General features: G+C 40.3%; 4 protein-coding genes across 4 annotated transcripts; 3 read left to right on the forward strand and 1 right to left on the reverse strand.

The window, feature by feature from the left end:
• Positions 1-16,117: 16,117 nt before the first annotated feature.
• FAM89A (family with sequence similarity 89 member A) lies at positions 16,118-20,550 on the forward strand (the record flags this gene model as incomplete). Its single annotated transcript, XM_081997893.1, has 2 exons — positions 16,118-16,369; positions 20,392-20,550. 2 exons carry the CDS (start codon positions 16,118-16,120, stop codon positions 20,548-20,550), a joined length of 411 nt encoding a protein of 136 aa, XP_081854019.1.
• A 15,425-nt stretch (positions 20,551-35,975) lies between these two features.
• Positions 35,976-50,157, reverse strand: ARV1 (ARV1 homolog, fatty acid homeostasis modulator; the record flags this gene model as incomplete). The annotated part of the gene is made up of 5 exons (XM_081997359.1): positions 35,976-36,082; positions 36,534-36,758; positions 37,988-38,141; positions 39,786-39,905; positions 50,059-50,157. 5 exons carry the CDS (start codon positions 50,155-50,157, stop codon positions 35,976-35,978), a joined length of 705 nt encoding a protein of 234 aa, XP_081853485.1.
• A 237-nt stretch (positions 50,158-50,394) lies between these two features.
• On the forward strand, positions 50,395-94,352 carry TTC13 (tetratricopeptide repeat domain 13). The gene is made up of 23 exons (XM_081997648.1): positions 50,395-50,638; positions 54,130-54,224; positions 57,176-57,251; positions 60,073-60,143; positions 62,404-62,469; positions 65,054-65,146; positions 66,265-66,381; positions 67,204-67,314; positions 69,727-69,809; positions 72,213-72,354; positions 73,625-73,799; positions 74,234-74,390; positions 75,373-75,503; positions 75,832-75,964; positions 76,471-76,563; positions 80,802-80,885; positions 82,332-82,416; positions 84,754-84,863; positions 86,238-86,373; positions 87,070-87,149; positions 88,311-88,389; positions 90,376-90,455; positions 93,358-94,352. The coding sequence occupies exons 1-23, from the start codon at positions 50,419-50,421 to the stop codon at positions 93,479-93,481; spliced, it is 2,541 nt and encodes an 846-aa protein (XP_081853774.1). The 5' UTR covers positions 50,395-50,418; the 3' UTR covers positions 93,482-94,352.
• A 4,970-nt stretch (positions 94,353-99,322) lies between these two features.
• LOC309403693 (uncharacterized protein C1orf198 homolog) lies at positions 99,323-120,186 on the forward strand. The gene is made up of 4 exons (XM_081997931.1): positions 99,323-99,862; positions 107,921-107,971; positions 117,424-117,975; positions 119,876-120,186. Exons 1-4 carry the CDS (start codon positions 99,515-99,517, stop codon positions 119,930-119,932), a joined length of 1,008 nt encoding a protein of 335 aa, XP_081854057.1. The 5' UTR covers positions 99,323-99,514; the 3' UTR covers positions 119,933-120,186.
• The last annotated feature ends 10,534 nt before the right edge of the window (positions 120,187-130,720 follow it).

Here is a 130,720-nt window from a genome sequence, read left to right on the forward strand (position 1 = left end):
GTACATAAGACATACCTGTTGATCAGCTCTGAGTCATAGAATCATAGAATCATAGAATCATGGAATCATAGAATCATAAAATCATAGAATAGTTTGGGTTGGAAGGGACCTTTAAAGGTCATCTAGTCCAACCCCCCTGCAGTGAGCTGGGAGAACTTCAACTAGACCAGGTTGCTCAGAGCCCCGTCCAACCTGACCTGGAATGTTTCCAGGGATGGGACATCTACCACCTCTCTGGGCAACCTGTGCCAGGGTTTCACCACCCGCATTGTGAAACATTTCTTCCTTCTATCTACTCTAAATCTGCCCTCTTTTAGTTTAAAACTGTTACCCCTTGTCCAATCACAACAGGCCCTACTAAAAAGTTTGTCCCCAGTTTCAGCCTCCCTTTCTGTAGCTCCACAACAACCCAGAGAAGGTGGATGGGAATCAGGGGTGAATGAGATCTGCAGGAATTCTGGAAGAGGCTGCTGAGATGACCCCAGTGAGACCAGAAGAGCATTTGCCTTCCACTTGCTTCTTCCTCTTTAATATTTAAAATTTCAAATATTTTTACTGAGCCATTTGTCAGTCCACTACTAATAATTACAATGATAACCACAAAATCACTGTAAGTATTAGAGTGTGTTTTTGTGATGTTATAAGACACTCAGTTGAACAGTATTATATAATAAGAAATTCAAACTATTTTTCCTGTGCATTTTTAAATTGTATTTTACATCTCTATTTAAAAAGTAAAGATAGTATGCTTTGAATCTGGAATATAAAAAAGCAGCTGCCTTCACATTCTAGCAATACAAATACAGCATGACCAACTATATACATGTACCTGTACATATACATGCGCACATATATGTATATGTACATATACATATACACACACCCCCTTGCTTAGCCTGCACAGCTGTTAATAAATATGTATTTTACATTTAGCCAGTAACTGCTGTTTGTGGTTTCTTTCCAGATGCTCTGGGACGAGTTAAACATCACTTTGATTACAGGGTGATGCATTGCCCACAGCAAAAGCTAGCAAAAGGAGCTCCTTTGATAGCAAAAGAGACAGCCAGTGGTGACTGAAACAAGCAAATGTCCCGGGGAAGTGTTTGAAGCGGACTCAGACCCTGATCAAAGCACAGGTAACGTAAGCAACACAAGGCTAGTAGGAAGAAAACCTGTCTTTCATTAGACCAGCACACGCTATTGGAGAAAGCGGGCAACTTTTGATACAAAGGCCTTTCTTCAGGTCTATCATTTGGTCTCATAAAAAGGGTTGTGTCTCCCTACCTATGTTGCTTCTCTTGTGTTCGTAGACCACTGCTGAGCCAATACTCCTGCTGCTACAGCAGAGGTAAGTCTTGCTGACAGGCATGATTGATGCCACACTAACAGTTTAGGGGAATAATCTCAGATCTTAATTATTCCAGTACAGAAATGCAGGTCCCAAGGAGAATTTACACAAATTATTGAAAGAGAGCTCTGTCAGAGGAAGAAGAAACAAGCAGTTGAAAGACGTGTTTGTCAAAGCCCAACACTTCTATTACAACAATGGCAAAAACCTATTTTCCAGCATGGCGAAGGTTACGGTGGAGTCAAGTGTCTGAAGTCTCTGTCTCCCACAACCACTCTCTGGCTTTGTGCAACTTTATTCCAGTGACTTCAGATATTTACTTGTTTCTTAATCGGTAGCTACACACCCCTCTGCCCTACCTGACTGTCTGGTTGCCTGCCAAATTGAGATAAAAAAGCCCTTCTGCCACTTTCTCTCACAATCTGCACGACTGACAAGAAGCACATCTGAGAAGAAGCGAGAGCCGAGAAGAGCCCTCTCCAGCTCACATGTGCAAGGGGTTCACTGCTTCTTGGCTCTTCCTCATCTCTCAGCAGCAGCTTCCTCCACCCTGAGCACGTGTGACCTCCGCGGGGAAGGAGGCTGAGCTGACGGTAAGAGCCTTGAGCCACATGTGGCACTGCAGAGAGAAAACTGGAACGGGGAGGGAGAAGTGAAAGGTGATTAACTGGGATGAGAATTTCTGCAAAGGCAGCATTTGGCACAGAGATGGGCAACAACTTGGAGAAGAGTGAGCCTCGAGTTTGTCTTTGGGCTACGTAAGGACATAAAACACTTCGGGATTGCAACTGATTTATCCTGAACATCAGTTGGGTGCCTTGGAGAACTGTGGGATGGGGCTGAACTAGCGGGAGGCAAGTACAGGGGAGTGGAGTGCGGCTCTTTTGTGAAAAGCTTGTTTGAAACTGCCTCCCCCTCACTGGCATGTGCGCAAGGTTCCCCCAGGGGACGGAGCAAGACAAGGACAAGAGGGACAAAACATTAAGCTGAACTTTTATTTTTTTGTGACACTAAAGCAAATCCTGTAGTGAAGCATTTTGATTGAAGGTAATACTGACGCATTCTCCAGCTGTAGATCTGCCCGTTTGCTTCCAAACCGTCTGTGATCAGGGGAACATTTTCACCAGCCTGCTCCGCTTGCCAAACAGGCAGGCAAGCAGGAGTGGGACGAAGGGGCTGACTAATTTCCAAATGTCAAAGTTTGCCTTTAATTCTCTCTCCCCACCCAGTTTTATAGAGGCAGGCTGCTCATGTCTGATGGCAGTGCCTTGGGCAAGAGGACTGTTACCGCTCTGAGGATGCTGGCGACTGATGCTGCACACTGCTCCCGAAGTCTCGTCACACAGTAATCCCTGAGGAACGCACCTTCATCTCTTTCTTCAGGGACTGTTTTTTCACAACCTGTGTAATGTTGTGTGAGAAGCTGCTGCAAAGTCCTGCGCAACTGTCACTTGCACTTTCCTTGCCAATGAACAGCTGAGCTATTGTTACAGATCCCGGCTTTGTATCGGTACGTACGTGTTTATTCCTCTTCAAGACAGATACGGTACATCGTGTACAAGACTCTCCAGAGAGCACATAATGTAGTTTAACAATAACACATTGCCAGGTGTACTCCCTCGCAGAGACAGAAGACGACACAGTATTTCCCAAAATAAACACATCCCCAATCTATCCAGTCCTTCCATACTCCTTCAGACAATGACCTGGGGAAAGAGATGAAAGTGGCTTTCCCTCAAAGTCACTCCACTGTCCTTGCCTGACTAGGACATGGCACAGAGGAGGTCTTTGCTGGGAGTGTTGCATAGCTGTGGCAAATTAGACGTAGGCACATGGCTTGTAAACCCCCAAGAGCTCTTAATGAAAGAATTGACTCTTTAACAGTCCAAAATCAAATCTTGAGATATAGTCAGAAGTAAACAAGAAACTCTTGCAGTTCTTGAGAAATGGGGTGTCTTAATTCATAGAATCATAGACTCAGAATAGTTTGGGTTGGAAGGGACCTTTAAAAGTTATCTAGCCCAACCTTCCCACAGTGAGCAGGGACATCTTCAACTAGATGAGGTTGCTCAGAGCCCCATCCAACCTGACCTGGAATGTTCCCAGGGATGGGGCATCTACCACCTCTCTGGGCAACCTGGGCCAGGGTTTCACCACCCGCATTGTGAAAAATTTCTTCCTTCCATCTACTCTAAATCTGCCCTCTTTTAGTTTATAACCGTAAATGGGAAAACATAGAAAAGCTATGTGCAAAGGTGCAGAGAGATGTGAATGGAAAAATAAGAGCTCTTCACCAGTACATTAACAGAAATTTGAGAAGAAATGAGGGAATTAGAGTCCCCTCTCCCTACAGGCATTTCAGCATAGCTGGTCTTGGTTTTCTCCTTTTTCCCCTTCTCCTTTCTATCTTGCTGACCATTTTAACAACTGTTTTAAGGGTCCTATTTTTCTCAGCGCTGTTTCCAGAAAACTTTTCTTTCCCTTTGCCACATGCTTCTTCTTTCTTTCTTTCTTGTCTCGCTGGTTACACACCTCACCTTACAGCTGCGGTGATATCCCCCAAACGTGCACTTCAAATTTGCTTATTCCTCCCCATTATCTTTGCTTCAGCCAAAGCCCCAATGATCTTTGAACTCAGGTCCTTATTCCCTGCAGAGGTCCTAACCTCACAAGAGGCTCTTCTTCTCTCTTTGCCTTTTTCTTATTTCACTGCTTCTTTTTCAGTGTCATTATCTCTTTTTCCACCACCAATACAACCACATCAAAGCTGCCCCTATGTTTCTTGTCTTCCAACCTCTCCTGGGACTCTCCTCAATTGAATTTTCCAAAAGGATCCCTGCAAAGATCACAAGACCCACAGAAACCCCTGCCAAAGTGATGAAATATGCATCGGCTCTACCTGCGCTGATAGTGATAGCCCTTTCAAGCCTCCCGTGTCAATCATGAACTCTGCTGTTCACATGGTATCCTGCAAAGATGATAAACTAAGCATGGACTCCTGCAGAGAAAATAAAAGCCGGAAGGGCTCCCCTGGTGCTTGACATTACACTGAAGCTTCAAAAAGGTAGGGATAAACATATTCAACCTTTGCAAGACAAGAAAGCACAGCAAAACGTTGCAGAATGACTCATTTAAAGGAGTTTCAGAAATGTGAAGGAAATACACAGCGCTGGGATAAGATGCAAGGGTGATACAGAACAGACTGGTATAAAACTTAGGAAACTTCATAGGAAAAAAAGATGGAGAGGAATTAGAGCCTGGAAATTCAAAGTTAAATTAACCCAACTGTTGCATATATGGGCAATCGAGACCAAGTTGGCTTAGAAAGGCTTAAATCTGTCTCGGCAGCTTGCTGCACCAGGCTCCCTAATAGTCAGTGTTTGTCCCTAGACCGTAAAGTATTTGACACCCTAAACCCTCTGTAGCTTCATCAGTTCTTTGGCCCATATTGCTGTCATCCTAAACTAGGTCTAGCACAATTTAAGTTGCAGAGGACACACATAAGGGAATAATATCCTTGCACAGAGGGCTGTAGTCTTTTTGAGAATCATAAAAGCTTAAAGTAGTTAGCAATTTCTCAGCCACTGACATCAATAAATTATATGAGGAAAGCAGGTTGGAAGTGAACTTAATCTTTGGATGAAGTATGAGTAAAAAAAAGAGGGCAGGCACCACTGCTGCTTTATCAGAGCAAGGACGGGAGAAAAATCTGTGATCTTGTCATAGCCCTTCGGGCAGGTTCTTAGGTACAGCCATGGTTCGGTGGGGGCAAGGGTGTTAAACAGACTTGATCTCTTCCTCCTTTTAGCAAAAGGCAGCCCGAACAAGCAGCATCTGCAGCCAGATCGTGGATGTGTCCCTCATTCACTGACTAGCTGACCTGGGACTTTAAAACCCATGACACCACCACTGACATTCATGTATGCAATTCATTTTGCATTAACAAATTCTGCAGGTGAAGCTTTTGCTCAAAACCAATGGAGTCTGTTTCAACTGTCTTAAAATGTAGCTTGTTTTCTCTAAAGGTCCATTGCAACAGTCAGCTTTAACTTGATTTTTCCACTGTTTTTTATATAACCATTTGCTTCTACACCAGAGAGCAGATTATGTCAGCTAAACACAATTTTATGCCAGTATGACTTTAATGACTTCAGCGGAGTTGAATTAAGTGATGTGTTTAGCCTCACTTGGTAGTGTTCCCTTTCTTCTGTTTTTGATAAATTAACCAGTTGTGATCAAGTTTTTTAATAAACTAACAAGGTCTAATTTCTTCTTGCAGCTTTAGGCTCCCTACCTGATGAGCATAAAACCAGACTTACTAATACCACTATTTTTAGTAATCTCTTAACCTACGTCGTTCTTGTTTATATTTCACTGTAGTGTTTAATTTTTTATTTATGCATTATTTCCTTTTTTGCCTAAATACCGGTAGAAATGAAGCAATGCACGATGACTAAGGAAAAATTACCATAGAAGCAATGTTTAAAAGTATGTATCTGAACAGTTCTGTAAACCGGGAGGAGAAGAAGAGCCCGAGGGGAATAATCCTTTATTCAGGCTAGGCTGCTTCTGTCATCTGGGAGGACAAAATTAAGACAGTAGGGCATTGCCAGGCTGCACTTCCACTGCCATCTGAGAAGTGCCCAAGGGGAGTTGCGCTTTGCTAGCTGAAGCTATTTTCCTTCCCATCTGCTCAAGTTGATTTAGAGAAGTGCATTATGCAACCTAACTGCTCTGCTGTAGTCCTGCTATGTAGAAGTTCAACTGGACGTGGCAGCACACTTAGCACTTCTAGGAGAGGTTTTGAGGAAAAAAAGTGATTGTATCAAACCAGGTTGTTCAGTCTGCAATGGTAAAGGCATTGCTATATGGCTATTAAAAAAAAAAAATACCTGAGGAAAGCTGAAGATTAAAACTGAGAAAAGCTGAAGTACACGCAATTGTATCAGCAAGAAGGAGCAATAGCATGAAAACCAATCAGGACAAGCCCGAGGACACATTACCTGCACAGCCTGGGCATTTGGCAGCGAAACGGTGGTGTTATCGTACACCAACGATCCAGGGCACGGTCACCTGCAGTCTGTCAGATCGTCTCGTATCACTGCCAGTATGGGAAGTAGCATTTGTAAATCACACATGTTAAGAGCTTGCCCTCAGCTAAAATCCCCCCACATTTCAGTGGCTATTTGTGAAATGTGATAAAACATTCCTATCAATACTTAATTTAATGAAATCCTTTTTCAAATTCCCTGCATTTTCTGTTGTAAAACTACCTGATGGTGTCCTTTACACAGGCTAGTATTACACATGACACCGTCTGTCTTGATCCTTGTTTACGTGACTATTACGGACCTCCCAGCTCTATTTGGTAAATCAGTGTTGCTCTAAGGACCTAGCTCCTCTGGCTAAAAGGGTGACAGCGAGTTTGTTAGTCAGCTCTTCTCTGAAACATTCAACGTTCATACACCACAGACATCCAGTCACTTTTTAAGAGCAGGGGGAAGTGGTTGGTCACAAAGATCTGTGTGACCAAGCGTTTCCAGTTCAATCTACCCTTGTTTCTTCCAGAGGTGAACAAGAAACCCCAAACACCCTTGCTGCATTGATTCAGCACAGCTACATGAATCTATCTCAGGCTGTTATGTCACAAGTTTGCACTAGTCCCCACAAGCCCATTTTCCCTAAGAACAGTCTGAGTCATAGGTGTGGACTAGCAGGATGAAATGCTGAAGAGGCCAACTGGACAATACAGTTGCATCTGCTGCTGGCTTCAGAATTCCCCCCAAGCCCTGATCTGGCTCCACGCTGCGCTGCGTTTCTGCATTACCAACAGCTGTAAGAGCCGTCGCTGCTGCTGGGATGCATTTGACAACCAGGCTGCCACCTCCACTCAAAACTGACATAAGCTCGTCTCTGAGGTCGAGCGTCGCTTGCTCAATGAGCAGGACATGCCCAGGCCTTGGATACGGAGCTTATTTCAGTCCTAGGACCTAACCCAATTGAAGTCAGTCAAACCCTAACCCCATTCTACAGCTGAAGTCAGCGGACAGACTGTCACTGACTTCCATGAAATTTGGATCACGCTTTGTGGGACTTGTCTTAGGAATGCCAGAGGTCTCCAGAACATATTGGGAAGCATCTTCCTACGAAAATCCTGGAAACTACGTTAAATTGCCTGCTTCTTGCACTTTTAACTAGCCAGGGCTTTCCTGATACTTCATTAAATGAATGAGAATGAAAAGGAATTAATTTTCAGAATCAAGTCTAGAGCAGAGTCGGCAAAGTATTTAAGTTCTGAAATGATTAAAAAATCACTGTATTTATAAGTTATTACTTGTTTATCTTCTGATCTGTGACAGTTCACCAAAGTGGTATAAAACTATCATCTTCTCTCTCTTTGCCTCAAAGCAGTATCAGAGCAAAGAATGACTCGGCAAGAATAAAGCTGGTAAATATAAATGGCTTCATCAAAAAAATGACTGCCACAGGATGCAAGTAACCCGCTTTCAGAGCACTGACAGAATTACATCAATTCTATTCTAAAAACTTGCATAATCTTTGAAACATGAAAGAGCTGGTGCTTGTTATTTTTTGCTTCCAGTAGAAAATTGACAAGAATTGTGAGATACCTTAAAGTTATTTCAGGTCACTGATATTCCAAAAGTTCTGAAAACTCATAATTATTTAAAAAGCAATTCTACTGCAAAAACTGACCGTGTAAAAATGCTAAGCTGAACTCAAAGCATGTATACCTTGCACCCCAAATCTTGTTTCTCACACTGTAGAGTGTGTAGGGGCTTTGTGGCCTTGTATATTTATACATTATGAAACAATGAACTTGTACAATGTCACTTACCAAAAATCCATTTTCATGGTAAGTGTTGGACTTGTTAGTAATCGTATTTTTGACGGTTCTGGTTCAGGCAGTCTCTGTAGGCTTCCACCTTCCTTGGCCAATTTAGCAAAGAAAGATGAAAAATCCTTTTGCACTTGCCCAGGCAGAATGCTTCTTATTTTTCCTGACTTGCCAAAAATACTTCAGAAATCCCTGTTCTTTCCTTCTAACTCATTTGTATACCTGTTTATTCCTGTGAGCAACTGATTACAGCTGCAGTGATCGGCTTGATCTGATCTTCTCTTCAGCACAGATGTTTGCTTTTTGCAGGTTCCCCTCTTTGCGGATATTTGTTATCGCATTTCCCCCTGGAGGAGCTTTATTCTTTTGTTTGGTTTTGCTTTAGTTTTTTGTTTCCCTTTGCAACCTTAACAGATACTGCAGACTGCTTTTTGGTTTAGGCTTTGTCTGTGCGATGCTCCAGATGGCCCCAGGTTGCAAAATGGCAAAGAAACGACTGGATGATCGTATGGTTTGATCCTGCCACATCTGTGCGTGTCTCCAACAATACAGCAGGTGCATAAGGTGTGCACGGGAATCGTTGCACTCCAGCACAATTCCCACCCGGCAGCAACGGCTGTTGGCATTACAGCTCTTCCCCAACGGCACCGCCAAGGAAGAATGACTCTGAAAAGCTGGAGGGACTTCAGGGAGGAAGGATGAACGGAGCCTTTGGATCCCCCAAGTGCTCCAGATGCGTCTGTCTGTCTGTCTGCAATAAACTGAGAAGGGTGATTCTGCTGCGAATCTCTTGGCAGGAACAGCTACAGTTCTTGGGTGGGAGTCAGAGAAACAACCGCTCACTTTGCAGAACCCAAGAGGGGCATTTCTAATAGAAAAGGAAGGAAGGATGGGTAAATTGTTTTTGTGCTATTTGAACTGCTTTGATAGTATTTCTTTGACAGGTTCATGTCAGGTAATAATCTGATGTCGTAAGTACTTACGCCAAGAAGTTATCTTCAAGCATTACGTCTACTGCATGGAATATATGATATTTTTAAATCCTTACAGTATTTTAAAGTTATTCCTTTGCCTGTACCATTATAAAAGTTGATTGCCCATAAGGCTCAGTCTTGTTGCTGTTTGGGTGCCACATACTAAAATGCTGCAAGAAACAATGATCACAGTTCAGCTAGCAGAACAGCTGCCTCTGAGTCAGTGATTACCGAGTGTCCCTGCACTGAATTAAGGGGTCACTGGGCTGCTGAATATGCTGTTCTTGTATGAAATATGAAACAAAAATTCTAATCACTTGTTGGCCATTAAATAACTGATGACAGCTTTCATCAGAGACTCACAATAGCTTTGCTCCTCTAACTGTGCCAGGTAATTACATTCTCTTTACCGAAATGAACTTTCAATTACAGAGAGTACTTTTCTCCTCTAAACTGTTTAGAAAGAATGCTGTGCACTGTTAAATTATTGCCCTTGTCCCACCTCAAAGGCAGCTCAATTTCAGCACAAGACAAAGAGATGCAGGTCCATACAAGGATGCTCCACACAAGCTTTGGCCCAGCCTCAATTGGGCTTCCGGATGCTGTGCTCTCAGGCATCCTGGTAGCCTCATCCGTCCTGTGCGACCCCAGCTGCTGGAAGGAAGAAGCCCTACGGAAATCTGCTCATCCCTCTCCCCTTCTGAGAGCTCACCTTGGAGCACAGGCTGTTGGCACCACCAGGTAGTACGCCAGCGCGGGCGGAGGGCAGTAAGGGGTAAGGGCATTTGGCCCCGCTGAACTGAAGGGCATGAATTGTTGTTTTTTTGCGGCCTCAGTTTTGCATTTGATTATTCGGCAATTCAGTTCAGGCACAAATCTGTCTACTTGCATTGTGGGAGAGGAAGGTAATTTTTCAAAAACACAGGTACATCTGAATATAAAATTATGCCCCCCTCCCCAGCAAACATTATAGCCGTTCACAGCTGAAGAGGAGTGTTTATCTCCTGAGCAGTGTAATCTCCATCTATCTTACAGAGATACATTATCTAACAGATTTTCATATTCGGCCTGGAAAAAAATCTCAAATATATACATTTACTAGGGGAGAACACAGAAGAAAGGAGCAAGAAATATGATCTCTTTGTTAACATTAGTTGAACATAATAGTATATAGATCTTCCATGTTTGCTTACAACTGACCATTCTGCAGAGAAATAAATAAATGCTTGAAGGCAGATATCAAACTGCTGGAGAATCTGCGATATTCTGCACTCTGCAAGCACAAATCCTTCTTACTTCTTCTGCACACCAGCAGCCATCCCTGTTCAGTGGCGCTTGTTTTCTGCTGTGCAGTTTTCCCTGCAGATTTAGAACTCCCGTCATTTTTACCTCAAACGACCTCAGCCCAGCTGCGACGGCATCCTCCAGATTTGACCCCGACGCAGATCTCGCTAAAGGAAAGGGTCTGCTCAGTGTCACTAGGATAATAAGACAAATACCCTTAAAGCCTGTAGCTCTGATCCCTTGGCTATCTGCTTTCAGTAATCAGATTCTGGAAAGCTGTTACTGTGAGTCAAGTCGGTACTGTTGCGGGCAAGCAGCACGGTGTTGTGAGGCTACACACTGAACTGGTGGCAAAGCAGCAGTAATAAATGCCCCCTCAAGCCATCTTTTTGAAGAGGCAAATGCTTATCAGAACTACACGGAACTTGTAGGAAAAGGGGGGGAAAAGATTATCAAAAGGCGCTTTGAAGTCCTTCTTTCTTTTGTATTTTTGACACAGTAAAAGAAGACAAAGGGAAGATGTTCAGAGCCATTAAGAGCTGTGGGCCTGAGGCTAGTTTATTACGTAATTATCTCACAAAACTCTGCTGGGAATTTTCACATAATACTGAAATTATTAATTCCTACAGCTTGCCATTGTTTCTCATTTCATTTGGGGGGATTTGCTTTTACCAGCTGATATGAAATACTAAAATGGCTTGCTTTCTTAATTACAACAGAAATCCTGAAGACAAGGACACATTGCAGGAGTGTGAATTTGGTGTGGTCTAAACAACAACTCTCCTTTTCTGGGGAAGAATCTATGAGACTGGAAGGGTAGGAAAAAAAGACCGATACCACTACATCTAATTTAATAAAGTGAGAGGACAGAGTGAGGAGATTTTAAAACCAATGTTGCAGAGCACTGAGTGATGTACTGTGGAGGAGATTTATAGTTTGATCTAAGGTTAAACAGAGATGTGAACAGCCAGATTTTGGCATCATCAGGAAAATAAATGGTTGGTTACCTTCACTGTAAGTCCCATCAACTTTATACTATCAAATCAACTCCTTATTTCTCCTGAGCATGATCCTTCCTATAATCCTGAACCAGAATTTCTGATATGAAAGTACAGACTTTGATTCTTTTTTCCCCTTCCACAACACAAATGAGCAGCACTTGGTAACTGATTGCAATGTAAAAAAAACAGTGAGAGAGAGAATTAGACCCCTTGTCAAGTGCAGAAATGTAACTGCCTATTTGCCACATGCGCATGCTCTTCAGATTTCCATACCATTTCTCACTGCTTTACACTGGGCATAAATTAGATCCAAAATCCATACCATCCTCATTGTGAAAAAGAGAGAGGAAACAGAGCTCTGCTTTGAGTAGCTGTCACTTGCAAACAAAACGAGGTAAAAAATAAGCCTACATGCACATTAGTGCTGGCTGGAAGATGCCTTCAGTGGTTAAAACTGTTACTCACACACTCTTACAGACCTCTACAGACCAGTCCCTCCCAGTAATCTCTTCTTAAATTCTTCCTTATGAATCTATTGCCCTTGTTCTGCCCAGTCCTAATCACCTTTCTGTCATACCTAGCCCCCATGCACTGGACATATTCTTTCTCCCCTGTTGTCAACATTTTGCTTTTTTTGGTTCTCCATGAAAAAGGAAGAATTGGCAGTCCGACTTCACTGCAGACGGATAAAGGGCAGCATTAGATATCGAAGAGAAGCTGAGGAAGGCAGCAGAGAGAGTGCACGTGGGGCAGCTGAAGCAAGAGGGACAAGAGCAAAAGGCAGGGATAGGAACAAAGGCATCAGAGACCTTAGCTAACAGATATTGCTCTGGAACAGGGTCCATACAAGGACAAGGACAGGAACTGGGGAAAAACCAGCAACAAGAGTAAGAGGAACAGGCTGGGAGAACAAGTGGCACGCACAAAGGTTTATGTCCACAAGAATACATTTCATCAAGAACTTTAAACTGAAGCCTGTATCCCCAAATCTCCACATTTCTGTGTTTCTAACAGCCAGTTCTGAACCCCGCAGACAAAGGCTGAGGTGTCCTTCTTGGGTATCTCTGTGGTAGCAGACCTATCAAAAAAAAAGGTAACAGCCCACTATTGCTTCTGTTTACTCAGGTAGCTTAAAATAGGACGATCTCTGCTCTAGATCTAAGGATACCACTTTGCTAGGGACCTAGCTGGAAGCCACTGTGATATTCTGTGTATTAGAATATACTTGGGTTTTCACGTTTTAGGCATAGATATGGAAATATACCTGGGGAAAAAAAGTGTCAAAATTAGGACTCGACCACTTTTATTTAAAACCACTTCTCTGTCAAAAAATGATGCCTAAGAATTGAATGATCTTCAGCTGAAAATCTAATTTCTGTTTGGCTCTGCCACTACGTGGCATCATGTACCAGGTGCCAATTACACCCAGCATCTTCTAAATTCTCCTTAGCTGAAGGACCGAATTTCACGTCATTCCCAGAGCACCACAGAACAGTGTGATCTCTGTTCTTCCACATCAGTGATGAAAACCATAGGCCTCATGAGAAACAGAGTACGTTCAGGCACTCTGACTATAGGAGCAAATGGAAGAGTAAAACGTGTCCCTAATTATTAATTTGTCTTGCATACGCCCAGTTTGTGGTATCTGGATCCTGACCTGTCCTTGACAATCAATCCTGACTCTAAGTTAACCCAACAAGACATCTTTCAAACACAAAAAGGACTTAAAAAGGCCAATGGCAATGACAGATGAGCTCTGGTGCATCTTGTTGGGCAAGTTTTAAGATATCCCTGCTGCACAGCAGACAAAATGTGACATTAGCCACATCCCTGCAAAATCTGGAGTCTTACTTTAAATCTCTAATGAAGGTGGCTTTAAGCAAAGGTGCTGCTCTGTGCAGGGTAGACTGAAGCAGGCACACGTCCTTCTGTGAGCTCTGTCGGGCAGAAAATCATCCCTTGGAATCACAAACCAGGCACTTAAAATTAATAGACGTTTTTTACCATGACCTACCTTTAGCTCCCCGTGTCCTGGTTCCAGTGTGGATAACAATACCACCTTCTATCACAGGATTGTCATAAAGAAGAATTCATTAACATATTTAGTTAAGTCAGTTATTGAGGGGAAAGCAGCATAGAAAAGGCTGTAGGAAACAGTCTTAATGTATCAATTCAAGATACACTATAATGCATATAGACCTCAAAATTTGGAAAGAGGAATGTTACTAAATAATGTACAAATGGTAGACAGGCATTGTGTATCCTCCTAATGAAAAAGAAGGAAAGGAAAAAACATCACATATGAATACATAAATTAAAAATATACTATAATGGATTTGCATAAGGAAATGGTGTGGGACATCTCTCTTCTGGCACTTTGTAATTCTTTATGACATAAACCGTATCCATTTTTCTTGTGTGTTTTTTTTTAGGTAATGTCATTAGCAAAGGGCAGTTTAGACGAGTAACACATTTCTGTAGTTCAATTCTAGGAACCAACAAAGACTGAGAGGTTTATATGGCTAACGAAAGATTACTCTGTAACCAAAAGACATTACTGCAAAAGACTCCAGCTTCCATTCTCACCATGTTATAACTAGGTCAGACTAAATAAAGCAGTACATTTAGTTTTTAAAGGATAGTTATGAATTTAATATGAATGAAGGCTAGATAAGGTTGCTGACTGAGAGAAGAGTAACTGAGAACTCAAAAAGTAAATTTTTTAATTTTTCAGCTGACAAAGTCAAGCAGTAAGCCAGCATAAAGATTTTTGCAATAGAAACAATATGGCGACAAGGTGCCTAAAGGACCTGAGTGTGAAGAAAATGCACTTACAATCTAATGAGATTGGGCAAGCTGAAAAAAGTAATTAAGATAAGCTGGTCTAGATAAAATAAGAATATTTACAAGCTTTTCCAAAGAGCCGTCATCTGAAAAAAAAGGGAGGAGGGACTGGAAGGAGAACAAATAAATGTATTTGCTAATAAGCAGGAAGATAACACAGTGCCTACATCCTTAGCAAACCAAATCAATATTTTTGCTGTCAGGCAGCCTTGGCCTGGAAGAAGAGGAGTTTGCTGATGCTTTTAATCTACAATAGAGATGGTTTTAAATGCCTTGAGTTTCATAAAAGCTATTGGCACTATTTTATTTTTCATAATCAATCTGGGCAGAAGTGTCATCATGACAAACAGGGGAAAAAGCAATTCTTCTTCCCTCTTAAGTATAAAGCATTAAAAAGCAGATCAGGTCATCTGAAAAATCAATCCCTAAAGCAGCGTGTAAACATGAACGAAGATTGGCAAAAGCCTCCTCCACTGTAAGCAGTTTTAAAACAATTGTCACAGTTTGATGACATTTAAACCATGAAAAAGCCATGTGAGTCTGGAAACAAAACTGAAAATAAGCTAGAGACTTAACTCAAAATCGCCATACCTAGTTATTTCTTGAACAGAAAAACCCACAAACAAAGCAGGGTTGTGCCAACAGGACTGCACCTTTAAACACCCTGGCATTGCAATGGCAGCGCATTCCCAGAACTCCAAGTTTATATGTTGCTTCAGTTTAGATTTTGAATGATCCAAAATTGCTATAATTTACTCAAGAGACTCCTGAGATACAAATGTGTCAAGGAAAATGGGCTGAAAAATAAAACGTGCAGGAACAGCACTGACATTTGGCACACCGAGGTTGCATTTCTATTAAGCCAGAACTGTGGCCCCACTGGCAATTTTGGGGATTCCCGTGCCACATGTCCCCTGCCCAAAGCCACCCCGTCCCGCAGCGTCGCACCCTTCCCACCACCCTCTCACAAAAGTGCGTGGGTGTTTCTGTAAACCAGAACAATAAACCCCTCCGTGAACAAACGTGGAATAAAAACAGAGAGCTATTTCTCTTTCAGATTGAGAGATTTGATTCACAGAGCAGATAACAACAAAGTTGGTTTTGTTGCAATGCCTGGAAACAAAGATTTTTGCTAAAAAGCTTGATTGCAAGGATGTGAAGGGAAACACCTTGATGGGAAGAGGAGAGCACCTTCACGTATCAGGTGACTGAAATAACACCGCCGCCACACAAGGACCGGCTACCCTCCGCTCGCAGCATTTCATCCGCTTTCATGCTTGCTTTCACCGCATTTCATCCCCCCAACCTCACCCCGGCACGCCCGCACCGAGCCCGGCGACTCAGCCCCGTCTCCGCAGCGGCCTCCCGCCTCTCCCAGCCCCGGGGCAAGTGGCAGCCGCGAGGGTGTTTCTGCGGGGCGCAGGCCCGCCAGCCCCGGCCGGAGCCCCGCGGCTGAGGCGGGAGGCAGGCCGTCAGACAGCCGGGCCTTGCCCACGGGTACGCGGGCCGCCACGCCACGCCACGCCACGCCACGCCACGCCTCGGCCAAAGCCGCCGTGGTATGGCGTGGCGGCCCGGCCCGCGCCCGGCACGTCCCGCACCCCCCGGGCACCTGCGGTCCCGCCTCCTCGCCGCCTAGGGCCCCCTCCCTCCGCCCCCGCCCCGCCCGCCGGGCCTCTCCCCCCGCCCCGGCCCGTAGGCGGGGCGGGCGCCGGGCGGTGCCTCCCGCAGCGGGGTCGAGGCGGTTCTTTCCGTCGGTCGTCGCTGCTGCTGCTGCTGCTGCTGCTGCTGCTGCCGCCGCCGCAGCAGCATGAGCGGGCCGGGGCTGCTGGGGCCTGGTGGCGGCGCGGGGCTGCCGCCGCTGCCCAAGAGCCTGAGCGGGCTGCTGAACTCCTCCTCCTCCGGCGGCGGCGGCCAGGGCGGGCGTTGGCGGGACCTGGAGCGGCTGTACGCGCAGAAGTCCCGCATCCAGGACGAGCTGAGTGGCGGCGGCCGGGGCTCGCCGCGGCCGCCCAAGCCTCCCAACCTGGACGCGGCGCTGGCGTTGCTGCGGAAGGAGATGGTGAGTGGGGCGAGCAGGGCCTCAGCGGGGGCGGCGGACGTGGCGAGCGGCGGCGGGGGGCGCTGCCGCCGCCCAACGGCCTCCGCGGGTCCGGAAGGGCGCCCCGGTCCCACCGGCGGCGGAGCTGGCGGACCGAGTGGGTGCGGGCCCGGGCCCGGGCCCGGGCTGTTGTAGCCCCAAGTAACCTTGCCGGGCTGCTGGCGAGCACAGGTACCCTGAAACGCACCGGTAACGGCACTGGGGGGACAGTGACATTACAGACAGCCCGCGTCTGTAATGGTGGGGCTCCTCCGTCTGCGGATTGAGAGCCGTTTAACGAGCGCCTCGTGCAGTGGCATCCATTTGAACCTGCCACCCATTTTAAAAGGCTGTCGTTAAGAAAGACAAAACAAGTATCAGCACTGATTCATTCAGTTCAAATGAAGTGCGATTAAACATAGTTTTCTTCAGGACTTTGTTTTGATTTTGTAGCGCGGCGTTATTAATGAAATCCCTCCGGGCGACCTGGCGCACCTTTTGATTAAACGCTAATTTGGGTGTTGGTGCTTTGCTGGTGCCAGCTGCAGTTGTAATGGCTAATAATAACCTCACCATTGTACACTTCGTATTCTGAAGCTTATAAAATAGGATATTGCTGAAGATCTGCCTGTTTTTCTCATGGTAAAAAGGCGTTTGAGCACAAGAAACTCTGTTGAAAGACCTGTCTGTGGATTTAGAAGGAAAATGTAGCGTGCTGAAATCTTAGTCTGCCGCCAGTGTTTCAACAAGTAGCTCAGAGACAGAGTTTTATGAGTATCTCAAACTGTATTAGAGTTGCCAGTTTGCACTGAAGCACTGGAAGCGCAAATGGCTATCGACCGCTGGGGCTTTTTCTCTAGTGCTCTGAGGGGAAACAAGGATATGATCCTGGTCATCTTAATCCTTCCCAAAAAAGCAAAGATAACTCGTTATAAAAGTCTAATCTATTTTTCCTAATGGAAGGTGAAATGAGATGCTCGTTAAAGTCATTTGACAACTAGAGTTCCCCTTTGATACTGTTATCCTTGATGATAATTTGATAAAACACTTCTGAAGGAAAAAAAATACCTTACCTCTGAACACATCAAAGACGTTCAAGCAACACTCTCCTTGGTTCCAGGTGTACTTTTTTGTGGCCTGTACAAATTAGAGAGACTCTTGCGTACAAATAGCCTGCCTTTCATCAAGTAGGTAATAGCACTTTAATTTATATTGAACACACTTTCTTCCACCAAAGATAGAATTTCTATTGAGTAACAAGCTTCCTTTAAATTTTCAATAGTGAATGGGGAAGAAATGCATAGCAGCAAGTCTCCCTGCATGATCAAGCAAGGTACTATGTGTATATAAGTTTTTAAAGATGAGAAAGTTTTGGATTTAGATGCTTCAGAGTGGGGAGGGATGAAAGGAGAGGTGACTTCAGAACTGTGATCTCTTGAGGAAAAGAGTTGATTGCATAGATTATGGGTTGATTGTACATTATGGGTTGTTTTGTAGGTGCTATGGTAAAACTCTAGAGTCAAATGCAGATTGGCTGGGATTAAAAAGTTTATGCTTGTGCTAGCGGACTCGGACATTTCTTCAGGCTTTTGCTACCTCAGGGATCATAGTTGGAAGTTGCGAAGGGCTAGAGGCTGCATTTTTCCCAACAGACTTATTGTTCTTGTTTGATTGTTTGACACTAGTGGCAGTTACAGAAAAATAAGATACTGAGTGTTACTATTTGGTGTTAAGACCTGCTAAGTTAATTCTGCTGAGTGATTTCTATTTTGGGAGATTGCACTTGGCTTAGAACTGATCTTCACAAAAAGCGCTGAAGTCCTTTACAGAGCTGAAAGAGGAGAGCTGCTGGTGAAAATGCTCCCACTTTCCTCAGCAGACGAAGAACTGGTCATCTGTCTCCAGTTTGAGTTTTCTGGCTCAACTCACTCCTAACTGCAATTTGAAGGGTTCTTCACTGCAGCCTTGTCCTTCAAATACTTAGCTCTTAGGCAAGTCTGCCTGGTGGGTCTCATGTTTGCATGTCATAGTGTTAAGTCCAGCTTCACAGCGTCCTTTCGTACCTGAGGCGAGCAGCTCGTTTAGGTGGGGCAAGCCAAAATTCATCAACTGCCATCTCCACAGGTTGATGTTCAGACATTATTCTTGGGCAGGTCTATTCTTGGGCTAAGTCATTAGCTTAAGAAGTCTGAAGAAGTTACTTTAGCAGGGCTAGGTGGAGAGGGGCCTGGATATGGTACAAATACCTCCCTTTTATTTTCCTTCCTGCAGTCTTGTTTTGTTTGGTTGGTTTTTGTTATACAAATTTTTGCAGAAGGAAATTTGCACAAGTGCTGGTTTCCTCTTGCAGAGTAGAGAGCAAGGAAGAGTAGCATATGCTTCCCGCAGAGTGTATGCTTAAACAACAAGGGCGAGAAAGTTGTCGTGTTTGTTACGGAGGAAAAAGGAGATGTGTAAGAAAAGCATCATAGATCTTAGGTGGTGGAAAGGCTTGTCTGTAACCTCCTGGCAGCTAGCGCAGCATCCCACGTCTTGTTCCATGTCTTTCCTAAAGTCCTCATGTTCAGTCTGTACGGGACATCATGTCTTGGCTTTGTGACCTCACCAAGTAACTTGTATTGCTCCTGAAAGATGCCCTATCCTGTTTTCCTAAGCTGGAATGGCATTGTGGTGTGTGATACTTTTTTTTTCCTCCTCCTTCTACCTTTAGATAAAGGATCTGGTAGGATAGTTCAGCCATGCCAACAGAAGATCTTCATGCTAGCCTTTTGCGGTTTTCTCATGCTAAGTGTATCTGTCCCTAGAATTTTAGACATGTAAGGAGATATTTTTGAGGTAAGAGTTCTCATTCTGAGTAAAATGTAGCCTGGTGTTCAGGCTGCAGTAAAGGCTACCAATGTGTTTTTTTTTTTTTTCCTCTGAACATGAGTTGTAGCAAAAACTTCTATTTGATGAAACTGAGGGTCACTATGGACAGCCTGTCAGCTTAAAACTTACTTGAAAATTTAGGCAGAAATTGCTGCTTCTTGAAAATGGTGAATTGGGTGGTGGTTTTAATTTACTGCGAAACAAAAGCTAGATTTAATTTGATCTGACTTGGATAGGTGACAATATGAAATGAATTCTCCATTTTGTTGCCAGAGAGGGAAACTGCTTTGAGGTAAATGACTAGCTTTATTTTCCTTTGTGATGCCATGTACTGGTTTTGTACCTGACATAAAGATGCAGGTTACAAGATAACCTTTTCTTTTAATGTTGCTCCAAATCTTTAATTAGCTCTGGAACTAATATTTTAGAAGTTTGGGGACCAAAATATTAGATGCTTTATTGTAAATCAAGCCTATACTTGAGTAGCACATGAAAATATTCTGAAGATTTGTAGGCTACAGTGTAATTCCTTATCTCACTTTGGCTTTACTTTTGCTGCCTTCAACTAGCATGCTGTATTGTGCTAGACATAGCTAGCCTTGTCAGATGCCTATGTATGACGATACAGAAAAGAAAACGATAGTAGAAGATACTTAGCCATGAAGTGGAAAAGCAGCCAGAGCTCTGTTTTCAACTTTTAATCCAGGCTGTTTTAAACAAAAACTGAGAACCTATGATAACTATGTCAGAAAGATGTGTGTAAGACATACGGTGTTACTGGAAAAGTATGTCTCTTGCATAATGAGGAATATAGTTTATGAATTTATCTGTAATGCTTCAGGCAGGAGTGAACTGCTTACTGGAAGTGAAGCAGGGCATTGTAACACGACAAAATCTTGAAGAACACTGTGCTGCTGTATTGCATCACGTTGTTCCTTGTTCTTTTTTTCCAGTTTATCTTGTGGGGAGTCTGTCACCTTAGAAAGTGAACTATACTTCCATATTTCATAACTGTTGAAGGTAGAAAGAAGCTTGATCCTCTTGTTTAGTGATGAAATATATATATAGCATTGTGCTGCCAGTAAAATCACAATTGTAATACTGTTTGTTTGTTTGTTTGAATTCTTCCCCCTCAGGTTGGCCTTCGGCAGCTGGATATGTCATTACTGTGTCAGCTGTACTCCCTGTATGAATCGATTCAAGAATACAAAGGTGCCTGCCAAGCTGACTCTAACGCAGACTGCACGTACGCTCTGGAAAATGGTTTTTTTGATGAAGAGGAGGAATACTTCTAGAAGCAGGAAGATTCACCTCCAGGCTGACCGAGGTTCTTTTGTCCTTCTCTCTCTGTAACACACCTCAGCAAGAACGACTGGAATCTGTATGGATCTCCCTTCCTGAGGAGGAACACCCAGCTACCCCGAGTTGTGTTAAATTCACTTATTTTAACAGGCTGTCAGTACAAGTTACTCATGCAAATACCACTTGAGGAGAGTGCTGTACTCTAACTTTGAAGAGTCCTCAAACATGCTTGACAAGAGTTTTCAATTTAATTTGCAAGGTGGGTGTTTTCAACTTGTGAACGTTGGTAGCTTATAACTGGAATTTTAATTGTAGAAGAAAGCAGTGACTTCCTGAGTTATAACTTTGTAAGGGGGGAGGGAAGCCTCCGCTGTGGTGTAAATAGCTATAGGTGATTTTTTTTTTTCAACGGTATTGATAAACGGATTTTGAACAGGCATCTGGATGCACGCACATTCTGAGCTCTACTGAGCTAGTTCTGCTTCTATCACCTGCATCCAGTTTTGTACTGGGTGGATTGTTTACACAGTTACAATTTTTTTTTTTTCCTTAAGCTAATTTTGACTTTTCCTTATTCCTAGCTTACAAGCTGTACATGTGATAGTGAATGTTATCAGCAGGTTTTTTTCTGTTGATCTAATACGTTTTCTTGGTACTGCCACTTGGCATTAACTTTTATACTATGGTCTGGATTTCTTGCATCAACACAGCTCTTTGACCCGCTAAACTCTGTTCTGAAATGGTTTGCTAGCTTTTACTGCACTGCATAGTAAAAGCACAGATTCAAACATAGTCTGTCTGCCACTATGTGGCTTGGTATACCATGAACTCTTGTGCAAGTGTTCTCAATCATATGAAGAATAAGGAAACCTCTCATATGACAAAATGGGACAAATTGCAATATTTTATACTGGGTGAACTTTGTTTCTGTAAGGTAGACTACAGCTCTTTTTAAAAATGCAAAATAAGTATTTTGAGCACATACTTTGCATATGTTAAAACTTTTTATACTAACTTGTTCTTTGAAATGTAACTTATTTTTGTTTTCAGAACTTACTAAAGCACTTGGTTAAGTTTTTATTATTTCATAGTGTGTACACGCAATGCTTAATCAGCTTGGAAAATGAGAGTTGCCAACTATCTGAGTCTTCACCCTTCTCTATTTTAAGTAAAATCAGCTCCCAACACGATTTTAATTTCTTAACTTTCAAGATTGCTGCAAAGCACAGTGCCTGAATCTTGACACAAGCTAATAATTAAGGGCTTAAATCTCAAAGGGTTTCTGCATGGTTCATGTCTGGCATGCATACAGTTTACAGAAAGAATTGGAGATCACATTCTGGGGTAGCTCCTCGCTTAGTTTTTAGCAAAGGCTAGGATGTTGCAGTGATAAAAGCCAAGAGACTACCAGGGTGGAGTTTTTGTGTATTCCCTGTAAAACCGGCTTATTTTAGCGGAATTTAAAGGCCACAGGAGTAAAGACTGTGCTGTAATTGTGTATGTGTGTAAATTCTCTATCTAGTCTGTGGCAATGGTTGGATTTTTTTTAATGTTAATTCTGGTCTGATTACTTCACTCAAGGTAATGAACTAAAACTAAAATGAATGATAGGCAAACACTGATAATCCAAATGGCTACATCTATACTTAAAAAGTATGTATGTGTATATATATGTATGAGTATATATACATACATATGTACATACAACTTTATGCTTTGACTTCAAGAATGTATCAGCTTTGAATATAATTTGCTGTGCTTTTGATACTTAGATGAGGCTTTTTCTAGTCTGCTGAAGTACTGCTATTTTCTTGCTCTTCCCCCAAAAATAAAAAGCATGATGTTTAGCATAACATTTTAATGTTGTGTGTATTTTAATTTACCATTTCAGTGAATCCAAACCCTCTTCCCTTCCCAACCTTCCCCTAAAAAACCTAGGACTAGTCATCACCCCTGGACTGAAGCAAGCAATTTTTAAATTATAGTGGAAAAGTTTCTACCTGCCTATATTTGGAATGGAAATTTCCTACTTCTCTGTCTTAATTGAATTTTACTTATTTTTGGTTTCAACAGAGAAAATCCTGTCTTTACTAGAATTAAAGATTCTGTTTTACAAATCCTTACACGGTGACATTCATTAATAGTCCCATTGGTGAAAATGGACTTGAGCAAAATTCACAGTACTTTCTCTTATATATTATGTTTCTAATTTGAATGCAGTATGCTTGTGAGTTGGGGAATGTGAAAAGTTTGGCTGGTATTTGCTATACCAAGAGAAGCATAAACGTCTCAAGGCATCAGTCCACATCATCTGCACTGGAAAAAGGCTGGATTATTAGGACTTGCTAAGTTGTCAGCACCTTGTCCATTTTCATAACACCTTCTTCCATGGGAGAGAAGTTATAGCCTGTATTCTCATGGCAAATTCAAACGCTGTGAAGGCTGGCAGACTAGCTAGACAAAGGTCTTAAAAACAGTAAATTTGTTATTAAGTCAATAAGTACTGCTCCAGAGGCAGATTTCTGTGCCTGGCGTTTCAGTTGTGAGCTGTATCTCTTCACCACATTATAACAGCGTGAAGCAGGGAAATTGCTTTGAAAGAAAAGTGCTTGGTAGGAAAGTGTAGCTTAAATACTGAGTAATTGTTATGTGCAACTTTAAGTCAGAGTCTGGTTGTGTGCATGACGGAACAAGCTGTGTTACTACAGAAGTTTGCTACCCTTGGTCCAAACAACATACCAGCAACACTTCCTCTCCCATTTTTGTTCCGTAACCCCAATTTGAATTACACACAACCTTTTAAGGATACCTTTTAAGAGTATAAGGAAACAAACTCTTGAAAACTTCCCTACCCAGTGAATACCACATAACTCTCTGTCCCATACGGCACAGCCAGCTGAGCCAGTACTGAGCAGGCACAGGAAAAGAGGTTTTCAAGGAAAGAAGGACAGTCAGGCTCCTACTGCTCAGAGATGAAGACAACTGTAAGTACAGCAGTTCAGAAGGCAATCTAATCTACCATGGGTAACTCTTCACTGGCCTTTCTCCAAAGGGCCTACAAATGTGGTAACTCAGTATTTCTAACTGCTTTATTATGTGCTAGCTGTAGTTGAAGATATTTTTTTTTTAACATACCACTCTCATTTTACTGCGATGACAACTGCAGAGTCATAACTACATTACAGTCTAGTCCCTTGGAAATGTTCTCAGTCTACAGAAAGAAGAATCTGAGTAAGTGTTCCACTCTGGACAAAACAGGTGTCATAAAAAAATGGGTGGCTGATGCCTTGGCAGCTGTAACAGATGAGCAGTTAGGTTCAGCTTCGGATCCTGGTGAATTTACTGTTAGCCCTATTGATTTCAGTGGGGATGGACTTTGAAGTAGGGCTTGTTTCTGAAATCAGCTGTTGCTTGGTCTTCTCTATTTCTAAGACAATGGAAGAGCTGCATGGTACCTATACTAAGATACAAGAAGTATTCAAGTACACACTACAAATGTTTTCAAAGGTACTACTTTGTAATGCAGTGAAATGCAGTAGATGATTGTTTGACTTGTCAAAAATATGCTTCAAAGAGAGTTTTCCAATAAACATGGGGCAAAACTGCACTCTGTTCATGGGTAGCTTGGACTCGGATGCTTGCCAAAGTTGAGTTTTTAATACAAAATTTAGTGTAGTCACATGACATTGGAGGACTAGGAGAAGGATTATGCAAAAATTATAATATTTGTAATTAATTTAGTTCCTAATTACAGGTAACCAAATAATTTTGTGTGACCTTCTAAAATAAGATTTTTAAAAAAATGTTTACTTTTTTCATAAATAATAGTTTGCAACATTTTAAATGCAACTAGGAGAGTAGCAAAGCCCCAGAGTTGATCCACTTAGTACCTATTTACAAACCTAAAGTTTTGCCTCATATTTAGTCTAATTCCTAAGGAAACAAACCTTATGCAATAACTCTGCCCATGCATTTTCTGTCAGTTTGTTTGCTATAAACCGCATCTGATAGGGTTGAAGTTGGAAAGTTGCTCTGTTTTTACAAACCTTGTAAAAATTAGGAGGAGGAGAGAGACTTTACTGCCGCTTCCACAGACAGAATCACAGGTAAAACTCACCATTTCTGTTTGGCCACCCAGCAGGCAGAGAGCAAAAGCGGGGTGGTCACCCGGCCGCCAGCAGCTCTGCAGCAGCCAGGGCACGTGCCGTATCGCCCATGGTGCTGGGTGCCAGTGGGTGGTGTATAGGAAGGAGTTGAGAGTGTTCAGCACGTCTTTTAGCGAGTGAGGATGAAAACTGGGGATAGAGCAAGGGGTGGAGGGAAGACCCCAGGTATTGCCTTCGGGACTAAATGGGATGTTGGAAGGGGTGAGGGATGTTGTGGCGAGGGATGTCACCAAGTTTTTGGAGGGTGGAGCTTCATGCAGTTTGGAAGGAGATGCTGAGGTCCTGAGACACAAGTTGTTTATGATCCTGTGTTTCGTTAGTTCTGCTGTTCACAGCTTGGGGGATTTTTCATGTCCTTTTTCAACCTGTTTTAGAGTCTGGATATATGCTACTTGTCATGTGTTTTTAATGTTACAGTCATTGTTGCAGGTACACAGTTTTGCTTAACTGGAAAGAATGTGTTTTATTTGCCTTGCTGCCTAGCTAAAGCCATTCATTTTCCTTGAGGAATTAGGTTGCTTTGAGAGCAAGGGGAACTAATTCCCCCACTCTGTCGTTCAGCTGACCGCTGGGGAGGAATGTGAAACGAGAGGATTAATCAGGTACATGCCAAAGGATCCCTATCAACACGTCTTTTCTTTTCCACCATGCAGCTTTGTGTCCTTCAGCCACTTCGAAAGAATTTAGTCCTATTGTCGTAATGCCTGCCTGTAGAGGTTGTATTACCACAGGAGTTTGAGGCTCATATTACTTTTCATATACCATGTGCATTTTCTCAGAAAACAATGCCTCAGATGTACATTTTTCCATCCATTGTTCTCTTTGGTTTATCTGAAGCTACTGAATTTAACTCTAGACAACACTGTATGACCTAAGGAAATAACTAACTTGTTTTCTTAGCAAAGTAGTTAAAAGCTCTGCCTTATTTGCAAAGTCATCTTATATTACTTTTAACATTTTCTGGGAATTTCAAAGCTCCCTAACTTAAGTGCTACAGCTTCCCAACTGGCTGTTCTATGATCTTGGCGACCCTAATGATGCAATCAGATCGGCAAACATGCAAGATCTGCTGCAAGGACTAGTTTCTGCCACGGCTTAAAGAACCTGGGGGATCTGTGCAGAGCTGTCTGCACATGGTGACAAAGTATCCCCAGCTGAGGTTGTCTGAAAGAGCGGAGGTGGCCCCACAGAACCTAGATGTGCTCCAGGGCAGATGTGATGGATTAACCCATAGGTGAGGCTCGATGGGTGCTGGACTGTCGCCTGCAGCTTGCGGGGCTATTACGCCTTGTAAGGAAGCAGTAGGATTAGCAAGGAGTTCTCCCTTCAGATGACCAGCAGTAAGTTTGGCCATTTGTTTTTAAATGCCAGAGGAACTTTGGAGGGCGGGCATGAATATTCACTGCAGAAGTCTGTTTCCCTTACTTTTTTGGCGCTCTCTCATCCTTTCTATTCAGGAAAATTCATTAGATGAATGTGGAAACAACCAGCCCTGAGTAATGAAGCCTACATCTGATTTCAGAGGAATGTGCTTTTAGCAGTAGAATTTACATTTTTCAGATAAGGTTGGTATGCAATTTAAAGAGACAAACCCATTTGCTATTGAAATAACACAGCCTTGTGACTATTTCAACTCTTCCTTAAACTTTTGCCATGGTTTTAAATGCATTCATGCTAAGACGTTGTTAAGATAACGTCTTTAAGAGAATGTAATCTTTGAGAATTCCTCAATTTAAAATGACAAGAAATCCCATGCAAATCGTGGATTATTAGAATTTTAAAAAATGTGACCGAAGCAGACCGTTTAGAATTGTTAGTGCATAGAGAGTTCAATCCTGCGTCAAACACTGCTTTAAATTCATGTTAGCAGAAGCAGTTCAATCCTCCTCGCAGCGCTAATTACTCTCTCTCAGAAGTCACAACCATTTCTTCCATGTGTCAGAAATGTCCCTGTGATTATCTGGCTAGACATATGAGTAAGAGTTTTAAAGCTCGTTTTGGCTCAGGATACCAGGCACTGTCCACAAACAATAAAGTTGCCTGAGCCCTCCCAGCTCTTGCTTAAACTCTTCTGACTTGTCAAACAGCAGAACCTTTTAAGTCATTTACAAAAAGGCAACATAATAAGGTCATTACTTCAGTTATAAAAGCACCTGGATGATATGGACAGTACATTTCATTATTTTTCCTCTCAACTCAACCCTTTACAGCATCTGAATCTGGAATGTAACAAAAACCTGTGGCACTAATTTTTTGTATGGAAAGCCCTCACAGCCTACAATTTCATTAGGGTTGTTTAAGATGCTGGCAAGTCCAAGCAGGGCATGCAGAGGTGAATTAACAAGGAGTGATGCAAAGTTTTGAACAGGTAAAGTACAGGCTTACACAGAACTACATTTCTAACTTGTTCCATTACTATTAAATGACATCATAGTTCAGATCATGGAATAAAATTCTTTTTTATATGCTACATAACACAAAAGGTAAACTACTGAAATACTAAAATAGTTGTTTGGTATAGGGGAAGGCCATTTTATCAGAATCAGCTGAAAGAAAAATAAGACATCAGATCAGGGTGAAAATTCATTTCTCGTAGCAGTAGAATATCAAAGGCCTGTTACCATTTGGTTTTCATCCTGTCTGAACATGGCATGTCTATATTCTCTCTAAGAGTCTCTCTCTCTCTACTCCTTTTTTCTTCTGTTTAATATTGTACAAATCATACAGAATCTTGGCTTGTATCTTTGAATTACCCTTGCTCTTTCTGACTGATACTTAGTCATGTTGCTCAAACTGGAGAAGCAGTTCCTTAAATACATTGCATCATACAATATAAGCTGTAGAGAGAAATTGAATATATAGCACCTATTCACTATGTAATTTATACTTTTCTTTGTGTGCATTTTTAGAAGAGGAAAGACATTTATGAACAAAGCTCTAGTGCATTTTGGGGACCGTCATTGCGCTTGCATAAAGGATTAAAATTTAATAAATGAGAGGGGTAGAAATTTGCACTAATCCCTGTGGAGAAAAAGGAATTCAGTTTTATGCATGTCTTTTAATCCGTCTCATGCCCTTTTCAGTAAGATTTGCTTGGGGTCTGAGTTTTCATATGTAAATGGTTTGTCTTGTCTCCAGTGCTTTACATGGTTACACAACAGGGCGTTTTTTCCCTGCACCACTTACCACTAGCCAGTCATTCAAAAAGTCCTTTCTATTTGTGTTGCAAATATAGGACTGTTCTAGGCTTTCAATGTCACTTCTCATAGAGAATAAAACTCTTCTCTATGCCTTCAAATGCAGGTGTGTATGGATAGAATACACCAATCCTTATTAGAGAAGCCAAGCATATCTCACTATTATTGCAGACGTTAATTTGTAAGAGCGTCTGCTTGAAAGTGTGCCGACTATGGGAATTTGCACTACAATTCCTCCTGCAAATTAGAAGGGAGTTGTACAGATGCGCTTATTTTCCAGGAACAGAGAACTCAACTCGCTATGCCTGTTCTCTCATTCCACGATGAACTCAACACTGTAGTTTGTAGGTAGTGGTCATATTTTTGTTTCAGCTTAACTGCGTGTATCCCGTGTAAGTCCTTACAAGAAGCCTGCAGTAAATTTGAAGAAGTACAGGCTGCCTTATTTATTTAAAAGTCCTAAATGCTTTGTAGTCCTACAGGCAAGGAATCCGACTGATGTATTTTCATGTTGCTGTCTTAGTAAGGCTGTTGCAGGGGGTAGCAGAGAATTTGAAGTGTGCAACCTGGAGAACAAAAATAGAGGACACAAACTTACTAAAAGATCAAGCCACAATCTTAACAATGGATTCCTCAAGTAAAATCTAATATTTTCACATTATCACACATTTTCACAGTTTATTCACTGCTTGAATAAACAGTCATAGTTGAAAAGCTGAAAAACAACAGGGCATCAAACTGCCACTGCCTGCAGTAAAAGCTGACAGGCCCCCATAATTTAGGAAAGGCAGCTTAGCTTTGGTCTTTTGGAGCCAGGATCTCCAGCTGCCAGTGAGAACATCTGCCAAGGGCGTCCGTCCGGCTTCACAGCTGGAGGAAGGACCAGATGACCTCTGAGTTCACTTCTAGCCCCATCCCATTCTGTGAAAACAAAACTCTTCCCATCGCTGGTGGCGGAGGCAGCTGCCAGCTCAGGACAAAGAGCTGAGCCTGCAGGAGCAGCTGCTGCAGCGAGGAGTTTAGAGGAGCCAGCTTTTTTTGGTATAATGGCATGAAATTACAGCCAGCATCTTCCACCCTGCCATTACAGCGAGGAAGGATCTGCACGCGAGGGCTTCTCATTTCACTGTCCTCTATCGGGACGTGTTGCAGAGGATTAAAAACACCTCTCTCAACTTTCCATCAAAGCGCTTCTGCAGCTGAATTAGATTAGCATCACTGTGCTGGCATTTTTTAAAATGAAAGCAGATGAGTAATGACGAGGGAAGCGAGACATGATCTGTACGTGTTTCTGATGCTGTTTTATCAAAGACGTGACTTTTTTTTTTTTAAATTGATACAATCTGTCCTGTGGCACAATAGTCAAACTGTTGTGAGGGTAAGGTGCCTTTCTCCCAGGTGGCCTTTTCTTTCAGTGTAGGACCTTTATATGGTCAGAAGCTGCACAATTTCATACATAGATAAGGCAGAAAACACGCAAGCTTTAAGAATAGGATTGACTTTCCTTCTCTCTCCATTTACAGAGACATACATCACTTAGATAAATTGCACAATTCAATTGAGCAAGTAAGTTTCTGGGGAAAAATCCACTTAAAATGAAAGAAGTGTAAAAGTTTGAAAAGATGCAAGTTTTAATATAAACTAAGTCTTGTCATGTGGTTATGTAAAGAAAAGAAATACATACCTAGCATTGTGTTCATCCACAGCAAGGTTAATTTGCTTTTCCAAAGTATAGGTTTTGAGTAATCTATCCAACCTTGCTGAAAAAATTGTTCAATAGTCAGCACTGTCGTCTTTTCATTTTGTTCTCTCCCAGGACTAGAATAAGAGCTAGATTGTGTTTTCCTTGCTGTGCAACCCACCTCCTATTTCCACACTATTAAGTAGGAAAAATGTCCTCACAGGGAGAGATAAATTCCTGTTGTTGAAAAAATTGATAAGGACTATGCTCAAAGTGATACATTCACTTTTGCTCCCTATCCTGCAAAGTCCAAGCCGTACTTCCCAGTGCTGGTATGTGGCACTTTATTATACAGTGGATGTTCTCGATGGAGAATGTTTTCTTCCTGGTTATTATTACACTTTTGTTGGCTTTTGATTTCTCATGATCAAAAGAACACTGTAGTCCTACTGAGAGAAAGAGATGCTATCTATCTCTGCTGTACCCAAGACATGATGCATCAGTGCCTTTGAAGGTCAGAACCAAAGCTTTATACTGGAAGTGATGTGAGAGACTGAAGAAGGGATCAAAGTTTAGGAGTGATGCATGTATGACAGCATCGGATGGGCTACAGCATGTGTGGCAGGGAATCACTATAAAGACAACACCCACCAATGCTTACAGAGTGAATTAGCAGTTCTGAGAAGAGAATGTGAGGTGAGTGGAAGCGCTCCTGTGTTGTTGAGATTTTGCTTTCTTGTTTAACGGAATTCATTTACTGAAAAGATACCAATGGTTTGTAATATTTAAAAAAAAAATTCTTTATGCAAGACCTGCCTGTGCTTTTGACCTCAAAGCCTCCAACTGTCAAGTAAGATACCTTAATTTTCCTTTCAGACAGCCAAAAAGTAAGATCAGTTAATGTGCCAGCTCCCTCCTCTCCAGGATTTTTAACTAATTTCCGATTTACTTTGGCACACAGCAGCTGCAGTAACTTAAACTTCACAGTAAGGGATTCATGATTTGCTGTATATACACCCCTAAAAGTCTTCAGATTTTCAGATGTTATAGAACTGTATGCCAGCCAGGGTCAGAATCAAAGCTTCCTTTAACATTACAAAGATGACTTCTTTAAACACGTCACCTGTAATATTCACATTCTCTGGTCTCTGGCATGTCTGTTTCAGTATCTGACATTCATGGTGCTGACTGACTCCCAACAACCTGCAGCTGAGAGGACTTAATGCTTCTCATTTTTTTAAGCAGACATGAACAAATTAATCCTCCCCCAAATCCTGGTGGAGGTACAATCATTTTATGGAGCCACATGTACGACTTGCTCAAGGTCACAGCAGTAGTCAGTCTTATAGCCAGGATTAGGATTCAGGTCCCCACTCCTCTGCTCAGATAGCTAAAGCATGCACTTCTGTGCAGGTTACGGACAACAGTTCTTTTGCCTAAAAATGTACTCAGAATTACAGTTAGAGATTATAAGAAATTACGGGGGTCATCTGGATTTATTTCTGCAGCACCCAGCACACGTACAAACTGTGTGAGTTTACACCGTTATGCTACTATGTAAAGGAATTTAAACCACATTTTTACCCAGGGAAAAAAAAAAAACAAACCAAATTATAACTATTATCCTAATGAATAGCAATTAAAACATCACTGGCAGTATTTGCTAGACACTTTGGAGACCTCCCATTTATTTATACAGGGATCAAAGGAGCTTTACAAATTTAGGACAGCAGAAAAAGATTTTGCAAAGCTCCTCATGTTCAGATCTTCTTTCTAGCCACCTCAGTAATATAGTAAGCATTATTGGAAAGACTAAAAAGGTCAGAACAGCATTGTAAAAGGCAGGAGAGAAAAATGGGAATCTTGTTTATACATCTTCCTGCAAATTCTAACTGCAGCAATCTGGGTTTCAAATTAATTCAGCAACAAAATTCCTATTGATTTTTAGCAGTGGAAGAATGCATTCACTACGTCTTTTGCCACATGGATTTTTTTCTAAGCTCAGTAGGGCTGCTCAGAATAATGCCAGCTTGCAGGACTGCTTATGTCTTAAACAAAGACATACCGTGCTGCAATAATTTGCATTTTATAGCTTTCATGGTGCATATATTGAATTGACCTTGATACCAAGTCACCAAAACAAGTATTTTGTGACCTGTTTTTCATCACTAAATTCACTCTAACATTTCTCTTTGGAAAGGAATGTTAATTTTAAAAGCTTGAATTTGTGATTTTACAAAACAAAAATTAATCAAAGAATATGTACTTATAGTGCTTTTATGTTCCTTCCAGTTTTGGAAACAACAATGCTTTACTTTTCAACTCCAGATGGCACTGTGGTACTTAACACTCCCAGTCAGGGGACAGTAGATGGATTGCAAAAGCATGCAAGCTCCTGAAAAACAATGGCTTTCTTGTTATAATTGTGAGAAATCAGCCAGTAATAGTTTTCCAGTGCAGATGCCCTTTTTTACTTTCAGTTCGGTGAAGACTGGGCAAACAAATGGCAGTTCAGATGCCCGAGATACAACTTGTTGTGGAAGAAAGGACTCGCTTGTCTGTACTTGCATGAGGTCACATGGGTAGTAGCCCTTGCCTCCACCAGCAAAACCTAATGCAACACACACTATTGCAGAATGAAGGGAGGTCTGCTGTTGCACAGCTCTTTATATTCACAGTGACTAATTCTTTCTCTGTACAATTGGTAATTCTGCTCATGAAAGTGTATTTTCAAGGACGGCATGCAAACCACTGAAGTAATGAGGTTATCGGTAACTTTTCTAGGGAAACCCATAGACTTTACTGTTTGGAAGACATCCTTTGCCATTTCATGATATTACTTAGACTATTACAAAAATGTCTACTGTAAATAATATTCTTCCTTCATGTTCATCCTTTGAAAACTTAGGAGTAGGACATTCATATATTTGCTTAATTATATACTCATCTACACTGCACCTTTTCTTACATATTAATTCTTCTTGAGGATTCAATCCCCTTAGTTTTAATAGTCTTCTCAACTCTTAATTTTGTAGAAGTCTGGCTGACACCTACATTCTTTTAACCATTCCTAGCTTATACTCTAATTCTCCAATTTTGTGTAGAGTAGTTGCTAAATACTTGTTAACTGACCTATGGACCCAGTTAAAGTTCCCAGCTCCCACTGTGCAATCACTAGACTGTTGCTCAACCAAGTCCGAACAACATCATTGATTCTGTGCATTTCACCTGACAGAATTCTGCAGTTTGCTCCATAGGCCCATGAATTTACCATAGGCCACAATAAGCCTTTTGATTCCAAACAAAACTCAGGGTTTACATGGGTTCATTTGTAGGCTGTTATATTTTTAACCCAAGTAAATCCTTCACCAAAAGCTAAGGAAGCAACTGAAGATACATAGGAAGGGCAGGCTATCTGTCATTCATTTTCCAGCACAGATGACTATTTTATTGCACAGAGTTTATGAAGGAAGAGGAGCTCAAAAGACAAAAAAGGAATAAAAGCCAGAGAGAGATGGCTGTTTTAAACAGGCAGGACCTCAAAATAGGCTAGGTTCTCTCAAGCTCCATACAGAATCCTTTTCCAAAGGCATCAAAAATGCACACACACCTGTCCACACACACAGGGAGCATTCTCAGGTTCCCCCTAGATTTATGAAATATTTGCCATGTAGGTTCTGCTAAATGACTAGTCATAAAACCACACAAAGCAGAATGTCCTACATTACTAGACAATAACGATGCCTCTGAGGACTGAAAACCTATGTAACACCTGCTTTCGTTCCACAGCCCTTAATTTTCTTCTCCATCCTCAAAGCTGCGTAAGGACAGTGGTGGCCTCTGATGGCATTACAGAGTACATAACTGATATGTTATTGGCAAATGTGACACAATAGATAAGCATTTCTTCTTCTGGAATGTGTTCATGTCCATTCTGAATAAGACTCAGAAAATGTCTTGAAGTCAATTTTTTTTTTTAATTCAAAATAAATTTTAATTTAAGAAAGCTGTTCCCAAACAAAAATTTATGTACATTATATGTACAATTTTGCTGCTGACTAGGTAATATTTACAATACATGTGATGCAAAATCTTCCCCTTGCATTAGTCACACTTAAATGTGCTCCACTCAGCCTTTAGACTGAAACCAGCGCCAGAGCAGACAAGGGAGAAATTTCAGGGGGGGAATCTTTTCTGTATAACCATGATATATAAGATTAATTAAAAAAAAAAACAAAACCCAAAACAATCTAACCTAAGGAACAAACCAAAGCACTGTTGTTACATCATTAGAAAAACAAAATTGGCCGTACAAAGAATGTACATATCCTGAAGAGGAAAATTCTCACCACATTCAGAGTGGTGAGAAACTTTATCAACTGCAATGCTAAGGTTGTACTAAGATGAACAGAGCGCTGGGTAAAAGCCAGATGACACCTACAATAACAAACAGGGTTTGGCTCAGCAGGCACCAGCATTTTCCTAGTACATATTCTTCTGTCATCCTCTCTGCTGCAGCACTTCATTCCCTCTTAAACTGAGGCAGAAGGTGAAGGAGCACACCAATGAAAATGAAAGCATGCCAGACCAGCATCCCCAAAGCTTTTCTAAAAGATCTACTGCTTCCTTTGCACCCTCTCAACCTGCAGCTTCTGTTGCAACACCGTGTGCTGGTATTGTGGGAGGAAGATGAGCACTACTCAAAGCACCTTTGGCAACATACTGTTTTTAAAAAAGCTTTTGGGGGTGCAGTATCTCCCCATATCTAATTATGTCAAGCAAAGTATGTTCTAGACACCGTGTTACCAAAGCTGCTGCTCAGCCAGTGAGCAACTGCACACCTACACTCAATTGTCTGGCTGCTGATTCACACTAGTAGCAAGGTGGATCCCTCATATACCTTCACAACTATGTGCTTGCTGGGACAGTTGCAGTGTTAAACTGTCTTATGCACTTAAAGATTGCAATTTGTGGGGTTTTTTTGCCTTCACTAGCCATACCATCACATGCTCAGAAAGACGTCAAATGTTAACACAAACGGCACATGAGTGGTATCAGCCTCTGATCTATTAAAACAGAATCGGCAACCTTTTGCTTTTCTGACTGAAAAACTTATGGTGGCAGAGGCAGTTGCACCAAGTATGTCTGATGTTTTCTGTGGACATTAATTAGACTTACTCTAAACCTGCTGGGAATTAACTTGAAGATGTTACAAAACATTATTTGATGTATTTTGCAAAACACAGACAGGAGCCTGCACCTGAGGAAGACTGGAAGTAGTACCTGTAGATAGTACAGCCTTCCAGAACTGAAGCAAGAGAGTTAAACATTTGATGGAATGTCACGGAAACTGGTCTGCACAAAAGAAGTAGCTTCGTGTCCTAATTATTGTCTTGTGGAAACCGATTCTGCCAGTTCCTTTGTGGGCTGACTAGCCCTCTCTTTGCCTGCTGGGGAAAAAGGTGCAGAACTTTCTTCACTAATTTAGGCCTAAACATATCTTTTGATTTTTTTTTTTTTTTTTAAAAACAAGTACTACTCTATTGCTGAGCAGCCTCATACTTCACTTTTTGCTTCCACTAAACCTGCTGCCAGATGAGAGCTGGGTACACAGGATGTGGCTTAATATTAAAATGCAGAAGCAGCAGGATCCCAAACAACCACATATGCTGGGGAATCAGAGTCCTTTCACTCTCTTACAGCTTTCAGAACAAAGCAGCAGTGTTCGAGATCACATAAAATTTCAAGTCAGTTAAAACTGGTTAAAAATAGTTCCTAGAGATTACTCTAGAACTAGATATTTTATTATTTTAGATTGTTCCGTAAACATTCCAGAGAACACAACTTAGTTTTCCCACTGTAGTTTTACTCTGCAATAATTGCCTTTTCTCTAATAATCTGTTTGCAAATGTTCACTCCTCTCTCTGAAAATCTGTTTTTTGTGGAAATATCAATTTTGGCTTTTACATTTTTCCACTGACTCTCTTCTTTCCCCTTAAGGGAACAATTCATCCTCCTCTTTCTGCCAAAATGCAGTGCTGAAATTTTTTTAGTGTACCTTTTTTGTTACAGCCATAGCTATGCAGCCAGATTTATAAAGCTATTTAGGATAGTGACACAATTGTATTTTTAATGGGAAAATAAACAAGCTAAGGCAGAGGTTTTATGGCCCACCACATTAAATAGCCAAACTTCTGAAGTTTCTCATTTTAACTCATCCTAAAACTGTCTCCACTCACCACTAATGCAAGTGTTTGTTATCTATCACCTTCTTTATCAACATGAAAATAGTGTCTTTGGAGCTTGCTAGCAGATATCTTTATTAGAAAATGGTCATCATGTTGTTGGTATTTCTTCAGACCTGGGCTGACATTTCAAATATCCCACCCCATTTTCTGGAACAAGCAGACCACACCATTTTCCAAAATTAATCCAAAGACAATAGCCAACCAAGGGAGCATTCGGTTCAAGTTCAATGTAACTGCAAAAGAAAACAAAACAAATTTATCACCATTTAAGAAGATTAGAGAAACCATATGAGAATTCAAGTTAATTTGCATGTGTAAGAAATCACAGAAATCTGTTAAAAGTCTGCATTCTAAAGCCATGCAAAAATTAACATAAAATTTTCATCTTCCGGACACACAGAATTCTACTTTATGTTTCAATGATTCACAAGGAGTTGCCTCAAATTCTAACTGATGGATCTGATAGATGTAATACAGTATATACAAAGAGATGATGGTGAGATAAGAGGTGCTTTTTCTTTTTTTAATAAAGTATTTGGTTTCATTTGCTTTCTATTAAAGTGTAAATAACACATATCTGATACCGATTAACAAAACCAGCAATAGTAATGACTTCTAGAACATCTGCATTTTCTCACATACATTCTATACAAATAACATAGTAAGAAAAAAGCAAAAACATACCTCTAATTGCCTGAGAGTTTGATATCAAGACAAACACTTTTATAAACGCAAGGCACAAAGGCGTATAGTCATGTTCCCAAATAACAGCTGGAATTAGCAAAAGCTTTCCATAGCTGGACAACAGCAGTGCTTTGAGAAGTAAAATGAAGTCAGATTTTGTTTTCAACATCTCGGGTCTCATCCACCATAAGGTAATAAAAATGCCAAGCAAAAACGAAGTTAGTTCTAAGAGGAAATAAGAGTTGGAAAGAAAGAATGAAGTCCCAAGATCAAGTCCTTTTTTCAGTGAATTTCAGTGAAATTATGTGTCCCAAATGCAACTAAGCCACTGCTGTTTAAAAGACATATGCAAACATAAACATGTCCTCCATCGCTTGTGTTAATTCATGATACTCAAAATAATTCTATCACAGAATTCTGTGTGTAGGATTGTCATACTTGTAATTTCTAACATTGTACAGCCCAGAAAGCTTAGCATACGAACTTCCTTTAATTTTCCTTTGTAACAAAGAGTGAGGTTTTGTTTTTTTTTTTTTTATTGTCTGTTGGCCTGTAAGACAAAATTAATACTTTTCCTTTTTGAAAAGGTCACCAGCAACGAACCTTTTCCATCCAGCAAGAGAAAGAACACTATAGCGAAAATCTCATTGAGCTATTACTTTTTTTGACACTGCGTCCCTGCATAACACTGGTATTAATGCAGATGTCAAAGTAACTCTCACAACAACTGTAATAGACTAATTACTCCACCATGTTTACTGACCTGTTATGAAAGACTACTCAGAGCAACACTAGACAATAAATGACTGAAGTTAAACTCTGAACGTCTAAGGAAAATACTGGTTTTAGTCTGCAAGCTTGTTTTAAACTCCAGCACCAGAAAAAAAAAACCCGAGAAGTATTAACTGAGATAAAACAATAACCCTCTCCTACCTTCAAATCTAGTCTTGCAACACAGAAGTATTTACTCTCTACCAGTGATGACACTGCTCTGTATCTTTGTGTATTCATGTTAAAAAAAAAACAAAACAAAAACCAAACCCCAAAAAACCTTTTCCTGTTTACTGTTTACTTTTGTAAGCATCATCCCTAATGTTGCATCACCTTAATGAATAATAAACCTTGGAGTCACCATGAAATATGGAATAAGGCTGAGCTCTACACTGGCCTTCAAAAATATGTAAACGGATTCAGATGAAGATTTCTGAACATTGCCACTTTTCCGTGTTTTGGTATGTAATGCTTATCATATCAGTCTGAACTGTAATCAGGGTTGAAATATGCATTTGCATTAAATGAAGGCAAATGAGAGAGTATGTGTATAATCGTTTAACCATACTGGGTGGGACACGATATCCATTCTGTATTAATTTTTGCAATACAGGCTTAATGAAAGACTCATGAAGTTATTCAATGCTTAAAGAGCAGTTGCATGAACTCATCATCAATCTTACCTAAAGAAGCTATACCAAACATTCTATAAAAATCCCATTCCTTGGCATATCTGATTAAGTCATCAGGATCTATATTTTGGCTTGAATCCTGTAGTTGCAACCACCTGAGATAAGCCTCACAGAGCAAACAAAATATGCAGAGCTTCCCATGAATCTGGTAAATGAAAGAATAATAAAAGCATATGTATTAAATCAGCATAAATTAAAGTATTAGTATTAAAATGGTATTTAAAATACATTTCTACATCTCCACACAAACAAGCTCTGTAGGTTTATTATTTTTGTTCAAACATATAAGCAAATTTCTTCTGTTGAGCTACTAGTTTAGCACAACATCCTTTTAGCATAAATTAACATGATAAAGTCAGTTAGAGAAGGCAGGAAATTGCATGAACACTTCCATACAGAAGAAACCATATAACTGTAGTTTGCAAAGATTGCTCTATACTTTTTTTTTAAATTGGGAAGGGTGTTTCAGGTCGGAGTATAAAAACAAAATTGTGGCATAGCTAGCAGAACGATACTATAGTATGGAAACTTCTAGAACTATAGAAAATTTTAGTCTCAGGGCAACTACTCCCTTCAGTGAACTGGTTTAAATAGCCTCGTTTCTGTGTTCCCTGGGACAGTCTCCATCAGAAGAAACTGGTAGTGCCAAAAACATTTCTTATTTCAGAAAAGGGTGAAGAACCAAAAATAAATGGAGCAATACAACTAAATAAAACTCGTAAGTATCCTCTAAAGTGACTGCAAAAATGGTGTTGTGAGGGTCCACAGTTACCATGTTTCCACATTCCATGTTTCTCACAGAGTGTGAGCCAGTGTGTATGGGGGTGAATTCTGATTTTATAGAGATTTAAATAAACCAATGCAATTTCTGTGCGTGGATTCTACTGTTTCCATTAGAGACTAGTTATGCCAATTGCACACGCATGCATAGGCTAAGCCAGTTTAAAATTCAACTCAATTTATTTCAATAGACAAAATTTCCACAGATGGGATAGTCCTTCCAGAAGCCTCATGGAAAACATCATTACCAGTTTCTGGAAGCACTGAATTCATAAAAACTTTTAGTCAGATTTATGCTTGAAATACGAGGTGAGTATCTATCTACATTGCTTTACACTGGACTGGCCAAGAAGTATCAACGTGAACACCGCATACGCTTATGCTTGGATAATTTGCTCTAGATTAGCTTCCCTCTCCTGGGAAATCAATCCTTAAAGTAAAAATATGCAATTCTGCAAGAAAAGCTACACCTCTATACTCCAGACAGGCCAGCACAACTAAGTTGACTACGTAACACTGCATCAACAACACTTCATGGGAAAGCCACTATCTTTTGCTATAGTTTTGAAGACATAGTCAGGAGAAAACTTGTGAGAAATTAGTACAGTAGGTTTAATTGGCATACTATTGTTAATATGGTATGTTATGCTACTATAGCTCATTTCAAAAAGAACTGTTTCCAACAGAAATTTACGTTGCAAATAAACTTAAAATTAGACCCTTCTCGTCCAATTAGGACTCCCTCTAACATGCAGGATGGTATTGTGGTATCGCTACTGAGGAGACACTAACTTTCTTAGTAATACGTGGAGTTTGAGACTTCATGTGTTCTATTCACAATATTAGACCCTTAACCTGTTTGAGAACAAAACTGATTCAGCTTGATGGAACCTGTGGAAGAGCAGAAGAACAGTTCCTAAAATTTTACAGCTATTACAATCAACTTACCAAACCTAAACATATCTTTAAACAAAAAAAAAGGTCACAGGGTAGGGAAGTAGCAACTTACATTTATCTTTGTATTGAAAAGAATGTGCCTATATGCTTGTGCTTTACATAAAACAGCATTGATCAAGATGATAACAGGATCATACTCTATGTATTTGTCCACAGGTTTCTGGCAGGATTTCTGAAAGTCACAAAATGATAAGAATTAGAAAAAAAAAAAAAAGAAAGAGAAAGCAAGCGTTCATTAAATGTTCCTCTACGCTTAGTATAATTGTATAAATCCAAAGTACCTATTCAATGCTTATTAGTCTTTCCTTAATGTAATCTTTATTTTCAATACATTTTTAGTTTATCCAGAAAAATTGCTTCCCTCCTTTGACACTACAGTTGACACAAGGATTTCCCTTACAAAACATAAAGATATGTTATTGATTTTTATAGGCTTCAGATTAACAGAGATAATAAACTATGCAAGGATGTACTTGGTTATCATTCTGTGTCCTACAGATGCAAAAAATGCAAACTGCCTTCCCAACACTGAAGAAATGCACCAGTATCTTGTTAAAGGTTATCTGATCATGGCCTAACTGGGTATTTTGGTATTTTTTTGGAAAGAGAATTAATTTATTTTATCAATCCTTCTTTTAAAAGAGATACTTTATCCTCCTAGCCTACCTTTCTCCCCCTTTCAAGAAAAAAGTAAATGTCTTTTTTTTCCTGTTTCTTGGTCTTGCATACTGGTAAGCAGTTCAGATGTTTCAATTCATTTTCCATTATTGAACAGACACCAATATATTTAGAATACTGAGAATGTAGTTTTCACACACAGATACAGCAGCCCAAGAGTCAGAAGTTGCTACTGAACGGTGGCAAGACACTAGACCTCTACTTCTCCAATACATCTGCTGGTTCCTGCTGTGCCTGTCATCAACCCCCTTCAGATTTATTGACTTACCTGCATGGGTGGTCACTCCTTGACTTAAATGAGGGAGGCTAACAAAAGGCTACTATACTAGCTGTGAACAGGACAGTTAACCAAGTCTTACAGAAGGCTCATCGAGCAGACCTGAGGGGGAAGTAACTCCTAGCAGAGAGCTGAGGAGCAGCAGCAGCTGATCACAGCAACCCCTTTGCCTCAAACAAGTGCACTTGCAGAAGGGCGCTCACCCGCAGGTCACCTTTCTCCTGCTGATGATCCTCCAGCTCAGCTACTTGTTTCCTCCAGCGACAGCTGTCCTCGGCTAATCCCACTCCCTGGGGCTTTCACGTTAGCTGCCGTGCTGAGAGTACAACAGTCACAGAAACTATCTCTATTTCCATTTTAATGAGTGCACGGCTATGCATTGCCAGAAGAGAAGTCTAGGCACACAGCTTTCTGAAATGCTCTAACAGTCAAAAATGCAGCATTAGACAGGCACATCCCTACAGACAAACTCCTAGGAAAGAACAAAAAGTTTTTTTCAGTTTTATAGGGATTCCTTGTGTCCAAAGTTTACTTTGCCTTGCTATTTACCAGATTTATTATTGGAGAATTTCAGAAGCAAAACTTCACTCTCAAACTGACTCAAAAATCCAATATCCATATCAAGAAAAACATCCAAACAAACGCATAAGTTGAATAGAGTGTCTAAGGAATGTTCCTACCACTAATGAGTGCCTTTTGGTCCAGCTCAAGAGAAAAACCTAGCAAACTCATTTGGATCAGAAAAGAAAATACTGTGTATGACAGTACACAGGTCAGAAATAATGAATTCAAAAATTGACTCAATTAACCAACAGTTTGATGGGTCTAAAGTTAAAGTGAAAGAGATGGAAGAAAGGACATAATTAACAGAAGACCACAGCTACAGCATTTAATAAGAGTGAAAGAAATTGCAACTATAATTAAAGGCAGTGTCTTGCTTCATTTCTTTCTACAGGGAAATAATGAACAGATATTCTTATAGGTAGTAATTTACATATATCAAATCTCTGGGTTGATGTAGCACAGGGAAAGTCCAGTTTTTTTTTTTTTTTATAGGCTTATTCACACAAGCACTGGACAAGCACAAACAAAAGATTATTCTTGAACACAGTGGATGTCATAAAGGTTAGCTGAAGGATATCCTACATAACCCGGGATTTATGCTTTCAAATTTTCGTACAACAGAGTATTTTTTGACCAGGGTCAAAAATCCAAGATGACTAAACAATGATCTTTTCAAGTGAATGGTCTCCACCAAACACCAATCAAAAAACCTGCAGTTAAGAGGTACTGAAAAATTTTCACTGATAGCTGACATGAATTTTAGACAACTAAAATGTATCAGACCAACCCTCAGGCAAAACCAATGATACAGAAATTCTACTGCAGATATCTAAGGAGACTGCTAGAAATACATTACACAAATAATGGTGTTACCCTTCTGCCCCACATCTTCTCTCAGCCACAACCAGATCTTCAGCAGCTGTGAGAATTATGTTTAATTCAGTATTTCAGCATACCACCATCAAACATTTAAGAATCCCATTTCTCTTGTGTTACTTCAACAGGAAAAGAAAGTCTGACATATCACAAAAACACATCCATCTTCAAGGACTTTTCACACACACACATTCATGTCTGCCTGTCTTTAGAGCTAGATGAGAGCCCTATTCTTAATATACTTTATTTCTATTTGAGTCTCAACTGGATGAGTGGAAAGCCCTTTGTGCTTATTCAGCCAGTGACCTAACCAGCACAAGTTCATTCAGGGACTGTGGGACCCACAAACCACCTTACTGCAAAAGACTTGCGTGTGCAATGACATAGACTAATTGGGCAAAATGAAGATGACATTTGTTGTACCATGAGAACATCACAGAATTAATAGACCCTCTAGGATGAAATTTTCTCCATACCTAGCTTTTGTTACTTTTTCCAGCTGTACAGCTAAAACATCTGCCACTAATCTCAAACACTTATGAAGGAAACTTGTGACTAGAGCCCTGACTTCAGCAAAATCAATGCATGCAAGGGTTAGTGCAGTTTAAGTACACATAGGTTTAACTAGATAGCTTTAGTGATTAGTGATGGCCTGTATCAGAAATGGTGTGGCCAGCAGGAGCAGGGCAGTGATTGTGCCCCTGAACTCGGCACTGGTGAGGTCACACCTCAAATCCTCTGTTCAGTTTTGGGCCCCTCACTACAAGAAGGATGTTGAGGTGCTGGAGCGTGTCCAGAGAAGGGCAACAAAGCTGGTGAGGGGTCTGGAGCACAAGTCTTATGAGGAGCGACTGAGGGAACTGGGGTTGTTTAGTCTGGAGAAGAGGAGGCTGAGGGGAGACCTTATCACTCTCTACAACTGCCTGAAAGGGGGTTGTGGTGAGGCAGGTGATGGTCTCTTCTCCCAAGTAACTAGCAATAGAATGACAGGAAATGGCCTCAAGTTGCACCAGGGGAGGTTTAGGTTAGATATTAGAAAAAATTTCTTTACTGAATGAGTGGTCAAGCATTGGAACAGGCTGCCCAGGGATGTGGTAGAGTCACCATCTCTGGAGGTATTCAAAAAACGTGTGGACATGGCACTTCAGGACATGGTTTAGGGGGCATGGTGGTGTTGGGTTGATGGTTCGACTTGATGCTTAAAGGTCTTTTCCAACCTTAATGATTCTGTGACCTTTACAGACATCAAGAATCACTAACACTTTCAGAGAAGATCAGTATGAGTGGCTCAGGTGTGCAGAACTGCTCGCATGCTTACTTGTAAGATTTTAGTCAGGCAGTTGAGAGTGAACTAAGAGACTGCTGCTCACGTCTCACTCCCAATTGCTGTTCTGCACAGCTGTAGTCAATACCCTGTTCAGCATGACTGAAGGTGGCACATCTTTAACAAAACCAAGCTTTGTCAATCTTCTTTGGGCTTTCTCAAAGAAATGCCTCAGTTATCATCACCACTTCTAAAATGCTAGGAAGAAGTAAATGGATTTCTCTATGTTTTTAACCAGCTTTTAATTTCTTCCTTAAATATGTAACTGACATCAGAAACAGGAAATAACTAGTATCTTACTTTGAAAAAATAAACATTACCTTGATTAAAAGGCAATTTCAGATTATGCTGCAGAAGAGAAAGGTCAAGCTTGTCACCATAAATTGTATTTACACATCTTCTTCTAAAACGGCAAATTTAAGGAAAATTATGAATGTTTGATACTAACATACAGAAGTCCCATAGATTCTATGCTCCCATAAAAAGGTGTTGAATGTATTTCAATATTCTAATGAATTTAAATTAATATTAATTTATGAATTGTTTGACTAGTTTAATATTTAGGAATATTTGACTATGCTTGTCTGTTGCTTCAAAAAAAAAAAAAGCAGCTTCAATTTCCATAACATAGAAATTTGCTGTTATCTAAAAAAAAATTTAAAAAGGCGCAAAAGCAGCTTTAAGAAAAAAAAGAAATTACAACCATGTTCTTCACAGTGTAGCATATCAGATTCTGATTAAAGAAATCCAAAGCAATTAAGGAAAGTAACATATATTTTAACATCTCAGTTGTATTAAATAAGACAAAAGAAGTAATGAAATGTCAACTCTAATTGCATGTTTATCAGCCTTTTATAAAACACTAATCAAAAGACATACCTCTTCTTTGTTCATCAGATACTCAACTGCCAACACAGTTCAGAAACATATGCCAAATACAATACAGTGTACAAATATTTGAGGAAATACCTACTGTCACTGAAGGGCAAAGTTCCTAAAGTATATGAACATGACTTCTTTAAACTGCTCTCTCCAACATTAAAACATAACTGAATTTTTAAGTAAAAGTATTTTGGGATGGGGGTGGTGGAAGGGAAAAATGTTCTTGAAGAGGAAGCCACAGGACACTGGAGAAAATAAAAATATACATTGAATAACCAGGCTTCATCCTGAATTAAACCAACATGAAAACACCAGGAAAATGTTCATAAATCTCTGGATATTAGGAAAAAAAACAGTGAAACAGTCTCATTTTAGTGTTTCTTTCTCCAAGGTTTGGAGTTTGGCAAAACTAAGCCACAGTTTTTTGCTGGACAAATTTTAACATTTACATAGATTCAACATGAGCATAGGTCCATTTACGGGTTCATAGGGCAAACTAACACAGACCCATCATCTCACCAGCCTGCCCTTAATCCCAGTTGACCCTTAAACAATAAAATGTAATTAGCTGTGCTGCTTTCAGGAATGGGTTCTTTATTAGGGATGCGGCTAAGTGTCATAGCAAGCTGAAAAACAAAACAGCCCAGCACTCCATTTCAGAAACCTGAAATTAAAAAAATTGTATTATAATTTTTTCCCTATACGATACATCTTCCAGTTGTGAGTTGGTCTGTAGATTGAGTTATGCAAATAAGAACAATAACATATATATTCCAGGATGATCTTTGTACTCTTGATAGATTCTTTACCTTACCATACAAATGCTTTGCATTCAAAGCATTTACAGTGTCTCTGCCTTGCTGCAATAAAAGAGCTTTTCAATTATTTTTTAATTGCAGAAAAGCTAAATGAAGTGTGCACTGCTCAGGCAATTTGGTTTTCTTATTACAAGACGCAAGGGGGATCCTGATCAAGCTCTACATATTGCAATGAATAATTTCTTTCCCTTTGTTCGGGTCTTGAACAATTAACATTTTTTGAAACCTAAATTTTAAACACAACACCATTACGTAATTTAAAACCAAATTAATAAACAAATTCAAAAATAGAAGGAAAAACATGCATAAGTCAAGTTTGCTAATTTCCTTTTATATTCATTGCACTTTGACTGGAGAATTTATTCCAAGTTAGCCAAATGTGTTTGCCGTTCCCCAGCAATAATACTGCAGTGGTAATGTTAGCTGCACAGTACTTTTTGTTACTGTTGTTAATGGTTGGTTCGTAATATATTCAGTGAAGATTCGCTGTATTACTTACAGATCATTTAAGTTTTAAGGATCTCAAAATAATTAACAAAAATCTCCTCTATAAAGAACCACCTAGGCTTACTTTCACCATTGCTTCTGGTTTGGAATAGGGAAAACGTCAGCACATTCACAGCACAGGATTAGAACCAGACACAAAAGCTGCAAAGCGACCACCAGAAGTCACCTTCATCGGAGGCAATTCTACCTGCACACGCCACACCCTCTCCCCAGCTCCCAGTTATCACAGTGAAGAAAAAGCATATTGAACAGGTCTCCCTCAGGACGTGAATTTTCTCAGAATTTTATTGTGTGTTTTTAAGTATCTTTAAGTTCTTTTAAGGAGCACTAGTCCACCTGTCTTTTGTAATGGCATTTCCACAGCAAACATGTATGCAAGATGAAAAAAAGGTTCATTCACTAAACGAGAATCTCCAGCAACATGGAATGCACAATAACAGAGGTCAGGGCTAGGCTTCTGCTAACATGGGCCTTGATTAAACAAAACAGAATAAAAGAAGTTACAGAACTTGAAGAACTTGTGGCAGTTAGCCACATTGCAGTGCTCTTAACAAAAGACATGACCTTTCCATCCCGAGTTTCATGGTACTGGTGGACTTCTATGCTTGACAGAAGGTTTCTTTAGGTTCTTCAGTATCTGTTGCAAATTTATTTTCAGAGTGGGTATTAATTAATACTTGTGAGGTCCTTAATGCTTGCCTGCATTAAAATTACAACATGGAGCTCAAAGAAACTTTTAATTTTCTTAAGCAATTAACAAATGCTGCAGGAACTAAACTGAACCAGCACCAGGAATATTAGGCTGACTTTCCAAAATTATGCTCTAAAATTGTGGGCTGGAAAGAGATGGACCCTAATGGAAGCTTTTAGTATTTGCCTCTGGAAAAAAATCCATTCTTTTCTTCAATAGATTAGTAACAGAAGACAAAATCATGGTATTTTACTTAGGCGTTCAAATTTAAATCTTCCAGATTTAAATCTGGACGAACTTCCAGGCCCAGATCAGGTGAAACAAATCCTAAAAATAAATGTAGGACTAAACAGAAGATGCTGTTGAGAGAACTTAGCTGCTTCAACCTCACAATGATGTTCTGAAAGGTGTTAAATGAAAGTAACACCCTGAAAATGGCAAAGACTTTTTAGATGCAGATTTATTAATTTATCAAGGATAACCTTAAACTAGGACTGGGGCAAGTCTATGGGTTAGTATAAAACAGTGTTCTGCTTGTTCCCAATTTTCTGGTGCCAAAATAAGGAAAGGAGCCCTTCATGTTACATATCATACAGAACAAATGTTGATGCCTGGAAGGCCAACCGTGTCCTGGGCTGCATCAAACAAAATGTGGCCAGCAGGTCAAGGGAGGTGATTCTGCCCCTCTACTCCGCTCTGGTGAGGCCCCACCTGGAGTCCTGCGTCCAGCTCTGGAGTCCTGCGTCCAGCTCTGGAGTCCTGCGTCCAGCTCTGGAGTCCTGCGTCCAGCTCTGGAGTCCTCAGCACAGAAAAGACATGGACCTGTTGGAGTGGGTCCAGAGGAGGCCACAAAAATGATCAGAGGGATGGAAGACCTCTCCTCTGAGATCAGGCTGAGAGAGTTGAGGTTGTTCAGCCCAGAGAAGGCTCCAGGGAGACCTTATTGCAGCTTTCCTTTTACTTAAAAGGGGCTTATAAGAAAAATGGGGACAGAATTTTTAGCAGGGCCTGTAGCGATAGGACAAGGGGTAAAGGTTTTAAACTAAAAGAGGATAGGTTTAGACTAGATAGAAGAAATTTCTCACAATGAGGGTGGTGAAACCCTGGCACAGGTTGCCCAGAGAGGTGGTAGATGCCCCATCCCCGGAAACATTCCGGGTCAGGTTGGATGGGGCTCTGAGCAACCTGATCTAGTTGAAGCTGTCACTGCTTATTGCAGGGGGTTGGGCTAGATGACCTTAAGATGTCCCTTCCAACCCAAAGATTCTATGATTTGTTTTTGGCAGTCTTCTAAAATTCTCATTTCCACTTCATAAACTATGAGCTAACATGTTTCTTACTAACATGTTTTGTAATGCCCATTCCTCATAGGACTGCTCCTACTCTCAGCACTTCCTGGGTGGACAGAAATGGAAAGAAAGGGTTAGAGATGATATGACATGGCACCATGTAAGAGCAACTAAGACTAAGACTGAAACCGAACCGTGATAACCCACAACACAGAGGAAACAGGCTGACAGGAGTTAAGTGTAAAATGGTACCGATCTGGACCTGCATGAAGAAAGGCAGACATAATTCCAAGTTGCTAGGAAAATGCGATTCTTTACTCTTTCTTTTACTCTGCTCTTTACTCTTCTTGGCATTTGTGATGAACACAGCAACTGAGACTTAAGTCTTTGATTCTATGCGAGATGCTACAGCTCTGGAAGACCAGGATCTTCAGTCCTCAAATGGTTAAATGCTAAGAGGAACGGGTGCCATCTACTGGCTCACAGTTTCCCTTAGGGATTATCACAGCCAAATTAATAACCATCATTGATGACCTGGGTTTACAAGATGTACTAAATCTATGTGATATGGCTGCAGGCATAAGCTTTATACTTGTCCTTTTGTATCCAACTTGTCCTTGATTTTAAAGATGAGTTTGAAGCTTCACAAGCAAGAGCTCCAAAGAAAACCTTTTACATTTTTATCACGTACCAATGATGAATTTTGACTACATGATTTGACTAACAATGATTTGATATATGTACTACTAAGCATGATACATTATACTAACACAAGAAAGCAACTAAAAATCAATTTTTCCTTGCAGCGTGCATGTCTAAAGCCAGCAGAAATCAATCTTTGTACTTTGTCTTTTACTTAAGAACACTGCTGATCTCTCCAGTTTTGTAAATGACTGCTGAGATTTTTGTATACATTTTCAGCTGGTTTATGCTCTACAGCTACAAGCCATTTTAACTGACTGCTGGGCTGGGAAGAGAGAAGGATGCAAGTCAGCTTTTTCTACCGTCATCAATCATTTGTTCATATCTTGTTTTCACAGCCTCTTCTTGTTAACAGAAGCTGAGATCCAACATGTACATCTTTCAGCTTGAGGTAACCCCTATTTCCCCAAACATAAACTGGCTACAGACTTCTATGATCTGGTTGCCCACAATCTCTATTTTTTATCTAAGAGATGCTTGAATGACTCAGTTATACAGCTGCAAAGGAATTAATCACAGGTTTTATACAAAGCTTTCTAGTAATCTGTTATTTTATAGCTTCACAGTTAGTAACTTAACCCATCTTCTATGAGCATTCTCAAAATGCCAAGAGCTACAAAACTGGGGGAAACAACCACAAATGAAGCTTGAATGATACACAACTAATTTCTTACAAAATATTCAACAATCAGTTCAAGCACAAGGTTTCCCAATTTTATAAGGAGCAGACAGGATGTTGTGAAACACAATCACAGATAAAATCAAAGGCTTAGTCAAGATGCATTTGCAGATCTCTCCATTCCAGAATTCCTATTTTTTTCCCCACACTAAAATATAGGGTGCTAAGTGATCCAACTTTTTACACACTACAGTAAGTAAAAACTAACCACTGTAGACAAATCTATATAAACCCTATCAACATTTGAAAACAGTAATTGAGAAATAGTTGAAAACACTGCTTAAAAAGGTAAATGCTTTTCTTGCTACAGCTGCAAAATCTCCAAGAAAATGCGAGAGAAGAAAATTACTGTAACATTATGAAAATACTATGGAAAAAAAGTGAACTTTGTGAAAGGCAGAGTGGGAAGGGGGAGCACTGAGGAGCCAAGAAAATGCCAGTACCGTTTTGGAAGTACCACTGTAGATGGGTAAGTAATGCAGACATCCTCGCACGTACGTTGCACAATCACCAGTCAAACCCTGACATTTAGGTCCGTCTGTTACCCAACTGGGCTGAAGGCGTCGAACCACGCAGCCACGCACAGGTCTGCCTTTGGGGAGCGCGGCGACAGGCCCACCGCAGGGCCCGGCACAGCTGGGGCAGCTTTCCAGTACTTATAAGAAAAAATGGGGACAGAATTTTTAGCAGGGCAGGTGCCCTCGAGGAACAGGAGGAAATGGCGGAGGGAAGCACGGCAAACGGAAAAGCCACACCCGAATCCAGGGAAAACGGCCAACCCGCGCGTGTCAGAGGCGCGAAGAAACACGCCGCGTGGGCCCGGGCCCAGCAGCAGGGGGAGCTGCCGCCACGCGGAGCGCGCCAAGGTGCGCGGCCAGGTGGGCACGCCAGCACGTGCCCCGCGCACCGCCACTTGCTGACGTCGAAGCCTCCCGCTTGCGCCCCTCTCCCCGCTGCCACTGCTCTCCGGCCTCCCTCGACCGCTGCCCTGTCGTCCCGCCCCCGCCGCGCTCGCAGGGCGCCGCCTCTCCGACTCACGCAGATGGAGATACGGAGCACGCCACGCTGGTAGTCCCTGTACAGCTCCGCCGCCTCCCTGTTGCACTCGATACAGCGGTAGGCGCCAAGCGCCGCCATGGCACGCGAGAGCACGCCCCAGCCTGTCAGCTCTTTTCACCGCCTCACTTCCCTGTTCGGGGGCGGAACCTGACCCGTCCCACGCCGCGGTGCACTCGGGGAGTTGTGGTTTTCTGCTGCCGCCGTCTACCAGGCTGCGCCCGTGAGGAACTCCATGTCCCAGGGGGCAGCGCGGCGGTGCCCTCCTCTCTGCCCTGCCCTTCCCGTGGGAGAGGCGGTGGGGGGGCCCGCCTCTCCCTAGCCAAGGGGGAAGGGGTACGCATGCGCCCTGAGAAGATGGCACCTGCCGGCGATTCCGGGGCTGTGAGGGGGTTGTGGGTGCCGCTGGCCGTACTGGCCCTGGTCCGGGTCGCGCTGGCCTTGACCGAGCAGTACCCGGCCTTGTCACTACTAAAGCAGGAGCTGCACCGGCAGCACCAGGGCCCGGTGGGGGGCTGCGCCTCGGCGGGGGAGTGGGCAGAGCAGTACTCGACGGAGTGTGGTGAGTCGGGGGGCGTTGCCATGGTGGACAGCCCCGGGGCGGGGGTGAGGAGGCCGTTAGCCCAGCGGCAGCGCCGAGCCCGGAGGTGGAGGGGGGCGTCCCCTCCTTTCTCTTCCCCTCCCCTCGCTCCTGCGGAACCGGCGGGAGCAGCAGAGGAAAGCGCGGCCGGGCCTCGCCTCAGGCTGAGGCGCTGCAGGTGGCCGGAGGGACGCTGGCCCGGGGCGGTGCTGGGTGCCGACGGCGGGTGGCTCGGCTGTACGCGTTGCTGCTGTTCAGCTGACTCATACCGAGGCATCTCTGTGTAAGCGGCACCCCCGAGTAGCACTGTGCCGTTGTGCTACTCACTGTTCCCGCTGTGGAACCGTGCGGGGGAAAAGCTCTCACCCCTGAAAAGGGTAAATCGTAGGGCCTGTGGTACCACCCGGGAGGATTCCTGTTGTCCCCCTCACCAACCTGCCAAGTCTAGCCGCTAGACTCTGCGTGCTTTTTAATCCCTGCACTCAGTAGTACGCAAACATGCCAACTCCTTGTGCTCATATAATTGCGTTGAATATGGCTTGATTAATTTTCATCTACCGTTACATATATTTTGTTGGTGAACTGGATGCTTTTCTTTAGGAGTGTCAAGTTCAGGTAGCAGATCTTTCAACTTAATTGACTTGTAATGCAGGCACAGTTATAGCTATTTGTACGTGCTGTGTATCCGTTGCATCAGGATCATGTGATTGAAGTAATCAGTTATGATCTTTGATCATGAGCATAGTGTGAATGTGCTATACAAAACTGCCAGTCTGAATCACAATGTACATGTAATGCAGATGAAGAAAAAGATTTTATCAATTCAATGCAATATAGACACTCAGCTATTTACATGATATAAAGCGATGCGTAATGACTGCTTAGCTGTCTGTAGGGTAGTTGTGTGTTCCCCGCCCCCCCCCCCGCCCTCTTATTTCATAAAGCCCGTGCTCATATCAACAATTGCTGCAGTTTCTAAGAACAATATGCAGCTAGCATAATCCACTCAAAATAACAAACTCCCTAGAAATACCTTGTTATGGGTTTCCTACATCTGCTTTTTTATTCCCCTCTGTATGGATGCCTTTGTCATCACAGCTTAAACTTCTTCGGTTAGTTTTAATCTGTATCATCTGATGTTAGGTTTACATCAGCTGGGATTTTTTGGGGCTGGTGGGAGTGGGGAGGGTGGCTACAGGGGCTGAAAGCCATGGTACGTACACTGTAAATCAGATTGTGAAAGTTGTCTCGGGTGACCATTGCTTCAAATCATTCAAGCTTAAGGATAAAACCAAAAAGACTTTCACCCAGTGTTGGGATACAATCTGTATACCGTACAAGTTAATAAATGGCAAAGCATTTGATTACATCTCTTCTGTTACTAAGATGTGAATGATTGACTCAGGATATTCCTCCAGAGATGTGTTTGGAATATGAGATTTTGTTTTAATGGTGGAAGTTGTTTTAAAGAGGCCAGTGTAATTGGGATTGATATAAGGAATTCTGCTTAAATCATCAGGTACCTCGGGTACTTTGCATACACTGGTAAGATAGCCCTTATTTACAGAACAGCATATTTACCCTGAAATAGCTGTATACCAGTTCATTCCTTGCTACTTAAATCCTCTGGCTAAATAAATTGTTACTTGCAAAAATCCCTTAAGCTCTCAGTCTTTGTTTTAGTACAGCTTCCTCAGAAGAGGATAATCTTTTTATCTCAAATAATTTCTCTTATAGCCTCCTACAAGGTCCAGGGTAATTTCTGTGGTTGGTGTTTCTACTTTTTCATAAAGTTGTTAATGAGGCAGTGTGGTACAGGTTTAACTGTAATTAACTTGCACGCAAAGGCAGATCTGTTCTTCCCTATGAGTAAAACAGTTTGTTGCCCAAGAATTGCAAGATTTGACAGGTCCTTTTCCCCCTATAGCTGGTAACAGATAGGCCAATCTTATTTTCTGCCACCTTCTTAAAAAAATTCCTTTGCTAAATTCTTTCTGCTATGCAGAAAATTATCCTGGAGGTAGGCTGTGCCTGCACCTCTTTGTTTTGGTTTGTGAAGCAAAAATTGCTCAATAAGTCCACAGCGATGGCTCTTAACTGTCACTGACTTCCAAGGACCAACACAGAACAAGTAATGTGTTAATAATGCTGCCATGTTACAGGAGCGTTTGGACAATGTGAAGACCAAAGGGCAGTGTTGAAACCTCTTACTGGCAATGCTTTTTCTGGAAATTATGGGTGGTGAGCCACTGTTCTTACAGGACTTTCTGACTTTAAACTTTGACCTTCTGCTTTTCACCATGCTTGCTTCTGTTGTAAAACTTCTCCCACCAGTTATTGTTTATGGCTCAACTTAGTTTCAAGTTTCTATTTACAGGGAGTGATTTGAGATGCTATTTTGACTTCTCTTTATAAGATGACTGTTTCTTTTTCTCTTTTAGGAGTGTGCTTGTGAGAAATGGGGAGTTAACTAACTGCAACCCTTATGTAATCAAAATATAAGAATAGCACTGCCTGTGAAAGTGAATGAGAAACACCTACTGCCCCCCAGTCTTTCAAGCTTAGCATCAAGCTTATATTTACAAACATTAGGGAAGATGATAAAATTTGGTATTTGTGACATGGAATCAAGGAGATAATACCGTTTATTTGCTTTTTCTTGTTTACTCTTGAAATATTTCAAGTTAATAGAAGCTTTAAGATCTGAAGATTTAAAAGCTAACAATTCTGTTGGGATAGCAGTTAAAGCGCCTTGTAAGTGAAGTAGTGACTTCTATAGTCTAACAATCTGGGGCGGTTTGTTGATTATTGTTGTTAGTTGTTTGTTGCCTTTGTTAAACTTTTTCTCTGCTATGCAAACAAGCTGTGTTTGACTTTTCATAGATTTGAATTAATCGTACACTTTTTGTAATGGCCGCCTTTGTAATATACCTGTGAGGACCTTTGTATACGTTTAGTCAATTACTGTCTGCTTTTTACAGTCTTTGTACCTCTGTTGCTTGGACTTCCAGCAGCAGCTCTGTATGATCCATTCCATTTACTTTCCTCTCTGGGACTAGAATGATAATTTTGTCTTTAATTTCTTGGGCCAGAGAACAGAATCATAATGCCAAATGGGGACATGTCAACCCCAAACTTTTCTTATTTGCTTTCAGCTGCCTCCCTTTTTACTCCTCCCTGCCTTTTTTTTCTTTTACCACCTTCATTTGTATTTTTTTGGTCATATATTTTTAGCCAAAAGCATAAGCAGAATAGTGATCAAACTAATTATATAAAAGCAATCACGTCAACTATTGCTTCACGGGCTGTGTGGATGCAATGCTTTGTGTGGAAAGCACTTCATGAAAGTTCTACCCTGTGGAGTGCCCAATGCAGAAGCGGCTCGGGTGAACATGAGGAAATGTGAGATATGATAGTAGAACATACATCTAACTCTTTGAGCTCCTAAAGGTATTTTCTCTCTCTTTTCACAGATTCATCATTTTTGCACTTCCATGAATCGGATTGTGACATAGGAGGGTCTTCATCTTGTGAATCTGTGCTTTCTCTCAACACAGAAAAAATTCTGGTATGCTATCAAGAATGTAATGTACAAAACAATTTTTAATAGGCTGTTGAAGTCACAGATCACTTTAACTACATAACCAGTTAGAATGAAGTTCAGGCAAATAACTACAAATAGAATCTATTAATTAGTAGTCATAGGTCCCCAAAAGGCTTAAGTATGAGTGAACTCAAGTTGCTCATGAAAGTATGGTTTCATAGTACTCCAGCATGAGTCTCTAGGGCTGTCAGCAGTTTCAGCTAATTGAAGCTTGGTGTTTCCACTGAAGGCTAACCTCACCTGGATTAGTCTGCCAATTTTTTTTTTTTTTTTTTTTATTTTTAGGGCTTAGAGGCTATGTCTGAAAAAGGCAAAGGTGCAATAGTTTTTATCTAGCTTGGCTACCTGAGGAGATTTACCACAAAATATGTGTAAGATTAGTAGTGATAGCTTGCAATTGCTACAGAAATACATTGTGCACAGGTGATAGAGTTAGAGGCTTCAGACCATATTTCACCAAATATAGAACAGACATGGTATGAGGAGAATATTCTATTGAAAGAAGAGTGTCTCTTGGTAGAGGGTTATTCTTCAAGAGGGTTATTTTGGAATTTGGAATTTCTTGCAACACTATTGTTAATCTACTGATCTTGATCAAATATAATCTTCAGTCTACATCACAACACAGGTTTGATGTTACTTCTTCAGTCCAGTAGTCACAGATATTTAAAATCTTCAAATATTTCCCATGTGAATATACAAAGAAGCCTTGGACCTTTCTAGAAATTATTGGCTATGGGGGAGTGTGGAAACAATATTTTAATTTGAAGCAACTTCTCCAAAGGTGGCATTTGGAAATAAAACTACTCTACTGCAAATCCACCAAGCCAATTAGTTAACTTGAACATTCTCCTTAGACATTACTTCATCAGATATTGGTCAGATCTTCTGTCTAGTCTAGCAGTACCAGCAATTCTTTCTAAGGCGGTGAAATGTATGTTAGCTTACTAGAGATTTCCCTGTTTCAAAAAAAATTGTTTTGAAGACGGCAACAGTTCAGCATACTGGGAGCTGGTGCTGTGACAAAAATTCTCTCATTTCTTGAAGGCAGAATGACTCACAGTTTTTGCATATTGAGTTGCAGGGTGTCTAACCTATAAGTGGATTCAGAATTTGTTGAAGTATAAATCCCTTTCCTATCCCACTCCAACAATCAAACACTATTCTGCTATTCTTTGATAATAAAACAGAGGATGTAGATGAGAGCAGGAGAAGCTGTGTGGTAATTCTTTTACTGAGTGTCACTTGCAATTCTGTAAGTCATGGGATATTAATGTAATGCCACATTCTTTTGTTTGTAGCTTATTTTCCAATAGCCTGCTTGGAATCTTGCTATATCTTATCTTTTGTCTGCAGACAGAGAAGTGTAGGCCTTTTTTGTAAGTCCACCAAGGAAGAGGTTGTGCTTTAGTAAAAGTGATTTCCCCCCCACCAAGGTTAGCTGTAAGACAATTATAGAAAATTAACATCTTGCAGAGTTAAATATTGAAGGTTGTTTTTTGAAGTAGTTTTCTGGAAATTACCTGAAGGCCATGGATGATACAAAAAGGTTGTTTTTGGAGGTGTGTTATTTGTAAATATGTATGGTCTGCAATGTAGATTTAGTTTTCTAATTGGTATACCTGTTGAACCCTGCTCATTCTTGTGCTGTTTTTTAATGGCTTTTTTCTATGAGAAAAGAACTTTTCCATTCTGTTACTGTAGGTGCAGCAGTAGGTGGAGTAATAATTCTCAGAACATTATAGTATAATGCGGAGCTCATACATGATCTCTAATTTAGTTGAAAACAAGGTTTGTAAAATCTGATTTGCTAATCATTCATACACTCCAAAATACTCAAGTTTTTAGAGAACACCAAACTTTCTTCTCATTCCTAATATTATTAGATGAACTGGGCAGAAACTGTACAAAGGGATTTGGTTGGTTACTTTTGCACTTTGTAGGTCATTGGAATGTCTGTCATGGACACAAGTTATGAGGTAACTTTTGATTGAGCAAGCCAAAAAAAGTGCAAGGGAGGAGGACAAAGAGCAGTCTCTCAGTAGAGGCAATGATGAGTTAAATATGTTCTCTGAAGTTTAACTGTCTTCTCTGAAGTTAAAAATGTATACATGTGCTGTTTAGCTGAAGCAAAAGAAGAGAACTGAGCAGTGAGAGAAGTCTGTGGTTTTTTTCCCTTCTTGCTTCCTAAAATGCTTTGGAAGACCTATTAATTAAATGAGCATTTTGTATTTTTCTAACATCAACTGCTCTGGTAGGTTTACAGTTGTCTATGGAAAATACTTGTGAAAATGAACAGAGCAGAGTTTTTCTATATTTCTGAGGGGCTGTCTGGCAGTATTGGATTCTGTAGGTGCATTATTTGGGGAACAGAAATCTTAGATGAGGCTACAGTTGGATGAACCAAGTCTGTAACTGGTGGAAAGTCATTGTTAGAAGTACAGCCTTTTTTCTTTAGTATGGCACTGTTAAGTTAAACTTGTCTTTATTGCTGGAGTGACATTCTTTTCAGTGTTTTCTGCAGTACCCTTCCCTTTGTAGGAGACAAAAGAATAATTAATGGGGTATAGAGTATAGATGTTTCTATGAAGTAGCATGTGTCTAAGACTTCCCAAACTTCATGTTAAGTAGATGTAATGTAGAAACATCAGCCACTCATAAAATGCTGATGATGTCCTTTCATCTGAAAGGCTTGGTTAGTGTTACGTTAGAGAGGATAACAGCAGCACGTGATTGAAGAGCGATTTTTCTCCCTGTGGAAGACTAAGAATGAATTTGTTTTCAGTTACTTTGAAGCAATTACATTAATCTTCACTCTTTGATCTACGGCATTCTCTTAAGCTTTTAAGACATGGGTTTTCTGTTAAATTCTTTACTGTTGTTTGCTGAACACTTAAAAACATGATGTTTTACAGAGTCAAGCGAAGTTGCTTGCAGAGCAAAAACGATTTCCATTTGCTACTGATAATGACAACACAAATGAAGAATTGGGTAAGATGCCTTATATAAGGTTTGTGCAGGTGAATTATGTGCTAATTATTAGCACTGAATGTTTTGAAACTGAAGTCATGATTCCTTAGTGATACATTAATTTTAAAGTGATCCTAATAAGCCTGAAAATACAGTGAGTTTTCTCTGGTCACACAAAGAAAGTACGTATCTCTCTTCCTAAAAATCCTTTCTGCTTTGCTCACTAGAATTCTTCACCATGTTTGCTTAAGCAGGTGTTCAGAAAGCATTTTGATTAAATCCTCTTAAACAGTCTCAACTCCTTTCTGCTTCCCTTTTTCTGTCATTATTGAGGAGTAAAACTATTCAAACATCCAGAAAATTGTACCAGTGGAATATGCTTTCTATCAAGCATAGATTTTGGATCTGTCTTCCCCTCCCCACACATTCTTCCCATCAATGCTTCTAGGTGGCAGGAAAGCTTTCTGAATTATGTCCTTATACAGACTGCTACTTGATATTTTTTCAAAGCACACTCAGCACAGAAAACGCAGGCATTTCAAATAAAGCAACAGGAAATACTTTTCTCAAAAACACCTGAGGAAGGAGCTACTTGCACTGCTTCTCCAAGCTGGTATACTCTATAGGAAGCAGAAGTATTATGAGACAGCAAAGAGATTGTTGAGGATGTATGTCAAGGAAGGCAGCAGACTGTCTTTTGTATAAGAGCAAAGGGAGGCTTTACTCATAAGTTGTCTAATGAAATTGAGTACAATTTGAGTAGGTTTTTTTCTGACATAATTAAAAACCTTCACAGGTTTATCCAGGAAAATTTAGAGGCTTAATCTTTTTTCATATTCCTAGCATACTTAATTATGTTCATACAATCCTGCAGGGAATACTGAACGTCCATCCAGGAGAAAATATTTGATGCTTTTAGTATCTGCTCTGTAGACTCAGAAGACTATGCCAGAAGGTCCCTGTCCTCATGTTTGGCCTGTAGGCTGGCACCTACCTACCCACTTTATTTCAAGTATGTCATGGTGTGAGCCTGGGTCCTTCTTGTTTGTGCATTTTACTTTTAACTGTTTTGAGGAAAAGCAGTGTCAAATGTATGGAGCTTTCTGAAGCAATGTTGGTACCCAAATACTATTGTTAACCCCTAGATTTTTCATAATAAAGTATGTACTTGTATTTTTGTAGTATTTAATTAAAGATAAAAAGATTAATCAAAGAGATAAAAAGAAGCTGATGCTGTATCAGTTGCCAATCACTTGCCATAGTTTTCAGACATAGTCTACAATGTCCTGCACTTTGCCAAGAGTCTTGGATAAACAAAATAAACTCATCAGCAAGACAATGAGTCGTCTTTGTCTTGCTTCCTCTGCTTTTTTCCTTAATACTGGCATGGTTGAGTTGACTTTGTGCCAACTGCTTTCTGTTCTGGGACTGGAACCGTAAAGATAATACTAAGAACTGTGTAGTCTTGGAGGAGAAAGAAAGGAGGAAAATTCAAGGGCTCTTGAACCTGTCTTTCATTCTGCCAATTTTCGTTCCATTTTTGGCAATGCTATGTATCTGTACCAAGTGAAGCTTTTTATGTATTTAGAAAAAAGCTCATATTGCACACAAATGCTTCCTTTTGCATAATAGAAGTGCTCCAAGAATGAGGCAAGCTCTGGGCTAAATACATTTCCTATTTCTCTGTCATTTAACTTTTTTCCTCCTTTAATGGACAGTGCTTAGTGACACTGCCAAAACAATGTGTCTCTGCCTGTATGAAAGATTAAGTGTCTGCGTCCTATTAAAAATACCTTTGTTCTAACTGGCTTATTTGTATCTTCTCATGCTTAAGTAAATAATTAAGCCAATAGGTGCCTCTTCCATTCTGTTTGGATGGCTGCTAAAACTCATTACAAGTGTGGGGAAAGGTAGATCCCCGCTCTTAGTTCCGCTGTCAGCAGTTCATGCAAACTGCATGGGGAAAAGTTGTACTTTACCTTTCGTTGCTCTAGTCTGCAAGGTACTTATTTTTTGTGGCCAGGGTAGACAGACCTGAGTCCAGAGTTAAGAACTGTGAGAGATTAAAACATGCAAAATGAAACAACCGTGACATATTTAGCTGGCAGAACTGAACTTCAGTCATGCAAGCACAACCACAGCTTTCCAGTCTTGTGACTTGACTGTATTTTTATATCTTGTGGAGGTTACAGGAAGATGTTTCTAAAACAGTGGTCTGTTTCTTCTTCAAATGCTTGGCTTCTACTCCAAAGCGGGGAGGATATCCAAGAACTTTAAAGCTTTTCATAATTTTAACATGAGTAAAGTTTCTGTAGTTTTTCAGTTTCATTTTTATAAACAATGGAATGACTTTAGTTGTAGTTTTTCTAGATAATTCAGATGAAGGAAAAACTAATTATGAGCTAGTGAAGTTTTAGCAAAATGTGTACAAACAAGTACAATCAGATGTTCTGTAATGGAATTATCAAAAGAAGTTAGCCAGGCTCACTTATAATTGAGAAAGCATCTAGAGCTACTAAATGGGATCATGGTACCTTTCCTGGTCTTAAGTACTTTAGAAGCAAACATGGACCCTTTCCTTAACAACTTGCAAAAAGGAGAATAAAAAAACGCAAACAAAATCCAAAACCAATTTTGATGAGCACAGTATGAACTGAATAATTAATGAATGCTAGGTAATGATTGAGGGAAGTAATGTAAGTGGCAGTTCAGAAATCATTTGACTTACTTAAATCTTCAGTGCAATATAGGAACTTACATTTTACAATTTGGTTGTATTTAATATATTTTAAAAACCCCAACTTTTTTTTCTGTTTTATTTACATTTGTAATTTTTTGTTAGCAATTGCTTACGTGTTGATTGGCAACGGCTTGTATGATGAAGCCATACGACATTTTTCAACAATGCTGCAGGTAAGTTTTCTGTTTAGACCCCTAAAAAATCACTTTATGAAATTATCCATTACAACATATGACTTTTACTAAAACAAGGATTCAGTTAAGGATTTTAAAATAAGTGTAATTATTGTATGAAAGTAATTATTCTATTATTTGTTCATTTTTTTCCATCCAAACATAAGCATACTCTTAAAATCAGGTGATTCAGTATCTTGGTTATGTGGTGAGTATTTTCGTCATCTATAGGAATGAACTTTTTGTGGCACTTTGATGAAAAAGAAAAGCATCTTCATAAACCTGACCTGTGAAAAATTGAAGTTCCTTTAATTGGCCTCTTCATGTGTAGGCTTAGATATTTTAATGTGGATTTTTTTGGGGCAGCAGTTAGCATGTTGCCACTAACATCAGAAAAAAACCTGACAGCGATCAGCTATTGCTAGTGGCAAGTACCACATTGCTTTCACAATGTTAAATGATTTTGTATGCTAAGTTTATCCTTCTTCAGTGGTAAGTATTTGAGTTTAGTAAGTAACTAAAATGTAACTAATGCTTCAAGATATTTTTTTTTTTTTCTGACCAAGGTAAAGCATTCAGAATCTTCTATGAAGTAGAAGGTAGCCAGCCACTTTTAAAACAAAACCAACCTCAACAGTTTCAAAGCTTCAACTAAAGCTAGAAGTCTGTATTCTTATGGCTAGGAACCTGCAACTACCAGAAGCATGGACCTGCTTTTTGGTCTAAACTGGTTGCAGTGCACAAATGCAACCTGAAAATTATACTGCAAGTACTATAATGTATTTTTTTTTAAACTCAGACGTCCTATGGCTCATACTTAATTTGGGAGACAGTGTGGCAATTCAATGGAATTATTCCAGGGAATTTACCAGGAGACCTTGGGTTTTTGCTGGGTTTTTTTTTGTTTGTTTGTATGCATTTTTTAGATGTTTGGAGATCTCTGTCTTTGATTTGTATTTAACATGAGGAATGATTTTTTTTTTTTTTTTTTTACCCTGATGAAAAATCCTGTTTCAGAAACCACTGGACTTGCATAATGTTTCCTGACTTCTCTTTATTAAGAAGGAAACTTAATGTAAGTGAAAATAAGCAAGATACAGTGACTGTAGAAAGAGATTGAGAAGTGTGTATATAATAGAGTTACTTTGCAATGCACACATCTCGGTTGAAATTAATATCATGCTTATTGTATGCCTGAAAGGCTGTAAAGTGGTTATGATTGTTCACACTGTTTTCCATAAGGCAATTTTGAATACATATAAAGTGAGTATTAAAACATGTAACAGAACAAAGCAGCCTTGCTTAGCCACTGTATTAAAAGTAGGGAAGTTACCTGAAGTTGATGTTGCCAAATGTACACTTGGAATCAGCTCAATGCAAGCTGCCAGCATTTGTATGCCACATATCTGTTGTTTTTTCAATGACAGAATTTGGCAGTTGTCCCAGTTAAATGAGACCAGGTCTGTGCTACAAACTTTTGTAGCACAGCTGTGTTGGTTACAGGTGTGAAGATGGTGTGATTCCCGGCTGTTTTTCAGGGAAACTGACTGCATAGGCATTGTTGCACCAAGAAAACCAGTTTTGCTGTTTTAGTTCTTCAAATTTTGATGGTAAACCGTGGCTGGAGTAAATAACATTGAAGAAGAAGTCGATTCACTATGTAAGATGCATACCCTTAAGTGCCTGAGTTGGGAAGCCAGGGACTTAAATTTAATCCCAGGAAGGTTTGTTTGAATGTTGCAGAACTGTTTTGGGAGAATACCTCTAGTTTTAGTTGCTGCCTGGATATAAATTTCATCAGGATGTCATAATATTCTGCTTTCTCATTTTAAATCTTAAGTTTAAATTATGAACAAAACTAGCTTTGAATGGCTGAATTGTATTTATTATCACTTCAGTGACATTAGACAAAAGAAGTCATATAATTACCAATAAGGTTACAAGTAATGAAGTGTGGACAACAGACTATACTAATGTATACATAGCTTCTGATAGGTGGTCACCGATGCTATAACTGCACTCTGTTTAGCTCACTTTCCAGACAAATACTCCAGAACAATTCCTGTGAATTGAATTGGAAGTTGTGAGCATATGAAAGTATTGATTGTAATACAATCAATTTCTTTGCCTGACAGCTGTGGTTGTTCATTGCTTACTGCTTAAGAACAGCAAGAATTAAATACATATTGAAGAAAGATACCTTTTTTGAAAGAAACACAAAACCACAACTGATTATTGTATTCATTTTTAATCTTAACAGGAAGAACCAGAGTTGGTTAGTGCAATTTATGGACGAGGGATAGCATATGGAAAAAAAGGACTACATGTGAGTAGATAATTATTTAAATTAATAGCTGACTGAATTATTTGAATCCAAACTATAAGAAGGCCTATAACAGGAAGGAGCTAGACTGACTAGAACTTGATAGGTACATTGCAAAGTCTTTGTGCTGTCCTACTTTAATGATGTGTCCATCCCTTGGTAGGTGCTCCATAACATAGAGGGATCTAGTGGATCATACTGCTCAAGCCATGGGCACATTTGCTTTGTGGGACTGTGGAAATAAAGCAGCATGAAGCAAGGGTGCCAAAGGAGAACATAGGCACAGTTGAGAGTGTTGGATAGTATGGCTGGCAGCTACAGCCACTTGAAAGAGTTATCTAAAAAGATAACAGGCAGTATCTTGCCTCTGAGAGGCAGGTTTATGAAGTCCCACTGAATTTGTCTCCACATCTAGTTTGTATTTGGAAACAAAAAAGTCTTTTTTTGCAACTTCGAAACATCATCAACTCTTGCAATCCAGTAGGCTTTGTGTTGCTTCTTGATTGCCTATGCCTCTTGATACATATACTGCCTTGAATTTGTTAAAAAAAATTCAAAGTTAAATTACTTAGTTACAGCTGACTGCTCAATTTTGTGAGCAAAAATAAGTTTAAAAGTAGACTATAGTCCTTGTAGTTTGAGTTTTTGGCCTATTGAATCGTGAATGAAAGGTTGCTGGAATTCTAGAAGAAATAGTAGTTGAATAATTCCTTGAAAATTTCCCTTTTGCAGAATATTTAATTCTTTAGTGGTGCTGATGAGTGCTTGAGGTCTGTATTGGGTTTGCATATTTTGGTAGCGGTGGAGGTTGCAGGAATGGCTTCTGTGAGAAGTTGCTAGAAGCTGCCTCTGTGTCCAATAGAGCCAGTGCTAGCTGCAAGATGGACCTGCCGCTGGCCAAGGCTGAGCACATCAGTGATGGTGGCAACACCTCTGGGATAATATATTTAAGAAGGGTGAGGGGGGAAACAGCAGGCAGCATTTGCAGCCAGAGAGTGGAGTGAGAATATCTGAAAACAGCTCTGCAGACACCAAGGTCGGTGAAGAAGGAGGGGGAGGAGGTGCTCCAGGTACCAGAGCAGAGCAGGTCATGGTGAGGCAGGCTGTCCCCCTGCAGCCCATGGAGTTCCATGCTGGAGCAGGTATCCACCTGCAGCCCGTCGAGGATGCCATGCCAGAGCAAGTGGATGCCCGAAGGAGGCTGTGACCCCATGGGAAGCCTGTGCTGGAGCAGACTCCTGGCAGAACCTGTGGCCCCATGGAGACAGGAGCCCAGGCTGGAGCAGGTTGGCTGGGAGGACTTGTGACCCCGTGGAGGACCCACGCTGGAGCAGTCTGTTCCTGAAGGACGGCACCACATGGATGGGACCCAGGCTGGAGCAGTTTGTGAAGAACTGCAGCCTGTGGGAAGGACTCAGGTTGGAGAAGTTGATGGAGGACTGTCTCCTGTGGGAGGGACCCCACGCTGGAGCAGGGGAAGAGTGTGAGGAGTCCTCCCCCTGAGGAGGAAAGAATGGCAGAGACAGTGTGTGATGAACTGATCGCACCCTCCATTCCCCATCCCCCTCCGCTGCTTGGTGGAGAGGTGGTAGAGAAATCAGGGGCAAAGTTGAGCCTGGGAAGAAGGGAGGGGTGTGGGGAAGGTGTGTTAAGATTTGGTTTTAGTTCTCATTATCCTGCTCTGATTTTGATTGACAGTAAATTGAACTAATTTCCCCAAGTTGAGTCTGTTTTGCCCATGATGGCAATTGCTGACTGATCTCTCCCTGTCCTTATCTCGATCCACAAGCTTCTCATTTTATTTTCTCTCCCCTGTCCAGCTGAGGAGGGGGAGTGATAGAGCAGCGTTGGTGGGCACCTGACATCTAGCCAAGGTCAACCCACCACAAGGTCCCTTATATTTGCATGTTTTTAACACCAGCATGAGTTTGTTTTCTCAGTTCAGCTAGATGTTGAGACAGCTCCACTTTCAAGACACAAAGATGATGTTAAGCACATGCAAAATTTCTTTGCTTTGAAAAAGAAGAAAAAGATCAGTGAAATCTAATACAGAACTTGCTATCTAACCAGTTTGGATTTTTTTTTTTTCTATTAAGTAAGTGCTTCCATCCTACAGTTTGAGGACAATATAAAAATTTAGATAGGCAAGATGCTGATGTTATCAACCCATTCACCAGTACTGCTTGGATTAAGTTACAGGCAGTACTGATGAAAATACTCGTGGGTGAGAGTATGCGTATGTGTTGGAGTTCATATAAGAGCTTGAGCTAGCTTTGCTGCCAAGAAAGGTATCTATGGAGCTGTAAACCTAATGTTTCTTCACAGTTATGTTAATAAATTATTAGAGGTACAGCACAAAGATGATGTGTACAAGCAAAGTTTTTCTTGTTTATAGCAGATAGGTGGACTTTTTTTCAGCTCTTTGTACAATACTGCATCTTAATGTTACTAGCAAAAGTGTGAAGGGCTTTTAATGTAAACTGATGCACTTTCAGAAATTTGAGCAGTGTAGTTGTCCTTCAGTCTTCAGAGTATATTACTTTAAGTATGCACAGTTGTTTACCTTGTTTATTTTTCTCCTTTTCAGGATATGAAAAATGCTGAACTTGCTCTGTTTGAGCTCAGTAGGGTGATTAGTCTAGAACCAGATCATCCTGAAGTTTTTGAACAGCGAGCAGAAGTAAGCATTTTTTCCTCTTCAGATTGTTGTAGAAGTTGCAATTATACAGTGTTTTCAAGTATTTCTTCACCGATTTAATGACTAAAGCTCTTATCTGTGTTTTTCTGTGAATGTTCCTCCTTTCTTTTAAAATATACATATTTGCTCTCAAACTGTAATTTGTGGAATGTTTATTTTGAAAATGAAACATACACCATATGGAGTTACTATAGCGAATAGAACAGTATATATTATGTCTAAGTGTTTAGTTTTTGATGTACTGTATAGCAAGATCATGTGTGTGGGGGGGTTTAATATAATGCATCAAAATATCACTTGAACCTTACTGTTTGCACTTAGTGTCACCTTAGTAAATTTGTTAGGACTAGTTGGTAAAATGCCAAACTTTTAAAGGATTAGATTTTAATCAAAAGTTTTGGTTTTATATTCATGCGTATAAGTTAAATATCATTCAGATACACAGATATTTTTAATTTTGAAAATCATGTTTTGTTTTGCCAATTAAATTACAGAAAATGGATTTCAAGAAGCAGCTTTGTAGACAAATCAAAAGGATAAATATTTATTAAAGTCAGTATACTGTATAACAACTGCCATAATATGAAATTGTAATTCACAATTTTCATTTTTTTTAATGATTTGTTAATACATTTGTTAATAACCTTGATCAAAAAAATGTGAAAGGCATTCAAATAACTGGAAAATAGGTTTTCCATTGGGGGAATTATTTTGTCAAAATAAAGCTGTTTATGAGACTACTTTAATTACATTTTCAGTTGAATGTGATGAAATAACTTGAAATAGAGTATTTTGCTTTGACTGACTTGTTTTTATTTGGAATACTAGGTTTCTGCAAGTGTTTTTGGTGAAGTTCATGTACACTGATGTTTTTTGTTTTGGTTTGTTTTTTTTTTTTGAGAAAGATGCTTTCAGATTTTCCCTTTGATAGGGGTTTAAAAGCAATAAATATTGAAACTTATAGTAGAACTTTCCAACCTGTTCTAGCAAATACAGTTACTCTGTTACAGCTAAAACTGAAAAAGAATAATCATCATATTTCCAAAACAAATCTATTCAGCCTGTTTGCTCTAAACTATGTTTTTGTTTTATACTCTTAGATATTGTCCCCACTAGGACGAATCAGCGAAGCATTATCTGATCTCACCAAAGCTATTCAGCTACAACCATCAGCACGGCTCTTTAGGCACAGAGGTACCCTGTACTTCATATCTGAGGTTAGTGGATTTTGGGGATTCTGTTTGGTTTTGATTATGTGGATGCTGTTGATTTTATTTTGTTGTTTGTGTCAGTTGTTGCTTTAGTTCAAGAGCTTCTTTCCTATTTAAATTAAAAAACAAAATAACAACAAAAGCCCTGATTTTCCTGTAGTTGACTTTCTGATAGTTCAGAGATGTTCAAGTATTTAATCTGCATATGTATTGAATGCAGAGAACCAGAGGGCACGTACCTTACATGCACATCTCAGATTGTTCTGTGTGTTTGAGGAGTAGGACATGGATACAAGAATTTGACTTGATTTATAAACTGCAGCTGCATTTAAGGAGTATTGTTAAATGCCAGTCTAAGAAGAAAAAGTTAAGTATGCCAAGGCATACTTAACCCCTCCCCTTGCCCCTGCACAAAAGCCAAATCAACCAATGCTACAAAAATTTTAACATCCTATTTTGCTATGTAACCTGTGTGTGTTCTTCTTATGCTTTAATGTAAAACAAGTAACTTTATCTTCAAAGATTGTGTGAATACTAAACAGCTGATTTTGCACTTATTCTTCTGATCTCACTCTGTTGGTTTCCAGCTACTTTTCCTCTTACTTTGCTATGTTTTATATAGCACTTGCTGTAAAAGTTGGAAGTGTATTGTGAACTCCTTATTCTTTGATATTCTGACTGGCAGTTGACAATCATTGCTGCTTAGCCCTGAGACTGACTTCGTATATTAAACAAAATTCTGTAGTTTACTTTTATGAAAATAAAAGTATGTATTCCTATTTTTTTGTATAGTGTTTCCTCTGTCATCTAAACTCTACTTTATCACAGGATTATGCAACAGCCCACGAAGATTTTCAGCATTCACTGGAACTGAACAAAAATCAGCCTATAGCTATGCTTTATAAAGGCTTAACCTTTTTTCACAGAGGACTTTTGAAGGTAAAGTTATATTAAATAATAGTTCATGTAGAATGATACCCTTTATTTGAAGCTACTTCTGTAAAATTGTAGAAATATCCTAAGTGTTGATACATATTTTCTCTCACATAAGGAAGACTTCTTAAAGCAAAAGAGTGCAAGAAAAATGAAAAAGTGCCATTGCTGACTGTAGTACTTCATGGTATGACATGTAAATACTGCTGGTCTTGCTGGATCTTGGTAAATCAGTGATAACTGACATGTTTATGCAGTACGTCGAAAGACGTTTGTATTTGACACCTCTGCTAATATCTGTATGGTTTTATTCAAAATTTGTTTCCATGAAATGGGGACTTCCTAGGTATTGTGAAGGGGAAAGGTATGAAGAGGAATATAGTTTTAAAATCTTCCTCCAATGAGCTAGAAGGTAATCAAGGAAACTGCCGATAGAGCCCTGTGTCTGTGCATGTGTATTTCAGTTATATGTTGATTCTGAAATGCTTGTATCTAAATTGAAGGAACATAGTTGCTCTCTCAGATTCTAAAAGCAGCAGGGAAGTAAGTTCTTCCTGTGCTTTTTTAAATGTTTCACCATTTTCTGACTCAAAACTTCTCAGTTTTAGGTGTAGTAATATTGCACCTGTTTTTTGCTTGAAAAGTATTTGGAGAAACTCTCCCCTCAGAAAAACTACACTAGTAATTGGGCACGTTGTCTGAAATCCTCAGTTTGAAAAGTGAGGATGCAACTATGTGATCCCGAAATTCCAACAGAGTGGAAGCTTTTTTTTTTTTTTACCCTTTAGTAACAGCTTGGGATTCATTAGGGGTTGTATGCAAAAAACCTGACAGAACCTGGGGACAACCCAGGACTCCTGAAGTTCAGCCCAGTATCTTTCATGGGTCACTGCATGTTTTGGTTTTTTTCTTTTTTTTTTTAGCAAACAGGCGACTTCTCCATTTTCCTGGTACCCAAGCTGGTATTTTTTTTCCACACTCTCAGTGTATGTTGTGAGAACTTCAGGCTGTCATTGAACTTATTGTCTGTATCTTATTGTAGACAAATGAGTTACTGCAAATAATAGTCTGATTGAATTTCTGATTTTTGGTGTAGGCGGCAGAGAGCCCAGAAAGTGATGGTGTAAATATAACTGACAAGGATAAACAATGTCTCAGTTTGCAAAATAGAAGCAATGTTTTCTTCTTTCTGATATGCAGATCAACACATTTCTGCAGTACCACCTCCTTCCCCCCAATTTCTTTTCTCAAAGGAAGTGCCTTCCCTCTCTAATATTCAAGTTCTGAGAGACTGTGACTGAGTGGCTTTTCATCCCCAGATATATCTTAGCTTCTAGTCAGGTTCAGACTGCCTCTTAAAAGGAAGGCTATACAAGTCACCTTTAGGTTTTACTAGGCTTGCTGAAAACTGAGATTTGGGGTGAGGGTGGGAGAGTGTTCATCTTTGAGTGAAAGGAAATTGTTGCTTTTGGGAATAATCTTCTCAGATGTAAAACTTATCTAAAGGACATGAGCCTATCAGTAATGGTAGATGATTATCTTCTATTTTTGTTCAATAGATATTTTTGTGCATGTTGTAATGCTCAGAATAGATTTGACAGTTTTTCTGAATAAGAATCTCTAAATTGACTGAAGATAGTAATGATTCTTTCCTTACAGCATTTAATTTCTTGCACTACAGACTTAAAGATACTCTTCAGGCATTCCTTCATAATATAAAATAGTTGATTATCCCATCCTTAATTCAAAGTCTCAGTACTGCATTTGCCAATTTATATAGCCAGTCCAGTTTAAAAGTCTGAGTTCTTAATCAAATCCTTTGAAGTAGATTGGTTTGAATGTATGTGTATAATTATTTTTAGCTGTTTTATTTTTATTATGTTTTCCTCATAGCAACAGTACACGCTGTTGTGTGAAGATGTTCACTTATTCTGTAATTCCTCAATAGAGTGTTTGCTAACTGTGCAACTAACACAGAATACAATAAACCAATGAAAAGAAGAGTATAGATTTGAAGGAGTCTTTTTGGACTGCAAAAATTAGGAGGGGTATTATGAATGAAGGAAGACTCTAAGGAGAGACTGCTTTGCCTTAGGGACCAGACTGAGCTTTGAAAGCAAGCTCTGAAGGGATTTAATCTCTGAATTCTATTAAAATGCTAAAAGAATTGCTCATTCCCATAGCGTATTAGACAAAGGAATTACAGCTAAATCTGTCATTACCATAAAAAATGCTGCAATATTTCATTTGTTCTATGATGATTATTACGCTATAGGTTTTGTAATAAATTCATGCTTTGTTTGTTCCTTCCAAAGGTTTTGACAAATGATTGTAAATCCATGGCTAGTAACTACTGAGGATGCTAAAATTAAAACGAATCCAGTAAGTGACATATTTTTCTGTTGGTGTCTTTTGTAGGAAGCCATTGAATCGTTCAAAGAAGCTCTGAAACAGAAAGCAGACTTCATAGATGCATATAAAAGTCTGGGGCAAGCCTACAGGTAATTGCATTAGAAATAGTTTTAAATTTTGTTTTCTGAGTGTGTTCTTTAAAACATATCCTTTAAGTTTTACACATTTGTTACAAAACTGTGCAGAATCGTATGTGTATTTGGTAGCTCCTACAACCAGTATGGCTATGTCAGGATATGTTCAATATAAATAATTTCTAGGTTTGCTTTGTATTTTTAATTCATTCTCCAGTAGCTCTTTGTGTCCTCAACACTCAAAGGTTAGGTAGATGGCAGTTTTCAGTAAGATGTGTTTTAGGTATGCTAAATGATTTTTAAATGATGGAAATGTTTAATATGAACTGTTGATTAATATGCTCATTAATTGTCATCTGAGATTACTGTGCTACTTAAATTTATGAAAAAACTCATTGCATAGTGCGTATCATTTTATAGAACTGCTAGATCCTCTATCAATTAATCTCTCGCCAAAAAGATTTCCAGTTCTGAGAATTTAGCTAATTTCCTGTTAAGGGTATTTTTTAATATAGACATGTAGGTTCTTACCCATTAATCAAATAATTTTAAAAATAGCAATCTCTATTTAGTAATGTAACTGGTCACTCTTTTCTTTTTTTAATTTGCATTAAAGATAAAATAATTATAGTTGGATAAAATGTATTACTTTCAAGGTGGTCTGCAGATAATTACTGAGGAAAAAAGTACATGCAGCTCGCATATAACAAGACAAGAACATAACAGTCGGCAACTGAATATCTCTGCCCATTGTAGTTCTTTTCCCAACCAGCTGTGTCTTGTCAGCTGTTTATTTCTGTTTTACATTTTTATTTTTTGGAAAGGACTGATCTACAGCATAAATCCTGCTGCAACACAAATGGCTTTTGTGTAGCAAGGGTTAAGTTGGGTAAGGTTGGTGTGCAAGCATTACATGATCATGTCCTCTTTTTCTTCAGGCTTTATGCTTCCTTCAGCATACAGAACATGCAATATTCACTGAAGGCAATGTCAATTAAATTTGTTGTTGTTGTTATTCTTTGCTTTGTGGACTTGTACCTTATTTACCATAGTATCTAAATTCTGAACTCAGTGTAGACTCACTGATTTCGTCATGAGTTTGTCTGTGGTTCTTGTGTGCTTCCCTCTCTCTGTCCCCTGCCTCCAAAAGCTCTCTGATCCTCAGGAAATAATAGAAGGAGGAATGTAAAGAAATCTACCTCTTCCTTTTTTAAATTTTTTTTTTAAACTTAAGGTACAAAGCACAACTATTGTTGACTCTTCTAACTGCTCAACGGTTAGAGAAGGCCAGAAGCTGAATAGAGCATGTTTAACAACTGTGGACACTGTAACTAGTGACCAACTATGAAAAGTCTGAATTACTTTCCCATGAACACTCAGACCTTAAAACAGGCAGAAATAATAACTTCATTTCTCCAGGGCACTGTTAACTTCAGCTGTCAAATTTTTCTTTCTTTCTAAAATCTTGTATTTTAAGTTCACGTTTGCTTTCTTCTGCATTAAATAAGTTTCACATACAAAGCTAAAAAATACCTTTTAAAGAATTCTTTTTATTGTGCAATTAGACAATTCTGAGTCTGACTTGTACAACATGAGTTACAGTATTTTACCTGTTAATTCTTGCATTGAATCTAGTGATCTCGGTGTTTGTGCATTTATCTGAAATTAAAGAGCTGTGATTAATCACTGTTCTGTCTAAAAATTCTTTTTGGCAAAGGTATTTAAAACTAGTAAATCTTGTTTCTTTTTTCTAGTGTTACTCTTGTTTAGATTAATTTAATCTAATGTAATTTGATGTGGAAAGAATTTCATTATCTTAAACTTAAAATGTCAGTGTACTGGATAAAAAAATTGAAGAAAAATAAAGTTGTGTAATATTTCTGTTTTATTTTTTTCATGGTAGTTTCTCTGTGGCTATTTTTACTAAAAGCTGTCCTGCACGTGGAGTAATTCCAGTCAATACGTTTTTAGTTAGGTTCAACTTTCAAACACCATATGCTTTGTTCTTACTCAGTACTTAGTGTGTTTTTAAAAACATATTTATATTTAGAAGTTAAAAAGACTTGTCATAGATAGTGTTTTCCAAGAATGCTTTCTGTGGAAGTTTTGTTTCTTTTTGTTTCTGAAGAAATACCATAGGTATGTGTTTTTATGGTTTATGTCCACTGAAGATTGTGAAGATTTGTGGTCTTGTGGGGTTGTATGTCACAGTATGCATTTCTGGGAGTAAAAAACTCCGTGTGGCTGTTTTGTTATTACCACTGAAGAACAGTTGCAGAATTACTGCTTTTTCCATTAGTACTGGGTTCCTTTTTAATGATATGCCCTTTGGATGCATTAAAACAACTTTTAGCAAGTAATTTCATTGTCACTGTTGCCTTCTATATTCTTCACTTTCCGCTTTATGGAATCGCCTAGAGAACTTGGCAACTTCGATGCTGCTACAGAGAGCTTCCAGAAGGCTTTGCTCCTAAATCAAAATCATGTTCAGACGTTACAGCTCAAAGGAATGATGCTTTATCATCATGGTAGCTTAGATGAAGCATTAAAAAATTTTAAGGTAAGCAGGCCCTAAGTAAATAGAAAATTAAAATGTTTTAACAAGGACTAGTATTCAACAAGTGCAGTAACATGGAGAAATGTCAAATTTTTTAATTCTGAATGTGTGTGTGCATTTAAACTAGAAATTTTTTTTGTGAAGTCTGTCTTAAAAAAGATGTATAAAACCTTGCAGTTTTTAATTAAAAATGGAATTTTGCTAAAACTAAGATGCTTCCTCTAACTGTTTTGTGAATTTCTAAAACAAAGCTCTGGTTGAAAAGTTTTATCTGTTTTTTTTAAACTGGTAATTTTGTTCTTGCTAATATTTTGGTTCTTTTCTTTTTTATATCTGATGGAAGAAAGAATGTAGTTGTCGTCGTAATTTTAAGCTTAAAATAAGCATACAAACTTACAATATTTATCTAATTTTTCTGAAGTACTTTCTTTGTTTTGAAAAACCCAGAATATGTTGCAATTTATTAAGGTTGAAAAAATGTGTGTGTTTCCATAGGTAAACAAAATCTTGCCTCTCTCCATTGGCATTAAATAACGGCCTCATTTTGTAGACAGAACAATAATAGCATATGTTAATCATGTGCCGTATCCTTAAAACAAGGAATGAAATAAGATGTGGAAACAATTGCATCCCTTTCTGAATGAGTGTGTCCTTATCCCAAGGAGAACACTTCATGTGCATTATTACGTATTCACCTTCTATAACACAATTTTCAATTACACCAGTATCTACAAAGATATTTCAAATTTTAAGATGGAGATGCTCTTCTGAAGACATGTAATTGCTTGAAGAATCAGTACATCAATTTTGAATGATAAATATGAATTTGCTATATATTTAACATAGAGTAAATAGTTGACTAACATAATGAAGTGTACTAATGCATGAACTTGCAAGATGTGGATGGAAGAAATGGCACGATATGTATGTTGAACTAGCCCAAAATGACTTGTTACTAATATTGTCAGGAGTATGTTTTTTTCTAGTTTCAGTCAACTAACGTTGAAACTTCTGTAGTGCTAATGTCATTAGAGCAAACATGATCTATTTTCATAACAATTAAAGTGTCATCAGAGGCATATTTGCATATTTTTTCTTAGATTTGCTAGCAGTTTAAGTGCTCGGCATCATTTGAAAGAAAATTGTGATGGAAATGGATCTTAATAAACAGTAAATCTTTTCATGCAGGTCTTCTGACCAAACAGGTTAGTTTATCTGAAGATACTCATTCTCCCTCTTGGTTTATGGGTGCTTTGTTCCTTTAATCTCCTAGAGGTGTCTACAGCTAGAACCATACAATGAAGTGTGCCAGTACATGAAAGGTCTCAGCCATGTTGCAATGGGACAGTTTTACGAAGGCATAAAAGCTCAGACTAAAGTTATGTTAAATGATCCTCTACCGGGTCAGAAGGCCAGCCCAGAATATCTGAAAGTGAAATACCTCCGAGGTAAGATGGAATTGTGGTGTGTTTGGGGTTTTTTTTAATTTTCTTAAATCCTTTGAGAACCCTAAAAGTGCAAGCACACTTGTAGCTATGGGCATTTTAAAGAACCATTGTACATTCTCATGGACACTGGTGAGTATGTCTGTTTTTAAAAAAAGTACACTGATTCTTATTTGTTCATACAGTTAAAAACTAGGACCATAAGTGAAATATACTTTCTGTACAATGGTAGCGTGTTGTGATAGTTAGTTGAAATAGACTTATTTCTGTCTTGGAAATTAGCTAATAGAAAAATTAAATTATCTAAGAGTAATAACTTATTAAAGTCATGTTGGATAACTGACAAACATATAATCTGGTTTTTGTTTTTATATAATTAATGTAATTTATGTAGGCTATTTATGCAAACAGTATTTAATTTTATTTCTTTCCTCCAGAGTATTCTAGATACTTGCATGCGCATTTGGATATCCCTCTTACAGAGTATAATATTGATCTAGATCTTCCTGGAAATTTCAAGGACCACTGGGCCAAAAATCTTCCTTTTCTTATAGAAAATTATGAAGAACAGCCAGGGTTACAGCCACATATAAAGTGAGTGATTTTTTTCAAAGCCTACGCCAAATGTTTTTTTCAGTTTGACTTTTTAAAATGCTATTCTGAGGCATTATAACAGTGTAACACTTTAATACTGTGTGAAAGTGGAATTCCACTGAGTGTGTAAATGTCAAAATCATAGGGGTTGCAGTTGGTTTAGCTCAAAAGAGGGAGAATGAAACTTAGAGTGATTTTTCTTCACTTCTGACTTCACAAAATCAATAATGTTCACATAATACTGTTTCATATCCTATGGTCTTACTAATTAACTATTCTATTTCTTTTTTCTTGCAATTAGAATTAAGGAGTTGATAAGTTTGGGATGCTCAATGTAGTGTTATGTAGCACCCTTATTAAAGTTTCTTGTTGCGTGTTAAGTTTTTCTTTTGTTATAGGTGTAATTTCCTAGATACTTAATAGATTTTTAATGGCAGCTGGGTTTCAATGGGAAAAAATATTCTCCAGAGTAATTTAGATAACCAGTGTTTCAAGAGGAGGATGATTTCAGTCAACAAAGCAGGGGATTTATTAGAGTAGGCTTCAAAAATACATAGTGAAGGGAAAGATAGCAATTTCTCCTGCTGTAAACTAGTTTCTAGATATATTTTCATGTATTTACTTTATCAGTGTAAAAAAATGCTGAATTAAAAATTTATGGCTTTTGTGTATATGAAATGAAGAATCCACCTTTTTAGCACAAGAAGTTCTTACAGAATTTAAGGGAGAAGTTACGGAATAAGGCTTCTGGTTTTTATACATATTTTCAGTAAAACTAGGATTTCATTTGAGATATTGAGTGTAACTGCCATGCACTGTGTATGTTCAGTGAGGTGGGAGGAGGAATGAGTGTTCTTTATGCTGCTTTTATGTATTTCTCACACAAATGGTATTGATTATCAGACAAACAAATCTGTGTTTTAAAACTTCCAGGGCTTTTGTTGCCAAGTTGTACCTGATGCATGTTTTTCTCTTCTGTAAGGGATGTGTTATTTCAAAACTTTGAAAGCTATAAGCCTGGTGTGCAAGAACTTGTATGTGTAGCTGATCATCTGGGTTCCATGATGCAGTATGAGACACCAGGATTTCTTCCAAATAAAAGAATACACAGAGGTATATTGAAAATGCTCTGTAAATTTAAGTGTGGGGAAAAAAAAATCAATGTGACAATAATTTAATGCTATACCTTTGCTATCTGCAATTTAGTTTTATGCTCTCTTTCTTTCAAATCAGATAAAAAGTTTAAAGTTAAAATAATCATTATGTCAGCAATTTCTTGACCTAATTGGGGACTGGAAGTTATGATCTCCCAGATGTTATTGATGTTGGCAATTCATTTCCTGCTTAAGTTTTCCTATCTGTACAAAAACAAGTGTTTGTCTCTAATTGGTTTTCTGTTTCTGTTGTTTTTTGTCCCCCTCTCCGCCTCCCACACTCCCAGCAATGGGACTGGCCACTCTAGAAGTAATGCAAGCAGTGCAGCGGACTTGGGCAAACTCAAAAGTTCGGATGAATGGGAAAACCAGACTGATGCAGTGGAGAGATATGTTTGATATTGCTGTGAAGTGGCGAAGGTAATGGTAAAACAAGAGAGAGAACAAGCCTTATGTTGGTTGTAATAACGATGCATGCTTCAGTTAACCAGAGGGCTGAAGTCACAGAGGAGAAAATGAACACTTGCTCCCATTCTGTAACTAGAAAGCATTCTGACAAAAGAGAAGGATGGTTTAAATATGAGGAGTGCACTTCTAAAAATACTCCATTTTTTTTCTGTTTTAGAAGAGGGAGAGAGTGGGGAATAGCACTTTCTGGTTGAGGCAAAGCTGTGAAAGACCATAAGGATACGTTGCAGCATAGGCTAACAGAAAAAGAACGGTTTCAAACTCCAGCAACAATAAAATGCTTATGATTTGGGTTTTTTTCTTATGAAAATTGTACATGTGCTCCAATAAAAATGTTCTTTTTTGTGATCTCTGAATTCTGGCTTTTGCCTGAAATTATTCTGTGTGTGAGCAAAGCTCAATTAAAATATTACATGACATGAAATGTGTGCCAATATTAATGTCCTTTGTCTTTGTAGGATAGCTGACCCTGACCAGCCTGTGCTTTGGTTGGACCAAATGCCTGCCCGAAGCCTTAGCAGAGGTTTCAATAATCACATTAACTTAATCAGGTATGAGAGTTTTACCAAACAGCCTTCTCCCCCACACTAAGGAATTGTACCAAAACTTACCGGCTGTTCATGAAACAGCATATTACAGTTTTGAATGTATATGTGCTTATTGTTTTGCTTTAATATTTACTTTATATTTTCAAATGGAACATTTGGGTTTTGTACACCTCAAATTTTTCCCTCATGACATTTCCTCTTTGTACAACTGAGTTATAGTAAGATCTAATTAGGATCCAGAAGATGCATATTTTTTACATGCTGTTTTAAATTCCCAAATTACCTTAAATGTAAAAATTAGATTAAGTTCATCACAGCTGTAATTTTTGCAAATGCTGCTTCTCAAAGATAGTGGCAGCAGTAATGAAGCAATGCTGTTCTATTTGCTTTAATACCAATTTGCAATAAAGAGGAAAAACAGTTCTCTTCTGTTTTCAAAGCAGGCCAAAGTAAAGCAAAAATGAGAAAATAAGTAACCTGTGAAAGGTAACAGTTGCATTTTCAAATAAAGGTAAAGTTTAAAAGACTCAACCACTGTTGTACGTTCCATCTTCTCCCATGCTGCAAGACTCAGTGTTGTAGTTATGACAGTGCTACCTCCCATGAAGTGGTAGAAGTGTGAGAGACTCAATGTGGCAACATCACTGTCAATCACAGGAGCAGAGTGGTTTTGTGTAAGTAAATATGTAGCCAGGTTTCACCTTATTCCCCCCCCCCGTCTCCAGGAAGAATTGAATCTTTGATCTGTCATTCTGCTTTTATATCTATTTCTTTCTTCTTTGAAAAGCTGTGTGGAAAAATGAGGGTAAGCGAAGCAAAGCCCTCTCAAGAATTATTTCAGGCAGAGAAAAACAGTGATATTCTAATGTTCACATACAGACCCTAATGAGAATTTGTCCATGCTCTTCCTTCCACTCTAGGGAATGGACCCTAAGCAGCCTCTGCTTTACTTTAGTGAGTGGTTACACTGTAGCGTTAAGCTGCAGTGCAGATCACTAGTTGCCTTTCAGGATGTGCTGCTTCGTGAACAAACTTAGGTGCAAGCTTCTGTCTTCCCACAAGCCAAGTGTTACGTTTGGGCTCCAAGCTCTGACAGTCTTTGCTGTTGCTGCATTTCTCTCTTCTCACATGTATGATGCAGTGGAAACCACAACCATCTGTACTTTGAGACAAAGATGCATTCCATACTTCATCTGTTTCTTCCTGTTTTTTTTTTTTTTAAGTGGGAGAGTAAAAGCTTGATTTCTAGGTGATTTGTGTTGGTAGAAGGGCATTCATGTAACAACACTTGATTACCATGCTGAAAATAGTATTGAACAATTTATCAGGGGAAATGGGTCCCTGTACAGGATCTCTGTCAGCAGCTCTGTTTTTCACTGGCCAAAGTACCGTACTTGTTTTCCTCTCATCAGAGAATGCTAGCAAAACACATGATTTACTGTTCCAGGTGTTTGGGTGATTTCATAGAAATCTGAAATAAGCTTCATGAACATTCAGAATGGTAGGCCCACAGTGAATCTAATTCTAACCTTTTGGTTTTGGCTCAGCCTTGACTTTTGGGGATCTCATCAGCATTTTGGTCATGCTTTTTTTAATAGCTAGGTAGTGGTTCTCTGAAAATTATTGATTTGACACTTTTTTGGAAGGAGCAATAGAATTGAAGCAGCGTAAATACCGCTGCCTTAGGAGTTTATCAGACTTTAGTACTGGATGGTGATTGCATCCTTTTTGATTCTGCAAACCTGTACTTGTTTGATCACTCTGCATCCGAAGTAATAACTGATTTCATTGGTCAGCTTTCCATAGTGATTTGCTTCTGCTTCTGGTTTCTCTCCCAGTGATTTCACATGAGATGAGGGAGAAAAAAATTAATCTATTAAGTGGTAATAGGGTTTAAAAAATGTATTTTATTTTACTTTTGAAGCATGTTCTAGTCCGTTATGATTTCTAAATGGAAGTTTACTCTTAATGGATTATACAGATCTGTATAATTTCCTTCTTGCATTAGTCAACTGTAAAATGGCTACTGATTGAAGATAGCAATAGGCTACAGAGCTAACACTTTTTTGTTGATAACTGAGATCACTTTATGGTCTTTTGACTGTTTTTCAGAGACATACGTTGCTTTATATTTGGCTTATGACTTGAAAGTTATTCTCTTAACTGTATGACTAAGGCTGAATTCTTTCTATAGCATGGGTACCTGAAAACCAGGTATAACAGTAAATTATTTAGGCTGACAAATGGCAGCCTTTCATGGTTATTAAATATACAAAGATATAAGCTGTTCAGTCAAATATGAAGTGTAACAGTAGCAGTTGGGTGTTCTTAGACCCACATTTATCTTTGTAACAGATCTAGTCATGCTGAGTTCAAGCTGTGTCTAGGTTTTGTTTGGTCTAAAATGTCCACCAGTAATTTCTGTGTGCAAAAATATTTGGTTTAGATATCTATTAACATAACCTTCTTCTTTACTCAGAATTCTTTGCATTTAAAGGCCATTATTGTTCAGTGATTCCTATCAAATGGGTCTTGGCATGGAGACACTAGCATTCAGTGACTGCTGAATTAAAGATTCTTTTCCAGAGGTGCAAAATATTTGGAGACTGTCAGAAAACAAAACCTTTTTTTGTTTGTTTTTGAGACAATTTGGGAACTTTCTGTTAAAGGTGTATAAGAAACTTCTTGCACTTCACAGTGTTTGATAGGCTTCCAGATCTTAACATTCTCAAGATACAAGTATATTGGCTGTCACTACTTCTTCATGGGTCTATAGGCAAGTGCAACTTTGGCTTATCTCCTTTCTGGCTTAAAAGATCAAAGCTACCAAGTTTCATTTGAGGTAGAGGAAATGTTTTTGAAAGCTTAAGCTATTTTCATAGGCAAAACAAGTATTTGGGATCAGCTAAACGTTAATGATATACCCAATATTCTTACAAAAAAAAAAAGAAGATGCTCTCTGGAATGCTGCTACTTTTGAATTCTTGGTGGTAGTGTTTATCAAACAAGGAGAAGGAGTGGGAATAAACACAAATCATTTCTGACCACCCACCAAAAGTCTTTTCTTGATACTACTGCTTCTAGATGGCCTTACAGGTTGATAGGTCTGATTTGGATGTATTTTCCAAGATGCCACTCAAGGAAAATCCAGTTCCTTATACTGACACGCTTCTGCCTGTTGTACAGATATTTTTTTAATACAGATGGAAAATGATGGGACATACAACAAGGGCAAATTATGTATACAGATTTGTCTTCATCCTTCTGCTTTCCCTACCTCCCTTTCCTATGTGCAGATATGTATATGTGTTCTAATTCTGTTCAGTTTTTAAAGACTGATTCTGCCATTATTCTCAGACTAGGCCTACTAAAGCATGAGACTGTAGAGTGAGAGATTAGACAGGGACTTAAGCTGCCAGAAATCACTTAGAGTGGGGGAAAAAAGATAGGTGTACACACCTTCCTGTGATTGACAGTGGTTTTGCTTCCTCGGAGAGCAATAACATTTGCTTTATAAAATCTTGTTTTGTAGACTGGGAGAAGAGGAAGGACTCCTACAAATGCAATAATGGTATGTAATTTTTCCTCAGAGTGGTTACAATCCTAGCAGGTTTCTACCACGTTTTTAATGTGTATTTTTTCCTTAATATCCAAGGGAAAAAACAACACCTTTTTGATTTTTTGTTTAACAGTTACTACTTGTAACTGTTAGGAGTTGAAGAAAAATTGCTTCAATAGAGAGAGACGTAGATGAATAAGGGGAAATATATGTGGACTGTCAGAGCAGATCAGCACATATATTGTCAACTATGCAAACTGGGGGGTGTTGGTTCTCAAAGTAAGTGAATGTGCAGATTGAGAATTCTCTCCTAGTTCTGCAATATCTACAAGTGTAAATAACTGTCTAAGAAAGATTTTATCTGTGTACAAATTGATAATTACCATATAAATAAGATTTACTGGACATGGGCACACTGAAAATGGGGAAGTATGCCTGAAATGTAGTTTATCAGAGAACAGCACTAATGATACATGAGCTTTTGCAAGTTCAATATGGAATCTATATTCAAACGGCGGATGGCAATTCACCACTTCAGACAAACCTCTAGTTCTTTCCTTCAATTTACAAAGCATCTGTGGATAAAAACCTGTCAAATGTTAATGAGTAATATTTGTGTCTTAGCCCAGGAATGTTGGGTTGAAAAACCAAAACTTTGAAAAAACTTTTATTTTCTTTGTAGGGGACAGGTCATTAATATGCGGTACCTGGAATATTTTGAGAAAATTCTTCATTTTATCAAAGACAGGATCCTTGTTTATCATGGGTAAATTAGTGATTTTTTTTTTTTTCTCTGCTTCACTCTCCTGGTAATACTGATTTGAAATTTACATAATATTTCAGAAAGTCTAAGGGATATTTTCTTAATTGTAGTAACTTCTAGTTTTATTAGTATCTGTAACTGTGTCCTATTTATCCTATTCATTGCCATGTAAAGAAACTTAAACTAATAGGAAAAAACATTGTGAATTACGGTATACCTAGAAACTAATAACGGTGTTGAATTTATACCCAAGTTTTGGCATGAGTGAGTATCAATTCTTCCTAAAAATATGATTTATTAAAGATATTTGGTTTCCTCCTGGTAGAATAGAGTACAGTTTCTCTGAATATTGGTAGAAGTGAGGAAAAAAAAAAGAAAAGATGTGGAAGGTAATTTTAATTGAAACTGGTGTTTGACAAGTATTTTTAAAGGAGCAGAGAATCTTTACTACCTGTTATGTAGATGGGTTGGTAGACTTTGTCCTGGAACAGAAGACAGTTGTAGAATCTTGAATGAAAGAATGTGACTAAAGGTAATCTGAAAATTGATGTTGGCATCCATTTCAAACTTTGATCAGTTTTTTGAGTAAAATGTCTTCCCCACCTGTGGCTCATTTGTGGCAGTAGTGTTCTGATAATGTCAGAAATTAAGAAACTCTTCTAGCTTTAAACCCTCTAATTTTTCTTTGGCCTGGTAACTTCTATTAAATATTTGAGTTCTCTTTTTCAATCTTATTATGCTACTTAAATATAAAAAAATTAAAGTGCAGAAAATGCTTATAACAGTTGAAAAAAAATTTTAAGTTTTAGAAAATTTGTGGTAGTTGATGAAGATACATAAACTCTGTAGTAACTGGGAAGTCTATCCTTGGGAGAAAGTTCATTCAGAGTGAGCCAACAGCATGTGACCTTAAACAAGAGCAATTTGTGATGTGATTTTAAATATAATTCTGTTCTTAAAATCTTGGGTGTACAGTAATTTGTAAATATTAGAGCACTAGTTCAATAGGTTTCTTCACAGTCCATCTGTGTCTGCATTTGAAGTATTTACATACCTTTGAGGCTACACAGATACATATATTCTGAGAATACTTCTAACATTAACACTGTTATTCTTCCATCTTTCCTCATGAACAACCCCCTGCCCACACACACTCATGCAAACACTGTTTAATGCTTTAGAGTGGCCAACAACAAATGAATAACATAAACCTGAAGTTTGAAATTTGAAGCTGAAAAAGATAAGCTGAGCTGATATAGGAGGAAATTATTTTTTGAAGAATAGGAGAGCATGTGGCCAAGTATGAAGGAACTAATTTTCAGAAAAGAAATAATTAAATAACTTTCAATAACTTATTCCACTATGGCTAAATAGGTTAAAGCTAGGTGGATTACCAGAAATGCTACATGTGTTCAAGCATTGTGATTCCATATTTAATTTTTTTTCCAGTGCTAATAATCCAAAAGGACTACTAGAGGTTCGAGAAGCTTTGGAAAAGGTACATAAAGTAGAAGATCTTCTTCCCATAATGAAGGTAAATTAAAGAAAAACTTGAAAATATGATAAAAATAATAAAATATATTCTGAGGAACTGGATAACTCCCAGAATATAACCATTGTGTGTAAGCTTAAAATTAATAACTGGAAACACTAACTCAGGTTATTTCAAATCTGCATACGTGGAGTATCACCTTCCCTTTCATATATGCAGACATGTGATGTGTATTTGAAAGGCTTGGCCTACCTGAATTGGTGAAGAAATGATGGGAAAACAAAATTCTTTGAAGCCAGCCTTATCAAGCTGGAGGGTTTATGGGTCAGATCTGCCATAATGGGCTCATGGTATGCCTGTATAGTATGAAGGAAAAAATTTAAGATGTGCGTCTGAAAGATTAGCAATATGGAAGCTCTTTTTACCTTAGGTTCATTGGTACAGGTCAGTATGTGGTGGGGCTGGCTGGGGGAAATGGGGGAATGGTTGCCAATAGTGACTGATAGCTAATCTGAAATGAAATTTTGATTTATGTTCTTGTGCTTTGGAAGACTGTCAGAAAAGGAGTGGGGAAACCTGCAGGTTTTCTTCTTGCTGGTAGTAGTCTTCATAGAAAGGTACTGGATGTATGGCATGCAAAATGATTTATACTCTTACCTCAGCTCAAATAATAAGGCTTGAGCTGTGTTTAAGTAAAAGGTCTTCCCCCTCTCCCCTTACTCCCCCAAATTAATCTAGGATGAGCAGTGTGTAAGTATTTGGGTTTGGGGAAACACTGTTACAAAGTATTTATTTTTAAATGATTGGACAGGATTTTATTTAAAATAGAATAAAATTTGGGAAAAAACACTCATTCTAAATAGAGACAAACTCGCTGCTTCCTAGTCGGGTGTGTCCACATTACAATTTCATATCTAAGCAAAGCTGACATTGCCATAGAACAGAGCGCTCTGAAGACTTACTGCTGCTACTACTGATAGACTGTCCGGGTTTGGATTTGTTCACGGTAGTATTGCTCACTCCCTTGTGCACTGCAGATATCTTTACAGAAGCTACATGACTCTAGCACTAAATTTTTCTATGGGTTTTTTTTAATATGTATTACTAATATAAGTGTCTTCAAAGAACATACCATGATTTTGGAGGTCCTTTTTATATTACTGTCTTGTTCTTGGCCTTGAAAGATGAAGCCAAGTAGAAGCCAGACAAAAACTTGTGATGAAGAGATAGTAGATGCTGGGGTGGACAGACAATTAAGTGTTCCCTAGTGACACACAAATGTAAAAATAGGGCTCTGCAGAGCACATAATATGGCTACTGTTGAATTGTAGGCCAGAAAAAATGCTATTAGTGGAGTTAAAAATACAGGTTACTCCAAGATGATGAAAATATATAAATGTAGTGGACCATACATGACTTATCTCAAAATAAATGTCTCAACTGGCAGCAAATACGCTTCCTGGTTTGCATAACCTGTACATTTTGCTCTGGTTTGAATCTGCTGTATCCCATTCCCAATTGTATCTAAGTGGAATGCTGTTTCTCATGAGAGGCTTTTAGATTTGTTTCTTTAAAATAAGTGCAGATTATCTTTAAACGAAACATGCTGGATCACAAGTTCTATCTTAAAATAAATAATTGCCCGAGTAATTAATTCAACACTATTGCATAATAGTCATTAATAGTGCCTGTATAAAATGAATGTCTGCTAATATCGATGTAGTTTGGTTATTTGGGTAGCTGAGGAATGTTGTATGTCAAAAGCTGGGCTGTTGGCTTTACTTAAATACAGTTTTGCGTGCTTTATATAACTCTTTAGCTACAGTATTACATTTACTTTAACGTAGCTTTGTAAAATTCTTAAACTTTGTGGTATTTTTCCTTCTAATGAGGGTAAATATTAATTGAAAATGGATCACAGTTAAGAAATTGTTGCTGTGAGCTGTATTCTGGAATCCACACTCAGATTAATACAGCTACTTCGTAGGGTAAACATAAAACAGGCTTTCAAATTCCTGCATATGTAGGAATACATATTTGCATTTACCTTGTTACACCAAAAAGGTTACTGTCAACATGCAACTTGGGGAGAAAACTGTACAACCCAAACTGCTTTGTACAGTTGCTTTTCATAAACAGTGACACTTTATATTCACTATATAGTTATAAAGTTGAATGTCAATATGCCTCATTCAATATTTATGATTTCCATTCAGTGGGAAATAAAGGATAAATGAAATGTAGTTGACAGGAATTCTTTGTCCTGTTCCCTCACTTTGTCCATTTTCACTTCTGCGCCATGTATTTTGAGTGTTTCAAAATGACAACTAGGCAGTTTGTCTCTGTTCAATCTAATATTACATTTTTTTCTTTTGAAAGCAGTTTAACAGTAAAACAAGAGATGGGTTTACTGTGAACACAAAAGTCCCCAGCCTCAAGGATCAAGGGAAAGAATATGATGGATTCACAATTACAATAACAGGAGATAAGTATGTTTGCTATTTTCAGGGTTTCTGGTACATTAAGTAATGATGAAGTGTTAGCAATTAATCTTCTCAAATGCCATTTCTACTTGCGTAAAGTGAGGTTTGTTTTTCACTAGCGGCATTTTTGTAAATAGCTAAAAAATTTGTTCATTTGAGGACTTCTGATTCTTGTTGTGTTCCCTAACAAAGAGGGAATATGGATAACATTGATGGAATAGGCCCAGTTGAGATGATTCTCTAAAATATAGCACAAAAGTGAAGAGAGACCTTGTTATTCATCTGAGGCTTTAAAATGCCTAAAGGGGAAAAAAATCTCAAAAATCTCAGTCTTTATCCATACCAAAATACATTTCTTGTTGTGGGACCTTGTCTGTTATGGTGACTGAAAAGTCCTGAATGGAAGGGAGATTTCTATGATCTAGGAATGGAAGAGGTTCTATTCTATTTGAATTTTTGGCATTTTTTTAATGTTTATTTTTGAGATGTTTGCAGACCACCTATCTGCAAATGCCAATTTAGATAGCACCTGAATGTGTGAGGATACAATCAGGAAGCTTTGGGTCACTCTTTGGGTGAGATGGTAAATTTCTTACTTTATGGATACTGGCTCCTTGTCTCTCTGAAGAACGATCATTAATCGGAAGCTTTGTCCTACTACTAACCAAAAAGTTTGCCTTATGGGATTTAAAATTCTATGCATTGGAAATTTTCCCAAAACTTGTTTGCTTCCAATGAGTGGCATGGAAACCAAACTTCTTTTCTAAAATGTTAACATATGTCTTGGTTTTTAATTTCACAATCTAAATCATATGCCTATGTACAGTGACAGAGCATTAAATATATGGCCTCACTGTTTTGGGGAAAATATTTTGGTGTCAGTAAAGCGGTCTAACTTTTGTTCTGTACCAATCAGTCTATTTTGATCCATAGTTTGTAACTATGCTTTCACACCAAACCAATTCCATTTCGGTAGTTTAAAAGTTAACAAAACTACACTTTACATTCTATACAAAAATCTCAAGCCCATGACAATATATTAAAATTTCTTCTTATTTTTTTACCTATACTTTAAGTGAAACACTAATGCTTGTCAGGTATTCTTCAATGGAAATACTTCATCTGTGATTAGACAGCAATCTTTATGCATTCTTTCAAACTTAGAATGTGACAAAACATTTTTAATTCAGTGATGTATTTTTTTTTTAACTGAAAAGGGGGCAATGCACATAATCTCCTGATTGAGGAAAAATGATAGAAAAAAAGTTGTGATGTGGTATTTAACTGTAATACATTTGTAACTTATCTTGGATATTAGATTATGCATCAAGTTCTATTAAAAAATTTCTTACCTCCTTTTCTGTTTGATCCACTTGATAGAGTGGGGAATATATTATTTTCAGTAGAAACTCAGACAACAGAAGAGAGAACACAGCTGTATCATGCAGAAATAGATGCGCTATATAAGGATCTAACAGCTAAAGGAAAAATTCTAATTCTGTCTGCAGAGCTAGGGGTAAGGCTGTTTTAATGGAAATGATGAATTCCTTGATAAAATTCTACTATGTTTTTATACCTTCTGTTTAACAGTTACTCTTCTAATAATTTTTGACAGAGATTTTAAGCAAGCAGTCAATTGTATTACTTAAGCTCAGTTATGAGTAATACCACAAGAAGTTGCCATAATTCTATTTGTTACTTTAAAGCTTGCTATGTTTTGCTGCAGTAATAGAGTCCAGACAAGGCCTCAATATCACAGTGTGTTCCTTTTTTGTTTATTTGTTTTCCGCATGGGTCTGCATTCACTATTTCATCATCTTTATAAGCATTGCTTAAGATTTGGCTCATGGTGGCTACCTATAAGATGACAAGTAACATGAATTCATGAGAAGCACTAGAATTGTGTTTGTGTTGATTTCTATTGCAATGAGAATCTGACTACATTTGAGCTTCTGCTTTCCATTTTTCATCCTTTAACACAGTGATGAACTGTCTCACCCGAAGTTTAAAGATATAACAAGATAATTTGCTTAAACATCTGTTAATCAGACTTCAACTTCTCAGCTTGACATTTTTCACATTTGAAATGGTTCTTTAAAAAAAAAAAAAAAAATCACAGTACTGTAAGACTTTCCAATATGTGTTCCTTTATAATGGTATTACCTGGCTATTAAATTATCTTTAATTCACTTTTTATTTTCCTCTTGCTTAGGAAGTAGATGCTGTTTGCAACTTGATCCTGTCATTAGTTTATTACTTCTATAATTTAATGCCACTTTCAAGAGGATCTAGGTTAGTGATTGTGTTTACTGTGTCTGTTATCTTGGTTACACACTGTAAAGTGTCCATGTGTTGCTGTATCTTAATATATTCTTTTAACATAAAAAAAAGCTAAAAAAGCTCTGGGTTGAGCTGTGTGTCCTGCAGTGTCTCATTTTGTGCTGCCATGACGATGGGTACCAACTTAGTACTGTTTTAAAACCTAGTTTGTAATTGTTGATGGTAACTATTCATAGCTGCTTGTATATTTAAAATGATGAGTGATCTGTATTTATACACTTCAGCTCACAGACTGAAAAGTGTCATTTTTAAATTGTAATCTTTGGGTTCCTAATTCATATTAAATTACACCACTGTAATTTCACTCAAGAAACTTTACCAAAACATGTATTTAAGATGAAATATACTTTGAGATAAATTACTAAAATAATATCTTAGTGTATTTTATTAAAATAAGTTATTGCAACTGTTAGGGCCACCAAATGAAACCCTAGAATAAAGTCCCAGGTCTCTTCAGCCGAAACTCTAGTAAACCTGGCTATATCTAAGACTTATTATGAATCTTGGTTCCACAAAGCACTTAAGATCTTTAAGCTTATTATTAAACACAGTTCAGTAGAAAATTTAAAAATATCCCGAGAATTTCGTTTTATAATCAGACATTACCTTTATTTTACCAAATGTAAAAATTAACAGAAACTCTGAGTTTCACAATTAAAAAAAACATACGATTAAATTAAAAAAAAAAAAGTTAAGTAGCTGAACAGCATTACAGTGCCTCTAGCTCTGTTGCAGTAGAGTTCATAAACTCTTCTGGGCTACAGCTAAGCTTCTTGGGGACAGTAGTTTGCTTTGTCTTCAGCTCTGTGGAGTCTTAAGAACTGAGTCTGAAATGATGATTCTGACTACTGTAGAAACAGTGCTATTCAGTAGTTAAATTCCATAGGATCATAACTTCATTCCAGTGGTGTTGGAAAGTAGCAGTGATTTCACTTTTTAAGTGTTTCATGCTTGGTTTTGCTTCTAAAATAAAGTAACTAGCACAGTAATTTTTACTAGCCTTCTGTGAAACAGTACTATATTCTATTTGTTTTGTAGTCTAAAATAGCATTATGGAAAGAATTTTACTGTATTTTGTTTGTTGGTTTTGATTTTTTTTTTTTTTTCTTTCAGTGTGATAGCTTATTCCGTGATCATGGGAGCACTAATGGCAAGTGGAAAAGAAGTATCAGGAAAAATCCCTAAAGGAAAGGCAAGTATCAAAATACACTGACTCATCCTTGATGGAGTAAGTAATACTTGTACTTGTACATGTGAGGGTGCAGCTCGAAGAATGAACAGAAGTTGCACGCTTGTTTACTGGAGATGGGTTAGCTGCATATTATGGTGTCTTGCAGCCTGAGAGGGTTTTGAAAAGTTCATTGCTGTTCTGACAGCAGGAGAGATTTAGAGATAGAATGTGCAATAATTCTGGTTAGTCAAATGTAGCAGTTTGTGTCCCACAGTAATTACATATTTGTAGCTGAAGCATTTCTAGTGTGCTGAGCTGCTCTTCACAGCTTTCTTTGAGAAGGGTTCTGAGCAAACTTGGGCAGATTTAGTGATTCTTCTAACACACAGCAGAAACCTTCTCTTTGCTCTCAATGTATTCCAGAGCATTTAGAGCTTGGTAAGTAGAAACGTATTTGCAACTTCTCTTGCCTTCCCCTCTGTATTCTGCTTAATTTAAAATAAGTCCTAGTTTTAAGTGACTACATTTGAATATTATACCACCTTGCTCAATAAAGGGTTTCCCTTTCTTTATTCAACTATCGGTCTGTTAGCTGTGTTACCTTTTCAGCATGAAAGGAGTGAGAGCTCCTCTGTCTCTTTGGTGTATTGTCAAAAGAATCAGTGAAATTCCAGTGAGAATCAAAGTTGCTGAAGAAAATATCCTGCATGGGTAACTGAAGAAAGAGCAACTTTCCCTGTTGTTCTAGAAAGCCCTGAAAACAATTAAGTTTGTCCTTTCAGTACAATGAACTCCTAATAGCTTTTAAGAGCAAACTGCACTTGCTTAATAGCAAGAAAGCTTCCTTTTTGGTACACCATTAAGCTGATATCTTCATGGTTCTGTGGGATTTCAAGCTAAGGTAAAAGACTTATGTGGGTTTTCTTATGCATCTTCTTGGGACTTAATAGGGTAGTTCATTTTGCTGACTGATTTGTATGCAGACAAGCAGAGTTTCAGGATTTCTAAAAAGCAGGATTTCTGACTTACGGGAAGCTTTCGGGACATTTTTATATTTGAGGGCTCTTCCTGAAACAGAGGGCCTGAACTGGAACAAACCCATTTTTTAGAAAAGTTTCACCAGCTGGAAGAAATTGTTTTTCCCAGTTGAATGAAACAGGGATTTTTATAACTTTTTTTTTTTCCCCTCCAGATTCCTTAAAAGGATATTTCTGGTCCCAAGTTTATGACAGCATGCATTATCAGACTGCTGGGAAGACAAAGATGCCCAGTAGTCAAAAGTCCTGTTATTGCCTGGTAGGTCAGTCAGTAGCCACAAGAAGTGTAGCTTCTAGTATTGGTTGTGGTGGGGTGTGTAAACCCACTGAGAGCTTCACTGCCTGGCATGCATTCCAAAGAAGTGATGAGGGACAAAGTAGTCTGGGGACAGACTAGTTAGTAAGTTTACTCTTGTCTTACAGGAATGTAGTAGCATGCTTTCAGAACCTTTCCTTGAATTCAGCCAAAGTTCACTGAACCACAAACGTGGCAGCTTAAATGTTTCAGTACTAGTGAACCAATGTTTTTGACTGAACATTGTTTTGCTGAAAACTTGCTTTCAGCTGTGGGTATGAAGTTGCACAGAGTTCTTTGCTATGTGTAGTCAAACTTGTCTGAACACCCACTGTGGAAAGAAATAATACAGAATGCCTGGGAAGTCCAATATAAATCTACCAATCATGTGATACAATATTTTGCAGAATGTGGTATGTTGAAATGAGAAATATCCGCATTTTATTTGGACATTGTAATAAAGGGCTGAAGACAATCAGTATTTTCTGGCACTGACTCATTAGTATAAACATCTTAAGAGACAAAAAAACAAAATAACTGGATTTTGTCACAAAAGGAAGGGTATTTTTTTGAAGTTGAATTTATATGTTAAGAATATTTGTGAATTAACTTCTTGAAATTAGAGAACATAAAACTTCTCTAATTTCTTAAGATCTTATCTTGTTGCATTTTCAGCTTGTTGATTTTGAAGCAATGACAGCACCAGGGTCTGAAGCTTTTAGCAAAATAGCAAGAAGTTGGATGAATCTAAAAAGGTAAATCTTTTTGTTTAGGTGGGGGATGGGGAAATAAAATATGGAAAACTTTGCATGTAAAATTTAAACCTATACTAAAAACATGTTACTTAGAAATTATGAGTTTAGTAAATGATTCAGTGTATTTTTTAACACTATTTAGGAATTGATAAGACAAGATTTGCATTTACAAACACAGTAGTTTATTTCTAGTCTAAAAGAGTAGTTAGTCTAGACATTCAGTTATGTGAGTGTTATTCTCTGAGAAAATTATTTGGGTTAATATTTTCTTCATTTTGTCCAGTGGTCAAATTTGCCTTTTTATTATTAATTTTTTATCATTAGTAAATCTGGTGATTGAATGAACAAAGCAGGGGAAAATTTTAACTTTTTTCATTTTTAAGGATGTCTTTAAACTATATATCAAAAGTAAGTTCCTTATCCATTAGTGCTATTTTAATTTGGAGAATTAAGTATTTTCAAAGTACATAGAAGTTTTCAATACACAGAATTATGTTACTTAGTATAACTGCATGACTTTTGTATAGTGCTTTAAAATTTTGATTTTTCACATGAATTGATTTTTTTGAATACTGAACACAATAATTCCTTGTCAATATTATGAATCTGGTTCATTTTATTTGTCCCCTAGTGGTTATTCCCCATACAAAATCTAAAAATTGGGCCAGAGACAAAACCAGTTTTAGGATCCTTCAAGTCAGGGTCAAGACACTTAAAGGGTGCTGAGAGAACTGGTAGATGTCCTTACAAGGCCATCTATAATCTCTGAAAAGTTGTGCACATCAGAGGACATTCTTGGTGACTGCAGGAAAGGAAATCTTGCATCCATCTTCAAGAAGGCCAGAAGGACGACCCAGGGAAACTATAGGCTGGTCAGCCTCACTTTGGTCTCTGGGAAAGTCATGAAGTGGGTTGTCTAGGAAAGCATTTCAGAGTATATGAAGGAGAAGGTGACTGGGGACAGTCAACATGGGTTTCCCAAACGTTGTGTGACCCTATGTGATCGCTTTCTGTGATAAAAGTGACTAGATTTGGGGATCAGAAGAGAGCAACTGATGTTTATTTTTACTTCAGCAAGGACTCCCACAATACTCTCATACCATGATAGCACATTCTTGTCTGGACGAATGGACAGCTAGATGGTTAAAAAACTGTTTTGATAATTGGTTTAGGGGGTACTCGGCACTTTAGATCACACGTAGAATACTGCATCCAGTTTGGGGGCAGCTGCAGTAAAGACTATGATAAACTGGAGCAAATTTAGTAGAGAGCCACCAAGATGGTCAGGGGGCTGGAGCATATACCTTAACAGGAGTGAACTCGGCTTGTTCAGCCTGGAAAGGAGGGTCGTATACCTTTTTTTCTGTATTGAGCATACCTGTATTGAGAAAATGGAGCTAGGCAGTGCTTGGTGGGAGGACAAAAGGCAACGTGCATGAGTTGAAGTGAGGTTCAGACTGAGCACAGTCGTCTTCAGGGTAGTCAAGCAGCAGACCAGGCTGCCCAGAGAGGCTGTGCAGTCTTTGTCCCTGGAGATTTTCAAGACCTGACAGGATAAAGCCCTGACACCTGGGTCTGACTTTACAGTTCACCTTGCTTTAAGCAGGATGTTAGATCACAGACCTGTCCTGGTTTTGGCTGGGATAGAGTTAATTTTCTTTAGCTGGTGTAGTGCTGTGTTTCAGGTTTAGGATGAGAATAATGTTGATAACACACTGATGTTTTAGTTGTTGCTAAGCGGTGTTTATGCTAAGTCAAGGACTTTTCAGCTTCTCATACTGCCCTGCCAGTGAGGAGGCTGAGGTCTGGTCCAACCTGAGTTATTCAGGGTGCCTGAGGAACTCTGCAGCTGCTTGCTGTTAGTGCCAAAGATCTCATACTGATTAGTGTTGTTTAACTTCATTTTTGGTGGTTCTAAGCCTGGTGAATTTCACTAGACTAGAAAATCTATTAAGATGACTCAAGGGCATCTTTGTAAGACTCAGGCTAAAAATCTTTATGTAAATGCAGTCAAATTCAGCATTTGTGAGTGACATTTTTAAACTACAGTGTAGCAAGCTGCAGTTTTTATTAAAAGTCATCTGCACAAATATTGTGACTTGGTTGTCTTGTAAAATATTTATGGTTCCCACATTTTTTTACTGTAAATCTCACTATTTATATACTCAACTTCCTTCTTAATAATCTGTTCATTTTTTTTTCTTTTTTTTTTTTTTTAAGACATATCTTTACCAACGGGAAACTTCTTTCTTGGGAGCGAAGTCAGCTTAAGCTACTTCAACCCCACCTCTGTGTTTCTGACTCTCTCAGTTGTACTGTTGAAATTTGGGGGAATCCATAGCAAACCAGATCCGGGAAGTGATTTGTGTTAAAAATAACCTTGTCAAAACCAATATTTTTTTTTTAACTGAGATCATTTTATAGCATAGTCCCACCAATAGTATTGCTGGCTCAAATGAGAGATGTATAATGGGTGAGAAGTGAGCCAGAATCAAGAAAATTATAAAGTTGGCCTTGATGCTGAGAAAAATATCTGTATAACCACAGCCCAAAGGGCTTGAAGTAGTAATATGAAGGCAATTGCCCTGAGTGGCTAATTTGTCTGTAGTAGAAGAATAATAGGAGGTAAGGTAAGTAAGGATTGAAGACTAAAAGCAATAAAATTTTGCTTTAACTCCTGCCACTTGGGAAGGCTCTTTTATGTAGTCATTATTTTCATTCTGTAGAGTGAGTAAGGAGTCGTGAGAAGCAAGAGCTGGTTGTGGGCAACAGATTCTTGACTTCAAGTCCTAAATTTGTTGGAGAAGAGGATGAAGAGAAGTATAAGCTAATGTGTTAACTTCCAGGTAAATTGTAAAACTCAGCAAAAGAGAAATAATTTTCTTTTTTTCTCCTTTTTCAGTATTTCACCTTCTTACAAGAGCCTACCATCAGTATCAGAGACTTTTCCAACCCTGAGAACGATGATTGAAGTACTAAATACAGATTCATCTCATTGTCTAAAAAAAACTATAGTTGTTGTATAATTTATACAAATAAAAGGCCAAGAGGTACTGCTTCATAAATTATTTTGAAGGGGAAATTATGGCCAAAATGGTTTGGTTTGGTTTTTGTTTTTAATAGAGTAAACTTACTTGACTAGTTATCACTGGAATAAAAGGAATCTTTTCGTGACCAATAATATTAAAAAGGAAAAAAAGTAGAACAGCTGATTTCTTGTATTGAGACATACTCTAACAGGAAATACAGTTGTTCAGAGGCCAAACCAAAGAGCAATAAGAAACTTCCATCACAATTATGATCTGAACATATTGCAGGTAAAATTTTATTTAAAAAAACTAAACAAACAAAAAAATACCCCAACCAAACAAAGAGAGAGAGAAAAGTAATCTGTGTTGGAAATATCGCTATACTACCTCCCATTTGTTTTTTTGGGTTGGTTTTTTTTTTTTTTTCCCCAAAGTCTCTGTCTTCTGTGTGGAAAACTTCATGAGCTGTACATTGTGTGGGTAATTGGTAAATACACAGGCATTTCATGCAGTGCAATCCAGTGAAGGAACAGATGTCAGCTTAAAAGAATGGGTTTCAGGAAAACATTTAGAAACAAAAACAAACAAATGGCATATTTGGAGTTAGGCTCTTGGTAAGCAAGGTCAGAAACACAGCAACTGTACATCAGTCTCGCTTTCCACCTACCCCTTGGTGGTGGTGGCTGGTAAAAGGTATCAGCGGATTGACACTATATTGGGAGAGCTAGCTAGGACTCATTGAGTTATTTTTGTTGGAAGGGCCTGGCAGCATTCTGGAAAGGCGGGATTCTTGCCAGGCAGGGCTAATTCAGTTCAAACAACATGGACAGTACCATGAACCAACTTCTGATTGTAATAGTGATGATATTATTTCTGGTGAGTCCCAACTGAATTATATTCATTTTAGCTTGAGCTGTGTCTTTAGAGCTCTTTATCAGTGATAAAGAGCTCTAAGGTGATTTCAGAAACAGCAAGCAATGGTGAGGAAAATGTCCGGTTTCTTCAGTGGCTTTGATCAACTTTTTTTTCCTACCTGAATATTCAGCATTTCAGAAAGTGTACAAAACTGCTCTGTTTTAGATACAGCTTTCAACTTAATACTGACGGTCTAAACTGTGATTCTATTGTTGTCATCTTTTACACAAATACTGTATTCTGTGCTTTGCTTCCAATTTTCCAGAGGTTAGGGCTTTGTTAGGCAACAGCAAATATCCATCCTAACCATGTAATATGAGATATGCTAAAGAATAAGTTATTTACCAAGGTAGCAGGGAGAGCATCCTGCATACCCCAAGCATACCAGTAGCGGTGATGTGGCTGTTTTTCTCTGGCTACAGCACAGGACCATCTCAATCCCCTCTTAATGAAGAAATGCAGCAAAGCATCAAGAATGTTGATATAGGTGATCTGCTTTAACAGTGGGACTGGAAGCAGAGTGGACTTAATGAATGGAGGGTCTTTTCTTGCTTATTCCACAGAAGTATTTATCAGATTCAAAATGGACTCTTAATGTTTGTGTATTTAAGTTTGGGGGGGTGGGGGGTGGGGAATGCCACAAGGCAAGTTAGAAGCTGCTGTGAACACTAACATCCATTAGAAGAAACGTCCTGTTGATTTAAAGTTAGATTTCTCTATTTGTTGATCACTGGCAGAATAGGACAGCTATGGGTAGCTAGAGACCTGAGTGTTGACATATATGGAGGATATACATAGAGATAGAAAATGAATCCCGGAAAGTGGATGCACACTTTCTCTACATTACCAAGCAGTGCATCCCACCCAGTAGGAGTAGCTCACTTCCCACACTACATGTATTTCAGAGGTTTTACTTTTGTCTGCTTGACTAGCTTATGAACTGGCTGCTCGTTGCATTTGGAGTGCATCTTAGCAACACATCTTCAACAATGCATCCATTTGGACATCTTTTGGATGAAACAGCATATATTCTGAAACCTCTCTGCACTGTGAACCAAAATGTGGTAAGTAGAGAAGATGAGGAGACTTGCTTCAAAAGTGTGCTCCCAATTCAGATGAAACCAGTGGTACATATATACGCGTGGGAACTTCTTTTCATGAACCCTTATATTCTGAGGTTGTATGTTGAAAGTACAAAGATACGGAAAGAATGTGCTTTCCTTCCATGTAATGCCTTTTACCATCTATTGCTTGAAACAAATGTTGCTGTCTGTGTAGCAACTCTTCCTCTCAAAGAACAAATGCTGTTACAGTATTAACTTCTTGCCGTGATAACTTCTGATGCTGTAACCAGACTTTTAAGCACAGCAGAAGTCATGTTGTATGAAGGCAGGGGAAGGAATAGGGAGCAGATTTTTTTGTTAGATATTTTTAATCCTGATTCTGGTATGTCTGAAAGTGGGTCTAGAATCTGTTTCAAAATGTGCATGGACTGTACTGGAGCTACAGTGGTAACATGGTTAGATTTGATCAAAAAATAGCGACCCAACTCCCAGACGAGGGAAGAATGATCTAATGTGCAGTATCTTGAACTGTAGAAATCAACATTTGTTTGGCAAATATCAGAAAGCAAATGGTGTGCTTATGTCTGAACCCATTTTTCCTAAAGCCTATTTTTTCTCGTGCTTGTTTGCAGGGGAAATTATTAAGCAAGTTCAGGTACATATGTCTGATCAGGGAATGCATAACAGATGAGTGCCCAAAATGCAAGGAAATCTGGAAAACTGGGGAAACATCTGTTTGGAATCCAAGTTAGTAGCCAGTAGTGAACACTAATGTACTTTGTAATGTTGCTAAGCGTTTGGAAGGGTAGATAAAATTTTGAGCAAGTATTTAAAACTCCTCAGAAAAAAATAGAAGCAGAATTTCTTACTCAGACCTAAGTTCATTAACCAAACCATAATAAGTGAACTCTGACCACCTGGCTGGCTGGTAATAATAAATATGCATTTTAAACTTTCTTGATCAGAATTTATGTAAAGGATGAAAGTAGGTATTTCTTTCCATGTAAGGATATAGGAGGCTTGTGAGTTTTCATTGAAAGAAGTGGGTTGCCATCCAGTTGTGACGAAGGTGTGTTCCAACCATTCTTTTGCTTGAGTACCTTCCCCTACCCTGCTAGAAATAAGCACTATTTGCTTCTGTGGTGTCTTCTATTTAAAGGTCTAGCAGTTTCAGAAACTTCTATAAGATTTCATTACGGAGGAAAGGAATTGGTATTTTCTGCCTGTATAGTGGAGAAACAGGTACAGTAGCCAGGAAGAATCACAGAATCATTAAGGTTGGAAAAGACCTTTAAGATCATCAAGTCCAACCATCAGCCCAGCACCACCGTGCCCACTAAACCATGTCCTGAAGCGCCACATCCACACGTTTTTTGAACACTTCCAGTGATGGTGACTCTACCACCTCCCTGGGCAGCCTGTTTCAATGTTTGACCACTAGATGAGATGCCTAACTTCAGGCCTTGGTTGTATTCTACTAGGATGATATTTCCTTTAAGCCTGTTAAGTTTTCTTATGCTGTGTATTATTCATTGAGAAAGGGGAAATCTATGTTGGCATTGACCAGACAGTTCTGGAAACTATAAAATAAGAGGTTTTTTGCTTTAGGGATTAGACCAGAGGGAGTGAAGAAGGGGTGGTGGGGAAGAAGGCAATTCCTTGGACAAACAAACCTGTCCGGGTTTCTACTCCTCATTTCTCTTATTCCAGTGACTGACTTCATACCCATCCCCCTGCTGCCAGACAAAAAGATGATGTTAATGGGAGATCAAGGGAGGGTAGGTGTAATCTGTACTACACCTCTCTGAGTGTCTGTGTGTGTGTACGTGTTTCAAAGGCTTGTTTCTCTGGGCGTGATACAGATGACTAAGAAAGAAAGCGAGCTCAAGTCAAATGCTCTCAAACAAGTTCAACAAACAAAACAGGATTATATAACTGGGCTGGTATGTGATGACTTGGAGAACTGTAATTACCTCCTAAGAACCAGATATGTGGAGAAATCTAATTATCATTTTTCTGTCCTCTTTCTGTATCATCTTAGACAGCTGATCTAGCGACATCATTTGAACTCTTAAATGGGAACATTAATGAGTTGGGCTGCAGCCCAACCATTTATCTATTAAGAATAATATTAAAGAAAGCAGAGTGAGGGAAGAAAAATAGGCTAAGCAATGAAAACCCATTAATCTGAACCCCAATATTTGTGCAACATTGTAATATATTTTGAAGATAATAAAAATTCCCATGCAACTACCTAGGACAAAAGGCAAATTAGATTTAGCCTCAGATAAATCTTCTGACATATTTACTTGTCTTTGGTAAGCTTGCTTTGTTTTTGTGGAAAGGAACTATGCTTCCCTCCTAGGGGTCTTTGGGGGTCTTTTGGGAGTTTGGCAAAGCATTTGCTGAGGTACCACACACAAAGTTAGGACTTGATACAGGAAGAGAGAGCACTTGTACAGTGAAAAGGGAGAAACGAGGTGGTGGGCTGCCAGGCAAGCTAATGTTAGTGGTGTAGTTTGCCAGTGAAATTTGCAGGTTATAGAAGGTTTGGGTGTGTTAATAAAATGAGGGACAGAATAGCCAGTATGGAGAACTCAGCATTTGAAAGTACCTGAAATTATTTTATTGAATACAACTTCATCCCAAGTATTTTGTAATTGCCAAATACTGAGTTCCATGTTTGGGTAATACAAGTTGCAACTAACAAAATTTGCTACGATCAGGTGGCTGCGTAAAAGGCATATAGAAACCCTTGTGTATGCCAGGAAAGATATTCTTAGTCAAGACTTTTTTTAAAGATGTTACACAGCACTGATGGGCTATCCTCTGGTGTACTGGGGAGTTCTTACAGACAACTCCAGCCACCTGTGGTCAATAAAGATAACTTCAGCCAGCACCAAGCATGGAGAAGGCACAATAGAATGAGCAGGGTGCTGGAGCACAGGTTGATTTAACACAGGCTCTCCCTGTAAGTACGTTAGTCAGAAAAATGGACTTGGAGAAAGGAGTTAAGGCTAAACAGAACCTTACGCTTGACACAAACTGGTCATAATGCTGGCAACTTGATTTCAGAAAGCTGGAACAGTTTTGGCAATGTAACATTCTTTTAAGATGTTGGTGGTGTGTTGCAGTTACTCTTTACAGCCTACTTTCTATCCCCCATTCTCCTAATTCATTGAACCTTTGGAAGAAGGCATTCTTCCTCTTGCAAGGAAGGTGTTGCAAAAAGACTAGTTATTTCAGCCTATAGGAAGTCTGTTTTACCGATATAACTAATGCCTACTGCAGGGAGTTGTTACACTTGGGGTGCAATTTTCCTGTTTTACCAAAATAATACAGAGGCTTTGGACTAACTTCCTGCTGAACCTGTTGAGTTGGATGAATAGCCCACCCCAGGCACGATGGCTCTTCTGACCAGAGCTGCTGGACCTTCTATGGCATCAATAAACAAGTAAGACTTCTTGAGGAGTTGGGAAAGGCAGGTTCTTGGCTCCAGCCCTGCTCTGCTACCTGAGGCAGGTCCTTTCCTGGTGCTCCCGGCCCCGGCAGCGTGGGAATCCTACCGCTGGGCCCCTCTGCAAAGGCGGCGAAGAGCTTTGGGCGAGGAGCGCTGCGGGCAGGGGCACCGAGGGCGGCGGGGCCCGGGCGGGCATGGCCACGGCCGCAGCCTGGGACTCGGCTCCAGCTTGGCGCGTCTGCGGCTGGCTCCGACCCGCTCAGCCCCACGCTGTCGACAGTAACGACACCGGAGCAAGCTCGGGAGGCGGCCTCCCTCCCCCGCCGGCTGCGGGGCAGAGGGAGAAAGGCCACCTCCCCCCGCCCGGGAGCGGCCGGCGCCGCGGGGAAGGCTGGCCGAGGCTCGTGCGGGAGGCGGGGTGTGCGGGGCGGCGGCCGGCCTTTATAGGGAGCGAGGGGAGGCGGTGTTTGCCGGAGGGGAGCGGAGTAGGGAAGGGAGGAGGAGGGGAGAGGAGGCGGTTCCCGTTCCCATTCCCGCCGTGCGAGTTGCGCCCGGCTCGGTGTGTGCGGGGCTGGCGGCGGCGGGGTGGCCATGGCCTCCATGGCGGCGGCGATCGCCGCCTCCCGCACGGCAGTGATGAACGGCAACCGGCCACTGGACGAGCGGGAGCGCAAGCGGTTCAGCTACTTCTCCTCGCTGAGCCCCATGGCGCGCAAGATCATGGCGGAGAAGGAGCGGATCCGCGAGCGCTACGGGCCCGAGTGGGAGCGGCTGCCGCCCCGCCAGCAGGACGAGATCATCGACAAGTGCCTGGTGGAGCCGCACGTCCAGGCCCGCTACGCCGCGCACCGCGGCGCCGCCCGGCCCGCCGCGCCGCCCGCCTCCTACCCCAGCCTCCGCCTCAACACGGGCCAGAAGGTGGTGCGCTTCGGCGAGGAGGTACCGATGGGGGCAGCGATGGGGCCCGCCCCTCCCGCCTCAGCGCTCGGGCGGGCGCCGCTGGCGCCGCATGAGGCGCGGCGGCTCGGCCGCCTGAGGGGGCTCCGCCATGGCGGGGCCTGGGGACCAGGGGCGCGCCCCGGCGCCGCCGCACGGGCCGGGTGGCCGTAGCCGTGCCCCGGCTTCACGGCTGCCTGTGCCGCCGCCGAGCCGGCGATGGGGTGTGGATGGGAGCGGGCGTTTCTAGCCGTTGGCAGCGAGGGCAGTTGGCGATAAACGGGAGAGAGGTTTCTTCTCCTCTCCCCCCACCCCCCCCCCCGCCCATGTCTGTGCAGGAGGGCGGGATGTTACACTGTAAGCGAGGGGAGGACTCGGTCAGACCCTCAAAGTAGGTAAAGGCACCGAATCGGAGTTTGTCTGCGATAAGCAGAAATAACTGAAGTGGATTTTGCAAAACGGAGACTTGCAGAAGAGGCTGGTACCAGCCCCCCGACCCCCGAAAGCGGGGCATGGCCATGGCTAACTCTGGAAATAGCCCCTTGCTGAAAATGGGCTGCAGGGAATGTTTATACTGAATTAAATCTCTTCCTTTTTGTTTCTAATTTTAGCCAGTTAAAAATACAACACTGAAAACATTCCAGCTCTTGGTATTTTTGACACCTTAAAAAAAAAAAAAAGCAAGCAGCCTGTTCCATGTCACATGCCAGGAAAAACAAGGGTGTGGAAAGATAGATGGCAAAAAGTATGGATTTTAAGCATCTGAGAGCCATCTGTCTAATGGCAAAGTATGACAGCCCTTCTAGAAGTCCATAGGTATGAGGGTACCTGGTCTGGAGCAGTGGGTCATGTTACTGAGTGTGATCCTTTGAGGAGGAAGGTCTAACAATGCTTCCGAAGACCTGATGGTCCTCCTCAGACGCTGTATCTTGCTTAGTCTGTGTATGAGATTTCCTTTGTTTTGTTTTCTTATACATCTTGGTATGGTTACAGAGCCTATATCTTTCACTATGTTTACATAATATCTCAGCCACCTATTGTTAATTAACTTATGTGACTTCTACCGGAAAAAAAACAATCTGCTTCTGCACTTGTCATCATCAATCCAATTTAAAGAAAACCGTATTGCTTTTAGCCTCCTCACCAGTATCGCTTGCAATGGGATTTGTAAGAAGCGTTTGAAGCACTCAGATACTCGGCATTGTGGTTCCCAACCGGCTTTGTGCTACAAGACTGCTGCCTGTGTGTCAGGAAGGTGTGACTGTGCTGCACACACATCGTACCTAGAGTTAGAGAATGTACGGTCAAGATCAGTTTTGTTTTGTTCATGATACCAGAAATTCTGCGTAAATATTTGCTAGTAATAGGCCATATTTCCTGGTGAAGGAGAGGTGTAGAAGGACACAAGACAGCCAGTTTGTCTGTGCAAGCAGTCTTTGAAAGGAAACCTAACCCTGAAGTTAGTTGTGAAAGGATTTTGGTTAATGACAGTGGAAAGTGAGTATGTTTGGCTTTCCCAGTCTGACAGCTCTGCTGTGCTTTCTGCTTTGAATTATGTGGATCTGGAAGGAAGGCAAGCATGTTGTAGGTTGTTGTGCTGCACTGTATGGAAATAATAATTTCCTGCTTGACAAAACTACAGCTAGAGAGTCCATCTGAAATTCGGCAAGTTGTTTTCTTTCCCCTCTTCCCCTGAAATACAGCTATGATACAAATAATGTTGTTAGTGTCTGTGTAGCCATTAACCAAAGAAAGCTTGGTTCATCAAAACACTTGATGCATAGTGTGTAATTTTGGAAGCATCTGTCTCAACTGACTTCCTCCTTGACTTTCAAGCTGAAGTTAATATAAATCGTATTTCTGGAGAAAAGAGATCCCACTCATTTTGGCATCTCCCATTTCCATTTTAGGTCTTCCAAGTGCATTATTGAGCCTTGGAGCTTTTCCTGGCTCCTCATCTGATAGCTTCCTCTCCCTCTGCTCCCTTGCTGGCATTCGACCTGATTCTTGGACATTTGCCCTGGCTCAGTAATTGTTCCTCCTCATCCTACTGCTACAGAGCCACTGTGGCCAGTCTCTTGCCATTTCAGTTCAACTTTCCAGGCTTGCAAATGCTTTGCCTACAGAGCTTTATTATCTTGCTGCCTCTGGTCTGACAGCTTACTGAGCTGTACTGCTGCCATCTTTGTAAGATGTAACTGCTGCACATACTGTGGTCACCCAGCACTCGCTCAGGGGGACAATTAGATTGGTCCTGGCTGCTGTCCCTGTCTCTTGGTGTACAGTATCCTGAAGCAAGGAAATGGAGAGTAGTCTGCATACTTCGAAATCACTTGTTGGTGTTGCAGCCCTTTCAGTGTGAGTGCTTTGGTCTGACGATGTTCTTGCTGACGTCTACTCCAAAAGCTTCCTGTTTCCAGACACAGCTCATCTTCCCTGTTAACTGATGTTGAAATCTGTAGTGATCTACCTGTGCTTGTTTAAGCATGGAAAGTTGATCTCTCTCACCTCTTGTTCTTTGGAGGACTTGGGAGAAAGCAAAACAAGGGTGAACGCTGAAGATACTGATTTACCCATCCAGGACTCTCACCGTTTCAGTCTCACTTTCATGCATGTGACTGCTTTGGTAGGGTGGTCCAGAGGATATATGTAGTGGTCTTGTATCCTGGACAATTGGTTCCCTCTTTCTTGCCCCCACCATTTCCCATATATCTTTTCTAACACCAAACTCATCTCCTGAACTTGTAGCCCAGGACTGTTAAGTTCACAAAATAAAAGCATCTCTTAAATTTTCAAAACACCTTTCAGTATGTTGTCTGTGTGGGAAGACTGTGACAGAAGGTAGATGTGCAGCAACAGGACTGTGGCATCCTGTAGCCGTGATCCAGTCATTCTGTGGTGCTGTAGCACTGCACCACCATATGTGACTCTTAGCAAACACCTAGAGTCAGCTGAGTGCCACTGCTCCTTCTCTTTCATTATCTCATCCTCGTTGTGGCATTGCCAGTCACAGAGTTAATAACTGAAGCTGTACATGCACTGTGAATGCAGTTCCTAAAGAGGATCTGTGCCAGGACACCAGAGGTGCTTTTTTAATCTGCCATCTTGCTGTGAAAGAACTGAAGGTATTTTAAAACCTATTAAAAAGTTTGATGAAAGAAGTGGAAATACAGGAATTGGGTTCCCTGTTTCCTCAAACAGCGTTTGTCTCCCACAAACCAGAGTTGGGTTGGGTGGCACGCAGTTCACTTGGCATCTACCTGTGTGCACCACGCTGTCACGGTGAGGACGTGCATAACTGCTAACACCAACCATTATGTGTCCACTGTCAGCCCCAGGGTGTGAAGTTAAGACTTCCTAGTTGAAACAGACCCCAGAATATACCAGCTCAACAACTTTGATGGTGTTGCAGGCCTTGGTATTTCCCAAAACCTCCTCCTAACAAAACCCAATGTCTCTTGCTTCTCTATCTTGTTCTGTTTTCTAAAGTCAAGGTCTAGGTCATGCATATATTTTCATCTCTTCCAGGCTAACAGGGTCATTTAACACCCACATGAAAGAAGTTTTGTCCTGTTTGCTGAAGACTGACTTGGTATCGCACATGGGCCCAGCACCAGGAGACTATTTGTTGCTTCACCATCATTGCCTGTGTCTAGACAGCCTAGGCCTTCTGGCTGAGGGTTTTTGGAGGCTGCAACCTTCAAGCACAGCTTCCTCTTTTCCGACAAGCCTCCAGTTGGTGGCATTTCTCCATTTATGTCTAATGCTCGTAGTGGTAGAAAATAAGAGGAGAGGAAAATCAGGAAATAGAATCCAGGATTGAATATAAATGTAATATAAATGGGCTATTTCTGAAATACGCCATGAATTATGAACCATCATGAGGGGAATAGGTGCAAAAACAGCAGTGTGTGAGAGGCTGACACCCTGTGACTGCTGTAGTCATCAGCTTGTGTTAAGCATCTGATTTGATGTTAATTTATGCTACTGGATCCTCCCTGTTTAGTTCAGTGAAAGATAGTTTAGCTATCCAGTTTACAACAAGTTCTCTCTCTTCTCTTAATACTGTCCCTCTATCCACAAGTGTGTGATACACACATGGATTTAAGGTCTAATTTTTCTTTGTTCTTTTTTTCAAAGGGCTATTGAGTATTTAAGTGGTAACGAGCAGCTCAGAGAACTGGACTTGAAATAACTAAGCTTTTCATTGAAAAAAAAATCCATGTGCTTTAGGAAGTGGTAAACATTTTATGTGGAGGAAAGACAGGTAAGAGAGCTTGGTTAGCTTCATTCATCATCTTTTATTACGGAAACTTGACTTATCCGCCTTCAGGTAGATACGGTATTTGTTTTGCTTAGCCTTAAGAACTTTGGCAGCACGCCAAAGGATCAACCCTTTCATCTCCTACTTAAAAGTGCTTTAAAACAACAAATATTCAATACAGCAATAACTCCTATGTTGGGCCTGCTATAGATTTGTGCTTTTTAAAAAACAAAAAAATGCAGGGCAGCTCTTGAGTGCAGTTAAACCCCAATAACCAGCAAGTCCTGTTCTGATAACACTTTTAAGATGCATTTGTTGGTGGGTTTGTGACTGCCTGGTTACTGTCAGCTGCTCTGAGCAATGCTCATGTCAGATAGGCTGGTGTGTTTCTACTACTGTCTTCCATTTTGAGATTCAGATGCTGTTTTGCAACAAGCTGCCTACATATAGCAAACGTAATTTGTGGTTCTTTTTTGTATATTGTGCAAACCACAATGGTGGTTGAAGTCAAGTGCGTGACCAGATTTTTGCCCCTCTATCTCTTTCTTCTTTTTTCTTTTTTTAGCTATGAAATATGGTGTATGAGGCCCTGTTTCTTACAAAGAGGTTCTTTAATGCTCGTGAACAAAAGTTTATTTATTTGCCTGCTTTCTGGGAGGAGGCTTTGTTGTGTGCTGAAAACAAAAGCTGATCAGATATGGATCTTTTCTAATCTGTGTTGATGACAAATAGCCTGGAAGACTTTTTCTCTAAAATTTCCACTCATAATTTACTTTTGTGAATATTAAAATAGTTGATGCTTTTGCTCCCATTTTCTTCAAGCATGTGAGAACTTTTTTAATCTACAGAAAGCAAAGTTATTTCTTAGGTTTTGTTGGTGACAAACATGAATCAGGCACATCAGACAGGAAACTGTTGAACTGTGTTATTCTCCTGCTTCTGACTTGGTCCTCTGCATGTCCTCTATGTGAGGGCACAAGAGGTGGAGACCACAAACTTCCTTCCCTTCCCTGACAACAGACAGAACCTGACGACTGTCTCTTTTCATCCTAGCTTCAAGTACACTTCACATAATCACAGACATCAGCTCCTTGCAGCTTTGTATCCTCAAACCATGTTTTATGCTATTTTATCCTTTCCTATACCCCATGGAAGATCTCTTGAATGTGGGCAAAGCTCCTCAGACGTACTGGCTCTGAGGTGTGCTGAGCTTTGCAGCCTGAGGTACAATGAGCCATCCTTTTAAGAAGAAAAATCTATTGTCCTTTTTTTTCAGGGAATTGCACCTCCCTAGCAAGCATCTACTACTTCCATCTTTTGAAATTATCTATGAAAGTCTTAGATCTTTGTCTCTGATGAGAACTTTCTAACAATTGGTACCAAAATACCATTAATTAATTTCAGGAGCTTTTTGTCTACCTAACCTGAAGGTTGAGGTTACAAGTTGAGGTGCCAACAAGTGCAGTGGCAGTTGAGAAGACATCACATTCTATGAAGTGGGAATCTGACTTGCTCCATCCTGTCGGGAATGACGTATCCTCGTGCACAACCACCTCATACCTTCTCTCCTCTCTTCTCCATGCTGCTTTCCTGTCCCTCTGTAGGCAGCCTTTTGTCAGCAGGGCTCGCTTGCAGCAGCTATGTTGGTGAGTTGGGGATATGCAGGGAGTGCTGAGTGAAGAGGTATCCCTCCCAGTGCTGTCTACACTTGCCTCAAATACAGGAAAATAAAAAACTGGCTGTCTCAGATCCAGGATGAGGATGGTCTTGGCTCTCTTCCAGGTTTAAAACTGGTCCACGGCTCATTTGCATGTCTGGTAAATGGCAAGAAGTCAGAGCTTTCTTTAAACTCCTTAGGTAAAACTCACTGACAGCTATGCCCACATGTCTGGAACTTTAAGGTGCTGTGACAGCATGTAGGAGTGTTACACTGCTTGCCGGACTTAATTTCTGTCCTCTATTGCTGTGGTTGAAGTCAAGTATTGATGTGTCCCCATGTGGACAGAAGGATTATGGTCCTACCTCCAATGTGTGAGATTCAATCCAGTTGTTGGGCTCTCCTGTCTCTCTTCCCTCCTGCATCATGATTCCTGTCAAGCGTGCTTCAGAAATGAAGTGCCAACTCCACCAGTTTCAGAGGCAAAGGATATAGTCCTAAAAAGATTTTTAAATAATTTCACACTCATCTGCTGCAAGGCATCCCACCCAAGTGGTGTGGCATTCCCATGTGGTCAGCAGTGATAGAAGTTAGATCAGATACTAAAAATGTACTCCTTTTGTTTCCCTTAAGTGTTAGTAAAGATGAGTATTCATTTCCTAGAATGAGAGAACCTGGTATTACACTTGTGTTCATGGCAAAAATTTCCTGTACCAAATTTCCTCTTTTGGCCAGAATTAGCAGTCCAGCAGAGCCCAGGCCTTTCCTTTTAGATGGTTTCTGATCAGCCCAGTTCTTTTTAAGGGCATGGGATCACCCTCATATATAGAACAAATACTTTGCTGCTAGAAACCTTGTGTTTCACAGATGAATAATAGTTGGAGAATGACATGTTTTCACGTCTAGGAGATGGTTTCAGACACTTCTAATTGTGATTTCTTAGCCCTTGGCCAGCAAAATCTGCTCAGAGTGAAGTAAGAGATGGCAGATCAGGAGAATGCTATCAGATGTCTGAGAAATGCATTTCTATAAAGGCAGAGGTCAGAAATAAGAAGAAAAGGTCAGTCATGGTAAGATGTGGGGTTCCTGTGTTAGCTTAAAACATGGTCTAGTTCTGTTATTCTTTGAACAGCGGGAGTGTGAAACAGGCACTCCAGGTCTTGTCTTGTCCGGTCCTCTCCTTCCCTGTGCGTGGTTACTCCTGGCCTTCCTCCTTCCATCCACTGTCCCTCCCCAATGTACAGGGGTGACCAAGCAGTCGCACACTCAGTGTGGAGGGTGCAGCTCATTACCTCTACACGAACATCCAATGTACAAATGAGTCTCATCCATGACTAGCGATAGAGGTGCAATCATTTTGTTGCAAGTCTTAAACAAAGGTGAACAACATTTATTTATGTCTTTTTCACCCCTTCTTTTTTTGATGTCAGTCACATGTCTTTCTGGAGGCTGTGCTCTGTATGAAGAGGTTATTTAAATTTCTCCAATTGGGATTATTTTCAGGAAAAAAAGCTTCTTAAAAGAAGCCCTTTCAGATTGGGATTTTACTCTGGGCGTTGTGTGGTTCTTTGAACAGCACTGAACAGTTACTTCAGGCAGATCATCATTAAAGTGGCATAATGATGTGTCTTGTCAGGGCTGGATCCAGCTGTGCTTGGCCTGATGGACGCACAGCTGTTTCACTGCCACCTGACTGCCTGGTTGCACACGTGTTCTTTGGTCTGTGGAGGGGAGGAAACGGGACTTTATCTTCCGAAGGCCCCTGCTCCTCTTGTTATTTCTGTCCCTGTGTGTTGCTAGTGGCCACGAAATAAAATGCCTAGTAGAAAATTGGAAATACATGTTTTAAAGCTATTTGTGGAGAAACTGTTTCAAGAGGTTTAGACCAGGTTAAGCCTTCATATATTTTGTAGGTTAAATTGATATGCTAATTAATAATCCTCCCCTCAGAGAACTTGCTTTCAGTCAGTCTTAAACTGTAATCAGCGCCATCTCTAAGCAGTGCTCTCACTTTTTAGCTAGTTCTGTGGTAGTGGCTGTTATGCTTCCAGCAGTGCAACTTAATGTCATCTGTGTATGATGCTCCTGAACAGGTAAAGCTGCTCTCCTGATTTTTAGTCATTCTTGAATTTTATTTCAGGACATAACTTGGCAAGATGAACACTCGGCTCCGTTCTCCTGGGAAACGAAGGTAAATATGCAGCAGTTTTATTTTTCAAGTTGGTTTGTCATTTTATATTGTTCCTTGTGCATTTATATTATCTTCATTTTGAGACTTGATAGACTAATGTCACCTGTGTTCTATGAGAGCTGTGTAAAGTGACCGTCCCGCAAATGAAGCGGGGCTGGTGTGCTTTGATTTACATCAACAGAAACACAAAATGTACTTCATGAACTAATGCTCTGCACCTTCAAGTGCAGGTGTAAAACTGATTCATTCCAAATTACCTGATTTTTTTCATAGTAAACTTTCTGAACAGCTTTTTGTGTTTAGCAACACCAGTGTCTTAGGTATTGTGTAAGCATAACTACATTTCATTTTTGAAGTCAGGAGTAAAGTAGTTAGGGAATGGGCTGAGAAAGATACAGATATCTGGTAACTTCATTGGATTTTTTTCTTAAAGCCTATCTTATGCTTCATCTTTTTGTTATGTAGTAGAATGTAATGGAACTTGTTCACCTGTGGGGCTATGCTAGAAGCATGGTGTTATTTCCTCTTAAAAACCAGTGTGTTTTTCTGTGATGGGTTGGTTTTGGTGTTGGTTTTTTGTTTGTTTTGTTTTGTTTTGTTTGACTCTACCTCTGGTGTTTTGTTAAAGTATCATTTACGATGGGATTCTCATAAGGCTAATACAGAGCCAAAGTTCCCCATCTTTCTGAATCTGCAGTGTGAGGAAACATAGCTGTACCATGTTTTTGGTGGGAAATTAAGTTTAATTCTTCTCGTTGAAGAAAATATGGGAGAAAAACCCCAGCTCCTTGTCTTTCTCAACTGGGTATGGTGAACATGTTAATTTAATCACACGTGTCAGATTTCATGTTTTCTGGCTTTATCTGCCAGAGAAAGCTGCTCCTGCCTCCATTTCTTCCATGATTTGCCCTTGAATTATGTAGATAATTATGTATGAGCTTATGAATATAATCTTAGCCTAATGCAGAGGAATTATTTGGAAATGCCAGTGAATACTGAATTAATCCAGTTGACCCAACCGTAGACTCGTCAGCCTTCCCTGCTCAAGGTCATTGCCTCTAGCTAGCACCCCATCTGTGCTTTGCAGACGCTGATTAACCTATAAAGTCGCTCCTGGGTCCCTGCAACCTATAGTGCTGTGGTTTAAGAGAAAGCATTGCCAATCTTCACTTGCCTTAGAACTCCCTTACAAGCTGTGGTGATTCAGGAGCCAGTGGAGGATTTCCTGCAGTGGAAGCCTGGTAGCTCTGGCAAGCCCTCCAGTCTCTCAGGACCCTTAGAAGAAGAAGCCACTGGCTTTTAGTATAATACTAAAAAGGCTTTTAGTGTTGGTGTACTTGGATGAAGCTGTCAAGAAAAGAATAGTAGTGAGAAGAGTATGCACCTCTTTGGCAGTAAGGTGAAATAAATCGTATGTTGGAAGCAACAGTTTTGTCTCTCCCCACCTTTTTGGTGCAAAACGTAAACTCAGTCTTGGGAATGTGGCAGCTGTAGTTTTATTTCTAAGCTCTGTTTTGATAGGATTTTGTAAGTTCTGAATACTTGAATTTCCTGGAGATAGTGCTTCCTGTAATGCACTGCCTAGGAATCCATGATGAGATGCATCTGCACTCAAATGGATTTTCTCTGTAACTGATAGTTGTCTTTTCTTTTAAATGCTTGTATGCCCAGTGAAGTGGTTTTCAACCCAACCTGTGGCTTATCTCTTGCCGATTAAGATTATTTTTACTATAATTCTGGTGTCTTAAAATGAAGGGCTGCAATGGATAGATGCTCTAGTTTCATGCTTTTCTGTAATGAACAAAGGATCGCAGAATGAGATGGAACCACTCATGACTGCTGAAGAAAAGTGAGGCAGGGAGGACGTTATTTAGAAACAATGATTTGTCTCAGTTAATCAAGCTGCACTTCCCTCCTTCCCTCTCCCTCCTTGCTGACCAGAGATAAAAGCTGTGCCTCAGCTGTAGGTTGAAAAGTTGCATGACCTTTTTCTTTAGCAAAACTCTAGAAATCCATGTTGTCTTGCTTTATGGGGTGTGGGTTGGTTGGTTTGTGTGGGTTCCTCCTTTTGGTTTTTCCCCAGTGCCCCATATTGTGTCAGTCTTTCAACCAAATCCTTCAGCTGGCTGAGTCTTCCATTTCTAAAAGTGGAGATCTTGCTTCGTGCTTACTTTTTCATCTCTTCCCTAACCAGTACTTTGATAAGATAATACTGGAAGGCAATTTCTCCGGGAAGTATCCTTGCCCAATCACTTCAGTGTGGGGAAACAGTGAAGAAACATGAATGAGCTATTTAATAAGGTTGACATGTTGTAATGTGCGTTTGGTGTCTTGTGAGCAAGATCTGTTCCCGCTGTTATTTTAGGTTGTCAGGCTCTTTCCATTCCATGAGCTTTACCTCATGATGGGTTATTCTTTCCATGAAATTCCTTTGTTCTTTTGCAGCTTTGCATGAACGTGCTGTGGCTTACCCAAGGAAGGGAATGTGGCATTCACTTTCTGCTTTTGCAGAGAAGGAGAAAGCAGAGATGCAAATCAGTAAAACCAATAGGCTTGATTTTTTTTTAATTTTTTAACATTGAGACGGTAAGAAAATACAGCAGCAAAATCATTTTTGCGTGTAACTTCAAGAAAACTGAGAGGGTAGTGAGAACAATAGAGAAGAGGGTAGGCCAAGTTGGAGCCTCTCTGAGCTGTTACAGTGATGCCAATGGTGATTCCAGTTTTTCTCATGGTAGCTAGGGCAGTGTATTCCCTAATTCCATGGTTGTCAAACTTACCCAGACAACAGTGTACTAAATTGCTTTCATTTGGGGGAGGACATCGTTGAAGGGCTTGATAACTTCACTTCTATCAAAAGTAAAATTTCTGTGTTCTCAATTTAAGCACAAATGTGAGATAAGGCATAAGTCGTTCGTATCACAGCAAACACTTGCATGAATATCTCCACCATTTTTATCTGTTTGATGTGTTTGTAAAGATCTTGTCTTACCTCTTTGTTTTTAAACCCTCAAACAAGGCAAACAAAGCAGAAATACAATATAAAATGCTGAGTTAGCTTTTAGACAACATTTAAAATAACAATATTTTTATTAGAAAACTGTAGCACTTCTCAGAAGGAAAACTACTCTGGAAGCAACAAATTCTCATGGCATTGCAAATAAGCTGACATTTTAAAACTAGAGGTTGAATTGGAGGGAGTGATTTGGTTCATGGGTGGAGTCCTCATAAACATAACGCATCTTGAAATGTGTGTTACATTTTTAACTGGAGCTAAAGCCAGGTTTATGAATTCAGGGCATTCTATTTACAGCTTCAGGTTTAAGTGAGATGAAAGATGATATTTTGGCTGAGTTTAGCCTTTGAGGTTTCTTAGTTTGTTTGAAGTAAAAATTCAGTGAAACTCAGCACAGACCCCAAGATATAAATGGAAAACAAGAATCATGTCTGGGTTTGGAAATAAAATTTCTCTGCAACTATTCCTGAACTCAGAACTTTCTGGTTTTGGTGGGGGTTTTTTTTTGTTTTGTTTTTTTTTTTTTTTTTTTTGTTTGGTGTTTTTTTTAATGTATTTAGTAGCGGGCAGAAACTGTAATTTATGACTGACACCTCAGCTAGCACATTGAATGCACAGAGCAGTATGGAATAAGTTGGAGTCTTATTTCTAATTCATGCTACCAACTAAAATAAGTTTTATTCCAAATGCTTAAAATTGACACAGGCACATCTAAAAATTTGTTGGTCTTGATAAAAGTAGAATAGTTGTGAAGATAGCTTTAGAGAGCCTTTTCTATACTTTTTTCTTTTTAACTGGCTTTTTCCTCCTTCAGCTCTCTTCTACTTTCAACAGGCCCTTAGATATTTGTTGAAAAGAGACACCTTCAAGGTGTGTTTAAAAACAAACAAACCAAAAAAAGCAAGAAGAGGAAGTGTTAAGCTTCAATCCCCTCAGTAATCTGGTTGCTGCCTCCCTGTCTATATTCCCCTAATTATATTGCTATAGAAGTGATCTAATCCCAGCAATTATTTAGAAAGAAAAAACCTATGTTGTACTATTAAAAAAAAGTGGTTTGTAAACTGTTTCCTTTATGTAAAACTAAAAGTCTTCAATATCCTTCTTTGTACAAGTCCTAGTTGTTTTTGTGTTTGTGTTTTAAATAGGAAGAAAGTGACAGAAAATATTTTTTTTCCCCCGCCTTCCTTAGCAGCCTGATATTAGAATTGTTTCTTACAAACTAGACTTAGGTGCGATTATTTTTATCGAGCTGGCATAAATGGCAGTGCTTCCTTGGAAGGAAAGAAGAGTGATGCCTGGGGTTCTGGGTTTTCCCTTCCCTTTTTGATCTAGACTACAGATGTTTAAAACACAGTGCTGCCAGACTACTGTTGACTATTAGTTCTTGAGGGGAAAAAAACCCTCTAACTTGTGGTAAGTGTAGCTGTGTTGAAGGTTTGTTTTAATCTGCATGGCCAGGTGTTCTCGGATAAGAATTCAAGTACCTGCATCAATCTTTAGCAAGCTGCTCCTGAGCATAAGACCATGCACACACCAGCTACTGTCAGCATGAGTTTGCGCCGGCTAACCAGGAACAGTGGCAGGCTAGAATGCTGTACATATGTATCACCGAAGAGTAGGTCATGGAATTTCCTCCAAAGCTTCACGCTGTGTATCTTTGGCATTGTCTTTCTGTATGGACTAAAATTACTTAGATTGTTTTTGAGTGCTTTGCTCTATTTTTGCTCTTGCAATTGGTCTCTGCTGACGTAAGGATTGCTTTCTGTCTCTGAAAAGATCCTGAAAACACCCATGGTGTGCACGGGAAATGAAGCAAAAACTGCAGTTACTTTGGGTCCCATATTTATTTTGGTTTTGTCCATTCAGCAAAGCAAAGTCATCTTCTAAATCATTTTGAACTTGGCTTTTTTACTTCTGCGTATATCAGGCTGTGCTTAAAACAAGTTGCTTTTGACAGTGTTTCCGCAGTCTTTGTCTCAACAATTTGGATTTTTCAGGCTGCCAAGCAAAACAATTTGTTTTGGCTGTATTTTCTTGACTGTTTAGTAAAATACTACACATTCCTGATGAGTGAATAAGATGCTTAAAAAAAAAAAAGCTCCTGGGTTCTTTGTGGTCATCTTGTTTTTAATACAAACTTAAGAACTGAGACCTGATTTTATACAGTATTGTCAAATCATTACATTCTTAGTGTGTGCTGCCTCTCTTAGAATACATTGTTTCCCATGAGTATCTGCAGCCAGTATTACAATCTCTCTGCCTTGAGACTGAAGTTAGGTCTAAATTTTTTAATCCAGTAAATAAAATTCCTAAATACCTTAATATGGTCTTTTTAAGGAAAGCTGGACACGCAACTCCCTAAAAACTTCAATTTTTAATAGTATTTATTAGACAGAAAGATGATCCAAGACCTAGGCATCTTTTATTTTAACCCTTGCAGTGGTTTGAGACTAGAAGGGTAAGACTGAGAAGAGCAGAGACTTCTAGCTTTGCTCTGCTTCAAAATACTACTTTGTGTGTGCTTTCACATGCACACTCTCTCCCACTCTCTCTCTTAACGTGTTGAGAATGACTTGCTTTTGCAAAATCTTGAAAATACTACTGCTGTTAATAGCTTTTAATTGAATTCTGATAACTTCTTGAAATTGCAGTTGGGACTGTACTAGCCTGTCTGTAAACTCTCGAGACTTTCTGGGCTGAACAGTTCCCAGAAATACAATTTGGACAAATGGCAGGAAAAAGAAGGTAATTTATTTTATTCCTTAGATGGGGAATTAAAGTACAGAAACTGCAGCTCATTCAGAGTCATACAAAATCTATGAAAGCAGCTGGGGACTGAAACCTTGTCTCTAGAATCCCAAACTGTGCCTAAATGACAACTCACTTTTGACCATCAAATCTTAACACAACATTCAGTGTTTGCTTCCCCAAGGTGGCAGCTGGTAGAGTGCCACAAGTGCAGTTCTGCTGCCTAAATGCTCAAGCGCGCAACTGTAGCTCGCAGCAGCTCTGCCTCAGCCCGAGGAAAGCGAACGTGCGGTACGACCCTTTACAGGCCGGCTGCTACCGTAAGTTTGATTGGGGCCAAGGAGAGATGTGCATCAAGATATTCTCATGGCTGACAAACGTAAAGGAAAAGGAAATGTTTTTTTGGGGGGTAACTGTCTTTTATATGTCATTTCTTTCCCTCTCCTGCTGACCCAATCAATTGCCAATTTGAAGTCTGATGTAAGAAAGTGAGAGCAGACCACTAATTAAACTCACATTTCTAGTGTCTAGTGACTCATTAGAATGTACAGTACTTAGATGTCGGTATGGGGTGTTTCACACATGGGTCCTCTCCATCTCTGTGTGAAATTATCTCCCTATTTATACTGCTGCTGTGTTGTTTGGTTTGGGGGGGGGTATAGTATTTTATTGCCAATATTGTGACTTGAAAGATATTGCATATTAATAATTTTCTTTAATCAGCTACATTTCTTAGGGATTCAGATATCTTAAGTAACCTTGAAAGTCCAGTAGAAGCATTACATATTTCAAGGAAAACAGACTACCTTGTGACTGGTCCACAGAAGTTCTTGGCTTCTCAAGCTAAATGCTAGAAGCAGAATTATGCATCTGACCTCTTGGGGCTGTATTTACATCATGCTGAGACGCAGTGCTTTCAGAACCTGTCGAGGTAGGCTTGTCTTCTTCGCCTTCCTTGGGGACAAAGCAAGCTCCTGAAGAAGTGTTTTCATTCAGATTATTCTGTGTTGGGTTATGAACTGTTTGATCTCCAAAACATACTGTGACACAAATATGCAATCTTAAATGTCAGGTGGTCTTGTCTTCTGAAATGGAAAGGTGCACCCCATGGTCTCCGTTCTAAAAGGACAAAGAGGGCATCCTCTCCAAAACATGCATCCACGAGCACGCTGGAAATGGTACAACTGCCTGAAGTTGTGCTGCAGTGCCACGCTCTTCTCCACACTTAGAAGCGGTCTGCCGCTTCCAAACCAGACCTCTTGAGCTGATACTTGGACCCATACGAAAGAACGTAAAACATGACCACAGGCAGTGGCTTTTGCTCCACAGCACAAGAACTTCCCAGGAGGCCTGGCTTTGCTTGTCTATCTTGTTGCCATTGAAAGGCAAAGACATCTTGTTGGTTTTCCTTTTTCTAATTTTTGTTCTAACAAACCTCTGCTTCCCTTCCGTCAGTGGTTTTCCTGGAATTTGTTTCCAATGCTATTCTGGTGGATCTGGGGCTGTCATGGCCCCTCTGGCCACTGGCTTTCCCTCTCTCTTGGGCTGGGGGCTGAAGGAATCATTTTACTGAAACTGACAGCAGCTGTGGTGGCCTTTAGCTACTGTCATCTCTAGCGTGTGCCCTGGGACAGGCTACTAAGAAGGAAGACTTTTGAAGGATAGAAAGTAGTGCTCTTTTAATTCCTCTATGACAAGGTACTTAAGTCTTCCAAGATGGAAAAAAAAATTAAAAATTTTTTCCACTTGGCTATTGGGGAAGTGCAGGTCTATTTTATGTTGTGTTGTGGGTTTGTTAAGCTGGGATTTCATCATTTCTCAAGCCTTAAAGCATCTTAGCTTCAGGGTGGTAAATCTCTATTCGGTAGTATTGCCAAATGAGCTTAGAGAAATAAATCCCTATTTTTTAATATAGGGAATGGAAGTCACTGTAAATAATCCTCAACACCATTGCATCCATAGTTTGTTTATGCAGAATTTGTCTAAGGAAAAATCTCCTGCTCTTAACTTTGCATCATGAGTTTTGTTTAAAAAAAAAAAAAAATTGGGGCACTGAGGTTTTTCCTCTTAGTTTTTTGCAGGCAGGGTGGTGTGTTGAGCTGTTTGGTAAGAGTTGCATGTATCCTTGCACTCGCCTTTTCCTAGCTGAGCTATAATTACTTGCAGCTTGTTTATGTTCTGCATCTTTTGATAACACAGTATATTCTTAATGAAAACACGGAACTTGGTGCTTCCACGCCTATAACCTTGGAAAAATATCTAATGCATCTAATTCTTTAGGAAGTTCAGATGTTAGTCCATGAATCAAATTACGTGTAGTCAGCTGCTGACTGTTTAAAAAAAAATTGTTTTATAAATAATCAGTTGCTGAGTTAACATTTGCACTTTGATGAGAAGTTTCTGAATGTTAATTACTAGGCGTGCGAGACCTGCTAGATCTAGAGCCCCTTGGAACTTAACATGCACAATAATGTAGGATTCAAGATCAAACACTTCTAGTGAAAATGATACACAACTAGGACTTGGTTTAGACTCAGGCCCATAGATGCTATTGCAGTTTTATTCAGGAAAGGCCAGGTAATAAAGTAGAATAGGGAAAACATCACAAATCTGTAATTAACTTCAAAAGTATCTATTAACAGCCTGTAGCAAAAGCTAGTATTTGAAAAGTCCTCTCAACTTTTTTAAAACTAGTCAGGCCCATAATGACGATAGCATGGTTCTAGCTGTAAATGTGGGTTGGGAGGGGTTGCATTCGTTGTTCTGTTTTCCAAACAAAATGCTAGACCTCAGGAGGTTTTTTCCTGGCACTTGCTATGGTGCTGTGCTCCTAAGTACAGTAATGCTTACATGTTCCTCAGAAGGAAGTGAGGCTTAACTTTTACTAACCTAATGAGTGCCCAGATAGTTGACAATCGAAGATTACTGAAGTGGTGGTAAGTAAAGTGGACATTTTGAAGTACTGTTCACTTTTGGGTGGCTTTTGCAAGATCTGTACCATGCTTTAACGGTGGTCACTTGCTTCCTTGACCCAGTGTTACTTCTCAGAAATGAGTACAGCTATCCTCACTGCAAGGAGAAACATAACAAGGCTATGGAATAAGTGAAGAACTGGTCCTGATAGAGTTCTCTTCCTTCAGAGGGGCATTAGAATTGTAAAAATCACTTATCTACACATACCTATTACATCTAATTCTTTATCTTGGAAGTAGATGGAGTTGTAACATGTTGTCAACTATTTCAAAGTCTATAATGGAAGATTGCCTTTTAAACTACACTGTAAAGCTTATTCACTTTATATTTTTATGTAAAACATCTCTGGCTTTCAAAATGCGATCACAAGTGTTCTAATCTTTTAGTGCCGCTATTCTAATGTTTTAGTGCTGTGCACTGCTATGCACTGCTATCTTGGATGGCACTGTGTACCTTGAATATTATTGCTTTCTCTGACTCCTGCAGCAGGTCTAGGACCCTTACATTTGCTTGCAGTTCAGACTTTTAAAAATTACTATTTTTATGTAGCTACAAAGATTTATGGAGAAAGTAAGTTAGCTTTGCTGTGGTATCTACTGTCTGGGAGTTGCCTAGCCGTGGGCAAAGGTGTTACCTATATGCATCAGGATCAGAAGTTCAAAACCATGTCTTTGTGAAGGGCTTTGAAATACTGTTTTTCTTTAACTCTGAACAGAGTCAGATGGAGTTCAGCGTTGCATCTCTGTCCATACAAGAACAAGGTTGTACCCAGTTGCAAAATGAACAGAGGCAGCCCGTTAAAGCAGCACCTGGTGTCCAAGTCCCTAAACCTTCTCAGGCCAATAAGACCCCTGGCTCTGATGGGTTGATAGCATCCAGAAAGGAAGAGGAGTCCTCTTTCTGGAAGATAAATGCAGAGCGCTCAAAGTTTGAAGGAGACAAGGCTGAGTTCCAGTCCCTGACCCCCAGCCAGATCAAGTCCATGGAGAAAGGAGAGAAACCCCTTCCCTCTTTTTACAGACAAGAGTCTACTCCAAAGGAGATGGCAAAAGCTGAGAAGCCCAGCATAACTAAACCAGAGAAGGCTGTTGCCCCCAGCCTACCTTCTGTGTCTCTCGAATGGGAGAAACCTCGACCCACTCAACTCCCTGCTAGTTCTCTAGATGACTTCTTTCTTCCTGACCCACCACAGGACCTGGCATCTTCTAGGACAAACAAGGAAGATACTGATGGTACTATACTTACAGATCCACAAATGCCTGGACAGGTAAGGACTGCTATATCCACTGTCCTTAGATTCAGAACCTGTATAGCACATTAAAATCTGACAAGGCTGAAGATTAGGGACTCCATAAAGCATTAAACCATAGCTAAGCTTGCTGGCTTTTTATCCTGTAAATTTAAAGAAGTCTATTTAACCAACATGTTAACTGTTTTTTATGTGGTAAAGTGCATATGGTAAGGGCATCATTTAAATGTAATATCAGAAATGCTGACATGGCATCCGGTGGCTGACTGATAGCAAGCTACCTAACAGTTTGGGGTAGAGCTTGCTATCAAGTAAAAGAGGATTTTTTTTTTTTTCTTGAAACAGCAAAACACTTAATGGAAAAAAGAAGGTTTTTAACTTGAAAAGTACATAACTACTCTAGGATACTTCATTGGTACAGACAGCATAGGGATGAATGGCAAACTAGTTTCTCAGCTGGTTTAAGCAGTAGCCCACCAGCCACTTCCCAGTACTCTGTCCCAGGCAGTTAGGCTGCTTTCAAATGTGTTTTCTCTTAAAGTCCAAAATGGAAATGGAATGAGCGTCCAGAATTAGCCTTCTCAATGTTTTTTTAAATAAAAAACCCAAACAACCCAACAACAAAAAACTACCCTTAAGCAGCTCAATAGCCAATTGAAACTATTTAAAAAACAGATACTGGTCTTTGAGAAAAGAAAGGGAGCAACAGGATATGACATGGTGAAGGAAAGAAAAGGAAGAGAAGCCTGAAAATTGTGAAGTAGAGGAGTGGTTCTTCACACAGAGCTCTGCAGTTCTGTTAAGAATCTGTAGCATCACTCCAGCATAAGTCTGACATATTACTTTATGCTGTAAGCATGTTGCATAGCTTTTTCTCTACCATATTTTCACAACAGTGGTTGTTTAAATTCCAAACAAGTTGAGGTAAGATCAGAAAGATGCAGGATGAGGTAAATACTTGCAAGAGAAGGAAGTGGCCGCACTTAGGAGAGAACGGTGCTTAAGCCACTTCAGTATTTGGAGCCCTATGTTTAGTTATTTTTCTCTGAAGCTAAGACATAATGCTCCTTGATCTGTTTTTCTACAAACTGCGACTGCACTAGTCCTTTATTTTTAGTTAAAGGCTTTATCATGTTTTCCTACATGTTAATGGTATGTTACAGTTTTAATTCCTTTGTGTATGTTTTCTAGCTAACTGAAATAGTTTGAAAAGCCTCATTTTTCTCTCTGTGGAGAAACAATCCTCCCATGTCAAAATGTGTACAGAGTAGTAGAGAAGATAGTGTCATAGAATTTTCTTTGTTTCCACTTTCAGGATTATCTTCCCTATTCAGGGGAAGAGCGCCATGCTCTAGCAAGAGAGTTCAGACACTCAGCTGTGTCCCTTGAATAGTCTTCCTGAACACTAAAATAATCTTAAAAGCCACGGCTGGAAGTGCAGCACTGTAAGAGTGAGCATGTTCTTGATAGCCTAGTAAACAACTTGTCAACAAAGTTGTAACCGTGTAATTTTCTGGAAACAACTGGCTGTCATTGCAACAGGCAATCCATTGAATTAGTGATGCTTGCCTTCTGTGTTTGTTTCATTCTCTGCAATTCCCACTCTAGTCTAAAAATTGATCTTTATGAGTTTTTCCATGGTGGCGGGGGCGGTGGGGGGTGGTAACCAAACAACATTTTGCCTGCAGACCACCACAAGAATTCTATTTTTATCTGGAATTGCCTTTTTGGTCACTGAGTATTTTTTAATGTCTAGCATTTTCTGTTGTAGACTCTTAGGTATCCTAGAGCAAGGTGAAGGACTTGAAATACTGGCAGACAACACTTTAAACTTTCTTTTGTAGATAGGCAGTCAAGTACTGAGTTTGAAATACTGTAATTAACAACAACATCTTGTTTCTTTTTTTTCCCCTTGCAGACTAGTACAAGCAATGTTATCTTGAAGACTGGCTTTGATTTCCTAGACAACTGGTAAAAGATACTTCAAAATAGATCAAACCAATTTTGGGGAAGGAGGGAATATCTTTCTCCTTGTATGTTAATTTACTAGCATTTGTGTCTTTTTCTAGAAGTAACTTTCAAACTCTTAAATGTTGCCTTTGTATAAACTTTTGTAATACCATATGCGGCTTTGGTTTTTAAACGGTGATAGAAGTGTGGTTTCATTTGGATTTTTTTTTTTTAATATCTGTTAACATTTTTAGTAGCTACTGTATTGAGAGGATGGGAAAAATTACCATATACATGTTAAAAAAAAACAAATGAGAGTCTCCGTATCCTAGAAATGGAACGTACAGGACCAGATTGCTGTTTTCAGTCGAAACTGTGCTAGCATGGCTTGTAAGAAATAGCATTGCACGTGCGATGGTTCCAAATAAGCAAATGATTCCATACTTCAGGTAACTAGCTAAAACAGTATGAAAAATAAGCATAGAGAAGAATTGCATTGATTTCTATGTTTCATTTTGTTTGAAAGTAACTTTTGTACCACTTATTTGAAAACACTTTTCTTTTGAAGAGGGCAAAGGCATTGCCAAAATGATGGATCCAAAGAAGCACTGTGTTTGTACCCTACAAATCTGCTAAAATAATGTCAGAGTGTTAGAAAAATGACCTGGGGAAATGACAGGCATTTCTGGTCTTTGGATTAAAGACTTGGGGGTGGGTGCAGGGGAACAGGACGACACCTGATGAATGGGAGAAACTTTTTTTCAGGGAACACAGGCCTAACGATTTCGCTGCCTCCTTGTTAGAGCATAACTCTTCATAATAGTAGTGCTGGAAGTACAGCACTGGGAAGTGCTGGAGTGTAGATTACCTTTGTGTCGGGAAACCACTATGTTTCTGGGAGGTCATAGTAGTATAAGGCTTCTTTGTTTTTTAAGCAGCTTATCGTCTCAAGGACTCATCAACTTTGGTGCTGTTTCCTCTTTGTGGGTACATTCTCTTCAGCGTTCTACATTTGGGTTACATTTGTTCCTGGAGGTGCAAAGAGGCATCTCAAGGTGGCCCTCAGCAGACTTGCCTCCAGTTCTGCTTTCAAATGGTCTTTGTTTGGTGTTTAAAACGTAGAGAACAAGACTAGCTGTCGTTTGAGTCTGTCGTCTCTGAAATGCAGCATGATTTACACACTGACTCTCACTGTGTTTACCTCACCTTGAAGCCTTAATTCCCCCTACGCACAACCAGTGACTGGTCTGCTCCGATGCCAAAGGTTTGACCTTTCCCTTTACCTCAGCAATAGTCCCTTAGCATTTGTTTGGGGTAGAAGGCAAAACACGGGGCTCTAATGGGTCTAATGGGTCCCAGCCAAAGCTAAACGAAGGTCACCGTCTCCTAGACCATAATTATGCTAGGCTTCTCATGGATTAGCACTTGACATTTGGTTCAATGCCAGGGGCAGTTAAATGTGCAGAATTGGATGCTGCAGGGTTTTCTTCTGGCTGTTAGAGGAAGAGTTTGAGATGTCCTAGAAGAACCCTTGCCTCTAATTGGTGTGCTGCTTGCTCTGAACAAGCAGAGGATGCGGATAGAGCATTAAAACTTACTTGTTGATCAAGGAAAATGCTGTAAGCTGCCCACTCCGTACCGCTAAAAAAATAGAACCACCAAGCCCAAACCCGCCAGTTTTTCTAGTGTTTTCTTAAAAGGTTTTTTAGCTAAAGGGAAAGATTGCCACAGAGTATAAGTCATGGCATAGCCTTATTTATAGACTTCTGAAAGCTTCTTTACATCCTTCCTGAGATGTAGAAACTCCTGCAATTTGTGGATATTGCCTCTGCATTCAGCAGTTCAGAAAATCCTCGTCGTTTCTACCAGCCTGGACTTCACTGCTTTCTTTTTCTTAGCTGACCTTTTTTAGCATTTGCTGCAAGCATCCAGCATTAATATAGCTTAGAACAACTTCAGCACAAATTCTTTAGGTCTATCATTAGTATTAACTTGCACCTTTTCAAAGCTGACAAGTGTTAACCCTGGGTTTTACAGTTACCAGTGAATCTAATTTTCTGTACGATCAGCTGCAGAAGAGTTTTAGATCCAATGTGAAGATGTGCGTTCTGATCTTACTTTGGTATGGGGAGATCCGAAAGCGAAGTCTCCTGCTGTTGAGGAGTGTTATTTTAAACCTCTGCTAATACATTAAAGCTTCTTAGGGAAGAACCTGGGCTGTCTTTCTCTTCCATTGGCCAACTCGACCCTAATACACATTGGGACCAGCTGGTAGAACATGCTGCAGAACTTTTTACTTATCCTGATAGATTTTTCTTGTGCTTTGACAAGAGTTGATGCTCCTTCTTTCTTTAATATGTTTTTATTAAACATTCTTACAAAAAAATTGTACTTGGTCACATTTTATATTAACGATGTTTTAATAAAGTCACTTTAAATAGAACATTCAAGGCTTTTGTGCTGCTTTGCGTATTGTCCTGTATACTCTGCTTTCCACAGTGCCATTGGACTTGTTTGGGGCATCTTGAATCTGCCTGAGGGCCAGCCAAGAATGATCTGTTCTGGAATTTAGAAACTGAATTTTTCACATTTGGAAAAAAAAAAGGCACAAAATCAATACACTGCAGCTCTTTGGAGAAGTAGATTTGCTTTATCATTTTATCTGACAAATGGGGACAGGAGCGATTGGGACTTTATTAAAGACTAAAATCTATTTGTACTTCACTGTAATAGACTTAAACCTAACACACACACACGCACCGCCCCCCAATATCTTCAGGTCATACAAATCAGTATCTGGATTGATATTGCAAGAGCAATTTGGAAACTCTGTGTTGTGGTTTCGCCCTGGCCGGCAGCTAACCACCACGCAGCTGCTCGCTCTCTTGCTGCTCCCAGGCAGGATGGGGGAAGAGAACCCGAAGCGTAAAAGTGAGAAAACTCATGGTTGAGATAAAGCCAGTTTAATAGGTAAAGCAAAAGCTGCGCAAGCAAAGCAAAATAAGGAATTCATTCACTACTTCCCGTAGGGAGGCAGACTGGACTTAGTGCAAATGACCAGAACTGGCAATGACAAACTTCCACACAGTTTTTCTATCAGTTGATGATTCCATGCATGTTTTAAAAGCCTGTCACAAAAGGGAAGATGGTAGCAGAGGCTGGTTAGTCTCACTTTCTGCCTTTTGTCTTAGGCAGCGAGTTCTCAAAGTATAAGAGAATCAAACCTGCAGCTACGAGGATAGATTTTCTTCTGTGGGCCCACATCCACTTCTTCCAGAAATGTATTTTGAAAAACAACTCGATTTGGTTTATATTTGAGCTGAACTTCTACCAACAACTAAAGAGGCATTTGAACAAGAATTTGGTTTGGAGAGACTTGACAGCCCGTTCAGGGGTGGTATTCCAACTATATTTAGGATCTGGCCCACGCATAGTTTGCTTCAGTCTTGTTTAAGCTCCATCTTAACTTTCAAAGTCCTCTCTAATAAAGGCAAATGCACGGCATCTGGGTGCTGTCTTGGCATGTGGCGTCTGCAGGTCTCATGACTGAGTGAAGGCTTGTAAAGGCAGAGTAGAAAAGATGCTGCGGCTGCCCGCTGAAGCATAGCGATCAATTTATTTATTGGTGACTTCAGTCATGGTTGCTGAGGTTCAGACAGCAGAGACCTGTCTTTGAGGTTGTGGCTCCGGGTGCTGGAGCAGCACTCAGCAGGCAGAGTCCTGTTCATCGCCCAGCAACAGCATCCCCCCCAAAGAGCTTGCAAGTCACGTGCCTGGGATGCAAACCCTGACTTTGTAGGTGTTATGCACAGACAGGCCCCCAGTTTGCTGTCCAAATTCGCCCGTGACCTGCTTGAATCACTATGTTCTTGTTATGGTGAGGACAAGCCTGTAATTTGGCTCTCCTATATTTGTGAGTTAATGAGTCAAGGCCAGTGAAAGCCTTTACAGAGCAGGCAAGCCAGGCACACCTGATTCTTCTCAACAGGACATTTTCTACATTTCTGTTGAAAATCTCTGTTATTGTCCCCTTTTCACAAGTGTGCTTTGCACCTCAACACATTCTATAACCAAGTAGTTCACGAGGATCTACATCTTTATCTGACCTCCCATCATCTTGGGAGCTTTGACAGCACCCTCTAGTCAGTGAATGTGAGATGGAAGATCTCACAAAATCATTAAGGTTGGAAAAGACCTTTAAGACCATCAAGTTGAACCATCAACCCAACACCACCATGTCCACTAAACCATGTCCCGAAGTACCACATCCACAATTTTTTTTAATATTTCCAGTGACGGTGACTCCACCACCTCCCTGGGTAGCCTGTTCCAATGTTTGACCACTCTCAGTAAAGAAAGTTTTCCTCATATCTAGTCTAAACCTCCCCTGGTGCAACTTGAGGCCATTTCCTCTTATTCTATCGCGAGTTACTTATTTGTTTGCATCCTTAATCCAGCAGTTCCCCGGTGCTACTGAACTGCACCCAAAGGATGCTGAGCTGAGACCAAGTTTATTCCATCCTCATGGAACAGAGAAGGAAATCTCATGATCAGCTCATCCCTCTCCTTGAACAGACCCTCTGTCCCTTAAGACTCTCTTCCTAGGAGCATTGCTCCTTCCTGTTCTCTCTGCTGCTGTTCAAAGGACAGACCACAGCTCATCCTACTGCTCACCAGCAGCCCGATTTTCTTGACAGGATGAATGCATATGTGCAGCACAGTAAAGGTATCTCCCCCCAGGACAGGCAGCAGGCTGCTGGGGTGGACAACTGCCTGTTGCCCCCGAGCCAGACTTGGCAGCTGTGTCTCTACTCCCCTTCAGCCCAACACATTACTTTTAATGCTTACCATTTTTCTGTAAGCATCACTGTGGATTTTACTCTGAAAGTCTTCTGGGGCAAAAGATTCTATTAGGCAACCTCTAAATCACAGCATTTATCAGCTCTGCTCCCTAATGGCTGTAAAACTTGGACCTCATACAGGACCTCATACAGGGCTAAATGCCCTTGGCAGGTCAGGATTTTACTGGGATGCCAACGGGTCAAAAAACATGTAGCTGCCCTGAAAACTGCAGTTTTCCTGTAATGCTTGTCTCCAAAATGAACGAGGGAATGAAAAACAAAAATGGGTGCGGGAGGGAAAGAGTCTTCTGTGGTTTTTGGATGATTCAACGATTTCAGTGACCAACTAGAGGTTTACACAAGGACCTGTCCTCAGCCTTGGCTTCCCTTTTTACCAAAAGCAGCAAGAGTGCCGGCGACCCTGAAGTTCAGCTGGCCGCTTGTCTCCTGTGTTTGTTCTCGGAAGCCAAATAACCAGAGTGAAGGCAGCCTTTGAAGGTTTCCCATTTGCAGCTTGGTACGAAGTATGTTACAAGGTTTGTTTTTCTTGCTGTAAAATGCCAGCTGCTATGAAAGGATGCAGTGGCATGCAGCATCGCAATGATGGTGGGAGAAGAAAGAAAGGTGACAGAAGAAGTTCAAATGGGAGGAGAAAATTCACTGTGTGGATCCTCTCCATCCTGACATTCCCCAGCTACGTGAGCTGAAGCACTGGCTCAGGTTAGCTTGGTGGCAAAATTTATTTTGACTTGTAGAAAGCCCAGACTTTATTACATCTGCTTGTTATTAAAGGGTTGACTGAACATACTGCTCTCCTTGCTACATTTTTCAGAGCTTGTATCTGCCAAGAAGGAAACTTCTGGTGTGTGCGTATAAGCTTATGTTTAAGAAACCCCGCTCTGGCCCGTGCTTTGTACCAAATCCTTTGGCTTCCACCCCTGTTTGGCTGCAGCTCAGTTCCTCTGGAGCAGACAATACTGCAAATACTTGTGGCCAGTAATTACATCTTATCTTCACTTCTCCATCCTGGAGAAACTGAGCTACTGCTGGTGATTTGTGGCACCTAGGAGCTCCCACCAAGCTGGCAGCGGTGCAGGCAGCAACCGGAGGCTGCTGGAGGGACCGAGCTGCCGGTAGCTGCTGCCCAGGGCTGCACAGCCGTCTCTAAGCCCTTCAGCAAACCCCGTGGCCTGCAGTCTGAGACACACTGAGCTGCCTCTGAGTCTGGCCAAAGTCACAGCAAAAGTACCAACAGATGAGAGTTTCCTGGCCCACTGCCCTGCCAACTCAGGAGTACTGCTTCTTGCTTGTCCTCTGTTTTGTCCTCTCTGGTTCTCATCTCACCGAGAGAATGGTCTTGCTGTCACTGAAAGTCATGCAGTGTCTTATTAGCAAGAAGATGTAAAGTTGCCAGGCATTTTAATAGCATAGCTAGATGTCAGGTACTTGCTTTCTCTGGGGCACATTTGGCATACTAAATTTCATGCAGATCTTGGTGGCATTTCCTCCAGAAACCACTAAAAGGAGTTGAGAAAGGGGGAAAAAATCCCAGATCAAATAATTTTGAGTGCCCAATCTTTGGTCAAGTTGTACCATATCTCTACCACCAGCCTTGACCCAAGCTTTGGGTCAGCCCGCTAATTTTGCTATCAACTCAACCGATTCTGTGAAAATCCCGCAACAGCCCCGGGGAAGCTTCTCATCACTAAGATTTCACCAGTAACATTACAGGAGCACAGATGACTAAGAACAAGCTTAGCAAAGAGCAAAGTATGCTCCTGTATGGTCTTTCCACCAGCTGGTTCAAAACCAGTCACGGCTGGGAAGAAGCAAAGCTTGCTTATCACTTAGATGAATTGACTTCTGCCCTGTAGCCCTGTCCCTTGTCACTGACATGTCCCACACCTCTCTGTCAGGAACAACATTTGTTGCCCCCATTCCCAGCATGGCAGGAACTCACCCAAACACCAAGCCAGGTCCCTCTGGCCTACAGCCATGCTCCAGTGACCAGGATCGCTCTCTGCCCAGACAGTCACTGGTCTAGGTTACTTCTAGCAGACAGCCGTCCATTTTGGGTTATCTGGGCTGTCTTGGGCTCCAGAGGGTGTTGGTGTTGACGGATGGAGCAGGAAGCGGGAGCTGGCGAGGTGGGCACTAGCTCACCTGCATCTAGCCCAGCCTGCTCCGGCACGGGGCTTGCCCTTTTAAAGGAAAGTTTCCCCTCCTGGGCTGCCGGCTCACTCCCCAGCAGCACCGCCTGTTATTGCAGAAGCAGCTTAGCGAAAGGCCCCGTGCCAGGACGGGACGCTTTCCCTTCGAGGCATTTAGCGGTCGGTAGCATGCAAGCCGGGCACCAGAGCCCGTCTGCAGCCCACCGGTGAGACCCTCATGACCCTCAGCGCGGAAAAGCATTTCACCTTGAGCCTGTTACCCGCTCCCCAGTTTTCTGCCTTCCTGCCAAAGCCCCCACCCCTGCAGCAAGCACCCCGGTGGCCAGGCCATGGGAAGGCTTCACCAGTTACAGCAAAATCCCCTAAAGTACTCAGTTTAAAACTCCCTGTGCAAACTTCTCACGCATGCCTGGAAAATCAGGCGCAGAAGTATTTGCAAAGCGCGGCCCTCACGAGACCGCTGGATTTTTGTGGGCATTCTTTAAAAACGTTATTTTTGTCTCTCTCAACATCTTTTTTTCCACACTAAAGGGTGCAGAGCCCTGAGATGTGCGGAGCCAGCCCTCAGTCCCTTTGGTGGCAATCAGCCCAGAGGCGGGCACCGGGGACCGCAAGGTCTGCCTTTTTCCTCACACCGCAGCCCAGCTCGTTTCTCACGCCAAGCACCGCTCCCCGAAGTCAAACGACTTTCACCAGCGTAAGAGGCAGAAGAATAGGTGGAAAAACTGGGTCACGATGGCAATGCCCGGGTAAGGGAAGTCACACGATGAGAAACAACAGAATCGGGGGTGGCTTCTGAATCTGGTCTCAAGGGTTTTACCCAGCAGTCGGTAACCACAGAGGACTTCAACTGACATGAAAAAAATCCAAATCCTGACTCCTTTCAACTGTACAGATTCAGTGAAAATCCATAAAAGCAACAGTGCCGAGTCCCTCTCAGTTCATTTGCAATGAGTCCCCCAGGGCATTACTTTTGCTAGAAATGCCATTAGCATTTACTGTTAAGTTCACTGGCACTTCTGGTTTTAATTATATAGCCCTTCTAATGCTTCCTCTGGCATTCTCTTAGTATGGAAAAAATGAGCATAGGATGTAGACAGATAAAAAAGCTATTAATTCCAGGACTAACAGTGCCGGATCAGTATAGTTACAAACAGATTTGTCTCCGTAACCCAGCCCAAACAGCTGGCTTTCAGTGTTTGCATAGGAATGTACCAAATATGACAAAAATGTCTTTATCTGGGGAAGCTAATTTTAGACACCATTTTTGACCAGGCAGTAGAAATACTTAGGGAAGAAATTATTAAACGTCCGATTAAAAAAAAGTTTCTGCAGGACACGTTGCAGGCAGCGTCTCAGAAGCGGTCGCCCCGCGACGTCTGTCACAGGGCGGCTCTGGCGCGGCAGCCCAGCCGCGCTGCCACGGGCAGCCAGCGGCGCCCAACTGCCCTCTCCCCCCCGCAGCTTCTCCCCGTCTCTCTACCACCGCCAGCCCGCAGGCCGCCATGGGCCGGGGCTCTGGCTCTCCGGCTGCTCCTCGGACACGCAGCCCAGCCCGACCAGCACCCGAGCGAAACACATGGGCTCCGGGGGAGCCGTGTTTGGCAGTGGCTCCCACGGGGCTGGGAGAGGCGATTGCCAGCGCCCGCGGTGCCTCAGCCTCTAGGCCGGCACCATACCTGCCCCACGTGCTCGCCCACCCTGGAGAGATGAGGGTCAGGGCCCTGTGACCAGTGGGGAAGAAAACCAGGTTTCCTGCTCCACCCAAAGTGGAAAACCCAGCAGTTCAGAGCTTCCCACTGCCTCAAGATGGGGCTGAGGTATTTCACAGTTTAAATTAAAAAAGAAAAAGGCAGCAAAAGCAAGGTAGAAGCCAACAGCTCCAGCATCCTCCTGGCACGCAGGCGATGCGGCTCAACTCCCTGCTCACGCAGCTGGGCCGCCCGTGCAGGGCTGAGCGGCTGCAGGCCGGCCCCGGTGAGGGCAGAGGCTTTCCTGAGACGGGGGAGACCCAGGTCCGAGCTGCCGGATTGACTCAAGGAGAGCGGGCAAGATGTGCAAGCGCCTTCACCACACATAGCATTGCAAACAGAGTAATTATACCCCAGTTAAAGAGAGAGGAGAAGCACATGGCGCATCATACACAAGCTGTTACTGGAGAGGTGCACTGAAAGATTTTTAATTCGTCTGGAGCTCTGCTATTTAAAAATTCATAGGCTTCAAGTTATTTCTGCCACGTTTAAAATCGCTTTTGAGTTCAACAGCCTCAGGGCTTGCAACCAGCTACCTGCAAAATGTAGCCCTTACCTACAGCGGCTCCATTTTTGTGTAACACGCGTTTTCTTCCCGTGCCCAGTCATCGCAGGAGCCAGCAGGACTCGGAATCGGTGGCGATTGTAGGGAAGGGGCATTCACAGTCCTGAAGGACACCAGCTGTCAACAGGATGCAAAGAAAGATATATGTATGTTTTTAAATTCAAGAAATCGGGGCTTAGAAATGCTCACTCTCCACAACAGCAAGCGAAATGCTGAAAATCTGCCAGCATTTCCCCCTTCAGCAAAACTCTGAGGGTCGAGGCCCGCTCCATCTGTCACGTGGTTTCCAGAGCAGACTGTGGCACAGCCCGGCTCTTTGCTGTCCGTTTTGGGGGCACGGCTGGGCTTCCACCCCAAGCGCCTCCTCCTGCTCCGGTGCCAAAGGGGTGGCCTGGGATGGGAGCCGGGGACAGCCGAGCTGCAGCCGTCGAGGTGTTGCTGCAGGATACCTCTGCTCAAGTCTTTGCCTGCAAACTTGGCGTGACCTCAGATCACTTGCTTCACCTCGAGATGCCCTTACAGGTCATCCTGAGGGGATGCTAGTCGTGAGTGTGTGTAGAGCACACACGAGCCTAAGGACAGTAACGTTGACATTTATTGTCATCTTTTGAGGACCAGCTAGATAAAGACCATGGGGGCCTGTGAATTAGTTTTTTACATATGAAATAGAAAATGAAAATAGAATATGAAAACTTCCTGGCAAAAGCGGTTGCTAATAACCATGGTAAAGACCATGTACCCGTGGCCCACCTCAGCCTCAGTGACGGCAGTGTTTCCCTTCCCAGAGTACGCACAGCCCACAGCTCTTCACTGTGAGGAGCCAAAGAGGTTGCCCCTTTCTTTCTCAGTTGACTGTACGAGCTGTAGCCCAATGAATGAACATGTGAATTTTGTTATTACAAGATGTCGTTTTGTTGCAATGTTGAGGTTATTCCAAAGAGCATTTCAGCACTGAAATTCTTTGGATATTCTCTTGATAATGGAAAGTACATCGAGACTCCTGTTCCGAGACTTCCAGTGAAAGCAGGAGGCTCTGAGCCGAGCATTGAACAGCAATGCTCACCTCAGGCTGAATGCCGGCATGCAGCTTAAAGCACTATTTTAACTTCCTGAAAAGCTGCAAAAAGCATCAACTGGTCATTTAGAAGCAGCGTCATGGTGGGAAGTGCAAGAAACAGACCTTTGCATGTTACTTGAGATGGTGGCAAAGACATCTTTGTGGACACTTGCGGAAGGCACAGCCTAGCGGTGGAGTATATGTCCCCACACCTTGGTAGGCTTCATGCTGGGGCCTGTACAGAGACGCTGCTGTGGCACGGAATTGTGGCCGGCCAGTTTACCACCAGCAACCCGAAAGCATTTCCCACACTGAGGTGTCCTGCGGAGGTGGCACCCCCCGCTATGCAGTAAAAGCAAGTGTTTGCTGAAGTCATTTTCAGTACAGTTTATGGAGAAACTTAAATTCAAAATACACTAACGAACAGA

The sequence above is a fragment of the Phaethon aethereus genome (genome assembly GCF_964289735.1).
Source record: "Phaethon aethereus genome assembly, chromosome: 3".
NCBI classification, from domain to species: domain Eukaryota; kingdom Metazoa; phylum Chordata; class Aves; order Phaethontiformes; family Phaethontidae; genus Phaethon; species Phaethon aethereus.

Excerpts from the sequence above, each read along its gene's own strand:
- LOC309403693 (XM_081997931.1), top strand. The coding sequence starts at position 99,515 with ATGGCCTCCATGGCGGCGGCGATCGCCGCCTCCCGCACGGCAGTGATG. Across the intron at positions 99,863-107,920 it reads TGGTGCGCTTCGGCGAGGAG|GACATAACTTGGCAAGATGA; the intron begins GTACCGATGGGG and ends ATTTTATTTCAG. Across the intron at positions 107,972-117,423 it reads CGTTCTCCTGGGAAACGAAG|AGTCAGATGGAGTTCAGCGT; the intron begins GTAAATATGCAG and ends AACTCTGAACAG.
- TTC13 (XM_081997648.1), top strand. The coding sequence starts at position 50,419 with ATGCGCCCTGAGAAGATGGCACCTGCCGGCGATTCCGGGGCTGTGAGG. Across the intron at positions 75,965-76,470 it reads ATTGCTGTGAAGTGGCGAAG|GATAGCTGACCCTGACCAGC; the intron begins GTAATGGTAAAA and ends TTGTCTTTGTAG. Across the intron at positions 86,374-87,069 it reads TTCTGTCTGCAGAGCTAGGG|GAAGTAGATGCTGTTTGCAA; the intron begins GTAAGGCTGTTT and ends CCTCTTGCTTAG.